At 34.4% G+C, this 126,825-nt stretch overlaps 1 protein-coding gene across 1 annotated transcript; it reads left to right on the forward strand.

Moving 5' to 3' along the window:
* Positions 1 to 7,060: 7,060 nt before the first annotated feature.
* On the forward strand, positions 7,061 to 61,526 carry LOC142350435 (uncharacterized). The gene is made up of 16 exons (XM_075402283.1): positions 7,061 to 7,273; positions 7,774 to 7,938; positions 9,093 to 9,235; positions 9,476 to 9,603; positions 20,137 to 20,220; positions 20,384 to 20,542; positions 24,555 to 24,638; positions 24,802 to 24,960; positions 29,000 to 29,083; positions 29,247 to 29,405; positions 33,392 to 33,475; positions 33,638 to 33,796; positions 37,754 to 37,837; positions 38,001 to 38,135; positions 42,963 to 54,179; positions 61,380 to 61,526. Exons 2-16 carry the CDS (start codon positions 7,834 to 7,836, stop codon positions 61,445 to 61,447), a joined length of 12,852 nt encoding a protein of 4,283 aa, XP_075258398.1. The 5' UTR covers positions 7,061 to 7,273; positions 7,774 to 7,833; the 3' UTR covers positions 61,448 to 61,526.
* Positions 61,527 to 126,825: the final 65,299 nt, after the last annotated feature.

Here is a 126,825-nt window from a genome sequence, read left to right on the forward strand (position 1 = left end):
GGATCTCCTCGTCTAGTGCAAAGAGATAATTGAGTGGTTTGTGGTCAGTCTGTAGGGTAAATCGTCTTCCATGAAGGAATTGTTTTAGTCTTGTGACCACAAACACAATTGCCAGTGCATCCCGCTCTATGTTCGAGTAGTTTTGCTCCGCTGGAGTCAATTTTCTCGATACATATGTGACTGGATGCCCTTCTTGCGAAAGAACCCCGCCAATGGTTTTTTCAGAGGCGTGAGTAGTAACGGTTGCTTCTTTTTGTAGACTATATGGCTGTACTAGTGGGTTAGCACATAATTCATTTTTTTATGTCTTCAAAGGCTTTTTGTTGCATTTTGCCCCATGAGAAATCGTTATTTCTCATGTTATTTAAGGGTAGCGTTTTTGTTGCAAAATCAGGAATCATTCTTCCGTAAAAATTAACTAGCCCAACAAACGATTCGAGTTGTTTATTGTTAGTTGGTGCTTTTGCATTTTGTATTTTTTCAACATGTTTGGGATCTGGTGCTATTCCCTCCTTTGAAATGGAGTATCCCAAAAAGCTAACACTATCGACTGGTTTTGAGTTAGATTTTTCTCATTAATAGTAAATTTTTTCACGTAGTCGACTCTTGACTGCAAGCATTCTCTTGTCGAACTGCTCCTTGGTAGTTCCATACACCAATATAACGTCTTGAAAGATCACATCACCTTTGATTCCTTTGAGTGTTGATTCGATGCAATTCTGGAAGATTAATGAAGAGTTTTTCAATCCCTGAGATATTCGGCACATCTTGAACAATCCCTGAGATTTGTTGATTGTGCTTATATCTTTTGCTTCTTCGTCAAGTTCAATTTGATAGTAGGCATCTGAGAGGTCAATTTTGCCAAAGTATGAGGCCCCATGTAGGTTGTGGAAGATTGTCTCCATGTCTGGTATTGGGTAGTCCTCATCCATGACCTTCCCTTTGATGTGCACTTTCAATTCCACGCAAAGTCTCAGTTCTCCACTCTTCTTTCTCTGCCACACCACTGGAGATGCATTAGTGACTCCTCCTGGCTGTACCGGTTCAAGGATGCCTTGTCTGACCATTTGTTCCAGCTTCTCTGTGACCTTGTCTTGAAGAGGTAGTGGTATTTTTCTGGCTTGGCAGAACATTGGCTGTGTTCCTGGTATCAGCTTCACATGAGCTTTGTGACCCTTCACAGCAGGTAGGTGCTCGGCTGTGATGTTGTTCACGCCGTGCTTTGGTAGGTCTCTACCAAGTAGTCCAAATTCTTTATCAGACTGCACAACTGCTAGTTGTTTTTGAGTGAGCTTGCTTCCGTTCCACTGAACGTCACAAGAAATTGATCCCAGAAACGTTAATTCATGACCATCATAAGCTTCGAGATGTCTTATCTGAGGTTTACCATCCAACTGAGGTTTACCAAGCTCAGTCCATATTTTGATGATATCACTGTGCTATCTGCACTACCTGCATTTTTAGTTTGTAGTTAATTATTGAGATATATTCCCATGTCACAGACATGCAAGAGATTTGTTCTTTAGTATAAAAAGTTCCCATCTCCGATGCTGGAGATGCTTGCTCTGAAGAAACATTTTCTTCTTCGCAAAAGTTATTGTACTTACCTGAATTTGGTTGGGGTTTGCTTCTACACATTTTTGAGAAGTGTCCCACCTTATCACAGGTGTTGCATTTTTTACTTAGCGCTGGACAGGGTCTACTAGAGTGTGGCTGACCTCCACACCTAGTGCACATGTTGTTGCTTTTCTTAGCCGTGATTTTTTCATTTGGTTTTTGAAAGGTCTTTTTGAAGTTGAACTCAACTTCTTCTTTCACATTAAAGGGCTTATTACCTGATGAAGAACTTGCAAAAGCCATTGCTTGACTTCTGAAATGTAAGCTCTCGGTCATGTCAGTAACCGCCATTGCTGGTTTTGCTTCAATACCGTCTAGTAGTCTAAGTATTGCTTCAGGGTCCCTCAAACCTGAGATAAACTTTTTTTTACCAACTCCTCTTTGGGCTTGGCCGCTGTTTTCAGCTTTTCGAAGTCATAATAGCGTGCTTCTTCTCTTAGACGTGCTATGAAGTTGTCGTCTGACTCCCCTACACCTTGTATTATGGACAGAAATTTAGCCCTTTCTGCCGTTACTACTCTCTCTTTAGGAGAAATATAATTTTGAATCGCCAATCTGATGTCTTTATACGGAGTGTCTGTCAAATTCCTAGGACTCATTAGGCTCCTATGTTTAATAATTGCATCTTGCCCGCACATACTAAGGAAGAGATTGGTTACCTGTAGGTCCTGTACAGTACCATCGTTGTTGACCTTGTCCTCTTTCTTCTCTGCGCGACATATCGCCACAAAAGACATAATCCATGCAGTAGCTGATTCTGCATTCTGTAGATCTAAAATTTGTATGTCTGTAGCTGGTCTGGACACCATTGTCGTGGTCGATAACACGGGTCAAAGAATTCAATAAGTTGAATTTTAAATTAAATTTTGAACTGAAAATATACAAAAATTAGCTTGTATTTATAGTAGTTATCTATGCAAAAATATACAGAGAAAATTTAGATTAGCTAAAAATATGTTACGTGATTGGCATGTGAATAGATCTTAACTCCGAATCCCGGAGGTGATTTTCTATTTTCATCAACATTTCATGAGAATCACATATGGCTTGGGTACAATCGAGTTCATTAGTTGGAGGTCGGTTGATGTTAAAATCAGGTTTCAGTTGGTGGGAGAATTTGCTTCTGACATATGATTGATAGGTCAATAAGATAATGATAGCGCCAAAACAAAATTAGAATTGAGTTTAGTTTTGTGGCCATTACTTATCGACACAGCAATAAAGTTCGTCAGGAGCTCTTCTTTCGTTCTTCGAAACTTTAATAAAGAAAACTTCTAAGTTTCTTGATGTTTCTTTGAAACCATCACATAAGCTGACGTTTTTGAGTGCCGAACTGGAACTGATTTTGAAAGTGCCGAAACTGCAAAGGGGTAGTTAATTATAAATAAATCACTTACCGAAATGATTCTCAGAGCGACAGTTTCAATCTGATAACTGGTTAAGTTGTAGTAGGGCCGAAGCCATTGACGCGGTCAGGAATTTTTGTCATTATCAACTTTTATTAGTGACGTACAACTATGTCGAAGTATAACTGCCGATTGAAAGAGAGTAAAAAATTTGCTCAGTTTTGCATCCGATAAAATGCTGAACCGATCAGATCACTTTCTCCGAAATGAGAGTTAAAATTCTCATTGTTATTGGTTAGACTTTAAGGGGTCATTTCGATTAAGTGACCTGATTAATTGCTCTCAAACCAAGTCGGAAGTAACCGTTTTAAATGTGTATATTTTCATACAGAATTTTTGCGTGACCGTTTTTCGGCTTTTGATCTAGCACTCTCTGTAGCTTCTTGTGAGACTTCTTAAAATGAGAAAACGGTTTTTGATCGGATAATATTTCCCTCAATAGTGGTTTTTCTGTTCACATGCTGAAAATTGACTTTGTTTTTGTAATTGTTTTTAATTGCTCTAAAACGAAGTTTTTAGCAATTATATTAGTCCTGTCGGTCTTTTTTTATGCGATTTTTCGCTTGACCGATTTTTTGTCTGACGCTTTTGACTTTTCGTCCTCAAAAACGGGATAAACAGGTAGCGCCCAGCGGGCATTAAGTGCTCTTAGAGTTTTTCAGCTCTGTTTCAGCTCAAACTGTTGACCCCCACCCCCCGCCCCCCCCCCACCGCGCTGTTGTCCCCCACCCCCCCACCGCGCTGTTGCCCCCACCCCACCCGACTTTTGCCACCCCCACCCGACTCTTGCCACCCCCATCACCACCTCCCCCATGGATAGTTACTGACGAACAACCGCTCGCTAAAAACACAAATTTATACAAATTTTCACAATTTTTAAAGTTTTTTGAAAATTTTTGTCATTTTTGTGAAACTTTTGCCAAATTTTTGAGTTTTATTAACCCTAGATGTCAAGTAACCCACTCTGTGGTTTGATAATAGGTTACTGCAGAGTTTCTAGTGGTAATATAATGGTTTCAACTTTGCGAATTTTTGCATTTTTTTGAAAAAACTTGCAAATTTTTTCAAGGTTTTTGAAAATTTTTGTCGGATGTCAGGTTTATCCAGCATCAAGAGCCAAGAAAACTCCTCTAGGGTTTTATGATAGGTTACTGTATAGTTTCTAGACGTACTGGAATTTTCTCAAGATTTCAACATCAAGAATTTAACGTTTTTTTAAAAAATAGCATTTCAAATTTTAACATTTATTGTCTTTATTCAAGATATTTCAGCCTCTGGGTTCAGAAAACCTGCCTAAGGGTTTGAAAATATGTGGCTGCATAGTTTTTAGTTGTAATGGAATGGTTTTCAACTTTTTAATATCACAAATTTTATCGATTTGTTTCAATAAAACTTGCAATTTTTTGACAATTTTTGTCATTTTGTAGGTTTATCTAGCCTCAAGAGCCAAGGAACCTCCTCTAAAGTTTGATAACAAGTTTTTGTATAGTTTATAGATGCAATGGAGTGTTTTAAAAGATTTTAACATATAACGAGGTTTAGCATTTTTTTGAAAAATTTTTGGCAATCTTCATATTTTTGAAATTGCTTCATTTTTTAAGGTTTTTCCAGCCAAGAAGCCTCCTTCGATGTTTGATACTAAGCTGCTGTTTAGTTTCTAGAGTTAATGGAATTATCATTATTTTGATGACTCGAGTTTTATAATTTTTTGATAAATTTTAATTTGAAAAATTTTTGAAAAATTATTATCATGTTCCAAGTGTATGGATCTTTATGAGCCAGTGAAACTGTTTAAGGCTTGAAATAGGCATATTAGATGGTCTCTTGAGACAATGGAATGGTGTTATGAAGATATTAATACCGCAAATTTTTTCATGATTTTGTTAAAATTTGCAATTGTTTTTAAAATTTTTGAATATTTTTATCCTTTTCTGAGTTTAACGATCATTACCGGCCATCAAAGCTTTTTAGGTCTTGCAGATGGGTTACATGACAAAAATCCAGAGACAAAAATTGTTTTCGAAGATTTTTTACTGCGAAATGTGGAAACTTTTCTTTGGAATTTTGCACTTTCAGTTTTCTACATGATTTAGTTACTAACAAGTTTAGAAAACTTGAAGTTGTAGAGTCGAATCTCATCATGGAAAAAATTCCTAGCTGTCTCTCGCTATCTCTCTGTGTTGGCTGGCGTTTCTTTCCTTCTCCTTCTCGCTCACGTTTAATCTCAGCAAAGCAATCTAAAACTACCGCAGTCATAAAAAACGAAATCAACAATAGAAACGTCAATTAGTATGTTATCGGGTCTGCTGTTTTGATATTCATTCTAATCTCTGTATCCTCACATTAAGAAACAAGAGTTTGTATAACTTCGAAATTCAATCAAAATAGTTCGCATTTTTCGCAACAATCAGTTCTCCAATCCCAACCCAATGGAAATCAACGGCGGGTTTTTTCCGACATTTGTATTTTTTGTTTTTGATCACAAATGACTTCACTCTTTTTGATATCACTTCGGGAAACTTTAAACCCTTTCAAAGTTTAGCAAAAGACAACTGTTTTCACGGAAGTAAGGTCTCAGGGTAAAATGAATGAAAGAATTGTTCTCTTATCAAGAAAATTTGTTTTAGAACTGAAAAAAAACGTCGACTTTAATTAGTGTTTTTTTTTGAAGCAGTTGATGGTGTTTTTGGGTTGCATCGGCCACTCTCTCAGTTCATTTCATGTTGGCTTGGGTATTGTCAATGCCTATTTTGAAATGAGTAAAATTCGCCTTTAAATGTAGAAATTTTTCGCCTTTTCTGGCGTCAGTTTTTCAGCCTTTTAAAGTACATGTAAAACAGTAGAAGAAAACTTGGATAGCGAAATATTGTCTGAAGTGTAGCAATACTTTTTGTCCCGGAAATTTATGACTCTCAGTAATTGGTGCTTTTAAATATTTATAATGGTAGATTTAGAAATTTTAATGGATGCTCGTCCCACCCCAACTCTTGTTAGGGCATAAAGCAGTGTTTTTGTTCGTATTTTTATCGTTTTTTTTCAGAGCTCAAAAATCTTTTTATAGTGTCATTTTTCACGTTTAGTGTTGTTTTAAAAGATTTTGTCATTATTTTTTCGTCATTAATGACTTGTGTAAGCACTAAGAATTAGTATTTTCTCAAGGCACTTTTGTCCCATCCACGTTTTTGCCTTATTGAACAGTGAGGCTAGCTTCACTTCGCTGAACACTAGTTGAACAAAAGATGGTTTTCTGAGAGCAATTAGTACAAATATGTCGTTTGTCACTTTTGCAAATATCATTTGTATTTGGGCAGACTTTTGAAAAAAAACTGATAGCATCCCAAAAAAGTTCGCAGTTCTATGTTTTAATTTTTGAAAAGACAAGCCTCTGCTCAGGATTCTATGTCCAGTTTTTGCGAAGCAATTTTCGGATTTCGCGCGCCTTCCGATTCAAAATTTTCAGAATGTTAAATTTAAGGAAATATTAAATCCGGGGGCGATATCTTAGTTCAACATTATTATCCTCACTGACCGGCTCCTCATCTGAGTAACGGTTTTTAATCAGTAACGATGCTAATAAAAGTAAATTGGGAAAGCGTTTCTCTGTGCAAGTTGACACATTCAGTCCCCAACAAAATGAAATACACTAAGCTCTAAAAACAATTGAGCATAGAGAGTTCTTTGGGAAATTTCGGAAGAAAGTGGCAAAAATTTGACTCAGAAGTCGGTCGAAACTTGTGCGAAAACTATACAAACCGTCTCTAGATGTTTTAAAAGCTAAAAGCGAAACAAATTGCTGGGCGACTAATTTCAAAATGATTATTATTTGATGATAGTGACGCTTTTTAAAAATTCTTTAGGAGCACGTAGATTTTTGGTACCATAGTGTATTTGGATGTCATCTTGAATGTATTTCTTAGAGAACGGCAAAACTCGAGTATAATCAGAGATCTGTACTGTTTTTTAGAAAACCGATTAACGTTTATGTATATCATGCTATAGCGACGACAGATCATACAACAATGCAATACAGACATCAATCTGAAAGGTAGAAGTCAAACTTCCGGTTGTAGGCTTGAATTTAATTTTTGACTTCTTTGATTAAGATTTACGTCAACTGTACTACGTCTTAACAGAGAACTTGCTTCGAATCAACCTAGTTACTATTGAGCATTACAAGATCAAATTTTATTGTTAATTCGTTACAATTGCATATTTTTAATCGTCAAGACACCTAATTATCAGGACTGCGCGTGGATTTGAAGTTCTTTCCTTTTATGGCCCTCTTTAACTTAATAGTGGGCTATAAAAGGAGGGAACTCACTACAATTTTTATTAAATTTTTGCATATCTTTAAGCTGTGAGATCAAATTTTGTTTTTTTTCTATTTTACCCCCGCCAACCCCTAGAAAATTTTGGTTTTGTATTGGGGTCTTTCCCATTTTGGTGTATTTACCATGAATTGGGGGCGGGGGTATAGGTTATCTGACCACTAAGCTGGGGAGACCACTTGACTATTAAATTCAGCTGCTAGTGCGACTGTTTATTTATGGTCTGTTAATGCTCGATCAGATTATTGGATCCATATTATTCGGAAACACCTCCCCCCATGCTGTTAACGCTTCTTAAATGCATCTGTAAAAATTAGTTTGGGATTTAGTCTGGGGAAAGTGTACTTGTGAAGCTTTAAATTTTGCCATTCTTAGAAGATGTTCGACTAACTTGAAAATATGTTGAGTGCATCTGCGCGCAGTTATAAGTACACAAAGGTCATCAAATACAACCATACTGCTAATATTGCGTCGAAGTTGACATGTCGAGACGAAATTGTTCAACTGGAAAGCACGAGACAGCTTTGGCCTCTCTCAGTCCACCCCCTCTTCGTCCACCGGTGCATTCAAGAGCACATAATAATCAGGTATGTATCGTTGGTAAAGCCTTCACACCTTAAATTTTCTGGGCAGAAGACAAAGAGATCAGATCTATCTCATTGGAGCCCTCTCCCCCTCCCCCTTCTTAATTTAAGCGGGCTAGAGCGTATGCACCCCAGCCCCCGATTAATGTAAATATTAAATATACTATAATTGGGGACTTTAATGCTGGCAATGATAGGAGAGACCCATCAAGAGGAGTTCGTCGGGGGGGGGGGGGGGGGAGTTTCTGTATATAAAGCAGTGAACGCCGGAGCTGTTGTGAATAAAAGTTTCCAATATTTTGCAACAATTTTAAGGAATATATTCGAGGTTGCTCCCTTTTTGAATGCCAGTTAAGGTTCTTGGATACGGTTTGCTATACAAATCAAATCGGTATTGCATTGTCCAGTTATTTTAAGACACCCCGGCATTAATTTGAGATACGCAGACAGGCATTGTACAAGGACAAAGCAAATATAATTCCTGTGCTTTGGAAAACTTTTTGACAATTAGCAAAAATTATTCGAGGTTGCTTTTATAAACTGTCGTATAAGGTTCTTGGATACAGATGTTATGAAAGTCGGTTTGGTGCATGTCAGCTTATTTCGAGAGAACCTGGCTTGAACTTGTGATAAGTGGATGTGCATTGTAGAAGATCGCAGTACAAAGCTATGGTTAGATGTAATGGATTCTTTTTTTTTCATTATGGCTTTTGTCAAAGGAGGCTCAAATTGCGGTTGTAAGAATATAAAAGATGTAGGATCAATTAGAGACCGGATTTTAAAATTTAACATCGGATGGAGGAGACATATTTTCGTTCACATTTGTCGACCGTGCTAAATTAGATGTCCATATAATTAACCAGTTCTCGTTGGATAAAAGGACTTCCTGACATTCTATCGCTCATGCGATAACTTCATTTTCATTGCTATGAAAGTCGTTTGATTTTACAGCTTTTCGAGATGGCCAATATTGAGCTTCTGATATAAGATCTGTTCAGACTATCTCTATTCGACTGTCTCAAAACGCAGTCAGTTTAATCTTTCAAGCGTGGGTTCAAAAGGGCGAGGGTTTCACACTTTCTAGGGGCATATTTCTAAGTCTCTGTTCGACTGTTCAGTGTAACCAAAGTGCCAAATGTAAAAAAATAAGTTTGTAGACGGAGGACCGCAATGCATACAAGAAGACCATGAGGCCACAACTACCACCCAGGAACAGCACTAACACTCCAGAGAAAGGGGACAGACCAGATCTGACGTACCGCAGGTCAAATTCGAAGAACGATCGAGGAGGCATCAAAAGGTACATTGTCTTTGTTCTGCGTGTTTTTAATAGAATACTTGAGTCATGTTTTGGAAACCTCTGAGACTCTTGAGATCTTCTCTAGCAGCTTTATATTTGAATCTGGCCTGAGACCTTTGCTGTTTTTTTCTGAATCCGGACTTTTTGTCGCTGAGTATGTACAGTTATCCCAAGTCCATGATGTCATTTTTCCATGGCTGTAAAAACGACTTCAATCACTTGATTTCTCATTGTTTTAAGGGGTGTGAGCTTGGATGGCCAAGAGACGGGTGACTCGAAAGCTGACAGGACTTTTGATGTGTCGTCACATCAACTGATGGGATCTTCTGCTAACAAAACCTACGACATATTACCAGAGCTACAGCGAGGTTATTTCAACAGTGACCCAAATTTTACCATGTGTTGAAGTTTATCACAAATGATTCGAGCGGATGAACATTTGCGAAAGCCTCTCTATTATTGACTTTTTTGGACGCTTTTGTACAGGTTTCTTATTGTTATGTATTTGACGCTCCTGCAAAATTTTACCAAGAGGTCTTATCTGAAGTATTAGCAAATGGTGTTGGTTTCAGTAGTAGGGTTTGCCCGGTCAATTTGTTCCTATAAATTTTGCACTTTATACAGACGAAAATGGCGACATGGTAATCTGCTCTATTTATTGAAAGAGCGGTTTGCATAGTTAAGAGAAAGTGAATATTAGACCGATTTACGTTATTTTTGTTCACTTTTTCCCGAATTTTTGCCTAAAATTTCGCCATCTTGCTAAAATAGGTAACAATTGTTAACAATAGTACTGTTGATGTTATTTTTAAAGACAAAAAAAGTATTGTTGACTCTTTTGATTAAATTTTTTTGGCTAAAATTTTGGCTGACTGTTTAGAAATTCAGCCTTTCTCATCAAAAATTGCCCGAAATAAGCTTTAGTCCACTTTGATTAAACTTGCTTGAGTTACACACCCAAAACAACAACTACAATCTTTGTAAACTGGTCCTACTTCCATGTCCATTGAGAGTGGTCTGGAATTAAAATTTTGTCGTTTTTTGCTAACTTTATGATTATTGAAAACGCAGCATTTATTTTTGATCTTTTTACTAGCACATTATCTAGATCTATAAAATTCGAAACAATTGAGTGTTATTACTGGATGAACAACAATAGCAACGCTGATGTTGGTCAAATCTTGGACAGTTACAATCCAAAAATAATTCCCATTGTAATCAGTCGGTCTTTTTTTTTTAAAATATCTTTGTTTAATTAAAGAACAGAACAATTCAAATCAAAACTCACTGTTGATGCTTCCAAATGGCTTCCTAAGAAGTTGCAAATTAATGTATCTGGTTTCTTTGCTAAAAAAATTATGGTCGTTTTGACTTTTAGAAATGTTTGATTTTTGAATAAACAATGGCTTATGGATTTTTGCCATTATTTTTCAACTTGTAGCCTAGTGTCAGCAAAGAAAGAATGCTTCTTGTTTCTACTGAATTCAAATTTAATCTTTTTTGCTTTAACGTATTAAGTTAGGGTTTTCTGGCTTTGATACTACTAGGTTTCACATTTTTTCAATTTTTAGGCATTGGCCCATTTTGCACGTTTTTTGTTTTGTCACATTATCACATTGATCACTGTTCAAATATTACATTATTGGCGTTCAGAATAAGGCAAAATTGAACATATAAAAGTCTTTATAGGCATAGATTACGGCTTCTTAATAGTTTTAACGGCTTCGACACCCCCTTTCTCGAAGAATTTATTTTTTTTCATTTGTCTTAAACTTTTGTTTTTACTTTGTCTTTTTAGTCATGAAATTTTCTTGATAAAGAAAGATCTCATTGGCTCTTTATGGAGGAATAATTGAATCTATATTATTGTTTGAGTGGATAGCTGATGGCTTTCATGACTTTAAAAACAATTGTTTAAAAAAAACCCTTAGCTTTGCAGTTTTGTTCTTTTTTACCTAGTCGCGTTAAGAGTTTGTTAACTGGTCACATATGACGTGATTTTTGTGCAGTGATGATGCATGTGTACAAAATCTAACGATTGTTTTTAACGAATTCGTAGTGAATTTACTGGCCTGGACACGGGTTTTCCGCAAAAAAGTAAACTAATTTTTGATTTTTGTCTTTATTTGGGGTTCTTTTTGTAGAGGTCAGAAATATTCTAAGTATTTACAGGTCTCAATCACTTCTTTCGGTCGAATAATCGAACCTATTTCTTTATTTCATTTTATGGCTCATGGCTTTCAAAAACGAATGGTTTTCGAAAAATACAAAAGTATTACATAATTTTGCTCTTTTTCTTTTTTATTCTCTTGCTACCTATTCTCATCAAGGAGAGGTCGCAAACCATATTAATGGCGTTCGAGGAAGGCTTAATCGAACTTATTTTGAGCGGCAAAATATGGCTTCACGGCTTCGAGAGCGTTTTCTCGTGCGTTTTCTCGCAGAGTTTAATTTTTGTTTGTTTCTATTTGTTGTTATTTTCTGTAACCGCATAAAAATTGAATAAACGCAGGTCTTTATGTCATCATATAGAGGCGTTTGTGGTCAAAAACGTAATGGATGTTTTCAATTGCTATCTATTGTTGTTCATTACTTTGAAATTAATGTTTTTTAAGTTTAAGCCAATTTTTTAACTTCGACGTTTTTTGTTCTTTTTTGTTTAATTGTTAACGAGCCTTCTTATGGAGTAGTTCCATATCTTTTCTAGTAAAGCACAAGTTATTTTTGTTTAATTTCAGTTTTTACTCACGCTATTTTGACCATGTTAATAAGTTTTTTAAAAATGGACAATGTTTTTGATGTAATTAATGTTTGTTGTAATTTTTGTTTGATTTGGTTGTTCGTCTTGACTTGCTTTGTTAATAATGGCTGATTTAGTCAATGTAATTGGGCATTTTTTTTACTCCACTGAATTATTTGCGTTGGAAGCGATCGTTTTGTTCGTTCACATTTTTTTTGAAAAATACTTGAATTTTTTTTTGGGTTTTCTATCTGTTTCTCATTTGGTCGACATTTATGCCAAAATTGTGGATGAGCTGTGTCGGAACACGGATTACCGAGCCTCCGTGTTCGAGGATTCTTTTGGGCATAGTTTGTTCTAGAACTTAATTTGTTGGAGTCTTTGTGCCCTTTTTGAAATTCTTCACAAGTTAATTTATGAAGTGATTTTTAACTCAATCGTTTTTGCTCCCCGAAGCAGGATAAATATTTTTTGTTCGTCTTGTGTGCTATTGAGGACAAGGTGTTATTATCGAAGATCAGCCAAACCTTTACCTGAGTCAGGTAGTCTGTTTTATATACCAAATTGCCGTTCTCCTCTCTCTTTTGGAATAATAATTTAATTTATATTAAAAACAATACTTTGTTAACCGTAGCAGTCGTTATAAGAGAGTTAAACAATTGTTACAAAACTGTCCGGAGTGTGGGTAATTAGTTAAGTGAATAAGTGTAATTAAAGTTTGTATAATATTGCATAATGTGTGTTATCGTGAAAAGTTGTATGATGTTTAATAGCCTCCGTCAGCCTCTCAAACGGCTATTATTTAGGCGCTCGCGTTTTTACAATTCAAAGAATTTGAATGGTATTGAGGCGCTGTATTTTTTTAAGATCTTTTCACACATTTTCATGATTTTTTAAGTCAATTTTGAGTTGTGATTTTGGTCACGCCGAAACAGGAAGTGGAGCGAAAAAGCGAGTGGTTTTGCGGCGTGAAATTTTGTCGCTCTGAATTTAAAGTAGAGTGAGAAAACGGTGTTTGAACAAAAATTTGTTTTCTCGCCAGTGGTTTTTTGTTCACATGCGGCAATTTATTTCGATTTTCACTGGTTTTATTGTTTTTAGATCGGATTTTTTTTCCAAATGGTTTTGCCAATCCATTCAGAGTTCATTCTAGGCCTAGTTTTTTGTTTGAACCAAATTTCCTTTTCTCTCTAGTTTTTTGTTCACATGCGGTATTTGACATTGATTTTCTGTTTTTTAAATTTTTTCTGATTTTTTTAGAAATGGTTTTTCCAATTCACTCAGAGTCCGTTATAGGTCTAGTTTTTTGTTTAGTTAATGAAAATTCTTTGATTTGTGCGTCAGGACTTGTCATGCTATGTTTTTTTTTCGTTCGCTTTACTTTTTGATCTCGTTTTACATAAGTCACGATTTTCACGTCTGACTTCTGACTTACTTCGCTCACTTTTTCAACTGAATGGATTTTGAATCTTTTATGCATTGAATTACACAATATAATGAATTCGGTCAAAGTCAAAAGAGCAAATCTAAATGAAACCGGATAAACCGATAAAGCCTGGTCATTAAATCATTGAGAATTAGGTTATCAAAGTTCATTAGAGTGTATGCTAGCTGATATCGGTATTAAGTTTATTAGCCTTTCAGTTTGGAAGCTGAATTATGTATAGTTTTAGAATCTAACTGAAACTGCACGCCAAATAAGAACACTTTTTGACACTAAAACAGCAAAAAAAATATTTTGTTTCAATCCCGATTTTTCTCCAAACCCTTCAAATTTGTACGAAGTGAATTCCAATCTTTTGATGCAGTTTTTATAATTTAGCGTTTAGTTTTTGAGCGTATGGAAGTAAATATGGAAGTAAAAAAATATATCACAGCTTCTAATGTTTTTTTGATGCGCTGAGGGGCAAGGTTGGGCCATCTAGATGATTATACGCGGGAAGAAGACAGTTTGTCAGTTTCCTGACATAGGTAGTTCATCTCAACCTAATTAGATACTCAACAGGGAGAATAGAATACTTTATTATGAGATCTTTTGTTGAGTCCATCCTATTTCTGGAATAGAATGCATGAATGGCCCAATTTAGTTGTTTTTCAAGCGATATAAGCAAGTTTTTGTCAACCTGATTGAATTAAGAGTAAGGAATAGTTTAAATGGCTCTTAACAAATGCGTTCAGAACTGTTGTCATTAGAAACTTTGGCATCCGATTGCGGAGTGTATAAATTGTTTTACCTCCACACGCCATTTCCTTCCTAAGATGGTTCACCTCGTCCTGAAAACGTTGATTAATTTTGAAAACTGAGATTAAATAGTGGCGAAAGAATATGAACTTTTTTTTGGGGAGCTAACTTTTTTTAAAAGATCTTTTCACGCATTTTCATTTTTTAAGTTATTTGAGTTGTGATTTAGGTCACGCCGAAACAGGAAATAGAACGAAAGAGTGAGGAGTTTTGCAGATTGCAATTTGTTTAGTCCATTTTTTAAAATAAGGATACTGTGTGAACAGAAAATTGTTTTCTCGATTGTGGTTTTTACATAGTTTTTTGAGATTGATTTTTTTCGAGTTTTTTTGTCAAGTTTGTTCCTTAATCAATTAAGATTCTTTGAATCGTAATTAATTGCTCTCAAACGAAGTTTGTAGCAATTATATTAGTCCTGTCGGTCTTTTTTATGCGATTTTTCGCTAGACCGATTTTTCGTCTGACGCTTTTGACTTTTCGTCCTCAAAAACGGGATAAACAGGTAGCGCCCAGCGGGCATTAAGTGCTCTTAGAGCCTTTCAGCTCTGTTTCAGCTCAAACTGTTTTGGACTTATACTTATGTTGTGAAGAGCGGTTCTTGGAGGTTGAAGACACCCCCACTCTTGATCCCCCTGCACTATTGCACCACAACCCCCCCCCCCCCACCACCGCGCTGTTGCCCCCACCCCACTGTTGCCCCCTCCTTTCCCATCAGCCCAGCGATGCACCCCCCATGGCTACTGACGAACAACCGATCGCTATAAATAAGCAGTTTTATACAAATTTTCACATTTTTTTCAAGCTTTTTGAAACTTTTTCTCATCTTTGAGTTCTTTCAGCCCTAGGTGTTGAGGAACCTCCTCTAGGGTTTGATAGTAGTTGATTTTATAGTTTCTAGATGCAATGGAATTTTCAAGGTTTTAAAATCACAAATTTTAGCATTTTTACAAATCTTGCAATTTTTTTTCAATTTTTTGATATTTGTTTGTCATTAATCAAGTCTTTCCAGACCCAAAGGCCAGAAAAAACTTCTTTAGGGGTTATCAAATAAGTTATTGACTTTTTTTGGGTCATGAAATAGTTTTCAACTTCTTAATATCACAAATTTTATCATTTTTTAGGTGTCTCTAGCTTCAAGAGCCAACAAGCCTCCGCTCTGGTTTGGTTATAGGTTAATGCATAGCTTCTAGATCTAATGGAAATTTTTCAAGATTTTATTATGAGCAATTTTTAAAAAATTTTTGCAGTTTTTTCAAGTTTTTTTAATCTTTTTGAATTTTTTATCAGTTTTCTGGAACCAGGGTCATAGGGATCTCCGCCAATGTTTTCTTGATAAACTGTTGCATAGTTTCTAGAGTAAATGGAATGGTTATCAATATTTTAATGACTCCAGTTTTAGCAATTTTCTGATCAAATTTAATTTTTTTTTCAAATTTTCGGATGTATCCAAGTTTATGAATCTTTGAGCCTGTGAAACTATTTAAATCTTGAAATAGGGATACTGGATAGTCTCTTGAGACAATGAATTGGTTTGAAGATTTTAATATCGTGAATTTTAGCAAGACTTTGTTAAAATTTGCAATTGTTTTCAAAATGTTTGAATATTTTTGTCCTTTTCTGAGTTTAACGATCAATACTGGCCAACGAAGCTTTTCAATTCTTGCAGATGGGTTACTTGACATAACTCGAGAGACAAAAATAGTTTTGAACATTTTCACTGCGAAATCTGGAAGCTTTTCTAAATTTTGCAATAATTTTCAGGTTTTTAAAATATCAGTTTTTTTATTTGATTTATTTACTACCAAGGCAAGAAATCTAAAAGTAGCACAGTAGAATCAAGCTTAAGTCAGCCTCATTAAACTTGGCTAGCTACTGGTGAAGGCAACCACTCGCCGGTTGTTTGAGAGCAATTCGCCCGAAGTTAGTTGGTTATGTTTTAGGAATTGTCCTGTTATGTTTTTATTTCGTCGTTAAAATTTTTGTTATTACCATATGACGTCACGATCATTTTCAATCTGCTTTTTGTTCGCTCATTCATGCAATTTCGGCGCTGCCTGCATTTCATCGTTTTTTGGGGGGGGGGATGCGAGTAATAAAACCGGCGACCCGAAAATCTTAAGTTTGAATTGTATTGGGCACTGTCTTGTTACAACTCGAAGAGGAGTATTGCTGGAACGTCCTTTTTTATCGATATTTTTGGAGTGTATTTAAAGCAGTATGAAAAATAAACAAAATCAATCCAGCATGTGAAAACAGAGTGTTTAGGTCAGCCACCGGATGATCGAATTGATGAGCAGAGGAAGAAAGGGAAGAGTGGTTTTCTCTTCATGTCTTTTTTGAGAGAGCGAGAAAAGTAGTTTGAAAACTTTTTCACTTTTAGAGGTCTTTAAAATTGATTGGAGTTGTCTTTACTGCAAGAAAATGAGTAAACTTGAAGAAAACACCGATTTTGTCTGTTTTTTTATAGGTTTTTGTCTCTTCTGATTTTGGATCTCGATGTAATTATTCTTGTCCAAGTCCTAGTAAAGAGCTGTTCTATAGGTGTTGCTATTATCAAGTGACAATTGAAGGCTAGACATGGCAGTTTTCACCGATTTCAAAATAAAAACTTCTAATTTTACTTCAGGTTTGTTGCTCTTTGCTTATTTCAATTGTTGTTTAATTTTTCGCCGAAAAGTATTCGCAATCGTCATTTCCTTCTGCTATTTCCTTTTCCTTTCCTCGGTTTTACTTTTATGAACCCATTTTGTTGCATTGTCTGTCCAATGGTACGGTTTTGTTGCAGTTACTTATTTTACAAGTTCTTAATACTTTTTGCCGAAAATTTTTGAAGTCGCAGCTGAAGTACAATTTTAGCAAAAAATGTATATCAGTTTTTGTCTGGTACATTTCTATTGCTATTTTTCCTGATATTGTTTAAATATGTTTTTTTATTTAGGATGTTTAATAGAACAGTGAGGATGGTCAATTTTCTAATTTGAGTTGTCATCCGGCTATGTTTTAAAGATATGTTCACACATTTTCATGTTTTTTGAAGTCAAATTGAAGTGATGATTTTGTTCGGCACTTGAACAGGCAAATGAACAGGCAGAGGAGCAAAAAGCGATTTTGCGGCGTGAAATTTTTCGGTTTTTCAAGTTGAGTGAAGAAACGGTGTTTGAACAGAAATTCGCTTTATGATTTTTTCATTTTTGCTCATGTGGCAATTTGACTTCGATTTTTTTACTGTTTAATAGCCGCCCTCATCTTCTCAGCCGGCTATTATAGCGCTCCTATTTTTTTACAATTCAAAGAATTTGAATTGTATTGGGGCGCTGTGTTTTTTTTTAAGATGTGTTCACTCATTTTTCAATGACTTTGATCTTTCAAAACGGGATAAACAGGTAAAGCCCAGCGGGCATAAAGTTTCATTAGAGGACCAAGGTAGACGTTAGTAGTCCTTCAAGTGCTTAGAGTGTTGCAGCTGCTGAGATGGCCTCAATTCAAGCTTAAAAGGTCATTTTTAGTAGTTTTTGGCTCAAAATGGTGAAATTTTTCATGTTTTTTGTGATTTTTTAAAGTTTTTTGCTTGAATAGTCTTAGGTTGAAGTTTTAAAATGTTGATGAAGTCTTTTTGCGAGACAAAAGTACTTGTTATGAGTTTTTTATGAGCTACATGTTTTGGTACTACAAACACAAACACACAAAATGATACTACTTTTTGCAATTTTTTTCAAGTTTTTTTGAAATTTTTAAATCATTTTTTGCGTTTTCCCAGCTTCAGGGGCCAGTGAATCTCCTTTGAGGTTTGATATTACAGTGCCCTTAAGGTGAATCTCCTTTAAGGGCACTGTGTACTTTCTAGTAATATTGGAGTGGTTTTAAACATTTTAATGTCTCGAATTTTAGCATTTTTTTTTGTTAAAATCTGCAATTTTTTGAGGTTTCCTGAAGTTTTCGTCAATTATTGATATTTGTCCATTCTCAAGAGCCACGAAACCTACTCCACGGTCTGAAAAAAGTTTATGCATAGTTGTTAGTTTCAATGGATTTGCTTTCAACAATTTAACCTTTCGAATTTTAAAAAATTTCTGTTTAGTTTAAATTTTTATTCAAAACTTTTGTCTTTTAATCAGTTTTGTTTGCCTGAGTAGCCAGATAATCTCAGAAAGGGTTTGATAGTTTGCTATTAAATAGTTGCTAGGGGTTAATTGGATGGTTTTCAACGTTTTAACAGAACGAATTTCTGTTTTTTGAAATTTAAAATTTTATAAAAACTATTGCCTATCGATCTTTGAACCAATTAATTTTTTAAGACTTGGAATTGGTTTTACTGGATATCCTCTAGAGACATTAAAATCATTTCTTAGGAAATGATTTTTAAGCTATTAATATCACGATATTCAGCAACATTTCATTAAAATTTCAATTGATATTTTTTTTGAAAATTTTCGAGTTAATCGTTCTTCCAGGGGCAATGAATTTTTTCAGGTCTTGCTGATAAAATACTGCAGCAATTTCAGAAACAAAATTTGGTTTTGAACAAATCTTTGAAATAGGTATTTTTAAAGGTATCAAATTTTGCCTTAGGGGTAAAAGCTTCAAAGTTTTATCAATGATTATATATTTGTTTAGTTTGTCTGATTGTTTGTTTCTCAATTTTTGGATGATTTTGTTTGTTTTTTGGCTGGCATCGTTGACTTGATTTGCTGGTCGGGTAGAGTAATTCCAAGTTTTTCATTCAAATCTTTGAACTGCTTTTCAGGACTTGTCCTGCTATGTTTTTTTACTTCGTCGAATAAAAAAATGTTTTGCTTTACCTCATTTTGCCGCCTTTTCAACATTTTGCGTGAAATCTTTTTGACTTCTGTAGGCTAGTTTCTCTCTTCTCTCATTCTGCTAAAAGTGATTTTGAACATCAGTTGCTCAGCAAAGCAATTCAAAATGAACAGAGTTAGTACAAAAATGATGTCAGAAATAGAAACGGGATAAACCCATAAAGCCCAATTTTAGATGCCCGCAATTTGAACGTCGTTCCTATAAGTCTTATTTACCATCTCTAATGCTTATTGTTATTGATGGTAGTCGCCTCTCTCTAAAACAGAAGTATGTTCAACCACGAAATGGCATCAAAATAAATCGGACTTGAAAATGTTTTTGTACAAAAATCTTTTTTTTTCAATATCTGTTATTTCAATCCCAATCATGCTTATTGGAATCAACGGCGGCTATTTTACGGCAATCTGCCGGGTATGTTTTTCTATCTTTTTCAAAAAGGATTTCCAAATGCAATCCTAGTCCTTTCCAGGTCTAGATTTTTGTTTAGTCAATCAGAATTCTTTAATTCAAGGAGGGAAGGTCAACTGAGTGTATGTTTGCATGTTTTTGAGAGCATAATAGGTCTGCAGAAATGAGCATAATAAAACTGCGGTTCGTAATTACATATGCATATAATTGCTGATAAAAATTCAAAGCCTCGGAGGTCAGTTTGCGAGTTGTGAATTGAGAGAGATTTTGAATTGAACCGCGAAGACCACTTTCAATTTTGTTTTCTTGATAGGGTGTGAATTTTACTTCACTTATAGGTCAAATTCTCCCCCCTCTGGGAATTGGTATCGGCTATGCGGAGTGTTATGGTAGCAGGATGGTATAGGTGAGCAACAAGAAACTAAAAAGCGGTCTCAACACCGATTAATGCGATCTTTCGGATAACATTTGAGATAGATGTTTACGTCAAAGACTACAAAAATTGCTTACTACTATCCACCTCAATTTCTTGCTTAGAAACTGACAAAATTTTAAGAGCAGCGAAATTCACAGTTAGTGTGTTCCCCAAGATAGGGCGTGAATATTACTTACATTTGAGGTCAAATTCTCCTTTTGCGATTCTGTAACGGGTCTGCTTATTAGTGGTTTTAATTTCACGTTCATTGTTTTCAGAAGGGACATTCACTCGACAGCAGAAACATGATGAGGAAGATGACGTAGCAAAGACATTGCGCAATTTGGGAGAGAAAACCGCAGGCAAGAGTTTCGCATTTTTATTTTTAAAATTTTGAACAACCTTTGAAAAGTGTGTTCAGCAAACAATGTCTTTTGAGGGTTTGCCGTTTAGTTCACTTAGTGTCGATTCTAATGAAAGATTTCTGTATAGTAGATTTGATTTCTAATTTTGCAATTTTTGCAGGATCTGATTACAACTCAATGTTTAAAGCCTGCAGTGCAAGCAGCTTCTATCAGAGCAACGACAACAGTGTGAACAAATCAAATGGAGAACTGAAGATGTCCAATTCGAACCTGGTTGACAGTTCCGTAAAGTTACAGGAATGTGATAGCTTATCATTGAGTTGCCTTTTGCATTATATTTTGCTCTGTTTACTTCTCCCACCATGAACAAATATTAGTTCTTTAGAAGCTTGCGTGAGCATGCTGACATTTTAATACCACATTATTTTTGTAACCATGTGTCTGGAAGACACGCCAAATACCAAAATAGCCGGCTTGCCAAAAAACCCAAAAAATTCCTGTTGGGCATTTTTTTCAAAAAACAGATTTGTTAATTACTTGGGTAAATTGTCATCTAAAGTATCAAAATATGTTATAGATTGTCATAAGAAGAGATGACAGTTTCAACTGTTTTAGAACAAATGATTTTCCAATGTAAACAAGGAGGCTCGTTAATGTGCGTTCGCACATGATGTTCAGACCCGAGCTCATCTTATTTTTTGACTAATTGTCAACCAAATGAAGAGATAACAAAAATAGATGTTTGAGTTTAAAAAAATCGTTACACAACCTAAATACTAATTGAATAACATAATGCCATGCCTCATTGCAGTAGTCACGAGATCTCTCATTAGGAAGACTACGAGACGAAAAAACAAACAAAATAAGCAAAAACAAAAATTACACGGCAAAGACTCAATATCTAAATTTAAAAGCACCTAATAACGTCAAAATGAAATCAGATAAAACCTTGACTACAAAAATTTTGTTTTGCCTAAGTATACGGCAGATGGATATTTTATTTATTGAGACTAGGTAACAAGTCAACAAAGAGAAGAAAAATGAGGTTAAATTCAGAAATCAGTCAACATTTTTTAAACAAAATAATTTCAAAAATCTAAAAAAATCTTTACCTAAAGAATTTCGCCGAAAAGTATTCGCAATCGTCATTTCCTTCTGCTATTTCCTTTTCCTTTCTTCGGTTTTACTTTTATGAACCCATTTTGTTGCATTGTCTGTCCAATGGTACGGTTTTGTTGCAGTTACTTATTTTACAAGTTCTTAATACTTTTTGCCGAAAATTTTTGAAGTCGCAGCTGAAGTACAATTTTAGCAAAAAATCTATATCAGTTTTTGTCTGGTACATTTCTATTGCTATTTTTCCTGATATTGTTTAAATATGTTTTTTTATTTAGGATGTTTAATAGAACAGTGAGGATGGTCAATTTTCTAATTTGAGTTGTCATCCGGCTATGTTTTAAAGATATGTTCACACATTTTCATGTTTTTTGAAGTCAAATTGAAGTGATGATTTTGTTCGGCACTTGAACAGGCAAATGAACAGGCAGAGGAGCAAAAAGCGATTTTGCGGCGTGAAATTTTTCGGTTAATTAGTCTTCTAAAAACCACAATTAGTAATCCGAAAGACTTCTATGTAATTATTAATAGCCGCCCTCATCTTCTCAGCCGGCTATTATAGCGCTCCTATTTTTTACAATTCAAAGAATTTGAATTGTATTGGGGCGCTGTGTTTTTTTTTAAGATGTGTTCACTCATTTTTCAATGACTTTGATCTTTCAAAACGGGATAAACAGGTAAAGCCCAGCGGGCATAAAGTTTCATTAGAGGCCCAAGGTAGACGTTAGTAGTCCTTCAAGTGCTTAGAGTGTTGCAGCTGCTGAGATGGCCTCAATTCAAGCTTAAAAGGTCATTTTTTGTAGTTTTTGGCTCAAAATGGTGAAATTTTTCATGTTTTTTGTGATTTAAAGTTTTTTGCTTGAATAGTCTTAGGTTGAAGTTTTAAAATGTTGATGAAGTCTTTCTGCGAGACAAAAGTACTTGTTATGAGCTCTTTATGAGCTACATGTTTTGGTACTACAAACACAAACACACAAAATGATACTACTTTTTGCAATTTTTTTCAAGTTTTTTTGAAATTTTTTAAATCATTTTTTGCGTTTTCCCAGCTTCAGGGGCCAGTGAATCTCCTTTAAGGTTTGATATTACAGTGTCCTTAAGGTGAATCTCCTTTAAGGGCACTGTGTACTTTCTAGTAATAATGGAGTGGTTTCAAACATTTTAATGTCTCGAATTTTAGCATTTTTTTTTTGTTAAAATCTGCAATTTTTTGAGGTTTCCTGAAGTTTTCGTCAATTATTGATATTTGACCATTCTCAAGAGCCACGAAACCTACTCCACGGTCTGAAAAAAGTTTATGCATAGTTGTTAGTTTCAATGGATTTGCTTTCAACAATTTAACCTTTCGAATTTTAAAAAATTTCTGTTTAGTTTAAATTTTTATTCAAAACTTTTGTCTTTTAATCAGTTTTGTTTGCCTGAGTAGCCAGATAATCTCAGAAAGGGTTTGATAGTTTGCTATTAAATAGTTGCTAGGGGTTAATTGGATGGTTTTCAACGTTTTAACAGAACGAATTTCTGTTTTTTGAAATTTAAAATTTTATAAAAACTATTGCCTATCGATCTTTGAACCAATTAATTTTTTAAGACTTGGAATTGGTTTTACTGGATATCCTCTAGAGACATTAAAATCATTTCTTAGGAAATGATTTTTAAGCTATTAATATCACGATATTCAGCAACATTTCATTAAAATTTCAATTGATATTTTTTTTTTGAAAATTTTCGAGTTAATCGTTCTTCCAGGGGCAATGAATTTTTTCAGGTCTTGCTGATAAAATACTGCAGCAATTTCAGAAACAAAATTTGGTTTTGAACAAATCTTTGAAATAGGTATTTTTAAAGGTATCAAATTTTGCCTTAGGGGTAAAAGCTTCAAAGTTTTATCAATGATTATATATTTGTTTAGTTTGTTTGATTGTTTGTTTCTCAATTTTTGGATGATTTTGTTTGTTTTTTGGCTGGCATCGTTGACTTGATTTGCTGGTCGGGTAGAGTAATTCTAAGTTTTTCATTCAATTCTTTGAACTGCTTTTCAGGACTTGTCCTGCTATGTTTTTTTACTTCGTCGAATAAAAAAATGTTTCGCTTTACCTCATTTTGCCGCCTTTTCAACATTTTGCGTGAAATCTTTTTGACTTCTGTAGGCTAGTTTCTCTCTTCTCTCATTCTGCTAAAAGTGATTTTGAACATCAGTTGCTCAGCAAAGCAATTCAAAATGAACAGAGTTAGTACAAAAATGATGTCAGAAATAGAAACGGGATAAACCCATAAAGCCCAATTTTAGATGCCCGCAATTTGAACGTCGTTCCTATAAGTCTTATTTACCATCTCTAATGCTTATTGTTTTTGATGGTAGTCGCCTCTCTCTAAAACAGAAGTATGTTCAACCACGAAATGCCATCAAAATAAATCGGACTTAAAAATGTTTTTGGACAAAAATCTTTTTTTTTCAATATCTGTTATTTCAATCCCAATCATGCTTATTGGAATCAACGGCGGCTATTTTCCGGCAATCTCCCGGGTATGTTTTTCTATCTTTTTCAAAAAGGATTTCCAAATGCAATCCTAGTCCTTTCCAGGTCTAGATTTTTGTTTAGTCAATCAGAATTCTTTAATTCAAGGAGGGAAGGTCAACTGAGTGTATGTTTGCATGTTTTTGAGAGCATAATAGGTCTGCAGAAATGAGCATAATAAAACTGCGGTTCGTAATTACATATGCATATAATTGCTGATAAAAATTCAAAGCCTCGGAGGTCAGTTTGCGAGTTGTGAACTGAGAGAGATTTTGAATTGAACCGCGAAGACCACTTTCAATTTTGTTTTCTTGATAGGGTGTGAATTTTACTTCAATTATAGGTCAAATTCTCCCCCCTCTGAAAATTGGTATCGGCTATGCGGAGTGCTGATGGTAGCAGGATGGTATAGGTGAGCAACAAGAAACTAAAAAGCGGTCTCAACACCGATTAATGCGATCTTTCGGATAACATTTGAGATAGATGTTTACGTCAAAGACTGCAAAAATTGCTTACTACTATCCACCTCAATTTCTTGCTTAGAAACTGACAAAATTTTAGAAACAGCGAAATTCACAGTTAGTGTTTTCCCCAAGATAGGGCGTGAATATTACTTACATTTGAGGTCAAATTCTCCTTTTGCGATTCTGTAACGGGTCTGCTTATTAGTGGTTTTAATTTCACGTTCATTGTTTTCAGAAGGGACATTCACTCGACAGCAGAAACATGATGAGGAAAATGACGTAGCAAAGACATTGCGCAATTTGGGAGAGAAAACCGCAGGCAAGAGTTTCGCATTTTTATTTTTAAAATTTTGAACAACCTTTGAAAAGTGTGTTCAGCAAACAATGTCTTTTGAGGGTTTGCCGTTTAGTTCACTTAGTGTCGATTCTAATGAAAGATTTCTGTATAGTAGATTTGATTTCTAATTTTGCAATTTTTGCAGGATCTGATTACAACTCAATGTTTAAAGCCTGCAGTGCAAGCAGCTTCTATCAGAGCAACGACAACAGTGTGAACAAATCAAATGGAGAACTGAAGATGTCCAATTCGAACCTGGTTGACAGTTCCGTAAAGTTACAGGAATGTGATAGCTCATCATTGAGTTGCCTTTTGCATTATATTTTGCTCTGTTTACTTCTCCCACCATGAACAAATATTAGTTCTTTAGAAGCTTGCGTGAGCATGCTGACATTTTAATACCACATTATTTTTGTAACCATGTGTCTGGAAGACACGCCAAATACCAAAATAGCCGGCTTGCCAAAAAACCCAAAAAATTCCTGTTGGGCATTTTTTTCAAAAAACAGATTTGTTAATTACTTGGGTAAATTGTCATCTAAAGTATCAAAATATGTTATAGATTGTCATAAGAAGAGATGACAGTTTCAACTGTTTTAGAACAAATGATTTTCCAATGTAAACAAGGAGGCTCGTTAATGTGCGTTCGCACATGATGTTCAGACCCGAGCTCATCTTATTTTTTGACTAATTGTCAACCAAATGAAGAGATAACAAAAATAGATGTTTGAGTTTAAAAAAATCGTTACACAACCTAAATACTAATTGAATAACATAATGCCATGCCTCATTGCAGTAGTCACGAGATCTCTCATTAGGAAGACTACGAGACGAAAAAACAAACAAAATAAGCAAAAACAAAAATTACACGGCAAAGACTCAATATCTAAATTTAAAAGCACCTAATAACAACGTCAAAATGAAATCAGATAAAACCTTGACTACAAAAATTTAGTTTTGCCTAAGTATACGGCAGATGGATATTTTATTTATTGAGACTAGGTAACAAGTCAACAAAGAGAAGAAAAATGAGGTTAAATGCAGAAATCAGTCAACATTTTTTAAACAAAATAATTTCAAAAATCTAAAAAAGTCTTTACCTAAAGAATTTCGCCGAAAAGTGTTCGCAATCGTCATTTCCTTCTGCTATTTCCTTTTCCTTTCCTCGGTTTTACTTTTATGAACCCATTTTGTTGCATTGTCTGTCCAATGGTACGGTTTTGTTGCAGTTACTTATTTTACAAGTTCTTAATACTTTTTGCCGAAAATTTTTGAAGTCGCAGCTGAAGTACAATTTTAGCAAAAAATGTATATCAGTTTTTGTCTGGTACATTTCTATTGCTATTTTTCCTGATATTGTTTAAATATGTTTTTTTTATTTAGGATGTTTAATAGAACAGTGAGGATGGTCAATTTTCTAATTTGAGTTGTCATCCGGCTATGTTTTAAAGATATGTTCACACATTTTCATGATTTTTGAAGTCAAATTGAAGTAATGATTTTGTTCGCACCGGAACTGGCAGCGGAGCAAAAAGCGATTTTGCGGCGTGAAATTTTTCGGTTTTTCAAGTTGAGTGAAGAAACGGTGTTTGAACAGAAATTCGCTTTATGATTTTTTCATTTTTGCTCATTTGGCAATTTGACTTCGATTTTTTTACTGTTTAATAGCCGCCCTCATCTTCTCAGCCGGCTATTATAGCGCTCCTATTTTTTTACAATTCAAAGAATTTGAATTGTATTGGGGCGCTGTGTTTTTTAAGATGTGTTCACTCATTTTTCAATGACTTTGATCTTTCAAAACGGGATAAACAGGTAAAGCCCAGCGGGCATAAAGTTTCATTAGAGGCCCAAGGTAGACGTTAGTAGTCCTTCAAGTGCTTAGAGTGTTGCAGCTGCTGAGATGGCCTCAATTCAAGCTTAAAAGGTCATTTTTAGTAGTTTTTGGCTCAAAATGGTGAAATTTTTCATGTTTTCAGTGATTTTAAGTTTTTTGCTTGAATAGTCTTAGGTTGAAGTTTTAAAATGTTGATGAAGTCTTTTTGCGAGACAAAAGTACTTGTTATGAGCTCTTTATGAGCTACATGTTTTGGTACTACAAACACAAACACACAAAATGATACTACTTTTTGCAATTTTTTTCAAGTTTTTTTGAAATTTTTTAAATCATTTTTTGCGTTTTCCCAGCTTCAGGGGCCAGTGAATCTCCTTTAAGGTTTGATATTACAGTTGCCTTAAGGTGAATCTCCTTTAAGGGCACTGTGTACTTTCTAGTAATAATGGAGTGGTTTTAAACATTTTAATGTCTCGAATTTTAGCATTTTTTTTTGTTAAAATCTGCAATTTTTTGAGGTTTCCTGAAGTTTTCGTCAATTATTGATATTTGACCATTCTCAAGAGCCACGAAACCTACTCCACGGTCTGAAAAAAGTTTATGCATAGTTGTTAGTTTCAATGGATTTGCTTTCAACAATTTAACCTTTCGAATTTTAAAAAATTTCTGTTCAGTTTAAATTTTTATTCAAAACTTTTGTCTTTTAATCAGTTTTGTTTGCCTGAGTAGCCAGATAATCTCAGAAAGGGTTTGATAGTTTGCTATTAAATAGTTGCTAGGGGTTAATTGGATGGTTTTCAGCGTTTTAACAGAACGAATTTCTGTTTTTTGAATTTTAAAATTTTATAAAAACTATTGCCTATCGATCTTTGAACCAATTAATTTTTTAAGACTTGGAATTGGTTTTACTGGATATCCTCTAGAGACATTAAAATCATTTCTTAGGAAATGATTTTTAAGCTATTAATATCACGATATTCAGCAACATTTCATTAAAATTTCAATTGATATTTTTTTTTTGAAAATTTTCGAGTTAATCGTTCTTCCAGGGGCAATGAATTTTTTCAGGTCTTGCTGATAAAATACTGCAGCAATTTCAGAAACAAAATTTGGTTTTGAACAAATCTTTGAAATAGGTATTTTTAAAGGTATCAAATTTTGCCTTAGGGGTAAAAGCTTTATCAATGATTATATATTTGTTTAGTTTGTTTGATTGTTTGTTTCTCAATTTTCGGATGATTTTGTTTGTTTTTTGGCTGGCATCGTTGACTTGATTTGCTGGTCGGGTAGAGTAATTCTAAGTGTTTCATTCAATTCTTTGAACTGCTTTTCAGGACTTGTCCTGCTATGTTTTTTTACTTCGTCGAATAAAAAAATGTTTCGCTTTACCTCATTTTGCCGCCTTTTCAACATTTTGCGTGAAATCTTTTTGACTTCTGTAGGCTAGTTTCTCTCTTCTCTCATTCTGCTAAAAGTGATTTTGAACATCAGTTGCTCAGCAAAGCAATTCAAAATGAACAGAGTTAGTACAAAAATGATGTCAGAAATAGAAACGGGATAAACCCATAAAGCCCAATTTTAGATGCCCGCAATTTGAACGTCGTTCCTATAAGTCTTATTTACCATCTCTAATGCTTATTGTTATTGATGGTAGTCGCCTCTCTCTAAAACAGAAGTATGTTCAACCACGAAATGCCATCAAAATAAATCGGACTTAAAAAAATGTTTTTGTACAAAAATCTTTTTTTTTCAATATCTGTTATTTCAATCCCAATCATGGTTATTGGAATCAACGGCGGCTATTTTCCGGCAATCTCCCGGATATGTTTTTCTATCTTTTTCAAAAAGGATTTCCAAATGCAATCCTAGTCCTTTCCAGGTCTAGATTTTTGTTTAGTCAATCAGAATTCTTTAATTCAAGGAGGGAAGGTCAACTGAGTGTATGTTTGCATGTTTTTGAGAGCATAATAGGTCTGCAGAAATGAGCATAATAAAACTGCGGTTCGTAATTACATATGCATATAATTGCTGATAAAAATTCAAAGCCTCGGAGGTCAGTTTGCGAGTTGTGAATTGAGAGAGATTTTGAATTGAACCGCGAAGACCACTTTCAATTTTGTTTTCTTGATAGGGTGTGAATTTTACTTCACTTATAGGTCAAATTCTCCCCCCTCTGAAAATTGGTATCGGCTATGCGGAGTGCTGATGGTAGCAGGATGGTATAGGTGAGCAACAAGAAACTAAAAAGCGGTCTCAACACCGATTAATGCGATCTTTCGGATAACATTTGAGATAGATGTTTACGTCAAAGACTGCAAAAATTGCTTACTACTATCCACCTCAATTTCTTGCTTAGAAACTGACAAAATTTTAGAAGCAGCGAAATTCACAGTTAGTGTTTTCCCCAAGATAGGGCGTGAATATTACTTACATTTGAGGTCAAATTCTCCTTTTGCGATTCTGTAACGGGTCTGCTTATTAGTGGTTTTAATTTCACGTTCATTGTTTTCAGAAGGGACATTCACTCGACAGCAGAAACATGATGAGGAAAATGACGTAGCAAAGACATTGCGCAATTTGGGAGAGAAAACCGCAGGCAAGAGTTTCGCATTTTTATTTTTAAAATTTTGAACAACCTTTGAAAAGTGTGTTCAGCAAACAATGTCTTTTGAGGGTTTGCCGTTTAGTTCACTTAGTGTCGATTCTAATGAAAGATTTCTGTATAGTAGATTTGATTTCTAATTTTGCAATTTTTGCAGGATCTGATTACAACTCAATGTTTAAAGCCTGCAGTGCAAGCAGCTTCTATCAGAGCAACGACAACAGTGTGAACAAATCAAATGGAGAACTGAAGATGTCCAATTCGAACCTGGTTGACAGTTCCGTAAAGTTACAGGAATGTGATAGCTCATCATTGAGTTGCCTTTTGCATTATATTTTGCTCTGTTTACTTCTCCCAGCATGAACAAATATTAGTTCTTTGGAAGCTTGCGTGAGCATGCTGACATTTTAATACCACATTATTTTTGTAACCATGTGTCTGGAAGACACGCCAAATACCAAAATAGCCGGCTTGCCAAAAAACCCAAAAAATTCCTGTTGGGCATTTTTTTCAAAAAACAGATTTGTTAATTACTTGGGTAAATTGTCATCTAAAGTATCAAAATATGTTATAGATTGTCATAAGGAGAGATGACAGTTTCAACTGTTTTAGAACAAATGATTTTCCAATGTAAACAAGGAGGCTCGTTAATGTGCGTTCGCACATGATGTTCAGACCCGAGCTCATCTTATTTTTTGACTAATTGTCAACCAAATGAAGAGATAACAAAAATAGATGTTTGAGTTTAAAAAAATCGTTACACAACCTAAATACTAATTGAATAACATAATGCCATGCCTCATTGCAGTAGTCACGAGATCTCTCATTAGGAAGACTACGAGACGAAAAAACAAACAAAATAAGCAAAAACAAAAATTACACGGCAAAGACTCAATATCTAAATTTAAAAGCACCTAATAACAACGTCAAAATGAAATCAGATAAAACCTTGACTACAAAAATTTTGTTTTGCCTAAGTATACGGCAGATGGATATTTTATTTATTGAGACTAGGTAACAAGTCAACAAAGAGAAGAAAAATGAGGTTAAATTCAGAAATCAGTCAACATTTTTTTAACAAAATAATTTCAAAAATCTAAAAAAATCTTTCCCTAAAGAATTTCGCCGAAAAGTATTCGCAATCGTCATTTCCTTATGCTAGTTCCTTTTCCTTCCTTCGGTTTTACTTTTATGAACCCATTTTGTTGCATTGTCTGTCCAATGGTACGGTTTTGTTGCAGTTACTTATTTTACAAGTTCTTAATACTTTTTGCCGAAAATTTTTGAAGTCGCAGCTGAAGTACAATTTTAGCAAAAAATCTATATCAGTTTTTGTCTGGTACATTTCTATTGCTATTTTTCCTGATATTGTTTAAATATGTGTTTTTATTTAGGATGTTTAATAGAACAGTGAGGATGGTCAATTTTCTAATTTGAGTTGTCATCCGGCTATGTTTTAAAGATATGTTCACACATTTTCATGTTTTTTGAAGTCAAATTGAAGTGATGATTTTGTTCGCACCGGAACTGGCAGCGGAGCAAAAAGCGATTTTGCGGCGTGAAATTTTTCGGTTTTTCAAGTTGAGTGAAGAAACGGTGTTTGAACAGAAATTCGCTTTATGATTTTTTCATTTTTGCTCATGTGGCAATTTGACTTTGATTTTTTTACTGTTTAATAGCCGCCCTCATCTTCTCAGCCGGCTATTATAGCGCTCCTACTTTTTTTATAATTCAAAGAATTTGAATTGTATTGGGGCGCTGTGTTTTTTTTAAGATGTGTTCACTCATTTTTCAATGACTTTGATCTTTCAAAACGGGATAAACAGGTAAAGCCCAGCGGGCATAAAGTTTCATTAGAGGCCCAAGGTAGACGTTAGTGTCCTTCAAGTGCTTAGAGTGTTGCAGCTGCTGAGATGGCCTCAATTCAAGCTTAAAAGGTCATTTTTAGTAGTTTTTTGGCTCAAAATGGCTCAAAATGGTGAAATGAAGTCTTTTTGCGAGACAAAAGTACTTGTTATGAGCTCTTTATGAGCTACATGTTTTGGTACTACAAACACAAACACACAAAATGATACTACTTTTTGCAATTTTTTTCAAGTTTTTTTGAAATTTTTTAAATCATTTTTTGCGTTTTCCCAGCTTCAGGGGCCAGTGAATCTCCTTTAAGGTTTGATATTACAGTGTCCTTAAGGTGAATCTCCTTTAAGGGCACTGTGTACTTTCTAGTAATAATGGAGTGGTTTTAAACATTTTAATGTCTCGAATTTTAGCATTTTTTTTTGTTAAAATCTGCAATTTTTTGAGGTTTACTGAAGTTTTCGTCAATTATTGATATTTGACCATTCTCAAGAGCCACGAAACCTACTCCACGGTCTGAAAAAAGTTTATGCATAGTTGTTAGTTTCAGTGGATTTGCTTTCAACAATTTAACCTTTCGAATTTTAAAAAATTTCTGTTTAGTTTAAATTTTTATTCAAAACTTTTGTCTTTTAATCAGTTTTGTTTGCCTGAGTAGCCAGATAATCTCAGAAAGGGTTTGATAGTTTGCTATTAAATAGTTGCTAGGGGTTAATTGGATGGTTTTCAACGTTTTAACAGAACGAATTTCTGTTTTTTGAAATTTAAAATTTTATAAAAACTATTGCCTATCGATCTTTGAACCAATTAATTTTTTAAGACTTGGAATTGGTTTTACTGGATATACTCTAGAGACATTAAAATCATTTCATAGGAAATGATTTTTAAGCTATTAATATCACGATATTCAGCAACATTTCATTAAAATTTCAATTGATATTTTTTTTGAAAATTTTCGAGTTAATCGTTCTTCCAGGGGCAATGAATTTTTTCAGGTCTTGCTGATAAAATACTGCAGCAATTTCAGAAACAAAATTTGGTTTTGAACAAATCTTTGAAATAGGTATTTTTAAAGGTATCAAATTTTGCCTTAGGGGTAAAAGCTTCAAAGTTTTATCAATGATTATATATTTGTTTAGTTTGTTTGATTGTTTGTTTCTCAATTTTTGGATGATTTTGTTTGTTTTTTGGCTGGCATCGTTGACTTGATTTGCTGGTCGGGTAGAGTAATTCTAAGTTTTTCATTCAATTCTTTGAACTGCTTTTCAGGACTTGTCCTGCTATGTTTTTTTACTTCGTCGAATAAAAAAATGTTTCGCTTTACCTCATTTTGCCGCCTTTTCAACATTTTGCGTGAAATCTTTTTGACTTCTGTAGGCTAGTTTCTCTCTTCTCTCATTCTGCTAAAAGTGATTTTGAACATCAGTTGCTCAGCAAAGCAATTCAAAATGAACAGAGTTAGTACAAAAATGATGTCAGAAATAGAAACGGGATAAACCCATAAAGCCCAATTTTAGATGCCCGCAATTTGAACGTCGTTCCTATAAGTCTTATTTACCATCTCTAATGCTTATTGTTTTTGATGGTAGTCGCCTCTCTCTAAAACAGAAGTATGTTCAACCACGAAATGCCATCAAAATAAATCGGACTTAAAAATGTTTTTGTACAAAAATCTTTTTTTTTCAATATCTGTTATTTCAATCCCAATCATGCTTATTGGAATCAACGGCGGCTATTTTCCGGCAATCTCCCGGGTATGTTTTTCTATCTTTTTCAAAAAGGATTTCCAAATGCAATACTAGTCCTTTCCAGGTCTAGATTTTTGTTTAGTCAATCAGAATTCTTTAATTCAAGGAGGGAAGGTCAACTGAGTGTATGTTTGCATGTTTTTGAGAGCATAATAGGTCTGCAGAAATGAGCATAATAAAACTGCGGTTCGTAATTACATATGCATATAATTGCTGATAAAAATTCAAAGCCTCGGAGGTCAGTTTGCGAGTTGTGAATTGAGAGAGATTTTGAATTGAACCGCGAAGACCACTTTCAATTTTGTTTTCTTGATAGGGTGTGAATTTTACTTCACTTATAGGTCAAATTCTCCCCCCTCTGAAAATTGGTATCGGCTATGCGGAGTGCTGATGGAAGCAGGATGGTATAGGTGAGCAACAGGAAACTAAAAAGCGGTCTCAACACCGATTGATGCGATCTTTCGGATAACATTTGAGATAGATGTTTACGTCAAAGACTGCAAAATTTGCTTACTACTATCCACCTCAATTTCTTGCTTAGAAACTGACAAAATTTTAGAAGCAGCGAAATTCACAGTTAGTGTTTTCCCCAAGATAGGGCGTGAATATTACTTACATTTGAGGTCAAATTCTCCTTTTGCGATTCTGTAACGGGTCTGCTTATTAGTGGTTTTAATTTCACGTTCATTGTTTTCAGAAGGGACATTCACTCGACAGCAGAAACATGATGAGGAAGATGACGTAGCAAAGACATTGCGCTATTTGGGAGAGAAAACCGCAGGCAAGAGTTTCGCATTTTTATTTTTAAAATCTTGAACATTCTTTGAAAAGTGTGTTCAGCAAACAATGTCTTTTGAGGGTTTGCCGTTTAGTTCACTTAGTGTCGATTCTAATGAAAGATTTCTGTATAGTAGATTTGATTTCTAATTTTGCAATTTTGCAGGATCTGATTACAACTCAATGTTTAAAGCCTGCAGTGCAAGCAGCTTCTATCAGAGCAACGACAACAGTGTGAACAAATCAATTGGAGAACTGAAGATGTCCAATTCGAACCTGGTTGACAGTTCCGTAAAGTTACAGGAATGTGATAGCTCATCATTGAGTTGCCTTTTGCATTATATTTTGCTCTGTTTACTTCTCCCACCATGAACAAATATTAGTTCTTTAGAAGCTTGCGTGAGCATGCTGACATTTTAATACCACATTATTTTTGTAACCATGTGTCTGGAAGACACGCCAAATACCAAAATAGCCGGCTCGCCAAAAAACCCAAAAAATTCCTGTTGGGCATTTTTTTCAAAAAACGCCCAACAGGAATGATTTTCCAATGTAAACAAGGAGGCTCGTTAATGTGCGTTCGCACATGATGTTCAGACCCGAGCTCATCTTATTTTTTGACTAATTGTCAACCAAATGAAGAGATAACAAAAATAGATGTTTGAGTTTAAAAAAATCGTTACACAACCTAAATACTAATTGAATAACATAATGCCATGCCTCATTGCAGTAGTCACGAGATCTCTCATTAGGAAGACTACGAGACGAAAAAACAAACAAAATAAGCAAAAACAAAAATTACACGGCAAAGACTCAATATCTAAATTTAAAAGCACCTAATAACAACGTCAAAATGAAATCAGATAAAACCTTGACTACAAAAATTTAGTTTTGCCTAAGTATACGGCAGATGGATATTTTATTTATTGAGACTAGGTAACAAGTCAACAAAGAGAAGAAAAATGAGGTTAAATGCAGAAATCAGTCAACATTTTTTAAACAAAATAATTTCAAAAATCTAAAAAAGTCTTTACCTAAAGAATTTCGCCGAAAAGTATTCGCAATCGTCATTTCCTTCTGCTATTTCCTTTTCCTTTCCTCGGTTTTACTTTTATGAACCCATTTTGTTGCATTGTCTGTCCAATGGTACGGTTTTGTTGCAGTTACTTATTTTACAAGTTCTTAATACTTTTTGCCGAAAATTTTTGAAGTCGCAGCTGAAGTACAATTTTAGCAAAAAATGTATATCAGTTTTTGTCTGGTACATTTCTATTGCTATTTTTCCTGATATTGTTTAAATATGTTTTTTTTATTTAGGATGTTTAATAGAACAGTGAGGATGGTCAATTTTATAATTTGAGTTGTCATCCGGCTTTGTTTTAAAGATATGTTCACACATTTTCATGTTTTTTGAAGTCAAATTGAAGTGATGATTTTGTTCGCACCGGAACAGGCAGCGGAGCAAAAAGCGATTTTGCGGCGTGAAATTTTTCGGTTTTTCAAGTTGAGTGAAGAAACGGTGTTTGAACAGAAATTCGCTTTATGATTTTTTCATTTTTGCTCATGTGGCAATTTGACTTCGATTTTTTTACTGTTTAATAGCCGCCCTCATCTTCTCAGCCGGCTATTATAGCGCTCCTATTTTTTTACAATTCAAAGAATTTGAATTGTATTGGGGCGCTGTGTTTTTTAAGATGTGTTCACTCATTTTTCAATGACTTTGATCTTTCAAAACGGGATAAACAGGTAAAGCCCAGCGGGCATAAAGTTTCATTAGAGGCCCAAGGTAGACGTTAGTAGTCCTTCAAGTGCTTAGAGTGTTGCAGCTGCTGAGATGGCCTCAATTCAAGCTTAAAAGGCCATTTTTAGTAGTTTTTGGCTCAAAATGGTGAAATTTTTCATGTTTTTTGTGATTTTAAGTTTTTTGCTTGAATAGTCTTAAGTTGAAGTTTTAAAATGTTGATGAAGTCTTTTTGCGAGACAAAAGTACTTGTTATGAGCTCTTTATGAGCTACATGTTTTGGTACTACAAACACAAACACACAAAATGATACTACTTTTTGCAATTTTTTTCAAGTTTTTTTGAAATTTTTTAAATCATTTTTTTCGTTTTCCCAGCTTCAGGGGCCAGTGAATCTCCTTTAAGGTTCGATATTACAGTTTCCTTAAGGTGAATCTCCTTTAAGGGCACTGTGTACTTTCTAGTAATAATGGAGTGGTTTTAAGCATTTTAATGTCTCGAATTTTAGCATTTTTTTTTTGTTAAAATCTGCAATTTTTTGAGGTTTCCTGAAGTTTTCGTCAATTATTGATATTTGACCATTCTCAAGAGCCACGAAACCTACTCCACGGTCTGAAAAAAGTTTATGCATAGTTGTTAGTTTCAATGGATTTGCTTTCAACAATTTAACCTTTCGAATTTTAAAAAATTTCTGTTTAGTTTAAATTTTTATTCAAAACTTTTGTCTTTTAATCAGTTTTGTTTGCCTGAGTAGCCAGATAATCTCAGAAAGGGTTTGATAGTTTGCTATTAAATAGTTGCTAGGGGTTAATTGGATGGTTTTCAACGTTTTAACAGAACGAATTTCTGTTTTTTGAAATTTAAAATTTTATAAAAACTATTGCCTATCGATCTTTGAACCAATTAATTTTTTAAGACTTGGAATTGGTTTTACTGGATATCCTCTAGAGACATTAAAATCATTTCTTAGGAAATGATTTTTAAGCTATTAATATCACGATATTCAGCAACATTTCATTAAAATTTCAATTGATATTTTTTTTGAAAATTTTCGAGTTAATCGTTCTTCCAGGGGCAATGAATTTTTTCAGGTCTTGCTGATAAAATACTGCAGCAATTTCAGAAACAAAATTTGGTTTTGAACAAATCTTTGAAATAGGTATTTTTAAAGGTATCAAATTTTGCCTTAGGGGTAAAAGCTTCAAAGTTTTATCAATGATTATATATTTGTTTAGTTTGTTTGATTGTTTGTTTCTCAATTTTTGGATGATTTTGTTTGTTTTTTGGCTGGCATCGTTGACTTGATTTGCTGGTCGGGTAGAGTAATTCTAAGTTTTTCATTCAATTCTTTGAACTGCTTTTCAGGACTTGTCCTGCTATGTTTTTTTACTTCGTCGAATAAAAAAATGTTTCGCTTTACCTCATTTTGCCGCCTTTTCAACATTTTGCGTGAAATCTTTTTGACTTCTGTAGGCTAGTTTCTCTCTTCTCTCATTCTGCTAAAAGTGATTTTGAACATCAGTTGCTCAGCAAAGCAATTCAAAATGAACAGAGTTAGTACAAAAATGATGTCAGAAATAGAAACGGGATAAACCCATAAAGCCCAATTTTAGATGCCCGCAATTTGAACGTCGTTCCTATAAGTCTTATTTACCATCTCTAATGCTTATTGTTTTTGATGGTAGTCGCCTCTCTCTAAAACAGAAGTATGTTCAACCACGAAATGCCATCAAAATAAATCGGACTTAAAAATGTTTTTGTACAAAAATCTTTTTTTTTTCAATATCTGTTATTTCAATCCCAATCATGCTTATTGGAATCAACGGCGGCTATTTTCCGGCAATCTCCCGGGTATGTTTTTCTATCTTTTTCAAAAAGGATTTCCAAATGCAATCCTAGTCCTTTCCAGGTCTAGATTTTTGTTTAGTCAATCAGAATTCTTTAATTCAAGGAGGGAAGGTCAACTGAGTGTATGTTTGCATGTTTTTGAGAGCATAATAGGTCTGCAGAAATGAGCATAATAAAACTGCGGTTCGTAATTACATATGCATATAATTGCTGATAAAAATTCAAAGCCTCGGAGGTCAGTTTGCGAGTTGTGAATTGAGAGAGATTTTGAATTGAACCGCGAAGACCACTTTCAATTTTGTTTTCTTGATAGGGTGTGAATTTTACTTCACTTATAGGTCAAATTCTCCCCCCTCTGGGAATTGGTATCGGCTATGCGGAGTGTTATGGTAGCAGGATGGTATAGGTGAGCAACAAGAAACTAAAAAGCGGTCTCAACACCGATTAATGCGATCTTTCGGATAACATTTGAGATAGATGTTTACGTCAAAGACTACAAAAATTGCTTACTACTATCCACCTCAATTTCTTGCTTAGAAACTGACAAAATTTTAAAAGCAGCGAAATTCACAGTTAGTGTGTTCCCCAAGATAGGGCGTGAATATTACTTACATTTGAGGTCAAATTCTCCTTTTGCGATTCTGTAACGGGTCTGCTTATTAGTGGTTTTAATTTCACGTTCACTGTTTTCAGAAGGGACATTCACTCGACAGCAGAAACATGATGAGGAAGATGACGTAGCAAAGACATTGCGCAATTTGGGAGAGAAAACCGCAGGCAAGAGTTTCGCATTTTTATTTTTAAAATTTTGAACAACCTTTGAAAAGTGTGTTCAGCAAACAATGTCTTTTGAGGGTTTGCCGTTTAGTTCACTTAGTGTCGATTCTAATGAAAGGTTTCTGTATAGTAGATTTGATTTCTAATTTTGCAATTTTTGCAGGATCTGATTACAACTCAATGTTTAAAGCCTGCAGTGCAAGCAGCTTCTATCAGAGCAACGACATCAGTGTGAACAAATCAAATGGAGAACTGAAGATGTCCAATTCGAACCTGGTTGACAGTTCCGTAAAGTTACAGGAATGTGATAGCTCATCATTGAGTTGCCTTTTGCATTATATTTTGCTCTGTTTACTTCTCCCACCATGAACAAATATTAGTTCTTTAGAAGCTTGCGTGAGCATGCTGACATTTTAATACCACATTATTTTTGTAACCATGTGTCTGGAAGACACGCCAAATACCAAAATAGCCGGCTTGCCAAAAAACCCCAAAAATTCCTGTTGGGCATTTTTTTCAAAAAACAGATTTGTTAATTACTTGGGTAAATTGTCATCTAAAGTATCAAAATATGTTATAGATTGTCATAAGGAGAGATGACAGTTTCAACTGTTTTAGAACAAATGATTTTCCAATGTAAACAAGGAGGCTCGTTAATGTGCGTTCGCACATGATGTTCAGACCCGAGCTCATCTTAATTTTTGACTAATTGTCAACCAAATGAAGAGATAACAAAAATAGATGTTTGAGTTTAATAAAATCGTTACACAACCTAAATACTAATTGAATAACATAATGCCATGCCTCATTGCAGTAGTCACGAGATCTCTCATTAGGAAGACTACGAGACGAAAAAACAAACAAAATAAGCAAAAACAAAAATTACACGGCAAAGACTCAATATCTAAATTTAAAAGCACCTAATAACAACGTCAAAATGAAATCAGATAAAACCTTGACTACAAAAATTTAGTTTTGCCTAATTATACGGCAGATGGATATTTTACTTATTGAGACTAGGTAACAAGTCAACAAAGAGAAGAAAAATGAGGTTGAATTCAGAAATCAGTCAACATTTTTTAAACAAAATATTTTCAAAAATCTAAAAAAATCTTTACCTTTAAAGAATAATTCTTAATAAATTTACTAAAAAGTCAATATGAAACCAATTGGACCATTAATGCGATAAAATGACTTTAAAAAACAAATATGTACAAATATATTAAAACCACGAAGTTTTTGAGAAAACCCCTAGTATCAAAGCCATTAAATTCAATTGCTTTCAACGGAGTTAAATAAAAATGCTCAATTCTACCTCGGTGGGAAAGCAGTGATATCTTTTATTCATAGGTCATCAATAACTCATCACAATAAGTTGTATGACAATGAAAACTACATTAAACCACGAAATTTTTGAGAAACCCCGTAGTATCATCGCCATAAAATTTAACAGCTTTCAACGGAAGCCATTAATTGCGCTAATTCATGCCTTGATGTTACGACAAGACTGTTTGTCATTCTTAGTCATCAATAAGATATTACAACTGAAAACAACAACAAATACAGGCAAAATCCAAAAATTCAGTAGAAAAGTGCGAGAAGAAAGTGCCGAAGCCATTTAAGACATAAGTTTTTCTCTACAAAAATTGTCTACGATCTGTTGAACATTTTCTCTAAGCCAATGGAAACTATTAACATTAGTATAATGTGATAAGATATCAAAAGGAACCAGGATTACAAAAAAAATATATCTAAAATTAAAAAAAAATAAAGAAACTCGTGCATCGATCGAAGTCAAAAAAACCAACAGTTAGAAGATAAAAGCACTAACTAGATAATTTTTTTTCTAGCTAAAGTAAAAAGAAAAGGGGTTCTGTCATTACTGAGACTGACTTAAAGTTCGCGAAAATACGCTTAAGATTGATTTATGTTAATAAAAGTTTCAAAAAAATTTTAAGTCTTAACAACCATTAAATTTGATAGCTTTCAACGGAAGTCAATAAATACGCTCAGTTATGCTTCGCTTTGGGGACAAGGATGTTTGTCATGCATAGGTAATCAATAAGACATCACAATAAATCTTATGACTATGAAAACAACAAATATAGGCTAAAACCAAAAACACGTTAGAAAAGTGCCAGAAGAAAGTGTTGAAGCCATAAAAGTGCAAGAAGAAAGTGTTGAAGCCATTTAAAACTTAATTTTTTTTTCTCTGAAAGCTTTATCTATGATCCATCTAACGTCTTGACCAAACCAATGGGAGCCAGCAATATTAGGATAACGTGATGAGATTTCAAAAGGAACCAATAATACGAAAAGTCAAAAAAGTACAATTTTTTGATCTTGTGGCATGGAAGTCATATAACCAATAGCTAGAAGATAGAACCGCCAACTAGATAATTTTTTTTGAAGTAGAAAAGATTGTGTTTCTGTAATTACTGAGATTGACTCAGTTCACGAAAATATGCTTAAAATCGATTTATGTTCAAAAAAAATGTCATAAAAGTGTTTTTAAAGTCTTAACAGACATTAAAATCAAAAACTTTGAACGGAAGTAAAAAAAAAACGCTCCACTATGCATTCAATAGGACATCACAATAATTCTTATAAGTCTTAAGACTATGAAAACAACAACAAATACAGGCAAAAATCAAAAATTCTGTTAAAGTGCTAGAATGTTTTGAAGCCATATAAACCATAAGTTTTTCTCTGTAAATTTTATCTATGATCCATTGAACGTCTTCTCTAAACCAATGGGAGTCAATAATATTAGGATAATGATACGAAGTGTCCAAAAGTTAAAGAAAATTTGAAATCTTAAGGCATTGAAGTCATATAACCAATAGTTGGAAGATAAAACTGCTGACGAGATTAATTTTGGTTGCAGTAGGAAGCAAGGCTGTTCCTTCATTACTAAGACTGACTTACAGTTCACGAGAATATATTAATGATTGGTTAATATAAAAAAAATTCCGAAATTTATTTTCGAAGTCTTAACAGCCATTAGCTGTCCACTCAAAGCATTAGATAGGTTCACTTAATGCTCATTACGAAATCTATATAGCACTTTTATTCAACGAGTTTACGCCATAAGATTCCAAAAATTTAGTAAAATCTCAAAAAGAAAATCAAAACTTCATTTAAAATTACGAAAACTAAGAGTCGAATCCAAACAAAAGCGATTCCTTGAAAACGAATTTTTTGTTCATTGGGCTTCATTTGATTGTAAATCAGGTTTGTCATTAACGGAACTTCAATATGAAAAGTGACTAGTCTCTAGTTGACTTGAAAAAAACAAAAAACAATAATTAAAATTTTCTAAAAAAGCTCTCAAATAGAATTCGAATGTTTTTTATAGTAAACTTCCCTTTGATTTATTTTGTGGCGTGAAATTGAATTTTGAATTAAAATTTTCTTAGAAAAATGTGAACAAAAATTACGGTAGAAGTGAACAAAAGTGAACCAAATATCCCGTATTCACATGAAAACTTAAACCTCGATAACTCCTCGAAGAAAACTAAATTCCAAAAATCTTTTTCGAATTCTACGCTGGATCAGCTTTTTAATGATACCACTCACATTTCTCTACGATGAATATATCGATCGGCCAAAATTGTCTGAACAAAAAAACCCATTTGAGTATATAGTTCCTCCCCCCACAAGTGGGGTCAGAACAACAAGTGGAAGTGCACCCACCCTCGTTGAAAGTTGCCATATTAAATTAACGTTTTAAAAACATTACGATTAAAAATATTTTTAATTGCCAACTCCCCTCCATGGCGAGATTGTTTAAATCGTTTCGAAACAAGTCCAAGAAGAACCCCATTTTCAAGTTCAAAGCAACAACGGAAATAAGCCCACCTGAATTGAAACTAAGTGTTTTGAAATAGTTAATTAAAAAAGGTTAATTATTTTTATTAATAGCCGCACAACGATAGCTGGGACTATTATTGGCCTTCTCTTGGTTTTTTACAATTCAAAGAATTTGAATTGTATTGGGGCGCTGTCTTTTTTTTTCTAAGATCTGTTCACACATTTTCATGATTTTTGAAGTCAAATTGGAGTAGTGATTTTGGTCACGCCGAAACAGGAAATGAAGCGAAAAAGCGAGTGGTTTTGCGGCGTGAATTTTTTTCGCTCTAATTTTAAAGTAGAGTGAGAAAACGGTGTTTGAACAAAAATTCGGTTTCTCGGTAGTGGTTTTTTTGTTCACATGCGGCAATTTTACTCTGATTTTTACTGTTTTTTCGATTTTTTGGATCAGATTTTTTTTTCTAAATGGTCTTCCCAATCTATTCACAGCTCATTCTAGACCTAGTTTTTTGTTTGAATTAATTTTTCATTTCTCGCAAGTGGTTTTTTTGGTTCACATGCGGCATTTTGACATTGATTGTCTGTTTTTTCTTATTTTTTTATCTGATTTTTTTTAAAATGGTTTACGCATTTCACTCATAGTTCATTCTAGGTCTAGTTTTTCTGTTTAGTCAATGAAAATTCTTTGAATTGTACGTCAGGACTTGTCCTGCTATGTTTTTTTATTTCGTCGTCATGATTTTTGTTACGACCATATGACGTCACAGCCACTTTTTGTTCATTTGTTCATGCAATTTCAACTGAATTGCATGCGTGGCGTCATTTTTCGCTCTTAGTGGAGCGAGTTTTTTGTTCATTCGCGTGATTAAATTTTTGGTCCCACTTGACTTACCTCACTCTCAAAAATGACTTCCTCACTTTGAAATTGACTTTTATTTACTTTAATTCAAAGAGATAAGGTCAAATGGGTGTGTGTCACTCTAAAAGAAGGTTATTTGAGATCAGCTAATAGAGGCAGCAATAACTTATACAGATTTTTAATCAAAATATAACAGATAAGCTTTCAATCAAAAGACAATTTTTTTGATCTGTCTTTTTTACTGTTTTTTTAGACTGCCGATCTACGAATCTATTGCGGCTATTTTCTGGCAATCTGCCAGCTATGTTAAACGAGTTGTTTTTGTGAGCCTATTCGATTCTGTTGGCTCATTCAAAATTATGGTGAAGACATTTATGCTTATGCATAGCAATTTCTGCTAAAGATTTTTCCAGATATTTCAAATCAATATTACTAGGCAACTCAACGGAATTTAGGGTAATGACTACAAGGTTAGTTTGATTAGTGACCGATCACGATTTCGGAGCTCGCCCAAAAAGTGCAATTTACGGGCAGAGATTCCTCCGAGAAACGGTCAACGTGAAAGTACAAATCGGGATTATACCAGTAACGTGCCGGTTACATACCGAGTCGGAGAAACAGGCGATTGCAACTCAGGGGAAAATATCTTGCAGCCTACGGAACCGCAGAAACGATCTGCGATCCCTATTTCCAAAGTTGAGGCAGAAATGACCGAACTTGAAAAGACTGCCAAGAACTTAGCTGTCAAAGAAAGCAACATTGATCAAAAGAGTTTTTGTAACAAAGTCGTCAAGAATTTCTGCTACTACGGTGATGAGACAAATGACCTACATAGAAGCAATCCATACGAGTGGCGAACAAGTTTAAGCGTTAACGATAAGTCATCGCACAATGTAACACAGGGTCAGGGAAAACTAACTGAAAAACAGTATGTTTTGCGCAATAGAAACGCAACAGATAAAACACAACAGAAATGTCCGCAACATCTAAAGAAGTTCTCGACGAGGAAAAATTTAAATGATAGATGTCAATCCACCAGGAAAACGGAGAACTACCCAGATGCAGCTGGTATGAACATAACATCCAGTAATGACAAAATAGCATTACGTTTTTATTCGCCTAGCAATGCCGCACTAAATCAATGCTGCAATCAACATGTAGCTGACTTTGATCAAAATGGAATTGGTAAGTTCGATGGTTTCAATAGTGGCGAGATGGAGCGCTCTTCTACAGAACAACAGGACTTTATTCCGAAAGTTGCTGATGCTGTTGTCCCCGTGGTGGTCAAGGATAACCTCTCAAAAGGAGCAGGAAACATGTCTTCAACTAGTCAATCGCAAAGTGATTATCAGCCCAGGGTTGCAGACATTGTCGCACCCGTCAGAATTGTTGACAATTTGGGTTTCAGCGGTGATTCACTGAGTCGTATCACCTTGAGTCAGTTTGAATATCAACCGAAAGTAGCAGATAGGATTGCTCCGGTAAAAATTGTTGACAACCTAGGTTTCAGTTCAGCTCAGATGCAGCACTCTTCTACAATCCAGCAGGACTTTTTTCCGAAAGTTGCCGATGCTGTTGCCCCTGTTGTAATCAAGGAAAACCTCTCAACAGGAGCAGGAAACATGTCTTCCACTAGTCAGTCGCAAAGTGATTATCAGCCCAAGGTTGTAGACATTGCCGCACCCGTCAGAATTGTTGAAAATTTAGGTTTCAGTGGTGATTCACTGAGTAATAAGACCTTGAGTCATTTTGACTATCAGCCGAAAGTAGCAGATAGGATTGCTCCTGTAAAAATTGTTGACAACCTAGGTTTCAGTTCGGCTCAGATGGAGCGTTCTTCTACAAACCAACAGGACTTCATTCCAAAAGTTGCTGATGCTGTTGCCCCTGTTGTAATCAGAGATAACCTTTCAACAGGAGCAGGAAACATGTCAACGAGTCAATCGCAAAGTGATTATCAGCCGAAGATTCCGGACATTGTCGCACCTGTACGAATTACTGATAATTTAGGTTTCAGAGGTGATTCACTCGGCAGTATCACCTTGAGCCAGTCTGACTATCAACCAAAAGTTGCAGATAAGATCGCTCCGGTAAAAATTGTTGACAACTTAGGTTTCAGTTCAGCTCAGATGGAACGTTCTTCTACAAACCAACAAGTCTTCATTCCAAAAGTTGCTGATGCCGTTATCCCTGTTGTAATCAGAGATAACCTCTCAACAGGAGCAGGAAACATGTCTTCAACTAGTCAATTGCAAAGTGATTTTCAGCCGAAGGTTGCTGACCTTGTCGCACCTGTACGAATTATTGATAATTTAGGTTTCAGCGGTGATTCACTCAGCAATATCACCTTGAGCCAATCGGACTATCAACCAAAAGTTGCAGATAGGATTGCTCCGGTAAGTATTGTTGACAACCTAGGTTTCGGTTCGGCTCAGATGGAGCGTTCTTCTACAAACCAACAGGACTTCATTCCAAAAGTTGCTGATGCCGTTGCCCCTGTTGTAATCAGAGATAACCTCTCAACAGGAGCAGGAAACATGTCTTCAACGAGTCAATCGCAAAGTGATTATCAGCCGAAGGTTGCAGACATTGTCGCACCTGTACGAATTATTGATAATTTAGGTTTCAGCGGTGATTCACTCAGCAATATCACCTTGAGCCAATCGGACTATCAACCAAAAGTTGCAGATAGGATTGCTCCGGTAAAAATTGTTGACAACCTAGGTTTCAGTTCAGCTCAGATGGAGCGTTCTTCTACAAACCAACAGGACTTCATTCCAAAAGTTGCTGATGCCGTTGCCCCTGTTGTAATCAAAGATAACCTCTCAACGGGAGCAGGAAACATGTCTTCAACGAGTCAATCGCAAAGTGATTTTCAGCCAAAGGTTGCAGACATTATCGCACCTGTACGGATTATTGATAATTTAGGTTTCAGCGGTGACTCACTCGATAATATCACCTTGAGCCAATCTGACTATCAACCAAAGGTTGCAGATAGGATTGCTCCGATAAAAATTGTTGACAACCTAGGTTTCGGTTCAGCTCAGATGGAGCGTTCTTCTACAAACCAACAGGACTTCTTTCCAAAAGTTGCTGATGCCGTTACCCCTGTTGTAATCAGAGATAACCTCTCGACAGGAGCAGGAAACATGTCTTCAACTAGTCAATCGCAAAGTGATTATCAGCCGAAGGTTGCAGACATTGTCGCACCTGTACGAGTTATTGATAATTTAGGTTTCAGCGGTGATTCAGTCAGTAATATCACCTTGAGCCAATCTGACTATCAACCAAAAATTGCAGATAGGATTGCTCCGGTAAAAATTGTTGACAACCTAGGATTCAGTTCTGCTCAGATGGAGCGTTATTCTACAAACCAACAGGACTTCATTCCAAAAGTTGCTGATGCCGTTGCCCCTGTTGTAGTCAAAGATAACCTCTCAACGGGAGCAGGAAACATGTCTTCAACGAGTCAATCGCAAAGTGATTATCAGCCGAAGGTTGCAGACATTGTCGCACCTGTACGAATTCTTGATAATTTAGGTTTCAGCGGTGATTCGCTCAGTAATATTACCTTGAGCCAATCTGACTATCAACCAAAAGTTGCAGATAGGATTGCTCCAGTAAAAATTGTTGACAACCTAGGTTTCAGTTCAGCTCAGATGGAGCATTCTTCTACAAACCAACAGGACTTCATTCCAAAAGTTGCTGATGCCGTTGCCCCTGTTTTAATGAAAGATAACCTCTCAACGGGAGCAGGAAACATGTCTTCAACGAGTCAATCGCAAAGTGATTATCAGCCGAAGGTTGCAGACATTGTCGCACCTGTACGGATTATTGATAATTTAGGTTTCAGCGGTGATTCACTCAGCAATATCACCTTGAGCCAATCGGACTATCAACCAAAAGTTGCAGATAGGATTGCTCCGGTAAAAATTGTTGACAACCTAGGTTTCAGTTCAGCTCAGATGGAGCGTTCTTCTACAAACCAACAGGACTTCATTCCAAAAGTTGCTGATGCCGTTGCCCCTGTTGTTATCAGAGATAACCTCTCAACTGGAACAGGAAACATGTCTTCAACGAGTCAATCGCAAAGTGATTATCAGCCGAAGGTTGCAGACATTGTCGCACCTGTACGAATTATTGATAATTTAGGTTTCAGCGGTGATTCACTCAGCAATATCACCTTGAGCCAATCGGACTATCAACCAAAAGTTGCAGATAGGATTGCTCCGGTAAAAATTGTTGACAACCTAGGTTTCAGTTCAGCTCAGATAGAGCGTTCTTCTACAAACCAACAGGACTTCATTCCAAAAGTTGCTGATGCCGTTGCCCCTGTTGTTATCAGAGATAACCTCTCAACAGGAACAGGAAACATGTCTTCAACGAGTCAATCGCAAAGTGATTATCAGCCGAAGGTTGCAGACATTGTCGCACCTGTACGAGTTATTGATAATTTAGGTTTCAGCGGTGATTCAGTCAGTAATATCACCTTGAGCCAATCTGACTATCAACCAAAAATTGCAGATAGGATTGCTCCGGTAAAAATTGTTGACAACCTAGGTTTCAGTTCTGCTCAGATGGAGCGCTCTTCTACAAACCAACAGGACTTCATTCTAAAAGTTGCTGATGCCGTTGCCCCTGTTGTTATCAGAGATAACCTCTCAACAGGAACAGGAAACATGTCTTCAACGAGTCAATCGCAAAGTGATTATCAGCCGAAGGTTGCAGACATTGTCGCACCTGTACGGATTATTGATAATTTAGGTTTCAGTGGTGACTCACTCAGCAATATCACCTTGAGCCAATCTGACTATCAACCAAAAGTTGCAGATAGGATTGCTCCGGTAAAAATTGTTGACAACCTAGGTTTCAGTTCTGCTCAGATGGAGCGTTCTTCTACAAACCAACAGGACTTCATTCCAAAAGTTGCTGATGCCGTTGCCCCTGTTGTTATCAGAGATAACCTCTCAACAGGAACAGGAAACATGTCCTCAACGAGTCAATCGCAAAGTGATTATCAGCCGAAGGTTGCAGACATTGTCGCACCCGTACGGATTATTGATAATTTAGGTTTCAGTGGTGACTCACTCAGCAATATCACCTTGAGCCAATCTGACTATCAACCAAAAGTTGCAGATATGATTGCTCCGGTGAAAATTGTTGACAACCTAGGTTTCAGTTCTGCTCAGATGGAGCGTTCTTCTACAAACCAACAGGATTTCATTCCAAAAGTTGCTGATGCCGTTGCCCCTGTTGTTATCAGAGATAACCTCTCAACAGGAACAGGAAACATGTCCTCAACGAGTCAATCGCAAAGTGATTATCAGCCGAAGGTTGCAGACATTGTCGCACCTGTACGAATTATTGATAATTTAGGTTTCAGCGGTGACTCACTCAGCAATATCACCTTGAGCCAATCTGACTATCAACCAAAAGTTGCAGATAGGATTGCTCCGGTAAAAATTGTTGACAACCTAGGTTTCAGTTCAGCTCAGATGGAGTGTTCTTCTACAAACCAACAGGACTTCATTCCAAAAGTTGCTGATGCTGTTACCCCTGTTGTAATCAGAGATAACCTCTCAACAGGAGCAGGAAACATGTCTTCAACGAGTCAATCGCAAAGTGATTATCAGCCGAAGGTTGCAGACATTGTCGCACCCGTACGGATTATTGATAATTTAGGTTTCAGTGGTGACTCACTCAGCAATATCACCTTGAGCCAATCTGACTATCAACCAAAAGTTGCAGATATGATTGCTCCGGTGAAAATTGTTGACAACCTAGGTTTCAGTTCTGCTCAGATGGAGCGTTCTTCTACAAACCAACAGGATTTCATTCCAAAAGTTGCTGATGCCGTTGCCCCTGTTGTTATCAGAGATAACCTCTCAACAGGAACAGGAAACATGTCCTCAACGAGTCAATCGCAAAGTGATTATCAGCCGAAGGTTGCAGACATTGTCGCACCTGTACGAATTATTGATAATTTAGGTTTCAGCGGTGATTCACTCAGCAATATCACCTTGAGCCAATCGGACTATCAACCAAAAGTTGCAGATAGGATTGCTCCGGTAAAAATTGTTGACAACCTAGGTTTCAGTTCAGCTCAGATGGAGCGTTCTTCTACAAACCAACAGGACTTCATTCCAAAAGTTGCTGATGCCGTTGCCCCTGTTGTTATCAGAGATAACCTCTCAACAGGAACAGGAAACATGTCTTCAACGAGTCAATCGCAAAGTGATTATCAGCCGAAGGTTGCAGACATTGTCGCACCTGTACGAATTATTGATAATTTAGGTTTCAGCGGTGATTCACTGAGCAATATCACCTTGAGCCAATCGGACTATCAACCAAAAGTTGCAGATAGGATTGCTCCGGTAAAAATTGTTGACAACCTAGGTTTCAGTTCAGCTCAGATGGAGCGTTCTTCTACAAACCAACAGGACTTCATTCCAAAAGTTGCTGATGCCGTTGTCCCTGTTGTTATCAAAGATAACCTCTCAACAGGAACAGGAAACATGTCTTCAACGAGTCAATCGCAAAGTGATTATCAGCCGAAGGTTGCAGACATTGTCGCACCTGTACGAGTTATTGATAATTTAGGTTTCAGCGGTGATTCAGTCAGTAATATCACCTTGAGCCAATCTGACTATCAACCAAAGGTTGCAGATAGGATTGCTCCAATAAAAATTGTTGACAACCTAGGTTTCAGTTCAGCTCAGATGGAGCGTTCTTCTACAAACCAACAGGACTTCATTCCAAAAGTTGCTGATGCCGTTGCCCCTGTTGTTATCAGAGATAACCTCTCAACAGGAACAGGAAACATGTCCTCAACGAGTCAATCGCAAAGTGATTATCAGCCAAAGGTTGCAGACATTGTCGCACCTGTACGAATTATTGATAATTTAGGTTTCAGCGGTGATTCACTCAGCAATATCACCTTGAGCCAATCGGACTATCAACCAAAAGTTGCAGATAGGATTGCTCCGGTAAAAATTGTTGACAACCTAGGTTTCAGTTCAGCTCAGATGGAGCGTTCTTCTACAAACCAACAGGACTTCATTCCAAAAGTTGCTGATGCCGTTGCCCCTGTTGTTATCAGAGATAACCTCTCAACAGGAACAGGAAACATGTCTTCAACGAGTCAATTGCAAAGTGATTATCAGCCGAAGGTTGCAGACATTGTCGCACCTGTACGAATTATTGATAATTTAGGTTTCAGCGGTGATTCACTGAGCAATATCACCTTGAGCCAATCGGACTATCAACCAAAAGTTGCAGATAGGATTGCTCCGGTAAAAATTGTTGACAACCTAGGTTTCAGTTCAGCTCAGATGGAGCGTTCTTCTACAAACCAACACGACTTCATTCCAAAAGTTGCTGATGCCGTTGTCCCTGTTGTTATCAGAGATAACCTCTCAACAGGAACAGGAAACATGTCTTCAACGAGTCAATCGCAAAGTGATTATCAGCCGAAGGTTGCAGACATTGTCGCACCTGTACGAGTTATTGATAATTTAGGTTTCAGCGGTGATTCAGTCAGTAATATCACCTTGAGCCAATCTGACTATCAACCAAAAGTTGCAGATAGGATTGCTCCGGTAAAAATTGTTGACAACCTCGGATTCAGTTCAGCTCAGATGGAGCGTTCTTCTACAAACCAACAGGACTTCATTCCAAAAGTTGCTGATGCCGTTGCCCCTGTTGTTATCAGAGATAACCTCTCAACAGGAACAGGAAACATGTCCTCAACGAGTCAATCGCAAAGTGATTATCATCCGAAGGTTGCAGACATTGTCGCACCTGTACGAATTATTGATAATTTAGGTTTCAGCGGTGATTCACTGAGCAATATCACCTTGAGCCAATCGGACTATCAACCAAAAGTTGCAGATAGGATTGCTCCGGTAAAAATTGTTGACAACCTAGGTTTCAGTTCAGCTCAGATGGAGCGTTCTTCTACAAACCAACAGGACTTCATTCCAAAAGTTGCTGATGCCGTTGCCCCTGTTGTAATCAAAGATAACCTGTCAACGGGAGCAGGAAACATGTCTTCAACGAGTCAATCGCAAAGTGATTATCAGCCGAAGGTTGCAGACATTGTCGCTCCTGTACGGATTATTGATAATTTAGGTTTCAGTGGTGACTCACTCAGCAATATCACCTTGAGCCAATCTGACTATCAACCAAAAGTTGCAGATAGGATTGCTCCGGTAAAAATTGTTGACAACCTAGGTTTCAGTTCTGCTCAGATGGAGTGTTTTTCTACAAACCAACAGGACTTCATTCCAAAAGTTGCTGATGCAGTTGCCCCTGTTGTAATCAGAGATAACCTCTCAACGGGAGCAGGAAACATGTCTTCAACGAGTCAATCGCAAAGTGATTATCAGCTGAAGGTTGCAGACATTGTCGCTCCTGTACGGATTATTGATAACTTAGGTTTCAGTGGTGACTCACTCAGCAATATTACCTTGAGCCAATCTGACTATCAACCAAAAGTTGCAGATAGGATTGCTCCGGTTAAAATTGTTGACAACTTAGTTTTCAGTTCAGCTCAGATGGAGCGTTCTTCTACAACCCAACAGGACTTCATTCCAAAAGTTGCTGATGCCGTTGCCCCTGTTTTAATGAAAGATAACCTCTCAACGGGAGCAGGAAACATGTCTTCAACGAGTCAATTGCAAAGTGATTATCAGCCGAAGGTTGCAGACATTGTCGCACCTGTACGAATTCTTGATAATTTAGGTTTCGGCGGTGATTCACTCAGTAATATTACCTTGAGCCAATCTGACTATCAACCAAAAATTGCAGATAGGATTGCTCCGGTAAAAATTGTTGACAACCTAGGTTTCAGTTCAGCTCAGATGGAGCGTTCTTCTACAAACCAACAGGACTTCATTCCAAAAGTTGCTGATACCGTTGCCCCTGTTGTTATCAGAGATAACCTCTCAACAGGAACAGGAAACATGTCTTCAACGAGTCAATCGCAAAGTGATTATCAGCCGAAGGTTGCAGACATTGTCGCACCTGTACGAGTTATTGATAATTTGGGTTTCGGCGGTAATTCAGTCAGTAATATCACCTTGAGCCAATCTGACTATCAACCAAAAGTTGCAGATAGGATTGCTCCGGTAAAAATTGTTGACAACCTAGGTTTCAGTTCAGCTCAGATGGAGCGTTCTTCTACAAGCCAACAGGACTTCATTCCAAAAGTTACTGATGCCGTTACCCCTGTTGTAATCAGAGATAACCTCTTAACAGGAGCAGGAAACATGTCTTCAACTAGTCAATCGCAAAGTGATTATCAGCCGAAGGTTGCAGACATTGTCGCACCTGTACGAATTATTGATAATTTAGGTTTCAGCGGTGATTCACTCAGTAATATTACCTTGAGCCAATCTGACTATCAACCGAAAGTTGCAGATAGGATCGCTCCGGTAAAAATTGTTGACAACCTAGGTTTCAGTTCAGCTCAGATGGAGCGTTTTACTACAAACCAACAGGACTTCATTCCAAAAGTTGCTGATGCCGTTGCCCCTGTTGTAATCAGAGATAACCTCTCAACGGGAGCAGGAAACATGTTTTCAACGAGTCAATCGCAAAGTGATTATCAGCCGAAGGTTGCAGGAATTGTCGCACTTGTACGAATTCTTGATAATTTAGGTTTCAGCGGTGATTCACTCAGTAATAATACCTTGAGCCAATCTGATTATCAACCAAAAGTTGCAGATAGGATTGCTCCGGTAAAAATTGTTGACAACCTAGGTTTCAGATCAGCTCAGATGGAGCGTTCTTCTACAAACCAACAGGACTTTATTCCAAAAGTTGCTGATGCCGTTACCCCTGTTGTAATCAGAGATAACCTCTCAACAGGAGCAGGAAACATGTCTTCAACTAGTCAATCGCAAAGTGATTATCAGCCAAAAGTTGCTGACCTTGTCGCACCTGTACGAATTATTAATAATTTAGGTTTCAGCGGTGATTCACTCAGCAATATCACCTTGAGCCAATCGGACTATCAACCAAAAGTTGCAGATAGGATTGCTCCGGTAAAAATCGTTGACAACTTAGGTTTCAGTTCAGCTCAGATGGAGTGTTCTTCTACAAACCAACAGGACTTCATTCCAAAAGTTGCTGATGCTGTTACCCCTGTTGTAATCAGAGATAACCTCTCAACAGGAGCAGGAAACATGTCTTCAACGAGTCAATCGCAAAGTGATTATCAGCCGAAGGTTGCAGACATTGTCGCACCTGTACAAATTATTGATAATTTGGGTTTCAGCGGTGATTCACTCAGTAATATCACCTTGAGCCAATCGGACTATCAACCAAAAGTTGCAGATAGGATTGCTCCGGTAAAAATTGTTGACAATTTAGGTTTCGATTCAGCTCAGATCGAGCGTTCTTCTACAAAGCAACAGGCTTTCATTGCAAAAGTCGCTGATGCCGTTGCCCCTGTTGTAATCAGGGATAACATCTCAACAGGAGCAGGGAACATTTCTTCAAATAGTCAATCTCAGTGTGATTATCAGCCCAAGCTGGCAGACATTGTTGCACCTGCCAGAACTGTTGATAATTTAGGTTTCAGCGGTGATTCACTGAATAATATTACCCTGAGCCAATCTGACTATCAACCAAAAGTGGCAGATAGGATTGCTCCGTTGAAAATTGTTGACAACCTGGGTTTCAGTTCAACTCAGATGGAGCTCTCTTCGACAAATCGACAGGAATTCATTCCGATTGTTGCGGATGCCGTTGCTCCCATTATTATCAGGGATAACTTGTCAACCGGAGCAGGAAACATGTCTACTTTTAAACAATTGCAAAGCAATTATCAGCCAAATGTTGCAGACAAAGTTAACAATCGTGGTTTCAGGGCTGAAGGGCTCAGGAATAACACCTTACCGCAATCGGAGCTTCAAATGAAAAAGTGGACAAAAGGGAGAAAGAACGACCATGGCTGCCAATCTAATTTTGCGGGTATACGTGGTCTTGTTCAACCTGTAGACAGTTTGACATATAAGTTTTCTCAATCTCCTTGTCGTAGTTCAAATGAGGACTATTTTTCAAGTAACTGTAATTCAATGCCGAGAGCTTTTGTATTTCAAGATAATTTGGGTTCGGGATCTGGGAAAATGTGTTTCGAGACGCAAAATCAAAAATATTTCCGGCCAAAAACTGCTGCTCATGTGTCGCCTGTGAAGATCGTTGACAACTTGACTATCAGCGGTTCACCATCTTTGTATACAACAACAAATAAAAGTGCGTTTGAGTCCAAACGTGCGGTTAAGGTAAAGGCTGCTAAAGTTGAAGACAATTTGGGGTTTTTTGGAGACCAACCAGATCGCTCTACAACAAATCAACAGTATTTTGGCGAAAAAAACTCAGTGCGTTTAGCGCCGGCGTTTATCGTCAATGGTAGCTGCGCAGTTAAACAGACTCACGAGCAAGTTAAGTATGCGAAAAACGTGAAAAACGTTGCAAATGCAGAGATCTCTGAGGAGCAGCCGAGGTCGACCAGCTATCGGGTCAAAAGTGTTCACGGTGATCTTGAAAGACGTGATCAAAGTTCCGGTGTTCAAAATGCGACGATAAATATTTATGGTGACGTCAGGTCTCGAAGTTGTTCACGTGACGCAAAAAAAGTAGCGCCTCTTGTATACGCTTCAGCAGGTTAGACTTTATCATTTCCATTTTTTTTAAAAAGCAACTCCGATAATGACAGCTGAGTGAAGCTACCTTTGGGCCTGCTTTGCAAGACAAGCGGTGCTGCACTTTTCTAAAATGGTTCATTTGGAGCAATTTCCGATTGGTGATTTTTCTAGAGACAAAAGAGCTGCAAAAAATTTTGTATACCTGATTTGAAAAACTGTGTTTTTGAGTCTTTCTTTTTGACGTCTAGAATGATCATCAAAGACTTTCCAATAATTGTATATTGAGAGTTGCCTGCTTAGTTAATGATTACGATCATTTTTTTCCTACTTTTCCCAATTGGGGATGTGATGGTGAAAGAAAACTAAACCTGTGGTATCCTAGCCATTACATTAATCGCCCATCAATTTTAGCTGATAGTTCTTTTTTAAAAAATCTTGCTGGTATTCAGATGCTTATTTATGGTTTGATTGTTTCTTAGTGCTGTTTCGACCCCACTTAGTGGGGGGGGGGGGGGGTGGAGTTATAGGATGAACTGATTTTCTAGTGTTCAGTAAACTTTAACAGATTGTGTTCCGAAAATATGAATTATATAAATAGAAAGACGTTTGTAGAATATATTGAATAGAGGGTTCTTAATTTTCTTTTATTTTTGAAGAGTTATAGATTTGTAACCTTTTCAAACTGATTTTTACTAAATTTTCTTTTCAGACAAAAATCTTTGCGTAAGAGTAGATTTTCATCCGTTTTCCTAGCGGCCATTTATAGTTGCTATGCTGTTTGGACAAGAGCCACTGATATTATGTTTGACTAATTTTGCTCTAATTTGGTCCAAATTCAGATAAATCAACCAATTTTGACGCCGGAACTCCAACCAATTTTGACTTAAGTTGTCATTTTTTGCGCACCTTTTGGACCAGAAGCTAGTTTAAAGTTGTGTTTTTGGTGATCCTGGTATCTGTTGAATTTTATATCAATCTTTTGTTCCAGGTTTTCAGACTCATCTCATCTCTAAATTCTTTGTTTTTTATTCTATACAAGTAATGATATTGTTGTATTTTTGTTCCGACCCAACTTGTGGGAGTAACTATATACTCAAATGGGTTTTTTTGTTCAGACAATTTTGGCCGATCGATATATTCATCGTAGAGAGTTGAGACTAGTATCATTAGAAAGCTCCTCCAGCGTAGAATCTGGATTTAAAAAGATTTTTTTGGTTTTCGGTTTTTACAGGGAGTTATGGAGGTTTAAACTTTTGAGAAAAGTAGAGTGAATTCCATTGTTTTTATTCACATTTTTCAAATTTTCTTCAATTCTGCTGAAACTTGTTTATTAAATAAGTTAGATCGGAATTGATACCCTACCCTCGTGTGCCATAGTAAACTAGAAATAAAACACACCTTTTTGTTCCTTTTTTATTCATCAAAAGTTGCACAAAATATAATTTCTTTTGTGTTTTCTTTTTCAAAATATGACAAATCGTTGATTAAATCTCATAAAACACAAAAATAAGGATAGTTGAAATTCGGCTCCCTATAAAAGTCTTCTGGAATTGAATTGTCGCCGTTTTTTTTTTAGCAAATATAACTCGATAATTATTAAAATTCATCATTGCTTTTTTTTTATTAATTGAAGTCTTTGACGCAACAATTGGTCTAATTCGCAAAGATTTGGAGCACTTGGGCGGTTTGTTGGGCGCGCAGCAAAATCAGGTATAGGGTTGATATTATCATGGATTCTTACAATCAGAAAATTTTCAAATTTTTATTTTGGTGCTGCCTTTTTTCAAAATATTTTGGTTTCGTTTTTTTAATGCTAATTACTGACAAAATTTTTCATAAGCGGCTCCATTAATGGCAACTCCCATTATTTACGTTAACATCAGGCCAAATGTAGATATATTTTGTTTTCAGAGAACTTTTGAGTTTTTATGGATTCGAGGAAGAGTTTCAGTAAACTTTAACTGATTTCTTGTGTTTTGCCTTCAATATATTTTCGTTTTGCTGTCTGATTGCTAATATTTTCCATTCGAAAATCAAAGTGGCTTCTTCAAAAGGTGTAACAGAACCTGAAAAATGCATTTGTTTGTTAGCTAAGGTCTCTTATGTCCTTGAACGTGTTTCTTTTAATGAAGTTTGAATGATTTTTTGAACCTTAAAAATCGGCTTCTAGGTTTTGGTACTACGAGTTGTCATACAAAGTTTTGTGATTTTTGTGCATAATTGCCCAATTTTGCTGTTGTTGTTTCATTTGCCTATTGTCACATTACTTAACAATCTAACTGCAAAAGCTCTAATAGTTTTTTAACCGAACTTAATTTTTTCACAAAATAGCGATTTAAGCGTTGCGATACCGTTGTCTTCCAGAATTTGGCAGAGATTTGTTTGTTTGCCCTATATTTGTTGTTAATTTTTGTTGTCGTATGCCAAATATTTGGAAATTAAAGTTCCCAATGGCCAACGGTAGAGACATAAATGAACCTAATAGCTGATATCGGTATTTAGCTAATGATTTTTTGACTTTCAAATTAAGTTTTTACAAAACAAAGTAAAAATTTTTGTCCTGGTTTGTGTTTTCTTTCGTATTTTACAATGTTATATTAATTAAGTCACGTAGACTCATTTTTGGGGGATTTTTAAAATAGTTTTTGAACCAAACAATTATTTTTCTTTTGGTTGAACATTTTGACTGATGTCTTCGGAGCTTAGAATTTTTTTTTAGAATTTTGTGAATTTTAGACACTTTAAAATAGTTGTGGTTCTTTAGCTGTCATTTTGAGATATCTGTTTTACAGAAATAACTATGATGTTCAATGTAGACGCAGATGAAGATTAAATTTTCTCGCGGTTAATATTTTATAAATTAAATGGCTTCAAAACTGTGATTTCGTATAGTTGTTTGTGAAGTTTTCTATTTTTGCTTGTAATTGATGTTGTTTTATAGTCTTACTAATAACAGGCACATTTAGTTTGCAAAAGAAGTTGCAAGATAAACTGTCTAGTCTTTAAGTAGAAAGTTTGTATAGGCTATGACTTTTTAAGTCATTTTTTTAAAAAGACAATGGATTTCTGAGATTTGACGATTTCATTTTTGTTAATTTGTAGCTTAGCATCCCTTTAGACATCCTTTGTCTATTGAAAAAAATTTTGCTCTTCATAGCGGTTTTATTGTCCTCAACTGGTCTTTGTTCTTGGTATGACCAGTTTTAATAAAATATTCGTGATTTTTGCATATAGCCCTTTTTTGTAGGTTTTGGTTTTCTTTTCAAAGCATCACAACAATGGGCGGTTCTAACAGCTTATTGTTTAATTGGCTGGGACATAGTTTTTTCGTGCACATTTCTTCGTGCAAATTTTCTCTTTTTGTCTGTAGTCGTTCTTTTTATTGTCGTATGGCATATCCTGGATAATGACAGGTCTCCAACACACTTTATGGATGTATACTAAAGGATCTCTCAATGATTTCAAGTGATGCATAATTTTCTAAACAGTTTGACCTTAACAAGCAAAAAAAGCAAATTAAAAAAAAATAATTTGTATTTGTAATTATTTGATATAATTATTTGATAAATTATTTATTATTTTGAAATGTTGCTTTTTTGCTTTTTAATGTCAAACTGATTAGGAAATTATGCAACAATTGAAATCATTGAGAGATTCTTTTATACATTCATAGAGTGTGTTGTGAGTGGTATCGTTATGTGACAGGTCTCCAACACACTCTATTGATGTATAAAAGAATCTTTCAATGATTTCAATTGATGCATAATTTTCTAATCAGCTTGACATTAAAAAGCAAAAAGGCAACATTTTAAACAAAATAAATAATTTATATTTGTAATTATTTTATTTTTATTGCTTTTTGTTCTGCTATTCATATTTATGGTAGTTACAGGTCTCATCAGCCCTCTTAGGTAGATTGTTTTTATTCATTTAGTAGTTTGTTGAACGATATGTTTATATTTTATTGTTTTGATCTCTTCTTCATTTGGTAGACAATTAAGTGAAACATGTAGATGAGCGGTGTCGGATTTTTATGTGCAAACGCACATAACCGAGCCTCCTTGTTGCAAATAGAAATTGAATTTTTTTTTTTCAATTTCATCAGCTTTTTGCTCAACAACACTGTCGTTGTAAATTGCGGAAATTCGCAAACCAAAATTTTTAAAAGGAATGATTTTTTGTCCGAGTTGTTAAAATTAATTGATGGAATTCAAGCATGGGCTTTATTCGAATTCTCTGAAAAATTATCTATAATTTTAAGTGATTGCTTCGCGAATTCATTCTTTTGGGCAACTATTTGTCTCAACATTGATATTATTTAAACTTACTGCTTTTCTCAAACGCCGGCGTTATAGATTTTAAATGGCTGTGAAGTAGAAGAATAGAGGAGAAGAATAGAAGATAAATTCATAGTTTAGTGTATGTTAAAAATCATTCAATTTTGTTTCTAAATGCCATACATTTCATTAGGCTAATCAACTTTTTTGTGAAAACAAAACTATTCGCATACTTAACTTATCGCTCTGACGCCCAACAATCACAAAAGACTTTGAGACAATTTTCTATCGTTATGTGTATCTATCGGTTTAATTATTTGGACAATACTGTGGTGTTGTTAGCATTTACCGTACCTACAAAGGTGTATCTATTAGTAATGTCAGCCTACTTGTTATCATCGATAAACTTGAAAAACTTAAAAGAGCACTAAAAAGCTTGGTCAGCGTAGAATTTCAAATCAACAAAATATTTTTTTGAACTTTGCTTTTTCTGAGGCGTCACGGAGGTTTAAAAATTTGTGAACGTTAGCCTAACTTCCGTTGTTTTGTTTATATTTGCTTTATGCTTAAGTTTTGAGCAATTTTTGCTAAAATATGATAGAATTGTTAGCAATAGTCTCATTTGCTTTACCTTTGAAGATAGAAACGAGCTGGTGAGAGCTTTAACCAACTGTTTTGACACAATTTGAAGCAAAATTTTTCAAAATTCAGCTATTCTTTTTTTTCATAGAAAAATGTCTCCAAATATATCTATTTGGCCCACTTTGTCCAGTCTGACCGGTGGCGCAGATATAACAACAGCCCACACAATCTTTCTTTACTCTGATATGGGCTAATTGTACCTCCAGTTCATAAAAAAAGTTTTCTAGAAATAACATGTTTTTGCGGACTTTCGGTAATTTAAACCGGTTTATGTTTTATATATATATATATATATATATATATTCGTTTGCAAAAAAAAGCTATTACCCAATTTTTCAGAGCAGTTGTGTTTTTTAACAACCATACAGCAATAGTAAGGCTAGTTTTGGCTCGTATTGATTTTTGCAACGAAAAATGAATCCAGCATTTGATGTTTCTTTTGTAGTCTTATGACTGAATCTAAATAATCAAATATCTGAAGTGTATCTAAGGGGATGTTAAAGAAACTATCCTAAACCTTCATTTGATGGATCGATAATAAATATAATAAGTTTATGCCGATATGTATCCAAACTTCATCGTTTATTTTTGATATTAAAATTTTTTTGTCCAAATGGCTATTTTGGTAGCATTTGGAACATTGGATCTATTTCATCGGAGAATCGGGAATAGCAAGGCCAGTTTTTGTCTAGTAGTGGAAACCTATAGTTCAAAAAATATTTGAATTGTACGCTTTATATGTTTTTCGAAATAATTTTGTCTTTTTTGTTTTATTTTAGTTAAAGAACCAAGTGATTGCAAATCAAACCTCATTTGCTGACGGGTAACGTTTATGTGTAAAGTGAGGTCAACAAAAATACGTAAAAATAGCGTAAAAATTATGGCTTCTTGGCTTGAACACAAACAATGTTTGCATACAATCATTTGTGAAATTTGCTTGCATTCACTGTTAATGTGTAGTCTTTGGACTTAGTCTCACTAATGAAATGTACAAGTGGCTTTCTAACAAAGAACATTTTGAACTATTTACCATTTTTTATTTGAAAGCTTACGGTTGTTATGTCTTAAGGTTTTAAAAAAATTGTTTGCAAAAAAAATGGTTTTTGACGATTCGCCACTTTCAATCTTAGTTCTACAACCTTTTAACGTAGTATCAGCAAAGAAAAAAGATGTCAAATGATGTGAATGATGATGGTCTTCAATGCTGTTTTTTCGCTTTTTTATGGCTGTAATAATGGTTTTTTGGCGCTTGTACTACAAGTTTTTAATTTTTTTTTAAAATATTTTTGGGGTTCTCTTTTTCTGTCTTGTCTGATCATCGCAATGATAGCAAACTAATGACATATCCCATTTGACATTAATGGCATTGAAATAACCTTCTCTTGAAAAGTATTACAAAGCGATAGTGACCCTAAGATGGTTCAACTGCTTTTTTTGCTGCAGAAAGTACTTGAGAAAAATTATTATCTTGTAAGAATCTGGCAGAAAAATTGCCTATCTGGTAGGAATCTGGCAGGAAAAAGGTTATCTTGTAGGAATCTGGCAGAAAAATGATTACGCTGTATCAATCTGCCATAAATTTCTGCCAGAAGAAGCATCGTCTTGTAGGAATCTGCCAGATTCCAACAAATTAACCATGCGTTCACGACTAGGCTGGTAAAGCAATTGTGCGTATATTTTTTCGTGGGCAATTTTGAGCAACGGTTCCCAGAAGACTGGACAAAACGACCGAAAATTGACAGGAAATCTTTTGTATCTTTGTATTTTAAATGTATGTAAGCTTCGAAATATTCGATTTCGTCGTATATCGTGGTTTTGAAACGAATGAAACCGGAGGTTTTTTTTGCTTAGAAAAATTTTGAGTTCTTTTTACATAATGTCAATCGTTATGATAGCGTTCTGTTTGCTGAAATTTTGAACGCACTTCTCGGAGAACCTTTTAAAAAAATAATCTGAAAGTTTGTGGAAATTTGTTCTTTAGCTCGTTGAAAAGTATTTGATGTTTTCAAAACTGTCAATTCAGCAGAGCAGACATGTTGAACGCTCATCATAACTCAACTCATCAATTCAAACTCATGGAGTGTTGACATGATCCTTTCAAAGCAAGTATATGGGAACGTTTTCTAAGGATATTTAGTGATTTTAAACCGAAAATGCCGACGATTTCCTACATTTGAAGAAAAATCAAATAAACTGCGACAGAAATAAATCCACGACCTTTTGGCGTTTAAAATCGACAATTTCTGGAGTAGGGTGTGTAGCTGATTATCAATCGAAACGTTCGTTTTGTGTCTTTTCAGGTTCTGTTGCAAATCGACAGAAGAGGCAGCCTCGAGATTCCAAGCACGTAACTTTCAGGGATTGTTGAGTGGACGATATGAGAATTGAAAAATGTTTGAAGGAAAAAAACTGCTCAACCAAGATAGAAAAGAAACCGTTTACCTACCTTTTCTCTTGCACGTGCGATTAGCTGAATCTATTTTTTTCACTCTAAAAAATCTTGTAAATTAAATTTATTTAAACGAAAACTTGTGAGTTATCGCACGATTAATTGGAGAAAGAATGACACAAGAGAAAAGGACTGATTAGACGATAAATCGTTTAAAATTATATTGAGCTTGTAATATCGTTTTATTTTTCGTGTTGCCAACACGAAAATCCTTATAAGTTCCCGTACTGAGCCCCCAGAGACCATCAGGCCTGATTCAGAAAAAAATCAGGCAAGGTCCCAGGCCTGATTCAGAGTCTGATCATGTCAAATACAAGGCTGCTAAGAGAACACTCGAGAGTCGATCTCTGAGGTTTCTATTGACAGAGAAAAATCAAGACTTGGGGGTCTCTGCCCAGAGAAATCCCAAGTCTTGGGTCTCTCTGCCAAGAGAATGTCCAAGTCTTGTGTCACTCTCTGTAGAGTACAACCAAGACTTGGTGACCTCTTGGCAGGCAAGACACAAGACTTGGGATTTCTCTTGGCAGAAAGGATCCAAGACTTGATTTTCTCTGGACAGAGGGTTAGAATGGAGCATTTTCTAGGTTCATGGGCACTTTTAACATAAGTTTGAGTACCCTAAAGTACAAATAAAGCCCCAATTATCATTATGAATGCTATTTAAACATGTTCGTGGCTCTTGGTAAGGTATGGTCACCTTTTCAAGGCCAAAGAGGTCCTTAAAAATACAAGTTCAATACTCACTGTTGAAGAGACGTGAAGAGCTATAGCTAAAAAAAAACCATTACAATACCAAACATTACAAATATACATAAAACAACATCCCAAAGCAAAAAAATTGAATTGGATTTTAAGAATTGAGCGGAACTTTGATTTGAAGTAACAATAGATTTGAACAACTCCTTGACTAGCTTGAAAAAAAATATATTTCAAAAAAACATTTTGCAAAACAACGAAAAAACCGTTTGAAAATTAGAACAGAATTAATTTAACCGACCGCAAATGAGTTAAAAAATTCTTTTGGTTAATTTCTTAACAACTTATGGCTTGTATTTTAGGTTCTATTTTTGAGCTGTGTAAGTTGTAAAGACTGTTTATTGTATAAAAAAGTCCACAATGGAATGTGATCCAGTTAATCCGCAAACGTTTTTTTTGAACTTCAGTTTGCATCTAGTCTTTGTTTGAGACGTAAGTTATAAGCATTGCTTTTATCTAATAAAAAATTTCCCTGTTTTGAATTTCGCAATGAATTTCTAGAGCTGAACGTTTTTCGACTTGAGTAAAGACAAAAACTGTAAGAAATATCAATAATGCGAAACTCAGTTACTTAAAAATATGTGAAAAAGAAATAATGTCTCTCTATTTTAGGAACCAAATGAAACCCAGCTCATATTTCCCCCACTGTTGATTTACAAGACACAAAGACTCAGAGAAGAAGATATGCGATGAAAATTCTTGCTGATTTCTGAAAGGTGACAAAGTTTCAAAAACATCTTTCTACAGAAATTAGAACAATTAATTTAACCGACCGCAAATGAATTATAATCTTTCGGTTACTTTCTTAACAACTTATGGCTCGTATTTTAGGTTCTATTTTTGAGCTGTGTAAGCTGTAAAGACTGTTTTTTGTATAAAAAAGTCCATAAGGTAATTTGATCCAGTTAATCCGCAAACGTTTTTTTTTAACTTCAGTTTGCATCTAGTCTTTTTTTGAGACAAGTTGTAAGAATTGCTTTTATCTAATAAAAAATATCCCAATTTTGAATTTCGCAATGGTTTTCTAGAGCTGAACGTTTTTTGTCTTGAGTAAAGACAAAAACTGTAAGAAATATCAATAATGCGAAACTCATACTTAAAAATATGTGAAAAAGAAATAATGTCTCTCTATTTTAGGAACCAAATGAAACCCAGCTCATAATTCCCCAACTGTTGATACACACGACACAAAGACTCAGAGAAGAAGATATGCAATGAAAATTCTTGCTGAACTCCTAAAGGTGACAAAGTTTCAAAAATATCTTTCTACAGAAATTAGAACAGAATTAATTTAACCGACCGCAAATGAATTATAATCTTTTGGTTACTTTCTTAACAACTTATGGCTTGTATTTTAGGTTCTATTTTTGAGCTGTGTAAGCTGTAAAGACTGTTTATTGTATAAAAAAGTCCACAAGGTAATTTGATCCAGTTAATCCGCAAACGTTTTTTTTTTGAACTTCAGTTTGCATCTAGTCTTTTTTTGAGACGTAAGTTGTAAGCATTGCTTTTATCTGGGCAAAAATTTCCCTATTTTGATTTTTGCATTAATTTTTTAGAGCTGCACGTTTTCTGTCTTGGGTAAAGACATAAACTGTAAGAAATATCAATAATGCGAAATTCAGCTACTTAAAAGTATGTGAAAAAGAAATGTTGTCACTCTATTTTAGGAACCAAATGAAACCCAGCTCATAGTTCCCCAACTGTTGATACACAAGACACAAAGACTCAGAGAAGAAGATATGCGATGAAAATTCTTGCTGAATTCCTAAAGGTGACAAAGTTTCAAAAATATCTTTCTACAGAAATTAGAACAGAATTAATTTAACCGACCGCAAATGAATTAAAACAATCTTTTGGTTACTTTCTTAACAACTTATGGCTTGTATTTTAGGTTCTATTTTTGGGCTGTGTAAGCTGTAAAGACTGTTTATTGTATAAAAAAGGCCACAAGGTAATTTGATCCAGTTAATCCGCAAAGGATTTTTTTGAACTTCAGTTTGCATCTAGTCCTTTTTTGAGACGTAAGTTGTAAGCATTGCTTTTATCTGGGCAAAAATTTCCCTAATTTGAATTTTGCAATGATTTTTAGAGCTGCAAGTTTTCCGTCTTGAGTAAGGACATAAACTGTAAGAAATATCAATAATGCGAAATTCAGCTACTTAAAAATATGTGAAAAAGAAATGTTGTCACTCTATTTTAGGAACCATATGAAACCCAGCTCATACTTCCCCAACTGTTGATACACAAGACACAAAGACTCAGAGAAGAAGATATGCGATGAAAATTCTTGCTGAATTCCTAAAGGTGACAAAGTTTCAAAAGTATCTTTCTACAGAAATGGAACAGAATTAATTTAACCGACCGCAAATGAATTAAAATAATCTTTTGGTTACTTTCTTAACAACTTATGGCTTGTATTTTAGGTTCTATTTTTGAGCTGTGTAAGCTGTAAAGACTGTTTTTTGTATAAAAAAGTCCACAAGGTAATTTGATCCAGTTTCCGCGAACGTTTTTTTTTGAACTTCAGTTTGCATCTGGTCTTTTTTGAGACGTAAGTTGTAAGCATTGCCTTTATCTGAGCAAAAACTTCCCTATTTTGAATTTTGCAATGATTTTTTAGAGCTGCACGTTTTCCTTCTTGATTACAGACATAAACTGAAAGAAATATCAATAATGCGAAATTCAGCTACTTAAAAATATGGAAAAAAAGAAATGTTGTCTCTCTATTTTAGGAACCAAATGAAACACAGTTCATAATTCCCAAACTGTTGATACACAAAATCCATGTTTATTTCTTGAAGGTGACAAAAGTTTTTCAAAAACTGGAAAAGAATTAGTTGAACCGACCGCAAATTAATTACATTAATTTTTTCCTTACTTTTTTTTATAGGTTTAGGATTTCATTTTGGGATCTAACCACCAGTTCTGTAGGTGTCATTGACTGTTTTATGTGTGAAACAGTCAACATTTATTTGATCCACCCAACTGTTGATACACAAGACACAAAGACTCAGAGAAGAAGATATGCGATGAAAATTCTTGCTGAATTCCTAAAGGTGACAAAGTTTCAAAAATATCTTTCTACAGAAATGGAACAGAATTAATTTAACCGACCGCAAATGAATTAAAATAATCTTTTGGTTACTTTCTTAACAACTTATGGCTTGTATTTTAGGTTCTATTTTTGAGCTGTGTAAGCTGTAAAGACTGTTTATTGTATAAAAAAGTCCACAAGGTAATTTGATCCAGTTTCCGCAAACGTTTTTTTTGAACTTCAGTTTGCATCTAGTCTTTTTTGAGACGTAAGTTGTAAGCATTGCCTTTATCTGAGCAAAAACTTCCCTATTTTGAATTTTGCAATGATTTTTCAGAGCTGCACGTTTTCCGTCTTGATTACAGACATAAACTGAAAGAAATATCAATAATGCGAAATTCAGCTACTTAAAAATATGGAAAAAAAGAAATGTTGTCTCTCTATTTTAGGAACCAAATGAAACACAGTTCATAATTCCCAAACTGTTGATACACAAGACACAAAGACTCAGAGAAGAAGATATGCAATGAAAACTCTTGCTGAACTCCTAAAGGTGACAAAGTTTCAAAAATATCTTTCTACAGAAATTAGAACAGAATTAATTTAACCGACCGCAAATGAATTATAATCTTTTGGTTACTTTCTTAACAACTTATGGCTTGTATTTTAGGTTCTATTTTTGAGCTGTGTAAGCTGTAAAGACTGTTTATTGTATAAAAAAGTCCACAAGGTAATTTGATCCAGTTAATCCGCAAACGTTTTTTTTTGAACTTCAGTTTGCATCTAGTCTTTTTTTGAGACGTAAGTTGTAAGCATTGCTTTTATCTGGGCAAAAATTTCCCTATTTTGATTTTTGCATTAATTTTTTAGAGCTGCACGTTTTCTGTCTTGGGTAAAGACATAAACTGTAAGAAATATCAATAATGCGAAATTCAGCTACTTAAAAGTATGTGAAAAAGAAATGTTGTCACTCTATTTTAGGAACCAAATGAAACCCAGCTCATAGTTCCCCAACTGTTGATACACAAGACACAAAGACTCAGAGAAGAAGATATGCGATGAAAATTCTTGCTGAATTCCTAAAGGTGACAAAGTTTCAAAAATATCTTTCTACAGAAATTAGAACAGAAATAATTTAACCGACCGCAAATGAATTAAAACAATCTTTTGGTTACTTTCTTAACAACTTATGGCTTGTATTTTAGGTTCTATTTTTGGGCTGTGTAAGCTGTAAAGACTGTTTATTGTATAAAAAAGGCCACAAGGTAATTTGATCCAGTTAATCCGCAAAGGTTTTTTTTGAACTTCAGTTTGCATCTAGTCCTTTTTTGAGACGTAAGTTGTAAGCATTGCTTTTATCTGGGCAAAAATTTCCCTATTTTGAATTTTGCAATGATTTTTAGAGCTGCAAGTTTTCCGTCTTGAGTAAAGACATAAACTGTAAGAAATATCAATAATGCGAAATTCAGCTACTTAAAAATATGTGAAAAAGAAATGTTGTCACTCTATTTTAGGAACCATATGAAACCCAGCTCATACTTCCCCAACTGTTGATACACAAGACACAAAGACTCAGAGAAGAAGATATGCGATGAAAATTCTTGCTGAATTCCTAAAGGTGACAAAGTTTCAAAAGTATCTTTCTACAGAAATGGAACAGAATTAATTTAACCGACCGCAAATGAATTAAAATAATCTTTTGGTTACTTTCTTAACAACTTATGGCTTGTATTTTAGGTTCTATTTTTGAGCTGTGTAAGCTGTAAAGACTGTTTATTGTATAAAAAAGTCCACAAGGTAATTTGATCCAGTTTCCGCGAACGTTTTTTTTGAACTTCAGTTTGCATCTGGTCTTTTTTGAGACGTAAGTTGTAAGCATTGCCTTTATCTGAGCAAAAACTTCCCTATTTTGAATTTTGCAATGATTTTTTAGAGCTGCACGTTTTCCGTCTTGATTACAGACATAAACTGAAAGAAATATCAATAATGCGAAATTCAGCTACTTAAAAAAATGGAAAAAAAGAAATGTTGTCTCTCTATTTTAGGAACCAAATGAAACACAGTTCATAATTCCCAAACTGTTGATACACAAAATCCATGTTTGTTTCTTGAAGGTGACAAAAGTTTTTCAAAAACTGGAAAAGAATTAGTTGAACCGACCGCAAATTAATTACATTAATTTTTTCCTTACTTTTTTTTATAGGTTTAGGATTTCATTTTGGGATCTAACCACCAGTTCTGTAGGTGTCATTGACTGTTTTATGTGTGAAACAGTCAACATTTATTTGATCCACCCAACTGTTGATACACAAGACACAAAGACTCAGAGAAGAAGATATGCGATGAAAATTCTTGCTGAATTCCTAAAGGTGACAAAGTTTCAAAAATATCTTTCTACAGAAATGGAACAGAATTAATTTAACCGACCGCAAATGAATTAAAATAATCTTTTGGTTACTTTCTTAACAACTTATGGCTTGTATTTTAGGTTCTATTTTTGAGCTGTGTAAGCTGTAAAGACTGTTTATTGTATAAAAAAGTCCACAAGGTAATTTGATCCAGTTTCCGCAAACGTTTTTTTTGAACTTCAGTTTGCATCTGGTCTTTTTTGAGACGTAAGTTGTAAGCATTGCCTTTATCTGAGCAAAAACTTCCCTATTTTGAATTTTGCAATGATTTTTTAGAGCTGCACCTTTTCCGTCTTGATTACAGACATAAACTGAAAGAAATATCAATAATGCGAAATTCAGCTACTTAAAAATATGGAAAAAAAGAAATGTTGTCTCTCTATTTTAGGAACCAAATGAAACACAGTTCATAATTCCCAAACTGTTGATACACAAAATCCATGTTTGTTTCTTGAAGGTGACAAAAGTTTTTCAAAAACTGGAAAAGAATTAGTTGAACCGACCGCAAATTAATTACATTAATTTTTTCCTTACTTTTTTTTATAGGTTTAGGATTTCATTTTGGGATCTAACCACCAGTTCTGTAGGTGTCATTGACTGTTTTATGTGTGAAACAGTCTACATTTATTTGATCCACCCAACTGTTGATACACAAGACACAAAGACTCAGAGAAGAAGATATGCGATGAAAATTCTTGCTGAATTCCTAAAGGTGACAAAGTTTCAAAAATATCTTTCTACAGAAATGGAACAGAATTAATTTAACCGACCGCAAATGAATTAAAATAATCTTTTGGTTACTTTCTTAACAACTTATGGCTTGTATTTTAGGTTCTATTTTTGAGCTGTGTAAGCTGTAAAGACTGTTTATTGTATAAAAAAGTCCACAAGGTAATTTGATCCAGTTTCCGCAAACGTTTTTTTTGAACTTCAGTTTGCATCTAGTCTTTTTTGAGACGTAAGTTGTAAGCATTGCCTTTATCTGAGCAAAAACTTCCCTATTTTGAATTTTGCAATGATTTTTCAGAGCTGCACGTTTTCCGTCTTGATTACAGACATAAACTGAAAGAAATATCAATAATGCGAAATTCAGCTACTTAAAAATATGGAAAAAAAGAAATGTTGTCTCTCTATTTTAGGAACCAAATGAAACACAGTTCATAATTCCCAAACTGTTGATACACAAGACACAAAGACTCAGAGAAGAAGATATGCAATGAAAACTCTTGCTGAACTCCTAAAGGTGACAAAGTTTCAAAAATATCTTTCTACAGAAATTAGAACAGAATTAATTTAACCGACCGCAAATGAATTATAATCTTTTGGTTACTTTCTTAACAACTTATGGCTTGTATTTTAGGTTCTATTTTTGAGCTGTGTAAGCTGTAAAGACTGTTTATTGTATAAAAAAGTCCACAAGGTAATTTGATCCAGTTTCCGCAAACGTTTTTTTTGAACTTCAGTTTGCATCTAGTCTTTTTTGAGACGTAAGTTGTAAGCATTGCCTTTATCTGAGCAAAAACTTCCCTATTTTGAATTTTGAAATGATTTTTTAGAGCTGCACGTTTTCCGTCTTGATTACAGACATAAACTGAAAGAAATATCAATAATGCGAAATTCAGCTACTTAAAAATATGAAAAAAAAGAAATGTTGTCTCTCTATTTTAGGAACCAAATGAAACACAGTTCATAATTCCCAAACTGTTGATACACAAAATTCATGTTTGTTTCTTGAAGGTGACAAAAGTTTTTCAAAAACTGGAAAAGAATTAGTTGAACCGACCGCAAATTAATTACATTAATTTTTTCCTTACTTTTTTTTATAGGTTTAGGATTTCATTTTGGGATCTAACCACCAGTTCTGTAGGTGTCATTGACAGTTTTATGTGTGAAACAGTCAACATTTATTTGATCCACCCAACCTGTAAACGTTTTGTTTCTTGGACTTCAGTTTGCAGCTAATCTTTCTTTGAGACATAATACATAAGCATTGGTCCTATTTGGAAATAAAACACTCAGTTTTTTTATCATTGGTATATTTTGTAAATCAGTGAACGTCAAGAGAAGAAAACGATTCTGAGACTTGGCAGAGAAACCCAAGACTTGGATTTTCTCTGCCCAGAGAGGCCCCAAGTCTTGGGGTGAAGTTCACGAATTTCACCTGCAAATGGTTTTTTTTTTGACAGAAAACGTATAATTTTGCGCAATATTTATGAAAAAGTTGCCCTCATTAAATTAAAAACATCGGATCTTCATGATGTCAACCTTAACTCTGCTCAGAGAAACCCAAGACCTGGGGTCTGCGCTGCCCAGAAAAACCCAAGTCTTGCCCTCTCTCTGCCCAGAGATGTCTCAACTCTTGGCTCCGCTTCCCAAGTCTTCGCATCTCTCTGCCACGACTTGGCCTCTGGAAAATTTCTGAATCAGGTCTGATGGCCTCTGGGGGTTCTGTACGGGCTTAATCCAAAACACAAAGAATACAAAACCACTTACATATATTAATTATATGTTGCTTGATCATTACTCCACAGAGCCGCTAGCGGACTGCCAGGGAGAATTTTCCCTTAATTATAGGCAATGTTCTTACCGTACATCAATGCACGAGAAAACGAGTACATAATTTACATGGTGGGGGTGAAGCAAGCCGATGGGCAAGCAAGCCCAATTTTGAAAATGAGGAATTCAAATAATAAATTCAGAAGGAGGTATTTACAAATGATAATTATACATTACAAAAGTAGCCTAATCGAAACAGCATTACAGATTGAATAAAAAGTTTAAACAGTTTTTAGTTTGCTCAGGAGCTTCTCGCCATGATCCGTTTTAAACACTTGCAGTAAATCGTGGAGTTTTGACGCTCATATGAACAAATTTCTCACGCCAGTTTGTCAATTGTAATATATTTCTTGCTGCAGTTGATTTGTTGCATTCAAAAACTAAGTGCTCAAGTGCTTTGAATTTGTTTTCACAGAAGCTGCAAACGACCGAGTCAGAGACATTTTTCAGCCATCTTACTTGTTTGTCAACAAGACAGTTGAATGCTAGTCGATTCAACAAATTTTGCTGTTGAGGTAAGAGCTTGTTTATTTTCCAAATATCTCGCGTAAACGATTTTCAATAACACTTGAGTGCAAATTTCAGTGATTATGTACCATTAGACTTCTCTGGTTTTCATGTGATTATGTATTCTGACCGAGGACTTTCTGTTGTTTTTGAATAGAAATAGAACATTCTCGTTCTGGACAATTTTAAGCTTTAAAGAATTAATTAAAACGGATAGGTCTTTTTTGAAAAGGTAATCGGATTTTCATCAGATGTATTATTTTTGTCAAAAAGTTTTGCAGAAGCAATTTTTGAAACAATATGTGAAAAGAAGATCTCGCCTCTAGCTGACGACTGGTATAGGACTCCGCTTCTAATGTCCATTGTCTGACCAGCTTTCAAAAGGCTGTTAATGAGATTCTGCATAATTCCCATACTTTTCAAATTTTTCATGTTAGATTCTGCGTGTCGTGCATAGTAAAGGAAATTTGGAGGGATGATTGTTTGGGTTTTTTCTTGGCTTTCAGTGTTTTTTGCTGGAGAAATAAAACGACTGTAGATTGCGGCTGTTTGTGTTTTTAAGAGACCAAGAAGATTTGGCTGAGATTTGTCATCTTGGAATGTCATACCAAGAATTTTTGTTGATCGCAAATTTTTGTAAAAGGGAATATTGTTAGCAGATAGGAGTCACAAAAATCTGTCACAGTATCAAAGAGCACTTCAATCGATGATTTATAAACATGACATGTAATGTCATCAGCATAAGCAACAGTTTTTTGCATGTAAGAAACCTTTGATATGAGCTGAGTAGTCAACAGAACAAAGTGACGGCTCAATAGCAAGAATAAAGAGCAAAGCTGAGAGAGGACACCCTTGTCTCACTTCACATTCGAGAACAGTTGTCTGAGAGGTAGCCGTTGATTTCAATAATTGCTTTTGTTTGCTTATATATTGTTCAGATTTGTAAAATTATCTACACCTTTTCTACCGAAAAGAGCGAATTTGTAATCCCTATCTACTTTGTCGAAAGCTTTCGAGAGGTCTAGGTTTACGATGCATTTACTGTTACTCATTTGTTTGTGGGCGGACCTTCATCGGCGCTGTATTAGTTTGTCGTTTGTTTAGGTAGGCGTGTTGATGTCGACCAATTACTTTTTCGAGGTTTTTGATTGGTATATTAAAAAAAACATGCGACAGAATTTTTAAGTCAGTGTTCAGCAAACTTATGGGTCTGAACTCGTCTACTGTTGTTGGGTTTTCGTTTTTCGGAAAGAGTTTCAAGATTGCGATTTGAAAACGATGTTAAGTAGGCCCCGATACCCGTATTTTAAGTTGCCCCTTGCAGGGTGGCTGACGCGCGTCCCAGCTTAGCCGCGATAACCGGCCCTTGGTTTCTTGATTACATGCAGGTGAGAGGCATGGGCAGGGACAGCGGTATACTGAGGACCTTATCCACTAAATGTCTAAAAATTGGCGCATATTTGTTTGGTGCATTGGAATACATTACGCACTATACATGCAGGTGAGACGCATGGGCATGGACAGCGGTATACATTACGCACTATACATGCAGGTGAGAGGCATGGGCATGGACAGCGGATGAGAAGCATGGGCAGGGCAGGGGTCCACTGAGGACCTTATCCACTAGATGTCTAAAAATTGGCTGATTTTTGTTTCTTTGGTGCATTGGAATACAGTTGCACATCGTTTGCAGAGATTTTAACATTGACCATAGTAGCAAAAACATCAAGCTCACAAAATTAAAAGACATTTTTAGTTCGTACAACTTGAGCAATATATCAAACGTTGGGTACTAGAGAAAGCGCAAAGTCGAGAACTAATATTGACGTAGTTTACTGCTCGAAGACAGTAGAAATTGAAATCATCAAGTCAGCTGTAACGGATCACTATACTGTCCAAATTGTGTTCTCTGACTACGTCGGAAAGACTATACCACTGAAGAACAAAGTTTACTGGGATTGGACGGTTCTTGAAAACCACTTAATTTTAGAAAAAATGGTTTTTAAAATAAGACACAAATTAGGCGGACTTATGTCGCACTTCTATGCTTTGGATTGTGATTTTGCAATTGAAAAGTTCCAAGAGGCTATCATTGAGGAAGTTGACAATTATATTCCATTGAAAAAATCAAAACCTTCTCAGCAACCAAATTGGATTGACAACAGTATAAAGAATTTAGCAGCAAAAAAACAGAGCTTATTCCAGACTTTTTTGAGTCGCAAAAAAAATTAAAACAAGGAAAAATTCAATAAAATCAGGAATAAGCTGAGAAAGAAAATGAAAGAATCTATTATCAGAAAATGTTGCACAAAAACGCAAAAAACAATTCGAGCAGCTTTTTTATACAATGAAAACATTGAGTGGAAATACACGAAAAGAACAAGAGGAGTTGTCAGAGAAACAGATTGAAGGTTTTAACATTTACTTCACAAATAACGGAAAAATTTTATCGAATAAATTAATTATTCTTGGAAAAATTGGAAGACAAAAAAAGAACTTCAAACAGCATATTTTTGACCTCAACAAATGAAGCCGACATATCACTAGTCATTAAAAAAATGAAAACTAAATACAGCACTGATTGTGACGGTCTCAATTACTTTATACTTAAAAAATAGAATACGCTATAGTTCCTACATTGACGTTTTTAGTCAATAAGTGTTTCGAAAAAGGAACCTTTCAAAAATGTTTGAAAAAAGCAGTAGTAATTCCAATACATAAGTGCGGGAATACTTACGAAGCTCAGAACTACAGGCCAATTAGTTTATTACCAACGATTGGAAAAATACTAGAAAAAGTACTATGTGATCGAATGTCCAGATTCCTCAAGAAATACGAATTGCTTAATAAAAATCAATTTGGATTGCGACAAAAAAGAGTGATGCATTAATTAATTTCCTCGAGGGAATCAGAGAAGACTGGGAAAATGGATTTAAAGAAGTGAAGGCTGTCTTCATAGATCTGAAGAAAGCATTCGATACAATTGGACAAAATTTGCTCCTGGAAAAGCTAGAAAACATAGGAATGAGAGGACCTGTACATAAATTACTGAAATCCTATCTGAGTGACAGACAACAATGCGTCAAATCGGTTTGAGTTTAGGTCGGAATTTTTACCAATAGAATATGGAGTGCCGCAGGGTTCGGTGCTAGGACCACTGCTCTTTCTAGTTTATTTAAATGATATTCAGGAGATCTGCGGTGACTCAACTTCAATTTTGTTTGCTGATGACGCTTTTTTGAAGCGAAATGCGTATTCAAGTAAAGAAAAATTTGAGAAGTCAATCAAATCTGTAGCCGACTATTTTTTGCGAAACAAACTGACACTCAATTTAGAAAAAACGCACCTGGTGAATTTGAACGCAATCCGAAAATCTTCTCAACAAGAGATAATTTTGCAGAATGATGTGATCAGTCAAAAAACGTCTTTAAAATACTTAGGAGTACATATTGATGAAAAACTTAATTTTAATCGGCCTATCCTCGAATTATGTGCGAAAATGCACACATTTTTTGGATTGTTTTATAAGTTGAGATCAATTTTAACAACTGCACAGTTTCTTGTAACATATAAAGCTTACGTACAACCAATACTAAATTATGGTGTTTTAGTCTATGGAACCAGTAGCAAGACAACACTTCAGCCTCTGGAAGCAAAAATAAAACAAATTGCCAGAATCATGTTTAAAAAGAGAAAAACGGAATCAACACTGCAAGATCGAGAAAAGTATAAAATGCTTTCGATCAAAGATTTGCACATTTTCGAACTGTTTAAAAAATTAAAAGAGATACTTAGATCGGAATGCGAAATAAATAGTCTAAAATGTCTTATAACAAAGAAAGAAATAGAGTCAGTTGAGTTAAAAAGAACATCATCCCGTCAGTTAAAAAGTACAAACGCGGTTAGTGGACTTAGCCCTAAACGATTAGGAGTAAGAATAAGAAAATTCTTGAACTTTATATTGAAATTTAACCCCAATTTCATTTCATAAGTACAAATCTTGAGTAAAAAAGAACTGAAACGTTATCAGTATAATTTTAGAGACAATTACAATAGCAATAACCAACAAATAGTTTCGTTAATACATTGAGCTGATCTTTTCAAATCTTTTGCATCTTAAGCATCTGACAATCTGGCTTTTAACACTTGTCTTGGCATCACTTGACGAGGACCATCGGACCTTTTGATGACCTATCGAGTAAGTGGCGGTTCTGTGTGGCCTAGTTTGTACAGCAATGCTAACTTGCTTGAAAACAATTTTTTATTATTATTATTTTTATAATACTATGCGCTGTGTTGATTGTAACGATTAACAATGTATTTTTACTGATAGATTACATAATCATTACCCAATTTTCGGCTTGTTTTTACTGCGGCTTAGTTTGCGTTCACCAAATTGCAAACATTAAATGCTTTAAAATTTTAGATATTTGTGTGTCTGTTTGGAAGGGATAATTGTATACTGTTTTCGCAATTTGTTAAATCACAAGTTGCAAAAAATTTGACTGCCCGAGTTTATGTAACAAAAAACGGCACTCGCCTAAATTCGAGTTCTTGCTAGCATTAATTCCAAAAGATTTTGTACTCCCAATCTGGTTGATTATAAGTAATGAACGTTTGACTGACAAGTACTAGTTTTGCAAGTTCGTACTGGCTCTGCGGTGATGTGTTAAGAGAGATCAAGCAGCAATGTTTGAATTGCAATTTGTTACACCTATTTAAAGTCTTGCAACCTGTTCCAATCCCAGTTGTTCCAAAAATAGCAACCCGCTTTTTGTAAAAATGTGTACCAGCTCACTGTTCGCAACTTGAATTTCTTGTTCGCAAGCTTTTCTTGTATATGGTTTTCTGTTAGTAGCTGCAAAGCGATAACGATGCAATTGATTATTCTCGGAGACTTAGTTTTGCATTCTAAATGCAGATATATATCTATTTAGAATGCAAAACTAAGTCTCCGAGAATTGAGTAAAAAATAAGAAAAATTTGGCAGGCGCTCCAATTTGTTTGTTGCAGTCAAATGTTTTTACCTCAAATTGAAAGCACAAGAAAAAAAACATTAAATGAACGAGAAAGCAAGACTATAGAGAAAACCAAGAATCAACTTTGTATACCAAGTTGATTCTTGGTATTCTCTCGTTTACCTTTGTTGTTCATTTAATAATTTTTTTCTTATAATTTCAACTTGGGGGGAAAACATCCGATTGAAACAACCAATTTGTACAAACGTATAGTTTATACTGTATAAATTTAACAGAATTGTCTAAGTATATACTGAAATAAGTCGTTATAACTTTGCTTAGTGAAAGTTTAAAACATTAATTTGCTCACACAAAAAGTGGCAAGCCGTAAATGACAAAAGTCGAAAACTATGAAGAAGATGGAAGAAATTGAACAAAATAGAGTAATTACTTTTTTGATAGCTACCGTCTAGTTGTCAGCTGCCATCATTTAGGTAGTCTCCTTATGGCAGTCTAGTTGAACTAGAATTCTTGGTTTTCTCTAGTTTTCGTTTGTCGTTCAATTAATATTTCTTTTTCTTGTGCTTCCAAACTGAGGGAAAAAACCTTTGACTGAAACAAACAAATTGGAGCGCCTGACAAATTTGTCATATTATTTTTTTACCAAATGAAAGGTTATTCGGACCCTCAAATTTATTTTTGACGTTACTAACCTTACGGGACGTTACTAACCTTTTTATGTGATTTTCATTCGATTATCTTTCCCAGAGACATACAGAATTGGTACTTTTGAAAAGCTGAAAAAAAATCAATCAATCCTTCAAAATATTTTTTGAAAGTTATCATTTCACGAGGGAAAATTTAGGTTCAAAAATGTCATTTAACACATTTCTAACATTGTACGCTTAGTATACTCTTACTTACCAAAATATTAAAAACATTATGAATTATGTGATGGTTTCACCTAATGCTGCTTTGTGAAAATTAAGTTAGATTCTACAATAATGGTGAAGTCAACTTCTAATTTCAAATATTTCAGGCCTTTTTCTAAAGCCAATAATCATTTGCCCTAGTTAACTCATATTTTGATGTTTTCAGCCAGTTTCTGACCAGTTTTGATTGCATACTCTCACCTCAACCTCAATTTTCATTATACACAAGTTTTTTATCTGAATTAGAACTCCACTCAATTAAAACAGTAATCAAACTGAGTCAGAAGTCCAATTTGTATAGCGTGATTTGTGTGAGTAAAAAACATGAATCAAATGTAAAGCTGATTAAAAATATTGACGGAATGCTCCAAGTTTGAATCGAAACAGAATTCGACTAAAACTATTTCTGACTATTCACCTGAACAGACTAGTTACATTCTTAAGGAAAACAATCAAACAAAACAAAAAAAGGAACAAGAAGCAAAAACGTGTTTTTTTTCGAAATTGCCTACGATTGGGTAATTCTGAATATATTGTGAGATACTTTCAACCTTCAATCAATAACTTACGAAAAAGACAACTTACAATATTGAATGTCAAGAAAATCAAAGAAACTGTCTGGGAAACTGTCGGTCAAAGAAAATGGAAAAGGAGCAACAGATTTAACATCTGACGTCATTCTAACCAAATCTCTAAAATCAGCGGCGTCGGATTTTTTTTTTCACAGCGCAAACAAGCAACAAAAATGAAGACTTGGAAAAAAGTGAAAGTTAAGTGCTGAAAACGCCTGGAAATTTTTGAAAATTTGAAAAAAGGACATTCTGTGTTCTCAGAAAAATGTTTTTAAAAATATTCAAAATCAAATTAAATTGTCGCGGTGAAACACTTACTTCAACCCCAAAATTTCTCGCTGCTGCAGAATGGTTTTTTCTCGTTCTGGTTTTTTCTGATTTTCTTATTTGTTGTTTTAAAAGGTCCGACATGTTTTCATAAAATGCATAAATTTAAATTCGAAATTCAATGAAAGAAGTTTATGATTATTATCATTGAATACACACTGTTTGCGTTAAAAATTTATCAATGACTTTTAGTTTGTTCCGTTTTGTATTTTGATGTCCTCTTTTCTAAGTCTTTCATAACTGGTCTCATTTACACACTGATGAGGGGCAATGGATTCAATGAAATGGTTTTAATTGATATTTGAACGTTTAACTTCTTTGTATGTTTGAATTAGTTTGATTTTCCGAAAATCTTAACGATTTTTAGAGGTTTGACCAGTTCTATAGTTCATTTTGTTGTTTTATCGTTTAGCCTCATAAAAAAGTTCTCGAAGTTGACTAAACAGGTACAGAAGTATCTTATATCTAATTAAAGTTTTTGAGTTTATGGTTTGTGTTCTTTATTGCTTTTGAGAAAATTTTTCTCAAAAACCCTTAGCAAAATTTTGACTACTGCGTTTATTGTACATCTTGTTGTCTTATCACTCAATGTCACTGATAACAGTACTCATCATTTGCTTTGGAGGCTCAAATTGTTCAAAATTTGTTCATTGTATTGCTAACGCTTTCTATGGCTTTGGCATAAATTGTTCTCAAATATTAGCGAACTGTTGACCTTTTGACTATTTTTTTCATTTAGGTTGTCAAATTACTTAGTCCCATTAATCACAGGGCTGCTATTATATATATACGTGAATCGTTTGGATAACTTGAGATTACAGCGGCGGTTTTTTTTTTGGTTTTTGAAACTATTTCCTTTCAATTGTTGTTTTTTTTTTTTACTTTTCTGTTCTTTTTTGTCGCTCCCGATTACATATGAATACAGATCTTCTGGAGCAAATATGCCTTAACGAGTTTCATGTTTAAAATTACAGAGCAAAATACGCTTCTCAATTTAATATTGTAGCGTGAATTGAAAAATGATGAATAATTAATTCTAGAGGATATGTGGGCTAAATTATAACTAACTAATAAATGAAATAACTTTTACTGCACCAAATGAAGAAAAAAAATGATTCATGTAAAATCATACCCTCAACTTTTTCGAATTAGAATTGTACATAAAATGAAAATTATAAAGTGACCATATTTTTCAGATCAGTTTCTTCTTGATTACCCATTTTGCAATATTCTGCCAGTTATTTGAGCTTTCAGTGTCCGATCGACTCTCACTTGACTTGTTTGTCGTAAGAAAGACATACCGGTCGAAGATGATATTACGCGGACAAATGAGTGATTCTTCAACAAGATTTCAGAAATCTTGTTTAGGTAAGATTATCCACAACAATGCAATGCGAGTTCTTTTGCTAAATATTCCCCTTTCTTCTATTTCAATAAAGTATAGCAAGAAAAGTGATTTTCTGTGCGCCTGGAGTCATGGTTTTTCTCCGTGTAAAATTCTCCGCATGAAGTTTTTCTTCGTCACTCGTTTTGTCAGTTCTTTTCTGTTGAGCTTCCTAGCATTACATTCTCTTTCAGAATGAGCTGAGTTAGTTCACTCATTGATTGGTTCTATTGACAAGTGTACTGCGTTCCTCTTGCGTCCAGTAAGGTTTCAAGAATGATACTTTCTCTGGCTGGCAAAGAGAATTCGAATAACACTTTCCACATTCCCCTCTAAGAAGGGGTCGGGTACTGGTTTATCACTGATACGACCGATGCCAAGAAGGGTACGTTTTGTGCTTGCTAGATGCGCCACGTCCGTACTCGATAAGAATTGAGTGCGCATCTTGCAGAGCGACTACACGACTATTAAGTTTATGTTTGATTTTACAAAACAATTCATAATTCTCACTTTGAATGTTTACTTTAAAAAGCAAAGCTATCGCGAGAATGAGTTGTGCAACTGTTCACGATCTGGAAAATTTAGGAGAATGTGTAGCTAAATTGTGAACAGACAGTGATTTGGTGGCAGAACGATAAGGTGAATTGAAGAAATTATATATGAATAATTCTAAAAGAACTACGGACAATAAAATAAGAACTAAATAAAACATTGAATAAGATTTACTGAACCAAATACAGTAAACTTCATTCATTTTGAACATGCTTCCTGTGAACTAGATGCTTAATCTCAAAAATAACAGTTCCCGCTGACCTTCTTGTGTAGTCAATATATCTGCTTCAGCTTTTAAATATCGCTCTAAATGAAATCGATACCTTTTGTTTCTGAAAGGTTTTCGCTAAATTTTTGAATCTTGCCGACATTAATTGTGGCCTTTTTCCATAGCCGAAAAGCCAACAGTTGTTTTATGAGTTCTAAAGTGGAAATTGTTGCTGTGAATAGCAAGTCTAGAATGTAGTTTTGTGTTTTTTTCTGACTCCACTAATTTTCAAAGAGATTCTTGCGTTTTCCAATGTTCTTATTCTTTGCGCCTTTGATTTTTCTGCTATTGATTTCCACAAAATTTTTGTTCAATTTACTCGCTTTAGGGACACGCAGTGTTAACATTTATCAAAAGTGTTTTTATATTGATTTTTTAAAAAACCCTATTTATTAGAAAATACAGTTTCTTAATTGTTCCGACCCCCACTTTAGTGGGGAGGAGGAACTATATACTCAACTGGTTTTTTTTGTTCAGTCAATTTTGGCCCATCGATATATTCATCGTAGAGAATTGTGAGTGGTATCATTGAAAAACCCGTCCAGCGTAGAATACGGAAATAAAAAAGATTTTTTCGATTTTCGTTTTTTACAGGGAATTATCGAGGTTTAAAGTTTTGTGAACATTCGGCTGTTTTTGTTCATATTTTCAGTAATATTTGCTAAAATTTGGCACAATTTCGATAATATGGTTCACAATAGGTTAAAATTGTTAACGGTAGAGTGTTGCTGTTACCGTTAGAGATAGAAAAGCGTTGCTGAATTGTTTGATTGAAGTTTTATTGGCTAAAATTTTTGATGAAATTTTCAAAATTTAAACTTTTCTCATCAAAAATGGCACAAAAATTGCTTTTTTGGTCGACTTTATTAAAGTTTGCCAGACTTAGTGACCTCGAAATCTTAAAACAGACTCCCTAATCTCAAAAAGAGCGCTAGTTGCAATTAGGCCCCGTATGAAATTATTCTGGAATTAAAACTTTGCCGTATTTCGCAGATTTAACTCGATAATTATAAAAAATGCATCGTTCTTTTTTTAATATTTGAAAAATTCCACGCAACAATTGGTCGAATTCTTAAACACTTGGAGCATTTGGTCGGTTTAATGGGCGCGCGACAAAATCAGTGAGAGGTTCGACAATATCATGGATTCTTAGAATCAGAGACTTTTTGGTTTTTATTTTGATGCTGCCTTTTTTCAAAACATTTTGCTTCTGTTTTTTTAATATTAATTGCTGACATTTTTTTATTCCCAGCTCCGTTAAAGACAGCTCCAATTTATGTAAATTTGAGGCGGAATGTAGATTCAGTTTGTTTTCAGAGAACCAAAGCGTTTTTATGGCTTTGAGGAAGAGTTTTAGTAAAATTTGACTGAATTCTTGTCTTTTGCCTTCAAGGCTTCTTTTGGCAGTCTGATTTTTAAGTTTAACCTTCTAAATTTCTTCCTGAAGAGGTGCAGGTGAACCTTTTCTATTCATTCGGTTGTTACCTAATGTCTCTTATGTTTTTGAATATTTGTTTTAAGGAAATTTCTCTGATTTTTTGAACTTGTCAGTTTTTTATACTTTTTTAGTCAACTTGTTTATTCTCAGTAAGTACAGTTCAATCTTTCCTCCGTATAAAACACAAAATAATTTCGTGGCCGATTGTTTTAACAGAAGGTTTTCTTGCTTTTGGTACTACGAGTTTTCATACAAAATTTTCTGATTTTTGTGCTTAATTTCGCAATTTTTGCTGTTGTTTTTCTTTCTGTTATTAATCGTAACATTATTTAACAGTCTAACTGCAAAAATTTTGGCAACATTGGAAACTGAACATAGTTTTTGTTTTTATAACATATGGTTTGAAGGTCTGCGACACCGTTCTCTTGCAGAAAATGGTAGTTTTTTATTTTTGCCGTTTATTTGTTTTAATTTTTGTTGTCATATGCCAAATATTGTGTAATTAAAGGTCTCAGTGTCCAACAAAAAATTAAAAAATGAACTTAATAACTGATATCGGTAAATAGCTAATGGTTGTTTTGACTTTCGATTTAAATTTCTAAAAAAAGAGTAATAGTATTCTTCAACTTATCCCTTTTTGTTCTGGTTTGCGTTTTTTTCGTATTATACAATGTTATATCATTTTCGTCAATTAGCCTCATTATTTAGAGCTCTTTATAATGTTTTGTTGAATGAAACAAAAATTTTTCTGTTGTTTAAACGTTTTAAATGATGTTTTCAGGGCTTAGACAATTTCTTTCAGAAGTATTTTGTGAAATTTAGATACTTTTCAGTTTGTGGTTCTCTTTATTGTCATTTGGTGATAGTCGTTTTACAAAAAGACGTCGTGATGGTCAAAGGAGACGCAAATAAAGATTTTATATTCTCGCGGCTGATTTCTTGTATATTTAATGGCTTCAAAACTGTGGTTTCGTAAAGTTGTTTGTAAAATTTATTATTTCAGCTTGTATTTAATGTTATTTTATAGTCTTATGATTTAGGCTCATTAATAACAGTCGCAATTAATTGTTCGAGTAGTTGCAAGACAAACTGTCTACTCTTTTAGTCGAAAGCTTTTGTTGGCTATGAATTTTGAAAATTATTTGTTTTAAAAAAAAAGAGATAGATTTTTGAGATCTGCTAATTTTATTTCTGTTAAATTGTAGCTAAGCATCTCTATATAAAATTCACATCTTTTATCTATTTGAATACAATTTGTTCTTTATAACGGTTTGTTTTCTTCAAATGGTGTTTCTTCTTGGAACAATCAGTTTTCATAAAACCAATTTTTGTGATTTTTGTGTATTTGCCTCTTTTTTGTAGTTTTTTGTTCTCTTTTCACAGTATCACAATAATGGGGGTCACTGGATTTACAAATTTTGTTAAGTTCAAAACATGCAAACGAAGAATTTTTTGTTTTTAGTGATCAGCTTAAATAATTTAATTGATTGGGGGGACATCGTTTTCGTGCATAATTTTTCGTGCAAATTTTTAGTTTTTTCCTGTACTTGTCGTTTTTTTGAAGTCGTATGACATATCGTGGAAAACGAAAGGCCTCAGTCACTCTCTATTGAGTTATAAAAGACTCTCTCAAAGATTTTATTTGATGCGTAATGTTTCTAATCGGTTCGAATTTAATTCTTTTTTTAAAAAAAAACAATATTTTAATAAACTTTGCACCTTTTGCTCATTTCTGGTCGACTTGTTGCATAATCGCATTCAGGAAAAGTTCCATAATTTTTTCCAAAAAATTGCCGGTTAATCTTCTGTGCATAAAATTTATCTGATGCCATTTTTATTTGGTTATTAGTGGTTTTCAAAAAATGGACAAGGAGTTTTGGTCGTAATTAATAATTGTAACTATTTGATTTTTTTTGCCGTCTTTTCCGGTAGTCATATTATGGTAGCCACAAGTCTCATACGCCCTCTAGAGTAGATTGTTTTATGCTTTTATTAGTTTGTTGAACCATATGTTGATATGTTATTTTTTTTTATCTCTTCCTCATTTGGTAGACAATTAAGTGAAAAATGTAGATGAGCGGGGTCCGAACGCACATTACCGAGCCTCCTGGTTAGGTGTAAGTTTTTATTGTATTTTCTTCACATATAATATTGTGTTTTTAACGGTGAGGGTCACGCTTTTTACTTTTCTCTTCTTACTTGCAAGGCCCACTGATTCATGTGAACTTTGAATTCTCTGCAAATTTACACGAATACGATCAAAAGAAATGGTGTAGACCAATGAAACCCAGACACTAAGACTTGATGTTTAATGACTCAGTGCATTAGGTTCTCTAAGTTCCTTAGACTATACTGCTATCTGCTTTTATTATTAAACGTTCTTTTCTCCAAATTAGAAGCTGGATTCACAATTTGCATCGAATGTTATTGAACTTTGTAAAAAAATAGAATACCTTTTGACAATTAGAAAAATATGAGACTCTTGTCATTTTTGGTCTTTGTTCCATGTGTTTCAGACCCATGGTCAATCAGTGGTACCAACAGCGGCTATTTTCCGGCAATTTCATGGCTATGCTAATCATTTTTTGTCATTTGTCAACAAAAATGCCTTACACCAACAAAGCTCAATTTGATTGGCAACTATAAATAACTACGATATAGGCGACGTCTCTATCCCCAGATAATACAAAACGAGCGCCAATGAAATTCATCAAAAGGCATTCCTTCAATACTCATCTTTGAGTCGAAAACAACTTCGAAGTGAACAGTCGGTTGACCTTTAGAAGAATGACTTTTTGAAACGTTCTAAACTGCGCAATCTGAGTTTCATCCGAGATTGATTTTTGACTTGACAATTGAGCTTATTTCAAATTTACTTTGAGTTTTTTTTTCACTTAACATCATATTACTTAGTTTCTTATACTGTGAGTTGTGTACTGGATCGAGTTGTGTAATGGAGTGCTCTGGAACGAGTCCTTCTGCAGGTTCTGCAAATGTCGTTAGTAATGCCGAAGAAGAGGTAAGAAGTCTGTCCAATGAAGTTAGGGATCTAAAAATCCGAGTCGGACAACAAGAAAAAATTATTGCTAATTTAAAAAACCAACAGCGAAACATAAATAATCGCTTACGTGCACAGGAGAGGTACTCTAGGAAAGACAGTTTACTGATAGTTAACCCTCCCTTCGATGCTAACAGGGTTCAGAACGTTACCAGCGAAACGCTCAAATTTTTTCAAAATTATCTGGGTGTGAAAATTCAATACGATGCTATTAAAGCATGCCATGTTGTGCCAAGTACTGTTAACAACATAATGCCGACTGTCATATGCAAGTTTCTGTATTTTGAGGACAAAACAATGATCTACAAAAAACGCAGAGCACTGAGAAACAAAAAAAAATCAAATAAATAGCAAAAATATCTATTTGAACGAGCCCTTACCGGAATGCGAGGCAGCTATCAATGCCGAAGCTAAACGACGCGACTTAATAACCAGCACAAACAACTGCGTGGTTTCAGTGTTAGTAGACAATGGTAGAGGAAAAAACGAATTTGTCAGAGTTACGGAAATTGATGAGTTAGATAATCTTAACGTTATCAAACGAAAAAGAAACAATTGTGACGACGAAGACGAATTTTGCCCTGCTGCAAAGAAACAAAACAAACAATCGCAAAACTAATAAGAAACGGTCTGGCGCAAGACTAGATTATAACTGATATTTGAACATGAACTCAATTATTTTTTTTGTTTCGTATTTACTTGCTAACTTGTTAAAATCATTGTTAAAACAAATGTTATACTTTGTTGATGCATTGGGAATAACTGAGAGCTGTTTCCTGCCAACAAAATAATAGGGGGAAATGCACTATATTTGGTGAATCGTTCCTTCTTAAGCTTTTCCCCTTTTTTTTGAAACATTGCTTAATGAAGAAACAAAATGGGGGAAGAAGTATAACATCAACAAGAAAAAAAAATAAAGATAGAAAAAAATTCATTTTGATACTCTGCTCGTGATTTCCGCGAGCAAGTTTCAAGCTGACTGTGATTTCCGCAGTCATCTAGTCTGAAACAAGAGTATTGAGATGAAAAAAAAAGTTCTGTGATTTCCGCGGAACATTATTAATTTAACTGCATATTAAAGATAGCACCTAAAATAAACAAACTTTCACCCAGTGATCAAAGTCATTCTTACATAAAGGAGTGCAATTTTTTTTTAAAAAAAAATGAAAAAAAGAAGGAAAAAATGTCACTGGACGTCCTCTAAGTTAAATTTTAACATTCTTTGCTTCAAATTTTTCAAAATGCTTGAAAACAAAACATGAACTTTTTTTTTATTCTTTTTTTTCAAATACTTTTATTATTTTTTTTATCTCAAATTGCTAATGATTTCATTAGTCAAAGTTGATTGCTCAGATTGTGTAGTTGAACTGTTCTCTCATGGTCGTCATAGACAAAATGTTACTGGGCGAAACCAAGCAGGTTATCATGCTACAGAACATACGTTCACTAACAAAAAACTTTGATGAACTCACTTTGGAAATTGCGTCTCTGAAAGAAAAACCTATAGCAATCTGCCTAACAGAGACATGGCTTAAAGATAAGTTCTCATCAAATATTTTTCACATAGATGGTTATGATGAACTGGTTACAAGCAATAGGGAAAAAAGAGGTGGAGGTGTTGCAATTTTTGTACAAAATAATTTTAGTGTTAAAATACGCGGGTCTCTAAACCTGAATAATATACAAGCGGTTAGTGTTTACTTCAGTATTGGAACAAAAAAGTTATCAATGACTTGTGTTTATATACCACCTAATGCCACCACGATTGCTACTTTTGACGTTCTTAGTACCTACTTGGAACAACATATTAGCGATCCGCAAAGCCTGCATGTGCTGTGCGGTGACTTTAATGTAAATTTTCTATCTAAAGGGAACAAACAATCATATTTAAGGGAATTGACCCAAACATTTGACCTAAAATTGGTAAGTGAGAACCTCATTACACGCGAAACAAAAAATTCAAGTTCTTATATTGACCTGTTCTTTACAAATTTTGAAACAGAGGTTACCAGCCAAAGAATAAAAATAACTGATCACTATTCACTTTTACTTAAATTGAAGAATAAAACCAACTTAGAAACAGAAAATAATTTTTTTCAATCGAGAAATTGGGCAAAACTTGAAAATCCTCTTCTTCAGGAAAAAATTAGTTTCGTTCTGTGGCAGCGATTAAAACAATTTGATTCTACCGAAAAAAAAATTAATGATAAATTGAAATGTTCACAAAGAACTGTGCAAGAAGCATTAGACAACTATTTACCTAAGACAACAAGAAAACGTGTGCAAAAGATCTGGATTGACATCGAAGTCAAAAACGCTGCCGCAAAGATAAAAAGGTTGTGGAAGAATGCACTCAAAAATCAATCAATATCGGCCAATAACAAATACAAACAACAGTGCAGGAAGGTAAAAACTTTGATAAAAAACAAAATGAAGACTTTTTATCAAAATCAAATTGAAAAAAGTGCATCGAACACAAACCGAAACTTTTTTAAAGTTTATGGTGACATAACAGGCAAAAAAATTGAAAATCTTGGAAAAATACCATCTCAAGATGAAGTCAACCGTTTAAATGATTTTTTTACATCAATCGGAAGGAAAATGAACGCACATTTACCAACGAAATTGTTTCTAAAAACAACCGATAAAGCAGAACAATCTATGTTTCTTGCCGATACTTAAGACAAGGAAGTTTTTGATATCATTAATAATGCTCCAAATAAGTACAGTGAGGACTGTTATGACCTCAATTACTACTGCATCAAGAAAGTTTCTAATGTCCTGAGTCCTTTTCTCTCAAAATGGTTCAATGAATGTTTCAATCTTGGCGTGTTCCCTGATTGTCTTAAAATTGCAAAAGTTTTCCCACTTCACAAATCTGGAGATAAGAGTATACCATCAAATTGTAGGCCTATTTCCTTATTACCAACGATAGCAAAGATCTTCGAGAAATTGCTTCAGGGGAGAATTATCTCTTTTTTAGTGAAATTTAATCTGCTCTCAAGCTCCCAGTTTGGTTTCAGGGCCAAAAGAAGTACAGTTGACGCTGTTTTGTTTCTGATTGAACTCTTGCGACAAAAATTATCTGAGAAATCCGTTATGTCTGTTTGCACATTCCTGGATCTCAAAAAAGCTTTTGATACGGTAGACCATAAAATACTATTAGACAAATGTTGTAATATTGGTTTGAGAGGTCATGTTTTCAATATACTTAAATCATACCTAACTAACCGCTCTCAGTTTGTTCAAATTGCAGAAGTTGTTTCAAGTACTGCTTTTGTTGATATTGGATTTCCCCAGGGATCGGTTCTCGGTCCTCTGCTTTTCATAATATACGTGAATGATTTGAGCAATACGCAAGATGTTGACAATTTAACTAATCTTGAATCTAATATCATACTTTTTGCAGATGACACAGTTATTGAAACTTCAGCCACCGCCGAAGAGGTTGTGATGAAACACAAAACTCAATTACAAAAATGTAATCAGTGGTTAACTAATAATAAATTGACAATCAATACTGAAAAAACAAAATCAATGTTTTTTGGGAAAATTAAAACTTACTCCAAAAAAGAACAGATTAACATCGATAAAGAGAGAATTGAAAACGTTGACTCAATACGTTATCTTGGAATAAAAATAGATAATAAATTGTCTTTCAAAAATCATATTGATGTGGTTAACCAAAAATTAATAAAGTTCATTGGACTGTTCTATAGACTGAGAAAATTTCTTAGTAAAAGTCAAATGATTCAGGTTTTTAAAAGTTATGTTCAGCCGGTAGTGCAATATGGTATACTGATTTATGGAAATTCTGTTTTGTCAGATATTTCATTGATAGACTCAAAATTAAAAAAACTCATAAGGATAATTTTCAATAAAAGAAAGTTCAACTCAGTGAGTGATCTAAGGAGAAAATTTATTCTATTTTTAGCAAAAGAACTACACTTGTACGAAGTACTTAAACTGTTAAAAAATGCTAAGAGACGAATGTGTTGTTAGTCACGTCAAATCTTACTTGAATGATAACGAATTAAACAGAGTAAAAAAAGAAGAAAAACAACAATGTGTCTTGATTGTGGTGATCGAAAAAATGTGACAAACCGATTGAGGTTTAAGGTCCGAAAAATGTTGAATTTGTTGGTTTTTCTGGAACCTTCCTTTGTAAATACGGTTTTAAAAATGACAAATCAAAAAATAAAACATTTTTGCCATATGTTTTTAAGAAATTACATAATTGACAACCAAGACTTCTCAAGTTATTTTTTTTGAGTACGTCTAATTGTAGCCCCCTGCACTCAATTATCGGTTTGTTTATATTTTTTTATAAATTTTTTTTGTTTTAACCAACCATGATTTAGTTCAATTACTATAGTAATTTTCTTTCGGTTCTTAATCAACAGTTCTTTGATATTCCTATATTGTGAGGCACCTGAAAACGGATCAACTGATGATCTAATGGTGTGCTCTTTTTCTGTTGAACTTCATTGTACATATATTTTGTGCACAGTAAAATAAACTTCTTTTGTGTTGCTCGATAACAGAAAATGAACAATTTATTTATTTATTATTATTATTATTGAAAAGGGGACAGCGCTTAAATAATGCCATTTGAATTGCTGATGGCGGCTATTAAAAGTGATTGATTGTTAGGTCAAATCTTTTCCTCCGCAATCCCTATTGTTTCAGGGTTTATAACGCCTGTAAAGGTTTTTGCAACTCTTAGTTGCAAAAAGTCATCTTTTTCATTATTCCGTTTAATTTTCGTTGTAACAGCAGATAACTATTTGCATTTTCTTTTTATAATTTTTGATGAAAACTTTGATTTTTTATTTTTGTCTGATTTAAAGCATTGGATTATGTTAGCAATTCTCCTGTTCTGCGTTTTTTGAGCTCTATATGTGACTATGCCTTGTTTTCTAGTATTCTGGTGTTAATATTGAAACAACGCTTAGTTGAAAAATATCCAGTAGCGTTTTATAAATTAATTCAACCAAAAACTTCGTACAAAGGGTCGTTTCTGATTACTTTCATTACTTTCAGCTTCTCTGGAGTATTTTATGGGAAAATGTTTTAGCACTACTGTTTCAGTGGTTTGGGTATTTTTGCGTCAATTAATGCAAAGTTTCCTAATGAATGTTACTGCGAGTGGAAGAAGCCAGATTGTGGAGCAATGTTTAGTTTTGCTATCGGTGTAAGTTGTCAACCAGGAAATTTTAATAAATGATTGATCTGTTCCCTAAATTTACTTTGTTTATCGGGTTTATGTTAAGCTGGTAAACTGAAAGTTAATTTTTCAAGGAGGGTTTCTAGATAAAAGATTTATTTGAATTGGCCTTATTTCTATACATTTGATTGTTATATGAAAAAACAACATTGATCTGTTATATAGAAAGTAGGCTCGGTAATGCGCGATTGCACATAAGGTTCCGACCCCGCTAATTCACAATTTTGGCATATTTGTGTACCAAAAGAGGAACAGATAGAAAAACCCAAAAATTCAAGTACTTTAAAAAAAATTGGTGTATCAACGAAAAGATAGCTTCCAAAGCAAATAACTCAGTGGAGTAAAAAATGAGGCATTAGATTAATGAGATATGCTAATACCAAGAAAGCGAGTCAAGACGAACAGCAAAATCAAACAACAACAACAACAACAAACAATAATTACATCAAAAATTTTCACCGTTTTAAAATAAAAAACTTAATAACAAAGACAAACTAGAGTCAGATAAAACAAAAACTAAAAAGAATAACTTGTAGTTCACTAGAAAAGGTATGGGACGAGCCCATAGAAAGGCTTGATAACAATTAGACAATAGTGAACAAAAAGTATAAGGTTAAGCTTAATTTAAAAAAAAACAATTGATTTCAAAACCATTAGAAATCAATGAAAATACCCCATAGGTTTACGATTTCCAGTGCTTCTATAGAAAGGCATTAAGACTTGTTGGTATTCAAGTTTTTTGTTTGCGGTTACAAAATAGCACCAAATAGACAACAAACAAAAAATCAACTAAAACTTGCCAGAAAACTCTTTCGAAGCCGTAAAGCCAAATTTTTGCTCTCAAAATATGTTTGATTGGCCTTCTGCGAACATCGATAATGTATTATGTGACCTCTTATTAATGAGACTAGTTAACAAGTAGAAAAAAAAGGAAAAAAGGAACGGTTAAATAATAATTTTTTTTCGAATTCATGACAGCCATTAATTACAAATTAAAAAAATAAAATAGATTCCTTTATTCTTTCAAAGGAGACCCTTGAGACCTGCCAATTTCCAGAGTTTGTCTTACAGCAACAATAAGAACGTTAATTTCGACAAAAGTCAAAAATTCATTTATTTTTTTTTTTGTTAAAAACCCATGTCGAAGCCAGTAGAGTCATAAAGAAGTTTCTAAAATCATTAGGTTTTTGGACACCAATTCCCTTTAACTCCTTCCCTTGACGTCAATAGTGTCATATTTGACCTGTAAATAACGAGGATAGTTATCAAATAGACAGTCAAAGGAACATAATTGCGAAGTTTAAAATCTTTTAATTTTTTTGGAGAAAAATTTTTTTCAAAGCCCTAAAAGCCATAAGCTAGCTACTTTTAAAACAGAAAATTAGGTCATCTATAGTTCCATGAAAAAACAGTCAAACCTGTCATTATACAGGAGTTTTCATACGACCATAAAGGCAGAGTAAATAAGACAGTTAAACACAAAATTTAAAAAATCAATTGAAATCCTCGAGAAAATAGTGTCGAAGCCGTTAAATTAATAATCTATGTCTTTAAGGATCCTAATTTTATCCATATTGACTAATTTTGAACGCCAATATTGTTCTATGTGAACTGTCAATAACGTGATAATGTGACAAAACTAGAAAACGTGAAAGATGGGCAAATACGTAAAAAGTTTTTTAAAAAATGTGAAATCTAGTATTATCAGAGCCAGAAAACCATAACTTAAGGCGTAAAACTGCATGGAGAATAAATTTTATATCAGTAGAAAGTAAAAGTTTTTTCTTAGCGGACTCTTAGCTACAGGTTGACCAAATTAATAATAAAAAAAGAGGCAAAGTTCATTAAGCCATTATTCATTTAAAAATCAAACAATTTTAAAAGCCAAAACGACCATAAGTTTTCCAGTGAAAAACTAGATGCATTAAATTGGAGCTGCATAGGAAGCCATTTGGACCTATCACTTCCGAGCTTTGGTTTGAAATGTTCTGTTGTCTAAATAGTATAAAAAAGATCGACTAAATTAATTTCAAAAAAGACCAACTGAATACAATCCGAATTTTTTTTGAATTTTAACAGTCCATAATTGGTCCAAAATTAGCCCTGCTTATGTTGTTCATCCATTAGTAACGCTTATTTTTTTCGAATTTTATAGATATAGATAATCTGTTAATTGAAAAAAAAGAAATGCATTTTGATAATCAACGAGTAAAGTTAGCAAAAAACTGCAAAGTTTTAATTACAGCACTTTCAACGAAAATGTGAATTACAGCACTTTCAATGAAAAGTGGAAATAGCCCAGATTTGAGTCTACAAAGATTGTGTAGTGATGTTCGGGTGTGTACTTCCGGCAAAGTGAATCAAACTGGACTAAAGAAGCGTATTTCGTGCTGTTTTTGATGAAGAAGTCTGAATTTTGAAATATTTAGCCAGAATTTTTGACAAAAAAATTAAATGAAAATAAATTAAAACAGTCGACAATGTTTTTGTCACTAAAAATAATATCAGACGCACTTTTGTGAAAAATGCAAAAATTTTAGCAAATTTGACCAATTTATAGCCAAAGTTCAGGAAAATGTGAATAAAAACAACGGAATTCACTCTACTTTTCCCAGAAGTTTAAACCTCGATAACTCCCTGTAAAAAACGAAAATCAAAAAAAAAAAAATCTTTTTAATTCCATTTTCTGCGCTGTACGAGTTTTCTAGTGATACCACTCAGAACTCTCTACGATGAATATATCGATCGGCCGAAATTGTCTGAACAAAAAGAACCCATTTGAGTATATAGATCCTCCTCCCCCCCCCCCCCTCAAGAGGGGTCGGGACAATAAAACAACCCCTTTTTTAAAAAGATTTCTGCCTTTGAAAATGCAAAAAAGGTTTCCATTTTGTTGCATCTTTCTATCAATTGTGACATTTGGCCAAAAAATGAAATGGGCATAGACAATCTTGTTCTCTAGCCGGTATTTTGTGGGCATTGTTATTAGCAAGCATGTGAAAAGACGATGAGTGAAGACACTGGATTTCCTATTATGGCATTCTTCCAGAAATACTCATTAAAAGGTAAGAGCGCATTTACCCGAGTTTGTAATTCTTTTTCACAACCATTTTTTTTAAGATTAGGGTTATAAACTTTTGTGAACATTTGTTACAGTAGGCAAATTCAGTTCAAATATGGTGCAAATTTGAAACAGTTTTCCAATATGCATGTTTTTGGAGAACTGTGGAAAATAGTGACAAGATTTCGTCACTTTTGTCCATACCCTTTGTCACGCTTGTCCACGCGTCACAGGTGTCCGCGGTTGCATCGTCTAATAACTACGATAGTTTCAATTAGACCGAAATGAGTTTCAAAACTATACTGAATTTGACGTTTTGTATGTTTGATTATTGTTCTTATGGTTTTGTGCCGAGAGAATTTTCATTTTCAAAATTGGAGAAACGAAAGAAATGGTTTACGAAACGAAAATGAAGGGAAGTATGTAGATTTTAGTTCAATTTATCTCATTTTATCATAACATTTTTCCCCATAAATCATTTAAAACCAACACCATGATTCGTTTTGATTCATTTCACCTGTAGTTCCGAATTTTTCAGGATGTGTTCTTTATCTCTTATTCCGTGTCACATCAGCGTTTGTTTCCTCTAATGGTTATATTGAAATTTTGATAACTGTATTCGAAGTGTTTTTAAAAGCAAACGACGTATCTCATTTGTAGCGGTGACTTTTGCACCTTTTCTTCACTAAAATGGTATAAACGACGATTTCCTTGCTGTATGCACCCCCATTCCTTGCCGTCTTTCCAATGCTGATGCTGCGACTGTTGATGTTGACACTGTTGTTGGGTGCGTTTTAGTGCCACCATTTTCCGTTACTTGAAACGAAACAGAACATGGATGTATTCCGTTCGCATTTGGCTGAGGGTGCGTTTAAAGTTTTTACGTCACCTTTTTAACCCACCCCGCTGTGAGGGTCATAATGGGGGGGGGGGGGGGTGGGGTGGTTGGAGTCATATTCTAAAAGCAAAAGATATCAGAGAACAAAAAGAAGATCCAATCTAAAAGTTAATCCAAAAGATCCTTTAAAAATTACAGTGGTTAAAAGTCAGTTTAGTAAGGCTTAAAACAGTGGGTATTTACAAGGAACTGTTTCATGTATTGTAGATTTAGGTCTAGAAAAGAGACACCTAATTTCGTACATCAATCAGTTCCATCTTTTGAGAATATCTTGAGATCCGTTTGGCGAGATCCATAAGTTCCCAAGTCATCTTTCTCAAAGAGCAAAAAGTGCTGCTAACTATAGTTAGTACTGCCAAAAGCATTTGAAAAACTTTAGCTACTGCTTACCGTTAAAGTGAATACTGTCAACTTTAGCGGTGATGCCTCCGTTGACTATGTGCAGAGTTAAAGTTACAAACATAATGATAAAATTTAAAAGCTTCATTATCAATTTTTCTATCAATAAATTTCAAATCGGTGAACAGTTTGACTTTCGTTCTGAATAATTTTAGGAGTGGATGGTGACTTAGTTTGAAAGCTGCTGTTTCTTAGTCCATTTCATGTGGATCATAAAGCAAATGATCAGAAAACGGATAAATTATGGGAGGTATTACTGAAACGTCACAGATGTTAATAAATGCTTTCGCGTCTGAAACCCTCTTTGAAAAATGCCACCGAAAAGACTATCTACGCTTCTTCATATAAATCAAAATTATAAGACAAAGATAATAATGAAATCTGTTATTGTACTCCATGTAAATGCATTCATTTTAATTTGGAAATAATTGATGAAATTAGAAGTTTGTATTAAATAAATGAACCCTTAATATGAAATTGTACTTCCCCAATTTAATTATACCCACCCAAATGGAGGGGAGTCTAATACGATCTTTTTCAAAAGTGTAACGGAAGTTCTACTCCCGACGAGCAACTTTTTTACTTCACTCAATGAGCCCCAAATTAACAACGGCCCAATTAACTAACGCTTTCACTATATAAAAAATGTGACTGCATGAAATTTTGCCCACGTATTTTTCCATCCGAGTTCCAATTTTTGGAGTCAAGTTTACCGAATCCAGGTTTGCAATGTGCAAAATTTGAAAATCAATTTACCTGTAAGTTCAACCCCTTTAATTTTACCATAAACGCCAGCATTGACTTCGCGTGCTGTCAAAAGAACAACAATTAGAAGAAAATTTGAGAACTTCATTACAAACTTTTTGTAATTTTATTGTTGTTTTCAAATTAACCTCAAGTTAATATTCTAAGTTATGAATTTCGATAGCGAATACCCACTTTGCAAGCTGTTTTGCTGTTACACTTCTAGTATATCATAAAATCAGCCGCTAACATTTCGACAAATTTTCGCCAAAAGTTTTTCAACTGTAGCAGATGTTTATCGATGTTGTCGCGTCTGAAACATCAAGACATCGGCGCAATTAGCTTGCAAAAGTTCACCGCTATATTAGCCGCTTTTCTACTTTCAAGTTGGCTACCCGAGCCAATTTTCTCTACAACGTCGAAGAGGTTTTAATGATATTAAAACTGTTAGTACTGAAATCTTCATAAAGTTTTGAGCAGTTAGCTACAAATCTTTTCTCATGATTTCTTGTTACAGTTTTCAATCTCAGGCAAAAGTGCACCTTGAATAACAGAGATACTGTTAAGGAGAAATCTGCCGTTTTTTTCTGTCGTCTTCGTAACTTTTCAAAAATAGCAACCTCACTTCAGAGTGAGATCTTTTATCCCACCAATTACATTAAAAAGGGAAAACAAAATCCCACCTTGATAACTACAAATAAACGGCGGTTATTTTTATCCTCTCAGTATCCAAAAAAATTAATCTAAAAACTAAACACCCATTGCTTCCCTTTCACCAGCTAAACTTTATGATGTCCAATATATTAAAATCTTTTATTGTATCATATCCTTCACCGCACGCTTCGTCAGTTACCTGACTCGAACAAAAAATTTGAAAAGACCCAGACTCAGGAGATGTTTCTAAATAAAAAAGGCTTTACCCAAAAGAAGTAATTTTTAGACAATCTAAGGTTCTTCTATAGAGGACAATTCATAATTAATATATACAAAATAAACGTGGCAACGCTCAAGCTGTTTATATAAAATGGCTGGTTCTCCTATCTCTTTGAGAATTGTAAATTTAACTACATTTCATGTAACCATCCCAGTCAGAGTGCTCCTGATTTCAAGAATTTCGTTAAACAAAAGGTGAAATTTCCGTTAGGAATTGTTTCGACTGATCTGATATGAAAAGAGTTACGAAAATAGACACAGATAATTAATGGCCTTTTAACTGATCCTGCATTGCACTGCTTTAAATCTGTCGATGAAGCTCAAATCTAAAATGATGAAAAAATGTGACTTCCTTGACAGATTCCCAGATGGTCGTGATAAATTTAAACAAAGAATAGGAGTAGAAAATGCTTCTGGAAAAGAACGTGAATTAGTAATAAAGTATGTTCATAGAGTCAAGCAGGCTGATGATAGAGGTTGAACAGAGGACTTGAACAGAGAAGTAATGATACAATCCAGACAAAAAGAAAAAAAATCTTTTGACTTTGCTATAAGGGAATCAGGACATCCTTGGTTGTACAAAATGCTCACGAAAGACGCAATAAGAAGCCTAATGAAAGTTCGGATGACAAAAAAGAACATTTAATAACACACGAATTAACGTGTATAGTTATTAACGAAAATTCGGCTAAACAGACATTCGATGAAATAACGTCCCTGGAAAGTCAAGTTAAAAATAACGAAGTTAGTGCTATGCAGGGCCACAAACAACCTTACTAGGAACCCATATAAAAAAGGGCGAGCAAAAAATACTAGATTCTGTGATTATGGTAGAAATCACGGAAATTCATTTTCTTCTTGTAAAAAAGAAGTTGGACGACGATGTACAAAAGATTAGAAAAGATTTATTAGAACAGAGTGAGAGTAAGCCTGAGTTAGTAATAACTATAGACGAGGAGATTGAATTAAAAATCAATACACTAATAGAATTAGTAACAACAGCAACCGAGCTTAAAACCCACATTTCTTCCATAGTTACCAGAATGCTTCTAACATTGGTTATAGTAATTAATTACAAGTACGGAAATATGTTCAACCAAAACAGACAATTCTATTAGAATTTTGCCAGAGATTACTCGTTTTGCCTAATTGAATATGCCGCCAAAGAATACTATTAGCGAGAGCATAACCAGCTGAGTTGAAGTCCAGAAAACAATTACATAGGGCCTACAGGGCAGCATGATTTAAGGCTTTTTATACACAAAGTGAAAAAATTGTTCGCTGGATTCAACAAGAAAGATTTAATGTTGACTCTTGTGATGCTCTCTCAGATTTATTCCTATAAACTAATTAGGTCTCCGAAAAATAGGAACGGTATATCAAACCCGAAAGCTCGGATAGTATTAAATCTAAATCACTCTGCTGCTGCAGTCAGTGAAAAACACAGTGGCTTAGAAACAGAATTTACGACACCCATGATCAACGCGCACTATTATAATCCAACATTTATGGAGCTTAATCAATTGTGATAACAAATAATTGTTTCACAAAACAAACATCAAGCAATTAGACAAGACTTTATAGCGGTTCTGAAATACCCTTGATAGGTTACATAATTCTAACATCGCACTAATAATAAAGAAAAAGAACAACTCCAGGTATCAGAAATAAATGCAGTTATAATACATCAGCTGTTATATATTCCACCTAAATCTACATTTCTGTACAAGCATAAGTTTAATGGCCAAGCTACCTTTCCGAAAGGCACTTCTTTGGTACCGGACTGGACTACGGTAAAAACCGAGTTTTAATTCAAAAAGTTTTCTGTACTAAGAAAGAAAAACAAATTACCTCAGATAATGAAAATGTAAAAAAAATCACCAAGTTACACGACATAAAGGAATAATCGAATAAATTATATCTGACGTTTCAAACAAAGCGGAAACGTATATTATTCGTGACTTTAACAAATTCAGCTCTTTGATTATCAATAGACACGAAGAGCTCGGTGGCTGTTTTATGCTGAATACAACTACAAAAACTATATCCGAGTTTACCTTCTTAACAACAGAGAGTATTAGGAATTTTAATTTTGACGAGCATTGAAAATTTGACGCCAACATGCTCATAATGCAGACTGGCTCAATAGACTGAGTATTAGACACAGGCTTGACTGCCTTTTTAATAAAAAGTTACGCCAACTTATGGTATAACATTTTACAATATTACAAAAAAACGGACCAGAGAATGTGATTAACCCAGATTTACTCCAATTTCGAGATGAGTATTGTCAGCAAATAACATATGTCTTATAATATCAGAGTACTATAACTCTCCCCCTTACAAAGCAAGAAAAACTTGTTCTCTATTTTGGAAATTGCAAATAAGACCTCTCATAGATAGTGTAAGATGTTTAGTTATGTAATTTTTCGTGTGGCGGCGACACCAGATAATAGCAAAGAACAGCTCAGGAGCTAGAGGAGAACTTCAAACATCCAGGAATAACCATTTGTGTATAATCAAGAGTTAAAGAGTTAAAGTTAATGAAAACATAGAAAACCGTCCTCTCACTGAAAAGCATATTGCCAAGTTAATGGAGCTAGCCGCCGGAAAGTCAGTTGAAAAATGTAAAAATGAGTATCAAATTACAACCGATGTGCGAGTTTCTGCAAAACATTTGCTTTTACAGAAGCAGATTTACCTCAGACGGAAATTTTCTGACTGGCGAAATGCCACTCACAGATAACGAGTTTTATTTACATCACAAATACGAATTGGTCGAACTAAACGAAGTTTTAATATACTTCATATTAAAATTGCCGAAATCAAAACAGCGACCTGATAAAAATCTTTTCTATTTCAGGTAGTAATAGACGCTCGTCATTTGAGTTTTTTGCTGACCCAAGCTGGTCATTAGAACCACTATAAGTACTAACAACCCGTATTACTGGCTCATTTTTTACTAGCTGCGATCATTTGTGTGCATATCATCAAGTACCACTACAACTTTAAAAAAAAGTTTACGGCTATATTAGCCGCATTTCTAATTTCAATTTAGCTACCTGAGTCAATTTATCACTACAACGTCGAAGAGTTTTTAGTGATATTAAAATTGTTAATACTGAAATCTTCATAAAGTTTTGAGCAGTTAGCTACAAATCTTTTCTCATGATTTCTTGTTACAGTTTTCAATCTCAGACACAAATGCACCTTGAATAACAGAGATACTGATAAGGAGAAATCTGCCTTTTTATTCAGTCGTCATCGTAACTTTTCAAAAATATCAACCTCACTTCAGAACGAGATCTTTTATAGAAACCTTATAGGGAAAATAAAATCCCGTCTTGATAACTACAAATAAACGGCGGTTACTTTTATCCTCTCAGTATCTTAAAAACATTAATCTAAAAATTAAAAAACATTGCTTCTCTTTCACCTGCTAAACTTTATGATGTCCAATATATTAAAATCTTTTATTGTATCATATCATTCATCGCACGCTTCGTCAGTTACCTGAATTGAACAAAAAATTTGAAAAGACACAATCTCAGGAGATGTTTTTGAATAAAAAAAGGCTTTACCGAAAAGAAGTAATTTTTAGACAATCTAAGGTTCTTCTATAGAGGACAATTTATAATTAATATTCACAAAATAAACGTGGCAACGCCCAAGCTGTTTACATAAAAGGGCTGGTTCTCCTATCTCTTTGAGAATTGTAAATTTAACTACATTTCATGTAACCATCCCAGTCAGAGTGCTCATGATTTCAAGAACTTTGTTGAACAAAAGGTGAAATTTCCTTTAGGAATTCTTTCGATTGATCTGATATGAAAAGAGTTACGAAAAAAGTCACAGATCATTAATGGCCTTTTAACTGATACTGCATTGGAATGGTTTAATTGTGTCAATGAGGCTCAAATCTAAAATCATGAAAAACCGTGACTTCCTTGACAGATTCACAGATGGCCGTAATAAATTTAAACAAAGATTAGAAGTAGAAAATGCTTCTTGACAAGAACGTGAATTAGTAAAATAAATTATTTTCATAGAGTAAAGCAGGTTGACGATAGAGGTTGAACAGTGGACTTAACAAATGTAAGTAATGCCTCACAGGCGCCTGAAGTAATGATACAATCCAGACAAAGAGAACAAAAACATTTTGACTTTGCTCTAAGAGGATCAAAACTTCCTTGTTTTACAAAAGGCTCACGAAAGACGCATTAGGAAGCCTAATGAAACTTGGGATGAGAAAAAAGAACATTTAATAACACAATAATTAACTTGTATAGTTATTAATGAAAATTCGGCTACACAGACATTCGATGAAATAACGTCCCTGGAAAGTCAAGTTAAAAATACCGAAATTACTGCTATGCAGGGCCACTAACAACCTTACTAGGAACCCAAATAAAAAGGGCGAGCAAATGAAAATAGATTCTGTGATTATTGTAGAAATCACGGAAATTCATTTTCTTCTTGTAAGAAAAGAAGTTGGACGACGAAGTACAAAAGATTAGAAAAGATTTATTAGAACAGAGTGAGAGTAAGCCTGATTTAGTAATAACTGTAGACGAGGAGATTGAATTAAAAATCAATACACCAATGGAATTAGTAACTACAACAACCGTGCTCAAATCCCACAATTCTTCCATAATTACCAGAATGCTTCTTACATTGGTTATAGTAATTAATTACAAGTAAGGAAATATGTTCAACCAAAACAGACAATACTATTAGAATTTTGCCAGAGAGAACTCATTTTGGCAAATTGAATATGCCGCCAAAGAATACTATTAGCGAGAGCATAACCAGTTTAATTGAAGTCAAGAAAACAATTACATAAGGCCTACAGAGCAGCATGATTTAAGGCTTTTTTATACACAAAGCGAAAAAATTGTTCGTTGAATTCAACAAGAAAGAATTAATGTTGACTATTGTGATGCTATCTCAGATTTATTCCTATAAACTAATAAGGTCTCCGAAAAATATGAACGGTATATTAGACCCGAAAGCTCGGATATTAATAAATCTAAATCAGAGTGGCTTAGAAACAGAATTTACGAGACCAAATTGGTTGTACTAAACAAAGTTTTAATATACCTCTTAGTAAAATTGCCGAAATCAAAAAACAACGACCTGATAAAATCTTTTCTATTTCAAGTAGTAATTGACGCTCGTCTTATGAATTTTTTTGCTAATCCAAGCTGGTCATTAGGACCACTATAAGTAATAACAACCCGTGTAATGACTCATTTTTTACTAGCTGTGATCTTTCTTGTGTATACAATCAAGTACCACTATTTCCAGAAGCACAAAAGTTAGCAGAACTTATAATAAAAGGAAGACCGAATACTTCTCAAGTCAGCTTTTATGGATTAAAGCCGCTACCCATCTTCTTCAAGAAGATGCAGAGATGTAATTGTCAATTAAAACTTAAATTGATAAACTAAAACGAAGGTTTTCCAACATTGCGTTGATCGTCGGGTTCAAAAAATTTAATGAAATCGTTTACAAAGTATATAAACTTGTCCTTGACTATAATTCTAAGAAATGAGTTAAAGTAACATCAAACTTTTGAAATTATTTACAGTTAAAATCACATTTACAACAATTTATTTACACTTATTACACTAAAATTAATTCCTTTTTTATTCCGGATATTATGAAAATCCCGGGTATAATGATTTCTATTCCTGAAAAGGGCTTTTACTTTCATTCCTATCTGTTTTTATTTTTTTTTTCTTTTTGGGGTTGACAAAATTTTGAATTAACATGTACCAGAATATTTTTTGAATTTCAAAAGTCAAATTTTTGTATTTGAACTAGTACTTCAATGTCAATTCCCGCTCCCGATACTCATCGCGCGTATTTAATTGCGGTTTCAGCTTTTTGTTGTAGATCGCTTCTATCGTCATTAGTTTTTCAACCCCGCGACATGCATCAAGAATCTCCCATTTTAAGTTATGCGTTGTACCACAACACTCAACAAGGTGTTGTCCAACAGGGGAATCCTTCTTTTGATGCTCTGAAATTCTAGTGGTAACATGTCGGCTGGTTTGGCCAACTTAGATGGAACTGCATCCATTACATGTAACTTTACATACAACATGGGATTTCAGATTCTTATCAAAAGGTGATTTCAGGGTGGGCAGGCAAGTTCTTAGCTTTCTTGTTGTGAAGCGTTATGGGTTCTGAAAAGAGGGCTATCATTTATTTCAATGACACACTACTACAATCTAATATAAAAGACGAAACGTTCAACACCATAAAAGATCAACACTCTCTATTAGGAATTGCGAAGTTAAAAGCCTTACCTCATAAAACATTGTTATTCTTGACGTAAAGTAAATTCTCTCGTTCACGTTATTTTGTAAAATGAACTTTCCCCAGTTATATTGAGTGTTGACGGTACAAAAAATTTAGCCTATTACGGGAGATAGGATTCTATTCAAATTATGTTCTAAAATTTCACATAGGTGATAAACCCTTGTATGATTTAGTAAGAGGTGACGCAATTTTCAAAAGGGAAAGAGAACACGAGAAATTATTTACTATACTGAAAGTAGAACGATATATCTCTAGCTACTCCAAATAAGAATTACCCATTTCAAATACAAGCTGCCTCTTCTAATTTAGGTTGGCTGTAATATTATACAACAATTCTCCGGCAGGAAGAGAATTGTGCTGGCCAATTCTAGTGTATTTGACAAGGACGAACGGACGATGTCTCCAAAGCATAGAGAACTGTGTGGAATGATATCTGCACTGCAAGCATACGACATCTCTTTATCGGACTCCCCATTCCCTTTATATGTTTTGAGATCATAGACCAATACTATTTCTATGGTCCAGGAACGGCAAACTCGCATAGATTTTTAATTCTCAGGTCGTTAGAACCCGGTTTCAGAACATAAAAATTATTTACACCGAAGGGAAGAACCTAGCATTTCCCAACTTTATAAGCAGACAAGTTCTAAAAGAAGAGGCAAAGAAATTTCAGATTGAGCATAAAGCAATATCTAAAGATATAAGCTGCTACATTTCGGACTTAAAACCAATATTTTTTTCAATATTACATAAAGTGGATAAAACAAACTTTTTTAACGCCTCTTATCCTGTAATAGAACAAGCACAAGGTTGGAACGATTTAGCAAATATCAGATAACAGTTTTGGTTTATCTGACCCACCCGGAGCATTCGCAGACTTTTCTAATGCTATACACAATCTATCCGACTGTTTTAAATTCGGCAAAAAACAAATAAAATAGTAAAGCTTAAAGATAAAAGCAAACAGTTAGTATAAATAGTGAGATCCAAGAAAAAGTAATCTATTTAGAATTGGACAAATCAGGATACAATGACTACGAAATTAATGAAGCCATAGATAATGTAGTGAATTCGTCATTAAAACATGCATCAGAAAAAGCAAAAGAAATCTACAAGGAGCGTACAAAGAATTGTTCTATCATAGAATCAACGGCATATTGCGAATGTCGAACCAGAATGCTCTGATTTTTTAACCAATTTCACTGAATTTGCAAAAAAGCGCACCTACATATTGACACTTATATATTCGGACCCTTATATAGTACGGAAAAGGGTAGAATCAGAAAACAAACCTGAGCACCATTATATGAAGCAACAAGGTAAAGAACTAAAAAATTAAAGGAATGTATATAAATTTTTGCTACTAGATGAGAGTTAGAGAATACTATGTTAAAAACACCTAACGAGAACGGTTTCTTCGAATTAAAAATATTTATTCTCATCTCACTTTTTCTTAAATGCTTTCTGTTAGCACACTGTAATCCTCTGAGCAGCGACTGTGGTGAGGACAGCATCTTAAATAATATACCCAGATTCTTTTTTTTTGGCCGTGAACGTATAATTGGGTTAAATGTTAAACCAGGACTGAAAGAAGTAAAAGGAAAACACACTATTTAAACGAAGCACCTTTACAGCAATTGGCGATTTGAAAACAATCCCCTCCTACAGCATACATGTCAATCCTAAAGGAACACTTCGGGCTTCGGGTAATGACAATCACTACTGTCTTGTAGTAAAACATTCTTTCTTCAATTATGTACAATTATATTCAGTGAAATCTGCCAACTCTGACTAGACTATTAGAAGTCTAACGGAAAATTTTATAACTATTCTCGGAATACTTCAACATGTAGGACATGATAATGGCACTGCTATTTTGAGTGATTACTTTGTTAATTGGACTTTCAAACTTATAATTACACTAAGGCCACGAACAGCATATTGCACTTGGACTGATGGGAACGTAGAAACTCAAAATTAACACCTTACAAAATATCTTAGGCACTTCTTAATTTATACTGTAACAATTGCCCAAAATTATAGTACAGGTGTCACAACGAATGAGATTATATTCCGAATAATGCTACAAAAGCCTACCTCCCTTAGGCTAGGATAGCTAGGAAATAACAAGAGAAATTGTATATCCCAATATTGTCAAGGACTCACGTCACATACACATTGCAAGATTTCGTGTAAATTTGAAAAGGTAGATGACCTACTGCAAAATACTTTATCAAATAATGTATTACAATGAGAAACAGATTTTAAAAATATTTATTGTACCATTTATACATGTTGTCGCCATGCTACAATTGAAGCCCATGATTAAAGAAACATAATAAAAATTTTAATTTGGATTCATTAATTTATGAAATTTATTTTAACTCTTCCCCAACACTGATCCAGCAAACAAAATCCCAATCTGACAACTAGAATCAGATGAGTTTGATTGCAGATGAGTTTTCCACTAAAATAATTAGTAGATTTTTCCTCTTTCTTTTTAGGCTGCCCCATTTTTGTACTTTTTTGTTTTCCAGTATGTGTTTATCTTGAGCCAGAAATAAGTAATTTCAATTGAACCAATCAATTTCTAGCATTTATTGAAAAAGTTAAACAAAGATCTCCGATTCTAATAATCATTGAAACGTGAAAACTCAGTTCAGAAAGCGGAAGAATAATTTTTAATACTGAGAGCCAAATAAACTACAGAGAGAAGACTTGCGAAATGGGAATAAGCTCCTAACCAATAAAAAAAGAAATCATGAATGAAAGCAGAAATGTTTGAGACACATTTCAAAACATGAGATAAAGCAGCTCTTCATTATATTTAAAATACGTCAGCGAAAGCGCTAAAATCATTTTCCTCTCTTCGGGAACAAATGCTTATTAGAGTAAACGGCAAACTTTCCAAGCTAAAACCCACACTCTTTCCCGCTATCGACTTTAATTTTAATTCGCTCTACATTCCCGTTTGCAGATCATTTTTTTAAAATTAAAGACACTTCTCTGTTGTTTGCTGTTCTGAAATTCACTTTTGATTATATAATTCAATCTAGTGTTCACACGTTTACTAATATTAATAATTTCTGAATAATGATTTCTGAAAAACGCGCGAACGAAATAACCAGCCTTGCATTTACCGAGCCAGATCCTGAGGTATTGCACAGGATAAAAGAATTAAGCAAGATTACAGTCCTTCTCTCTTCTTTTTCAGCTTGCTAATTTCTTTCTTTACAATATAAGGGCACCTGTAATTATAACCCTAATTAAGTCTAGATTGTTTTCAATATCTGGCGCAACCACAGACTCCGAATATAGCAAAAATAAAAAAGTAGGGCACTTTGATTGTTATAAAATTGATTCTAAAATTGACGTACAAATGTATTTGTCAAACAAAAAAAATGCGAGTGATGTAGAAGCACAGAAAATGGAGGTAAGGCCACTGCTATTCTCTTGCAGCAGAATCATAAGACTAAATTAGAAGCTACGATGTGTAAAGCTACACATCAACGTTAAAAGCAGTACTGTGATACTTTCGACGATAGTGGATTATCAGCTATGCAAGCAAGAATTAGCTCAGATCTGACTTTATATTTTTAAAAATATCTTGACTTTAACAAGACACGTTTGGCAACTATCAACACCCACTAATTTCCATTTATTAAAATTGTAAAGAAACAGACGTTCAAAAAAAAGTAACATTTGAGACAAATATAGTAATGAGTGCACAGAACAGGATGGTTTTATCATGATACTTATAAGACATATATGCAAGATATGAAATCACAAGTAAATGTATGAGATGGAACTCTAAACAATCCTTTTAACATTCTTCTGCCTGTAGTCTAAACAAAAAATGGCTGTAATAGCGGATCAGCTGAACCATATGCATACACATGGGAGAACAAAGAAAAAAATTCAATTGAAGAACTACATTAAGCGCTAGTAAAAACAAATATATAAAAAATAGATACAAATAGATAAAAAATATTTCAATGTAAGAGATCACGAAACTGAACCTGACTCAAAGAAAACTCTCATTAAAAGCGCGGAAGCGTTTAAAGGACCTCGAATACTCTTATTTTTTTAGATTTACAGTAATACGCCTTCAATTTGTGACTCATACTAAATAGTCTATCCTATTCCCTATGGTTCCTATACTTATATTATGATGGAAGACTTGATATGGATACGGGAAAATCAAAGTAACCAATACCAGAAGTATATAAAAATGACTTGCATAAATAATGAAAATAGTAAAAACATTGTATAACAAAGCACCTATACAAAAGTAGAGCCAAAACTTGATATGCAAAAATTAATTAATTATGAAGCTCAGATTCTAACAAAAATCGGCGACTACGAATATACTGATATAAGGCAACTCTAGCATTCAGCTTTAAAAATGATAAAAACTGATTGTGAGTTAGAACGTGTTTTCAAAGAACAAATTTGGTTCTCTCACCTAGTAATCCACGAATGCTGGATTCTGATTCAGGAATAATCGTTCAATAGATCTAGGGACAAATGATAATCTCGCTGGGCTATATTATTGCTCGCAGTATTTTTCACCTTTTCATAGAATGTATAAATGTTAAAAACAGAGTTCCAATTATGTATCAAAACAAGATACACTTTTTTGATCCAAATACTAGAAAAACAAATACTACTGCCGAAGCGGGATTATTTGTAGATAAACACGATAATTTTTTCAATTAAAGATGATAATTGTGGGGTTGAATTAACACCAGGTAATACTAGAGTAAAAGGATCTTATATTTTTGAGTCTAATATCGCGTCACAAAGACTAACAAAAACACAAAATTGAAAGTAGTGATGAAATCTTTTTATTTACTGAAAAAGAATTTAAAAAATTTTGGCACGAAATTTAATTTTATAACGATTTAAAAAACGCTACAGAAACCTCTCTTAACAACTGGTTGTTTCACAAGATAATTTTCAAAGTGAGGATAGATCTTATTTCAGCTATTCAATGAGAAGAGTCTAGGTAAATTTTTTTTGGCCTAGTTTCCTTGATAACCGTTATATAAAAGTTTTCAGCTATACGCAATTTGTATTTTAATCTATTTTGCCGCGTCTTTGTACGTGAAACTTATTGTTCAAACTGTTGTAGCAATTATTAAGGCCGTAAAAACTTTAAAATAACCGGAGCATTTTGAAATAACCAGTTAAAATTGTGCAGAAAAATTATTTTTGCCACCAACAATATTCTATTCTTGTCTATAATACTCTTATCTTTAAACAACCAATGAAAAATGCCAGACGATGCTGAACATTTAGTAACTGAATTTAAAGATGCACCTTTTGATCTATATCCGCAAATTTCGCAACCAATATATAGTGAAATTAGGAATGAAAACAGTGCCGGAGTATAAAATAATGGAGATAATCCAATTTCCCCCGTATCCATAACATAAAATTACACTTATATATATATATATATATATATATATATATATATATATATTTCACATAAAGATCAGATATACAAGTAGTTAGTTCGTTTTTGAAATAGATTGTCCAATATACATACTTATGTTGTTTCTTTTCTGTTTTAAGATTTTTGGGTTATGAATGTGATGACAATATGTCAGGCTTAGACGCATTCATGCTACCAGACACTTTTGAAGAGCTAATCGCAACATCATAAACAACAATGAAATATCGACAACAACCACCCAGCAGGTGAGAAAAAATCAAAGACACAATGATTCCAACTACTTCAGGAAAGCAACTTGAAAGTTTCTTTGAAATAACAGTCAGTCCGACATCAAAACTTTTAGCCAAACAGGCAGTAAGGATTCAGCTGCACATCCTATCCATGAATCAACGCCTGCAACAACAAAGTCTGGCGTGAAATACAAGTTTCCGTGCTCGTGCTACTTATGACTGTTGATTACACTATAGACTTCCACCCTAAGGAAACGTATATAAGGTTCAACCTTGTTTTTCAAAGCTGAAGACCTAAGGACTAAAATTTACTCCTTCGGACAAACAAGGTTTGACAGTGCGCTATCAGATTGTATCAGTTGATTTTTACAATGTACGCAGACCGTATATATTTGGATTGGATTAGCATTTTATCGGAGAAAAACAGAATAACGCAATCTTACAAAATTGAAACAAACTTTTACAAAAGAAATTTGATGAACTTGACGGAAACCAAAACTTAGCCGAGAGGTAAAGTGTGTGGTTCACACAACAAAGATTGAGAGTTCAATCCCCTGCTTCCATGAAGCTGTATATTTGAGGATGAGCTCTAACTTAACCATAGCTTCAGGTTGACTATTGCCTGACCAAGGTTGGCTGCATAGATGGTACCACGTGAACGTTTCAGACGAAAAAAGTGGCTATAGTCACCAAAGAAGCTGCTCATCAAAAGATAAGTCTGAAATTTGGGGAGAAGTAAGAAAAAGGGCCGCTCAGAACAGGCTACTGTTGGCCTAATGCTGTTCCGCTGAATTTACGCAGTAACCATACTTGTTATTATTATTAATAACATTGTTCTGCCTCTAAATTTTTTTCTTGTCCTTCACCAATAACCTGCAGTAGGTTTTTATCTGAAAAACATTCTGTCACATGTTAGTCAACAATGCAGAAAATCTGTTTAGTCAGTCACAAAAAAATATCTTGGCCGCTGGATGAGATTTACCAAAGAAAAAAAATAATGAAAAAAGGAGTTTTGTCACAAAATTGTGAACTTTTGTCCTAAAATGAAAATGGGAGGTTTTATGTCAAAATAAAAATGAAAAGTTTTCTCCCACAATGAGAACTTCTATCGCTTTTATTAAAAAGGGGAGAAATATCCCACTTCGACGCCTACAAATAGGAGGCGTTTATTTATACTCGCATTATCCCAAAATCTTAACTTACAATTTTCACATCAATTACTTCTCTACCACCTGCTAATCTTCATGATATCCAATATAGACTGCGTATCCTTCACCTCTTCGTTATGAAAGAATCTTAAGTTTTGCACCTTGTTTTAGCCTAATTTTTGTGATAAACTTATTAAAAGTTCCAAATAAATAAAATGGAGTTGTTAGCGAGAAATGTGAATTGAAATGTTTTGAAATAGATTCGACATTAGATGAAGTTGAAAATACGGATGATGATACGGATCTGAGACAACTGATCAAAAACGATCGAAAATATTCAAAAACGGGACCAAGAACTGAAATCAATGACACGAAATCTGACTACCACGAACGAACAAATGATTGACAACACCAATGCCCTACACCAATTGGATGGTCCCGTAGTTGAGCTCGAAAACTAATCTCAAAAATTGTGCCTCTTTTTGTTCGAATATCGAGGATTCTAGAGACGCCCGACCGAGTATTATCTATTTACTCAACAACCTTCTCCAGATAAACTTCAATACTGCGCGGTTTGCAGCGTGCCACACACCGAGGCAAAACTCAGGCGCTCTAGTTATTGTCTCAAGTTTATATACAAGCCCATCGCGACAATATTTGGAGAAGAGGAGCTTGGCTCACAGGTGTTAGAAATTCTCTCGGAAAACTAGTGATTGTTGAAGAGTGCCTTGCCCCAAGAGATCGCGAGTTAAAGAACGAAACTAAGCAAGTTCACTCGTAAGCAAGATGTCTGCGCCTTTAAAAAAATCTCCCCAATTGGGACGCTGTTAAAATAACCTCGAGTTGTGAATTGAATTCACTTACTCTGAAGAAAGTACAAGCAATATCAAGCTATCAACATCAACCTAATGAAGAGAAAAGTGTAGATACTCCAAAACAGATGCCGAAGTTTATCCGAAAACCAACTACAGCCATTACTTACAACAGTGCAAAACGGAAGCGTATTCAGGTTTCTCCCATTACAGGAAGTGATGCATCAGCTTCATTAGCAAACAACCTACTAGATACATTGATACCTGCTTTAGTAATTGCTCTGAAGGATAATAATTTGGCGACAGTTAAATCTTCTGATACAGGCGCTATAATTTTAGAGATCAGTATTGAAAATTAGAAGAAATGACTTTGTCAACAAAGAGCCTGAAAAAATTGCTTAAGTTCTCACCTCACAAAATTTGAAGCACTAATAGTAAGTCTTGAGTTATGCCCAGAAGCAATATGTCTAACTGAAACCCGGCTGACTGACTTAGATAATTTTCAAAATTATCTTATATATGGATATAACATTCTTCTGGTTAAAAATAGAAATAACTCATATCGATGTGTTTTGATTCAAGTTAAAGAGAACTGTACTGTCTTAAAAGAAAAATTATGATGTTTTTGTTGAAAATTTAACTGCTGAAATGGCTTTGGGAAAATATAATTTCAAAGTTTGTGCAATTTACAATAAACCTCGAACTAACAAAATGGAATTCAAATGCAATAAATCTCTTGATGACTATCTTGAGCAAAACACGTCAAATGAATTACCTTTCATATTTTTTTAAAAATATAACAATAAAAGTTTCAGACTCAGAAAAAAGCACTGCAACATTGATTCATTAGTTGCAATGACTAAGAAAATAAGATTCTCAAATTCTGAAAAAAATCATTTAGCTATTTTCTTGATCTAAAGAAAGCGTGTGATACATTTGATCATAAAACACTAATTCAAAAACTTGAAAATTATGGGTTTAGAGATTATGCATTAATTGGTTGCATTTCTACCTGGCGAATAGATCACAAAAGATGATTGCAAACGGTTTTGTATCTCATTGGCAAATAAAAAGATACCGAGTTCCACAATGCTCAATATTAGGCGCACTTCATTTATCAGGCAATTCAGTTGAAATGATGCTGTTCGCCGACAACACAAACATAACAGCTGTAAGTTGTAGTAACGAAGATATTAGAAGGGATCTTTAAAGGATTAACAACTGCCTAAACGGAATACTACTGAATTAATATCATTCCTATAATACAATATGGAGTTCTTGATTACGGATGATGCAGCTACATTTCTCTCGAGCCAATATGTGTTTTGCGTTTAAAAATTTTGCTGAAATTTATGTATTTCAGAAATTCCCGCAGTTCATTAACTGCTGTATTTTTGAAAACAACATTTTAACAGTATACGAGTTACACGTATATGAGATGTTGAAGTTTAAATTAAAATCGATAATGGGTGCTCATGTGCAAGAGAATCGTAATAATATGTTTTCCTTTAAACACTCAAGACAAACAGGGCTCCCAGAATTTGAGTGCCTCGATGAACTTTTATTTAAAATAAAATTTGATTCTTGCTCCATCAAATATTGGGCTACCAAACTGTACAACACACTGGAAACCAATTTAATACTACCAGCGGAAACATTGTTTTTTTACAAGTCAAAAATTTTCAATGATGTAAAAATTTTCCTTGTTTTCTTCATGATATCCAATATAGACTGCGTATCCTTCACCTCTTCGTTATGAAAGAATCTTAAGTTTTGCACCTTGTTTTAGCCTAATTTTTGTGATAAACTTATTAAAAGTTCCAAATAAAGAAAATGGAGTTGTTAGCGAGAAATGTGAATTGAAATGTTTTGAAATTGATTCGACATTAGATGAAGTTGAAAATACGGATGATGATACGGATCTGAGACAACTGATCAAAAACGATCGAAAAAATTCAAAAACGGGACCAAGAACTGAAATCAATGACACAAAATCTGACTACCACGAACGAACAAATGATTGACAACACCAATGCCCTACACCAATTGGATGGTCCCGTAGTTGAGCTCGAAAACTAATCTCAAAAATTGTGCATCTTTTTGTTCGAATATCGAGGATTCTAGAGACGCCCGACCGAGTATTATCTATTTACTCAACAACCTTCTCCAGATAAACTTCAATACTGCGCGGTTTGCAGCGTGCCACACACCGAGGCAAAACTCAGGCGCTCTAGTTTTTGTCTTAAGTTTATATACAAGCCCATCGCGACAATATTTGGAGAAGAGGAGCTTGGCTCACAGGTGTTAGAAATTCTCTCGGAAAACTAGTGATTGTTGAAGAGTGCCTTGCCCCAAGAGATCGCGAGTTAAAGAACGAAATTAAGCAACTTGGACTTCTTTCGTTCACTCGTAAGCAAGATGTCTGCGCCTTTAAAAAAATCTCCCAATTGGGACGCTGTTAAAATAACCTCGAGTTGTGAATTGAATCCACTTACTCTGAAGAAAGTACAACCAATATCAAGCTATCAACATCAACCTAATGAAGAGAAAAGTGTAGATACTCCAAAACAGATGCCGAAGTTTATCCGAAAACCAACTACAGCCATTCCTTACAACAGTGCAAAACGGAAGCGTATTCAAGTTTCTCCCATTACAGGAAGTGATGCATCAACTTCATTAGCAAACAACCTACTTGATACATTGATACCTGCTTTAGTAATTGCTCTGAAGGATAATAATTTGGCGACAGTTAAATCTTCTGATACAGGCGCTATAATTTTAGAGATCAGTATTGAAAACTAGAAGAAATGACTTTGTCAACAAAGTGCCTGAAAAAATTGCTTAAGTTCTCACCTCACAAAATTTGAAGCACTAATAGTAAGTCTTGAGTTATGCCCAGAAGCAATATGTCTAACTGAAACCCGGCTGACTGACTTAGATAATTTTCAAAATTATCTTATATATGGATATAACATTCTTCTGGCTAAAAATAGAAATAACTCATATCGATGTGTTTTGATTCAAGTTAAAGAGAACTGTACTGTCTTAAAAGAAAAATTATGATGTTTTTGTTGAAAATTTAACTGCTGAAATGGCTTTGGGAAAATATAATTTCAAAAATTGTGCAATTTACAATAAACCTCGAACTAACAAAATGGAATTCAAATGCAATAAATCTCTTGATGACTATCTTGAGCAAAACACGTCAAATGAATTACCTTTCATATTTTTTTAAAAATATAACAATAAAAGTTTCAGACTCAGAAAAAAGCACTGCAACATTGATTCATTAGTTGCAATGACTAAGAAAATAAGATTCTCAAATTCTGAAAAAAATCATTTAGCTATTTTCTTGATCTAAAGAAAGCGTGTGATACATTTGATCATGAAACACTAATTCAAAAACTTGAAAATTATGGGTTTAGAGATTATGCATTAATTGGTTGCATTTCTACCTGGCGAATAGATCACAAAAGGTGATTGCAAATGGTTTTGTATCTCATTGGCAAATAAAAAGATACCGAGTTCCACAATGCTCAATATTAGGCGCACTTCATTTATCAGGCAATTCAGTTGAAATGATGTTGTTCGCCGACAACACAAACATAAAAGCTGTAAGTTGTAGTAACGAAGATATTAGAAGGGATCTTTAAAGGATTAACAACTGCCTAAATGGAATACTACTGAATTATTATCATTCCTATGATACAATATGGAGTTCTTGATTACGGATGATGCAGCTACATTTCTCTCGAGTCAATATGTGTTTTGCATTTAAAAATTTTGCTGAAATTTATGTATTTCAGAAATTCCCGCAGTTCATTAACTGCTGTATTTTTGAAAACAACATTTTGACAGTATACGAGTTACACGTATATGAGATGTTGAAGTTTAAATTAAAATCGATAATGGGTGCTCATGTGCAAGAGAATTGTAATAATATGTTTTCCTTTAAACACTCAAGACAAACAGGGCTCCCAGAATTTGAGTGCCTCGATGAACTTTTATTAAAAATAAAATTTGATTCTTGCTCCATCAAATATTGGGCTACCAAACTGTACAACACACTGGAAACCAATTTAATACTTCCAGTGGATGTCGGAAACATAGTTTTTTTACAAGTCAAAAATTTTCAATGATGTAAAAATTTTCCATGTTTTGCAGAATTATAACCCTGTTAAATTTATTTTTAAATTTGAAGTACCCATAAAAGATACACCCCTGGCTGCATGCTAAAAGTTATCTATTTATAAGTTCTGATAGCATCTACCACAGACTGAGAAAAATTGTTGAAGTATTTTTGGGCGTGTATTGTACAAATTCACAAACTTTTGTGCAATTCAGACCAAGAATGGGATAAAAATTGATTAATAGAGTAATGATTGTCCCATTTTCTAATTTAAAGCTCGAATACAACATTCATTGAGGTTGTTTGAGTAGGCTGTTTTCAATTGCATACACTCTCATAGAATCTCGAATATCAGCTTGGCTGACGATAAAATTTTTAAAGATAGGAGAGAAATTAGAGAACTTTTACTCCAATCCCTCTGGTAATTCGAGATCGCCCTGTACATATCCAAACATTTTCCCGTCTCTTATTTTAGCTGAAAGAGAGTCTTGCTTTAAAAATATTTTGAAGGTAAATTTTTCCTCACGTGATTTCTGACATTGTCCTCTCCTTAAATTCTTTCCCCCAGTTACATTCCCAGACTTCAGCGACACTGTACACTTTGTTTAGCAATTAATGTGTTCTCAATTCATCAAGCTCTCTTTTTCTGAATCCTCTCTGCATTTGCTTTTCCGAGAGACTGCCACGAGCTTCTTGACATAAACAATTCATGGCCGGAAATAACAATCCAGGGCTTCGAACACTGTATTGAATTGCTCGGAAAATCCATCCACGATAAAACAGTGGACTTTCTGTTTCCCGTTTGTATAAAAAATTTTAATAGTGCCTTCTGGGCGTTTGGAGATGAGACATGGCCAAGTTCTCAAATTTGCGCATTTTTTTGGTTTAAGCTTCGAATATTTGAGAGTTTGTTGTTGAGCTCCCACCATTTGTAAAAACCATTTGGCGTTTCTTGACACATCGAAATGGGATAGAGTTGACTGGCATCAATACCCACGATAGTTTTAAAATAGTTTCTGAATTTCTGATGTGGATCTGATCAAGTACTGCCTTTCTTGTGAACACAATAGATAGTCCACCAGTCATATTTTTGCGTATTTTATCATGTAAGTCCACCATTACATTTTTTCGCTTCCAGCAAATGGGAAAAAATTGTGATTTCTTGACTTGTGAAGACAAATGATTGCTAAATTGGGAAGTGTCAGATGGGGAAACTCCTTCGAGTCTCAACTTTTTTAGTGATTCTTGTTGGGAAATTCCACTGTTCAACATGTTTGTAAAATCAGAGAATTCTTTTCTCAAGGAATTGTGGGCTTGTGATCCCTTAGTTTACAGAAAAAACATTCATAGGGAGGAAGGAAAGTTGCGTCGACCTTAGTCGGAGAATTGAACCATTCATTTTGGAGGAATCCTCTAGTCTAACTTGTCATGTAGTTTTTGAGGAATGAATCGAGAGATGTAGGTCCTTCTAAGAAATTTAAATTGTTATGAAATTGAACGTCGCCAAACTTGAAGGAAACAAAATGGTTCGCCTTTTTGATAACTAAAGATTGAATATTACGGTCATGAATGAGAAAAATAGACGGTAGGGCTTGATGAGACTCAAATCGTAATTTCAACTCCAAGTGCAAATGCTGATTTTTCTGCCCTCACAGGAACTTAGTAGACACATCAACAATCTCCTCCTCAACGCACTCATCTTAGAATTCAAATGTAGAAGTTGTGTGGCTTTTCCGTTTGTTCGTTTCCTCAAAGATGGCATTAACTCGACCATTGATTATCTCCTGATTTGATGCAAATTTTGTTTGCTTTTCGGTTTTACTCTTGTTAGCTAACTCTTCAAGAGCTCCGACAAAAGATACAATTAGTGTTTTAGGATCTTTATTGCACAAAAAACAAGTTTTCTATCAAAATGGAGGCAAGGGAGACAAATATTTGCTCATGTTTTCCAATTCAATTTGTTGTATTTGTATCATTTAGCTCTTCAGTGGGAACGCAGATGGATTCAAACTCAACAATAGCCAATTTTTGATCTTCGTTGTAGGAAACTCCAAAACCATCACTCGCAGATTATACAAACTCTTTGGGTAAACATGTTGTACTTTGTCCTGGCAAGCCTTTACATTGCGGTTGAAAGTTCCTGAGTGCTTTATAAATGTGTCGCAACTAGGGCAACGGAATATTTCGAAAAACGTGTTAATATCGTCCATATAGCAAATGTGATCGTTGTAGCGAAGTAAATTATTTCTCCTTCGTACATTTCAACACTTCTCGCAAGTTCTCCGACAAAAACCTCCTTCTTCTATCATAATTAGATATGTTATGTTTAATTGCACTTTCAACAAAGACGAGGTGATTTGAACAGACAGAGATAATCTTGGCAGATTTTCCCTTCCTTGCCTATTCAATTTACCAGACCATCCACGTTTTTATGTTTCAACAGCTGGTCAGGAAGCACAGCTTGGATACATCCCATCCGAATGTTCTTGAGAAGAGCGAAGAAAATTATTACGTTTGTAGTCAGAGCAAATCGCCACTTTGTATTTTCCCTTTCCTGTCCACACGTCTCCACTAGACCCATCTTCTCAACTCGGTCTTGAAAAGAGACCAAGTCCCCATTTAAGCATAATAAATAGGATTTTCCAAAGAACGTGTTGTTCTCAAGAGCTAAATTCGCTTAGGAAGCACAAATTAGATTTTAAAAAAATTCTTTCTGTTTCTCATTTGTCTTATTGGGACCAAACTTGGACAACTTGAACACTCAATGTCTCCCATTCTCCATGTCCTAATCATCGAAAATGCAGGCAAGCGCTAAGTTCCTGCTGTAACTGCTTGTTGTTCTTGAATAGCTCCTCCGATTCTAAAACTTCTTTGAGCATTTCACTCGATTTTCTTCAAACTTTTGTGTAAGTTCCAGGCTTTTTTCTCTTGTGTTGCTAGAGAGTATAAAATTCTGGGAATTCTTTCAAGCACACAGTACACATACTACAAAGCCTAAGATTTTTTGGGGCATGACGCTTGGCGAGGTGATAATTCAAGTCTTCCTTCTTCTTTGTATAGAAATGGGGACATTTGGGATAAGATCAAGTCCCACCATCACAAGATTTTTTTGTGTCGAGCCATTTGCTGCTTGACAACCAATTTTTTGAACTTTGTGCATTTGACAGGAAGATTTCTATCAAGAGAAGGCATTGTAGTGTTCCAAATATATTGAAAAAGTTCAGGTAAAGTGTCGAGCAACTGTATCTTAAAACGAAGTAAGATTGAATACAATTTTTGGTTTTTTCGCTAGAAAAGCTCCTTTGACTCACTACTTCCATTTAAGGAAATGGCGTCATTTCTGTATTTAGTAACATTACGATATGTGAAACTTCCAGAACTTCCTACAAAGCAATGACAGTGTTGCATTCTACATTGTATTTAAATACAGAAAACATCATTCAAATGTGTAATTTTTTTTCCATGGAGGGAAATTAAAAATCTGAATTTATTTTCAGTTTACATATTGCTGATTTGTGTTACGTGTTTTACAAAACTATACTTTTCAACCCAAGACAGACTTTTTCACAAAATCTGTCGCTCAGAATTTTGCCTTCTAAGAAAAAACTATTTTTTTTGTAAACGAACTAGTTTTTTCATTTTACCGATGGTACAATGAAGATATTTTTACCATAATAATAAAACATTAGAGGAAAACTCCTATTACAATTGAGAAAAACTTATATATAATTGATGCTAATGTGATTGTATCACAAACGACAAACCAATCAAATTTTAGTATTGGAAAACATGTTGAAAAAGTTAATGATATCGTTTTATTCACCTCATTTCGTCTATTAAAATTTTTTATTTTGATAGAAAAAAACGTAAACATGTTGTACTCTGTCTTTGCAAGACTTTACATTTCGGTTGAAACTTCGTGAGTGCTTTATAGAGGTGTCGCAACTAGGGCAACGGAATCTTTTGAAGAACGTGTTAATATTGTGCACATAGCAAATGTGATTGTTGTAGCGAAGTAAATTAATGCTCCTCTCGTACAATTCAACAATTTTCGCAAGTTCTCTGACAAAACCTCCTTCTTCTATCATAATTAGATATGTTATGTTAAATGGCATTTTCAACAAAGACGAGCTAACTTGAACAGACAAATATAATCTTAGTAAATTTTCCCTTGCCTATTCAAAATACCAGACAACCCACATTTTTATGTCTCAACAGCCGGTCTGGAGGAACAGCATGGATACATCCAATCCGAGTATTCTTGAGAAGAGCGCATAAAATTATTACATTTATAGTCAGATTAAGTCGCCACTTTGTATTTTCCCTTTCCTGTGCACATATCTTCTCAACTCTGTCTTCAAGAGAGACCAAGTCCCCATTTGAGCATAGTAAATAATATTTTTCAAAGAACGTGTTGTTTTTAAGAGCTAAATTTGTTTAGGAAGCACAAATTAGGTTTTCAAAAAATTCTTTTGGTTTCTCATTTGTCTTATTGGGATCGAGTTTGGACAAGCTGAAGTTGAACGCTCAATGTCTCCCATTCTCCATCTCCTAATCATGGAAAATGCAGGCAAGCGCTAAGTTCCTGCTGTAACTGCTTGTTGTTCTTGAATAGCTCCTCCGATTCTAAAACTTCTTTGAGCATTTAACTCGATTTTCTTCAAACTTTTGAGGATGTTCCATGCTTTCTTCTCTTGTGTTGCTAGAGAGAATAAAATTCTTGGCATTCTTCCAAACACACAGTACACATAGTACTATGCTTAAGATTTTTCGGGGATTGATGCTTGGCGAGGTGATAATTTATGTCTTCTTCTTCTTTGTACAGAAATGTGGACACTTGGGACGGGATAAAGTCCCACCATTACGGGATTTTTTGTGTTGAGCCTTTTGCTGCTTGACAGCCATCTTTTGAACTTTGTGCATTTGACAGGGAGATTTCTATCAAGAGAAGGCATTGTATTGTTTTGTTCCAAAATAAATTGAAAAAAGTTTAGTTAAAGTGTCGAGCAACTGTATCTCAATACAAGGTAAGATTGAATACAATTTTTGGTTTTTTCGCTAGAATAACTCTTATGACTCATAATTTCCATATAAGAAAATGGCGCAATTTCTGATTTTAGTAAAATTACGATATATGAAAATTCCAGAACTTCCTACAAAGCAATGTATTTTTTTTCCTTGGCGGGAAATTAAAAATCTGAAGTTATTTTCAGTTTTCATATTGGTGATATGTGTTACGTGTTTTACAAAACTATACTTTTCATCCCATGACAGTTTTTCACAAATTTTTTCGCTCAGAATTTTGCCTTCTAAGAAAAAACAAATATTATAGTAAACGAACTAAATTTTTCATTTTACCGATGGTACAATGAAGGTGTTTTTACCATAGAATTAAATTATTAAGGGAAAACTCCTATTGTAATTGAGAATAACTTATATATAATTGATGCTAATTGATGATTGATGATTGATGATTGTATCACAAACAAGAAACCAATAAAATTTTAGTATTAGAAAACATGTTGTAAAAGTTACTGATATCGTTTTATTTACCTCTTTTCCTCTATTAACATTTTTTATTTTGATAGAAAAATACGTAAACTTGTTGTACTCTGTCTTTGCAAGACTTTGCATTTCGGTTGAAAATTCTTGAGTGATTTTTAGAGGTGTCGCCACTAGGGTTACGGAATCATTAGAAGAACGTGTTAATACCGTCCCCATGTGATTGTTGTAGCGAAGTAAATTAAAGCTCCTCTTGTACATTTCAACACTTCTTGCAAGTTCTCCGACAAAATCTCCTTCTACTATCATAATTAGATAGGTTATGTTTAATCGCATATTCAACAAAAACGAGGTGATTTTAACAGACAAAGATAATCTTGGTAGATTTTCCCTTTCCTATTCAATCCACCTTTTTGTGTCTCAACAGCTGGTCAGGTAGAACAGCATGGATACATTCCCTTCGAATGTTCTTGAGAAGAGCGCTGAAAATCATTACGTTTGTAGTCGGAGCACATCGCCACTTGTATTTTCCCTTTCCTGTGCACACGTATCCACTATACCCATCTTCTCAACTCTGTCTTGCAGAGAGACCAAGTCCCCATTTGAGCATAGTAAATAAGATTTTTCAAAGAACGTGCTGTTCTCAAGAGCTAAATTTGTTTAGGAAGCACAAATTAGGTTTTCAATAAATTCTTTCAATTTCTCATTTGTCTTATTGAGATAGAGCTTGGACAACTTGAAGATGAACACTCAATGTCTCCCATTCTCCATCTTCTTATCGTCGAAAATGCAGGTAAGCGCTAAGTTCCTGCCTTAAGTGCTCGTTGTTCTTGTATAGCTCTTCCGGTTCTAAAACTTCTTTGAGCATTTCACTCGATTTTGTTCCAACTTTTGTGGATGTTCCATGCTTTCTTCTCTTGTGTTGCTAGAGAGAATAAAATTCTAGGAATTTTTTCAAAAACACAGTACACATAGTACTAAGTTTATGATTTTTCGGGGCATGATGCTTGGTGAGCTGATAATTCGAGTCTTCCTTCTTCTTTGTATAGAAATGGGGACACTTGGGACAAGATAAAGTCCCACCATTACAAGATTTTTGTGTGGGAGCCATTTGCTGCTTGACAACCAATTTTTTGCACTCTGTGCATTTGACAGGGAGATTTTTATCAAGAAAAAGCATTGTATTGTTTTGTTAAAAAATAAATTGAAAAATTTCAGGTAAAGTGTCGAGCAACTGTATCTTAAAACAAAGTAAGATCGAATACAATTTTTGATTTGTTCGCTAGAAAAACTCGTTTGACTCATTATTTCCGTATACGGAAATAGCGTAATTTCTGTAATTAGTAACATTGCGTTTTGTGAAGGTTCCAGAACTTCCTACAGAGCAATGACAGTGTTGCCTTCTACATTGTATTTAAATCTAGAAAACATCATTCAAATATGTAATTTTTTTCCTTGGAGAGAAAACAAAAATTTTAAGTTATTTTCTACTGTCATATTGCTAATTTGTGTTACGTGTTTTACAAAACAGTACTTTTCATCCCATGACAGAGTTTTTCACAAATTTTTTCGCTCAGAATTTTGCCTTCTAAGAAAAAACAAATATTATAGTAAACGAACTAATTTTTTCATTTTACCGATAGTACAATGACGGTGTTTTTACCATAATATTTAAACATTAGAGGAAAACTCTTATTATAATTGAGAATAACTTATAAATAATTGATGTTAACTTGATTGTAACACAAGCGACAAAACAATCAATTTCCAGTATTAGAAAACATGTTGTAGAAATTATTGATATCGTTTTATTCACCTCATTTCCTCTATTAACATATTTTTAAGTAGAATAATACGTGCAAACTTGCTCATTTGTGAAAAATTTTGATCAAAAACCACTTAAATATGTTGGGGAAGATTTACAAGAGAGGAGAAGATTCCCTGATGCATGCAAAAATGACGAAATTGATGTAGATTGATTCTTTTTACTACTTCTTGGACACTTTGACACAATTCAACAGAAAATTCCGATAAAGTAAAAGTCTTGAGTGTGCAACGCTTTCTATTTAAAAAAATTGAATATAAGGAGCTTATTGCCTCTTTCGATTTATCCTCAGACATGCATGTAAGCAAATAGGAATTGTTGTTCATTTTAAACTGCGTTTCCGTTATATTGGAGCAGTACAGAATTTTTTTACAAACAAATTTTGTTGCTCTTCTAGACCCAATAAAATTAACTTCTTCACTTCAGAGTGCTTTGTATTTCCATTATTACAACGACTATAATGTAGTGGGAGTACGAATCAGGTTCGGAATTCGTTTACCTAACGCATATATACAAAAAATTGATTCCAAAAATGAAACATTTCCGAGATTGATCTAAAATTTGACGAATTGGAAAAAAAACTTATCAAAGCCTGATTTTTTTTGATAAATTATGTAACCTCTTTTAAACTAAAATAGACTGAATTTTTTCGTATCATTCACTTCCTATCCTGTTGGAAAATGTTACCCAAACTTGGTTTTTACTTTCAGTTCCTCCAGAAGTTTCAAGCTAAACGTCAATTTTTCTATTAAAGGCAAACTTCAATCTTTGGTTACTGTTCTCTAATGAGATAAAGCGCACTATATATACAGGATGTTGTTTTAGCCATTATCATTTGATCCAATTTTTCTAAAAACATACTCGCTACTGTTTCAAATCATTATACTAACTACTCATTAACTTTTTTTCCTGCTATCGAGTTCTCATTTCTTTCCAAACGTTCTCATTTCTTACAAAACGTTCTCTTCTCTTCCTAAAATGTAGATTTGCTGCTTTCAATGTTACTTTCTACTGATCACTTTTATCTCGTTCTCAACTAGCTTCTTTTGTTTCAGTCTCAACACTTTCTAACAAACTTGCTCGGATATCAATTCGAGATATGTTAAACGAACTGTATGAACCACTTTAACTATTACTGTGAGCATTCCATACACATTTCTGTAGGAGGAGGGGCAAATTCCGAAATGCTGGTTCACTACACCGGAGGTAAGTCAGATATCAAGCCCCGAGATGGAAAGCAATCTTCTTCAAATCGTTTTAAGAGCTCATAGTAGAGAACATGTCGAACTGAGTATCAATACTAGTACCACCTCGTCGTTTAACGATCTGGAAAACTTTGATCCAGCGCATTACTATAGATCTGCTGACATATCAACTACATCCTCGATGACAACTCATTCGATTGAGGAAGGAACAGCTCACAACCCTATCTTGCACCTAATACCCAAGTCACCGTTCAACCAAACCAACTGTCCAGTAGAATTGAGCAACAAAGAGGTTTAGGTAATGAAATTCAGAATTTTCCAGAATTTGTTATTGAAACTCTTTTTGAATGACTTCTGCGTTCAATGTTGTAAACTTTTTTGTATTTGTTTACATATCCAATTAAGTTGTTGAATACATTTTAGGTATTTTGTATTACATTTATACTTACATTATAGCTTTTTAACTATGTTATAGTTTTTTAACTACATTTTTCAAGTTTTTCAGAATAACGTTAAAGACGGAAGATTAGTTGATATTTACAAATTATAGTTTAGGTGCTTGGTTATTATTAAAAACTTAGTTTTTCGACAATTTAAGAAAAGGTGAATTTCAATTTTGGTATTTAGGAATAGTGTCAAACTTATTTTTGATATTTTTTGAGAAAAAAAATGATTTTTAAGGAAAAAAATTGATTACAGATCCGATTTTTAAGCTTCAAGAACAGACTCGAAACTTGTCATTTAAAAAACTGACAGTTTATTTTGGTTTTTTGCTTAAAATCAAACCGTAAAGTTAAGAAAATTGAAAAAAATGGAGCATTGTTGACGCTCAAATTGGTTATTTTTTCGATTTTTAGCGAAAAATCTGATGTTTTAATTTTGATTTTTATCAAAAAAAATTGTTTGAAATTTTGACATTTAACAAAAAAAGTGAGTTGAAGTTTTGATTTTTAAAGTATACATTAGATTTAAGACACAATATGTAAGCTGAATAGGCAGATAAAAGTTTGATATTTTTAGTTTTTAAGGTTTCATATGTACAAACACTTTATCACTTTCTAACTCCAAAAAACATGGGGTTATCAATTATTCCATGACTGTCTAGTACAATCAACAATTTTTATTAATTCACTCTCAAGGTTTGCGCTCTTAAGCGTCTGAATGCGGTCAAAGAAAGATGATCTCAATGTTTGTGTGCCTGCATTTTTTTGCTCAGCTCTCAGTAGATGTCTCTTGAACTTCTTCCGGCTCAATCTCCTCTTGGACACGCTGGGTAGTTTTACAACAAATTTGTTTTCGGAGTTATGTTGTACCGCTTGCTTCAATTGAGTAAAAAAAACCGTGCTTCCAGTATAGTGTCACCGAAAAACTGATGATCATGGAAGGTGTATAAGCAGTCCACTGTCTGATATTGAAAAGATAAATCATCCATTTTGTGGAGTAATTAATTGATGGGAGATGAAATGAGATTTATGTGATAACAACAATATTTCCGAATGCAAAAATGTAATTGTAAGACGCAACAGAGTATTCACTAATAAGGAAATACGGTTTATAATCCTTAACCAATAAGTAAATGAAAAAAGCTTTGTTGCAAACTTTTAAATAGTCAGGTAAAATTAAAGTCAGTTAAAATTTGTCACATAAGCGCTGCCATTCTGTAACAGAACTGATTTTGTAGTGATTCTCGTACAGAATTTTATAAGGAAGTAAAGTAATTCAGTTAAGACGTAACAAAAACTTCGTTTGAAAAATGACACAGCTCAAAAGACAGCAGCTCAGAAAAATTTGTTGTTTTACGTGTTCTAAATATTTCAAATATTTTACTTGCTAATGCAACACAAAGGTGCTAAACATCAAGATAAATATGCTACTCCAATTCAAATTTTTGCTCAACTTAAAGTTTCGGCCTAAGTTTTGTTATAAGGAGTTTTTGCAAAATGACGCAATTTAATTTTCCATTTTTGGAAATGAAAGAAGGATAATGACATCGTTACCAAAAAAGGTGATTTGAAACAAAAGAGGGAGAAAACAAGTCAAATCATCTAAATAATTTTTCTCTGTCAGATCAAGTTTATAAAATGTCGCTTTCTAAAGTCTCTCCATTTTACTCGAGTGCTCCTTCTATGTTAACCGTTTCTGGAACCTAAAAGTGTAACTGATTCAGTTCCTTTTTATATAAACTTTAGTTCCCATCCAAAAAGATTTGGGAGATTTACTATGTCCAAGAATTTTAAATATGGACAAATAACACTGAACCAACTTTCCAAGTCTTCAAAAAAGATAACTCTGGGACCTTTGAGAAGTAGCAACAACTTCGAACTGGAGATTACGTTTCAAAAAGTTCTGTTCCCTTAAGAACAACATGTTCAGTGGGGAGTTGGAACTGAGTGAGTACCCAGCTCAATTTGTTATGAACCCAATTATGGAGGTTGTGCTGCAACGATGTCACAAAGTCATAGAGGTAAGCATAGGACGAAGACGACGAGTATATAGATTTTTCATTCAATACGTTCATGGGAATCCGGCTTCCATTCTTGTGCATATTTGAATCTTTTGTCGTAAGGAAAACAATGAGTTCAAGCAAGTGACTTATGTTGGCTACATTTTGGACGAGTTCAAGGAATTTATTCACCAATTGAATGACTTTTCTAACATTGAACAATGTACATGTCAGTAACAATTGTTGTGTAATTTTATAATATGTCTCTGTCTTCTCTGCAAAAAAAATTCATTTTAATAAATTTTGATCTGGAATTGAGTTGAGATATTGGTTGCTCAAGAAACGTTTTTCTTTTATTCTCAGAGATAAGTGAAAGAACTTTTTACGTTAGACTTCATTACGAATTTTATTCCTATACTGTTCTTGAAGCTCAAAATTTTCCCAAATTAGTATAATTGAACGTAGAATCCCAAGTTTCAGAATTTAAGTGGGCTATTCATAACGGATTAAATAGAGCAAGTAAAATATATAGTTCAGATAAACAACAAATTACCATTTCACAACATCGTTGGAACGGATATCAGTGGAGTTATACCACAAAATTTATATTAAAAAAGAAGATTACGAGAACTTACAGCAGCATCTCCTTACACTTCTATCTTATATTGTAAAGTTTAAGAGAACTTGCATTGACTTGGACAAAAGAGCGCAAAGCTGATGGACTTTGTCATTCTTGTCAACATTTTCAATTGTTACGGAAGCATACTTTCAATGTTTCCAAAAATGAAAAACGCAAAAACTGTTTCTTAGTATCCGGTAAAATTTGGGAAGAAAACATTAAATTGTAGTAAATTAACCAAACATTTCCTGAAGGAGGACTCATTGGTCATGGAAATTCCTTTTTAAACTTTTTCTTTGCTAGATTGAAAGTTTTTCCCTTACATGCTATACTACACCATTCTGCTGAAGTAGTTAAAGCAACTACAAACAAGTGTCCAGAATACTGTTTCATGCTACCAAACTTTTCCAGCTCATGTTTCGTGGGACATTTAACTGGGTTAATCTTTTTAGTTTTTTTAAATTTTACAATCCTCATTTTTTCAAAATGCTGGACTGCTTAAAATTTTTTAGATAATTTAACGTAGAAAAAAAATATCTCTCGTTGTTTTTGCTATTGCGTGCTTGGAGGGGAAATTGGTGTTTTCAAGCTCGGAATTGTATTGGGGGTACAGTTTCCTCCCACCCAAAGACTACAAACCTACTTTTCAAGCACTAAAAAGAAGTGGAGCACCTACATGGGATTTAGGCGAACAATGGTAAAATGTACTAATAATAACAAGTAATATGTACTGAGTTGTCAATAATCATTGACCAAAATGGTTCACCTACAACAGAATACTTTGCAAAGGGGTTAGAGAAGTGTAATGTCTTCTTAAATTACTTGTGCAATTATGTGGAGAATCTAGACGATATTGGCTTTCCAAAAGTTTCCAAACTTTCCAGTAACTCGCAAACAGACTGGGATTGTTGCGACTCTCCGTATCGACACAAAAAAAAACATATCACTGCGCATTTCACTGCGCAAAAACATTTCATTCCGTAAACAACTTGTGTTTAAGGAATTTGGACTCTTGATATTTTAATAACGTATAAATTTGGTAATTTCTGATTTTATTTTTGATCGTTTTGTAATGATAACTTTTATTTTACTACTTTTTAATTCAGAGGAAAGTTGCATTGGAAGATAATTGTCTCTAGGTTGGGAAGTTTACCTCATTTATTGTTATTTATATTGTAAACCAGTTGCAAAAATTGACTTTGTCATTAAAATTAAAGTATAAATGTCTGAACATGCAGATAACGGTTTAAACTTAGGTAATGTTGTCTTTGATGATAATAACCAGGAACGACAATCGTGAAAACTGTTTTGGACAGACTTGTTTTCGATCTCTGATGTTTTAGTCCCAATTATTTGTTTTTTTGATAGTTTTAGCGTGCTGTATAGTAAGAGCACTCCGGCCAAAACCTGTGAAAGAACAACAATTTGGATAGCTATCATATCTAGAACAGTTGTTTATATTTTGCCTTTGAATAATTTGAAAAAAAAAAACAATTTCTAATAAGGAACAAGGTTTTTGCTGACTTTTGATTATTTTTGCGAGGAAATCTCAAGCTCAAACAATTCTGTCAAAACTCCAAC

This window comes from Convolutriloba macropyga, chromosome 12 (assembly GCF_964194025.1).
Source record: "Convolutriloba macropyga chromosome 12, txConMacr16.3, whole genome shotgun sequence".
NCBI classification, from domain to species: Eukaryota; Metazoa; Xenacoelomorpha; order Acoela; family Convolutidae; genus Convolutriloba; species Convolutriloba macropyga.

Excerpts from the sequence above, each read along its gene's own strand:
- LOC142350435 (XM_075402283.1), top strand. The coding sequence starts at position 7,834 with ATGTCGAGACGAAATTGTTCAACTGGAAAGCACGAGACAGCTTTGGCC. Across the intron at positions 20,221-20,383 it reads TTTGGGAGAGAAAACCGCAG|GATCTGATTACAACTCAATG; the intron begins GCAAGAGTTTCG and ends CAATTTTTGCAG. Across the intron at positions 33,476-33,637 it reads TTTGGGAGAGAAAACCGCAG|GATCTGATTACAACTCAATG; the intron begins GCAAGAGTTTCG and ends GCAATTTTGCAG.